This window comes from Peromyscus maniculatus, chromosome 21 (genome assembly GCF_049852395.1).
Source record: "Peromyscus maniculatus bairdii isolate BWxNUB_F1_BW_parent chromosome 21, HU_Pman_BW_mat_3.1, whole genome shotgun sequence".
NCBI lineage: Eukaryota > Metazoa > Chordata > Mammalia > Rodentia > Cricetidae > Peromyscus > Peromyscus maniculatus.
Genome location: NC_134872.1, coordinates 29,834,628 through 29,978,806, shown reverse-complemented (window position 1 = coordinate 29,978,806; position 144,179 = coordinate 29,834,628). Strand labels below are relative to the sequence as shown.

The 144,179-nt window shown below is 41.0% G+C and overlaps 2 protein-coding genes and 1 pseudogene across 5 annotated transcripts; 2 read left to right on the top strand and 1 right to left on the bottom strand.

Annotated features, from left to right (window-relative positions):
• Window positions 1-9,846: 9,846 nt before the first annotated feature.
• On the bottom strand, window positions 9,847-11,650 carry LOC102905407 (BTB/POZ domain-containing protein KCTD20 pseudogene; annotated as a pseudogene).
• Window positions 11,651-24,009: 12,359 nt separating this feature from the next.
• On the top strand, window positions 24,010-78,139 carry LOC102905087 (E3 SUMO-protein ligase RanBP2). Of its 2 annotated transcripts, XM_076557227.1 has the most exons (30): window positions 24,010-24,195; window positions 31,382-31,449; window positions 33,054-33,165; window positions 34,362-34,514; window positions 37,295-37,525; window positions 37,863-38,008; window positions 40,219-40,411; window positions 42,746-42,833; window positions 44,432-44,641; window positions 46,613-46,794; window positions 46,877-47,052; window positions 47,210-47,333; window positions 48,734-48,895; window positions 49,114-49,251; window positions 49,332-49,478; window positions 50,740-50,919; window positions 51,013-51,096; window positions 53,774-53,909; window positions 56,284-56,378; window positions 57,213-61,989; window positions 62,476-62,553; window positions 64,224-64,394; window positions 65,279-65,371; window positions 65,659-65,837; window positions 69,321-69,522; window positions 71,931-72,032; window positions 73,550-73,695; window positions 75,670-75,943; window positions 76,194-76,528; window positions 76,896-78,139. In XM_076557227.1, exons 1-30 carry the CDS (start codon window positions 24,124-24,126, stop codon window positions 77,199-77,201), a joined length of 9,360 nt encoding a protein of 3,119 aa, XP_076413342.1. In that variant the 5' UTR covers window positions 24,010-24,123; the 3' UTR covers window positions 77,202-78,139. The 2 variants fall into 2 exon arrangements, with proteins under 2 accessions (XP_076413342.1, XP_042121999.2); XM_042266065.2 differs by lacking the exon at window positions 62,476-62,553.
• Window positions 78,140-79,998: 1,859 nt separating this feature from the next.
• Window positions 79,999-143,326, top strand: Ccdc138 (coiled-coil domain containing 138). Of its 3 annotated transcripts, XM_076557229.1 has the most exons (16): window positions 79,999-80,149; window positions 81,232-81,276; window positions 81,436-81,493; window positions 88,434-88,554; window positions 91,434-91,561; window positions 93,872-94,053; window positions 98,385-98,543; window positions 100,562-100,681; window positions 107,833-107,910; window positions 108,437-108,544; window positions 115,033-115,194; window positions 118,235-118,351; window positions 123,279-123,471; window positions 134,733-134,909; window positions 140,920-141,058; window positions 142,763-143,326. In XM_076557229.1, the coding sequence occupies exons 1-16, from the start codon at window positions 80,057-80,059 to the stop codon at window positions 142,926-142,928; spliced, it is 2,046 nt and encodes a 681-aa protein (XP_076413344.1). In that variant the 5' UTR covers window positions 79,999-80,056; the 3' UTR covers window positions 142,929-143,326. The 3 variants fall into 3 exon arrangements, with proteins under 3 accessions (XP_076413344.1, XP_042122472.2, XP_076413345.1); XM_042266538.2 differs by lacking the exon at window positions 108,437-108,544; XM_076557230.1 differs by lacking the exons at window positions 79,999-80,149; window positions 81,232-81,276; window positions 81,436-81,493; ... (1 more) ...; window positions 91,434-91,561; window positions 93,872-94,053 and having other exon boundaries at window positions 98,432-98,569.
• The last annotated feature ends 853 nt before the right edge of the window (window positions 143,327-144,179 follow it).

Here is a 144,179-nt window from a genome sequence, read left to right as displayed (position 1 = left end):
CCCCAAAACAAAAGAGGGGGAAAAAAAATACCAAATCCAATTTGTGTTGCCCATATACTCACTGGATCATGATCAAACTTCCAGTGGGCAGCCCCTTAAAGAAAACCAGTCCTTCCCCGCCCCCACCAGAATCCATCAACTGTGAAGAGCTACACTTCAGCATCCCTATCACGATTTTTTTTCACCTTTTATATTAACTTTTCCTGGGGCAACATGGATAAATGTCTGCTCATCTCAGAGGACCATTCTACCCTAATAGCTTGCTGACTTGGTGACTTGAGTGGACGCTTTCCAGGAGCGTGGGTGAAGGCGCCTTACAGGAGTGTGGGTAACTCCACCACAGCTGTATCACAGCAAAGTTGTGCTTCGGCAGTGGGAGAGCTTCCCCAAAGCTGCAGAAATGGAGCTCCCACCTTCAGTTACCTTTCCTCCTGTATACTCGAGTGCCTCTCAAAATCGTGTGCCACTGGGGTAGAATCACGTGCATCTGGGGGTGCACTGTGTTGATATCTCGGGTAAGGCCTAATGACCTCCCCCACAGCCCTTCTGTGAGGAAGCAGCAGCCTGTCTTCTTCAGGGCCTCTTGCGGGTAATCGGCAGCTATGATTAAGATGGTACTTGATGTTTTACTCCAAGGATAACATTCCGCGATGCCACAGAAAGTGTTGGATGTCAGAATAAACGCTAATATTTTTCAGTTCTGGGAACCCATCCCAGGCCTGGCCTTGTGTTTGCTAGATATACTAATTCATTTTCACATTGACCAAATGCCTGACAATGAGCAGTTTAAGCGATGAAGGCTCTCTGGTCATGAGGAAGCATGAGTCAGTCAGCTTGCTCACATCTGTGGGATGAAGTTTCTCTGGTCAGGAGGAAGCCTGAGTCAGCTTGCTCACATCTGTGGGATGAAGGCTCTCTGGTCAGGAGGAAGCATGAGTCAGCTTGCTCACATCTGAGCGGATCAGGAAGTAGAAGCCTCAGCTGGAATCCGGTCTATACTATAACCCCCGAGACCCACCCACTGGTGCCCCGTGGAGATAGTACTCAAACCATGACACTCAGTAAGCATTCTGCCACTGAACGGATAGTTTTCATGTCTTTTTTTTTATTTTTTTTTTTTATGTGTATGAGTCTTTTGACATCATGTGTATCACTGGCTCCTGAAAAGGAGTTACCATATAACACCCTAGGAACTGGATGGTTGTGAGCCACCATTTGGCTTCTGGGAACTGAACCCAGGACACAGCTGTAAGAGCAATACATGCTCTTCATCACTGAGCCATTTCCAGCCCCCCTTTTATTTTATTTGTTTGTTCTTTTGGTTTTGGTTTTGGTTTTTTGGTTTGTTTTGTTTTGTTTTGTTTTGTTTTGTTTTGTTTTTTTGAGACAGGGTTTCTCTGTGTTGTTTTGGTACCTGTCCTGGATCTTGCTCTGTAGACCAGGCTAGCCTCAAAATCACAGAGATCCGCCTGCCCCTGCCTCCCGAGTGCTGGGATTAAAGGTGTGCACCACCACCACCACCACCACCACCACCACCACCACCACCACCACCACCACCACCACCACCACCACCACCACCACCACCACCACCACCACCACCACCACCACCACCACCTGGCTCCCCCCTCCCTTTTTTTTTTTTTTTTTTTTTTTTTTAGTGTCCACCTGCACCATGCATGTTAGGAAGATGCCCATAGCCAGGGCATTTCTCTTTCAGTATTCAAACTTTCCTTGGCAAGACTGCTTTAAATTTGCTAAACTTGGGAGATCCCTGGGGCTCTGAGTTGAGCCATGCATTCCTCTCCCTCCCTCTGAGATGACTGGGCAGAATGCCTCCATAGGGCAGTTGTAATAGGTCAGGCACAGTGGCAGGACTGCTGGAAAGGGGAGACTTCCTAGAAGCTGGATGGTCTGAGAAACAGCTTGCTAGCAAGGAAGCCAGCAGTGGACCTCCCGTGCCTTCCATTTGCGGTCTCCTACGCCAGCATCCACCTAGACTCCCAAGCTGCCCCCTCATCTCCCCACTCCAAAATTCATCACCCCGCTGTGGAGAGATCCATGAGACTTGTCCTCTGTCCCTGGCAGTGCCACCCACTTCCAGGATGCGCAGTTCCCCGGGCAGTCTAGACAATACAGGCATGATAACCTGTTCGGTTTTTTGTTTTGTTGTGTTTTGTTTTTCTTTTTCCAAGACAGGGTTTCTCTGTGTAGCTTTGCGCCTTTCCTGGATCTCGCTTTGGTGACCAGGCCTCTGCCTCCCGAGTGCTGAGATTAAAGGCGTGTGTCACCACCGCCGGGCAATAACCTTTTTTAAAACAGAGGACAGAGGTTAAGTACAACAGATAAATGGAGAGAAGACCCTGACTATGGTCTTGGTGCTATTTTTATTTGTTTTGTAGTGAGGTCACCTGTATCGCCCAAGCTGACCTTGAAATCCTAGGTTCAAGCAGTCTTGTTTACTGCCTGGACCGAGACCCTGGAACTACAAATGCCCTGATATACCTGACTCACGGGCGGTGGTGGCACACGTCTTTAATCCCAGCACTCGGGAGGCAGAGCCAGGCGGATCTCTGTGAGTTCGAGGCCAGCCTGGTCTACAGAGCGAGATCTAGGACAGGCACCAAAACTATACAGAGAAACCCTGTCTCCAAAACAAAACAAATCCCTGTTTTTGTAATAATACAATGAAACTGTGCACTGATGTCAGGTAACAGTTACTGAAAAGCAGAATCTGAAGCCTTGGCAGGGAAGGCTGTCCTGGAAGGATCGTTACAGTTACTGGAGTGAAGGAGCAAGTCTGAGATGACTGACAGGCAAGAGGCCAGTGCTGTGGAATTGGCATTTAGCTGCTCAGAATGTGCACTCTTAATTACACAAAATGCCTTGATCAATGTTTCCTAGTTTATCTTTTCAGGACAGTAGAACATGTTAAGTTCAGAAGCTCCATGTGAGGCATAATTACCTCCAAAATGTAATGATTTAAAATATTTTAGTTAGGGCTGGAGAGGTGGCTCAGTGGTTAAGAAGAGCACTGGCTGCTCTTCCAGAGGACCTGAGTTCAATTCCCATCACCCATATGGTGACTCACAACCACCTGTAATTAGATCTGATATCCTCTTCTGGCCTGCAGGCACACTGTATACATAATAAATAAATATTTTAAAATATTTTAGTTTATAATGCAATACAGCTATAGCATTTTTTAATGTTCGGGAAATTATTCAATTTTTTGTGTTGTATTTGAGACAGGTTCTCACTGTGTGGTACTGAGTACTAGTATTAAAGATGTGCACTGCACCCACCTTAATTATTCAGTTTTTTAACAGAATGTAACAGATGCTGACTCAAATTTATTTCCGTCTAAAAACACAAATTCTATCCCTTCCTTTAAACATACATATACTTGGGAAATCCATATAATCGATATCAAAAGCAGGCTCCAAGTAAGTCCTGCTTGTACAACAAGGCTTATTTTAAAGAGGAGGGCAGGACCAGTGAGATGATTCAGGGGGTAAAGGTGCCTGCCACCAAGTGTGACGACCTGAGTTTGATCCCTGAGGCCTACATGATGACTTTGGCAAGTTTTCCTCTGACCTTCACATGAGCACTGGCACACACACACACACACACACACACACACACACACACACACACACACACACACGAAATGTTTTTCTTTTTCTTTTTTTTTTTTTAAATGAGCTGTCGGGGCTGGAGTGATGGCTGCTCCCCCAGAGGACCCAGACCCAGGTTCAATTCTCAGCACCCACATGGTAGCTCACAACTGTCTATAAGTCCAGCTCCAGGGAATCTGATGCCCTCACACAGACATACATGTAGACGAAACACCATTGCACATTTAAAAAAAAAAAAAAGGAATAATTTAAAATGACTCACCTTTAATCCCAGCACTCTGGAGGCAGAGGAAGAAGCAGGAGGATCTCTGAGTTCAAGGCCAGCCTGGTCTAGATAGTTCTAGGCTAACTGGACCTACAGAGACTATCTTTTAAAGAAAACAAAAATGTGTCTATGTGTGTGTATAATATATATACATATATCTGGAAAATACACAAAAATATTTATCAAGGTGGTTTTTCAAGCTTTGGGACTTGGGGCAGTGGAGGGACTCTGCACAGCTAATGGGTTTTAGATCGCCAAGAGAGAGGCTGAGCTGTAATAGTGGAGATGCTAGGTGACGGTTTGCACATAAACTGGTAAATGGCTTAAATGTCTGTCCTCCATCATTGATGCCACAGCCGTTGACAAGCATTTCCCCATAGATAGAGCCATTGTAAGCAAAATGAGTTCCCATCTCAGTCAATACAAGTTCAAGGGAGGCAGAGGCAGGCGGATCTCTGTGAGTTCGAGGCCAGCCTGGTCTACAAAGTGAGTTCCAGGAAAGGCAAAGGTACACAGAGACACCCTGTCTCGGAAAAAAAAAAAAAAAGCCTAAGACAAGTTCAGAGTTAGAGCTGAAAGTGAAACTCAATGAGACAGTCATCCTGCCAGAAGGTGATTTCACTTAACAGTAAAGATGTTGACATTCACTAAGTGGAAAGTTGCTTAATCCTTTGGTACTATAGTTCTGTTATGGTGTTGAGAGGTTAGCCTAGTGGTTAAGCACCAGCCTGACCAGGCCTGAGAAGGCCCTGGTTCAGTGTGTAACACAAGGGGGAAAAAAGTTTCTTCAGCCGGGAGGTGATGACACACGCCTTTAATCCCAGCACTCGGGAGGCAGGGACTGTCTGATCTACAGAGTGAGGGGGAGTTGCAGAGATGGCTCAGAGGTTAAGGGCACTGGCTGCTCTTCCAGAGGTTCTGAGTTCAAGTCCAAGTAACCATATGGTGGTTCACACCCATCTGTAGTGAGATCTGGTGCCCTCTTCTGGCCTGCAGGTGTACATGCAGACAGAACACTGTATACATAGTAAGTAAATCTTAAAAATATATACATAAATAATCAAGAGATTTAAAAAAGAACAACATACTAAAAGGGTATCCTTTTGTCACACAATGTTCAGCATCCTAATGAACCCAAAAAAGTGAATGTTGAGAAAAGATGTCGTTAATTTGAAAACTATTTATACTGCTTCCAAATTATGCTGCTTTCCAGTTAATATCTGTTTACTTCTGAAACTTTCACTTGGATTTCCCTCTCCTCGGTGTTGGATGTAAATTGATTCACAGGAGAGCCAGGCCTTCCCCTGTGTGCCTGTGAAATACCCCCAGGAGTAGATTACAGACCTCCATGAATATAAAAGGCCGTTTCAGAGTGCTTTTTTCAAGCCTACAAATAAGAGGAGGCTCCTGCCATAAAGAACACTTGCCCTGAAGTGACGCAGGGTAGGGTTTATAAAGCCAAACCCCACGATCAATCACACCAGAGTGGGGGGGGGGCGGGGGGAGCAAGAAGTTTCGACATTTTCAGTTCAGTTGATTACAACCATTTGTTGAATGTTGTAAAACAATGGACCTTCAGAAGCTGCAGGTGCAGCTGCCCGAGAATATTCTGCTCGGCTCTGTAGGATGTGCTCAGCTGCCGGGGAGCAGCTGGGGAAGACTAGGACATTATGGAGTTATTTCTGGGGCAGTTCATTCCCCACTGGTCTTAGGAAAAGTCAAACCATCGACTTGTTATAAAAGGGGTTGTATTGTGTCCTCAGGTACATGAATTTAACAGAGGCTGCTCATTGTTTGGCCACATTTAACAACCAGTTAGTTAAGCAGGGCCTGACATTAAACCTAGAAGAGAGGGACATGAAGACCTGGGAGACCCATGAGTAAGGTGGTCACCTATAATTGCTATCAAACCAGCCTTAGAATCAGAAATTGATTTTTAGGAAAATATATCATTTATAAGGACCAGCTGTTATTCGGATGCATAGTCAGGCATAACTCACTAAAGACATCAGACAATTGTGTGTGTGTGTGTGCGCGTGCGTGCGTGCGTGCGTGCGTGCGTGCGTGTGTGTGTGTGTGTGTGTGTGTGTGTGTGTATATATTATTTTTAGAAGCAGCAGAACTAGTAAAAACAAATTTTGTGTGTCAGAGTCCAGCCCTGGGTAGCCATTGGGGCTATCTCCAAATGTCTCCTATGCATTCCTCAAGCTTTGACTGTGTGTGTGTGTGTGTGTGTGTGTGTGTGTGTGTGTGTGTGTGTGTGTAGACCCATTGGCTTCCAGGTTTGTAAGGGGGGCAGGGCTGAAGAGCTGGTCCCCATCATTTCTGGAAGGTGACGAGGAAGGGTTCTTCCTCCTCAGGTGGTAGTGGATTCTTTTCCCGAGTGTGTTGGATCCACGGGGTGACACCTGTGACTTAGTGTTTAAATGAGTGCCCGGGGCTAAGCCTGTCGTGCTGACTGGCCCCGCGCAGAACCTCTGTCTTATTTAACTCTCTCTTGGGAACTTTTTACAGAATCAGGTAACCAGTTGCCTCTCAGCCCTGGAATTAGCTTTTGCTAAGAGGAGAACTGGAAGCCAGGCTAGAAGGCATGGCCAAGTGTACTAGCATGCAGGTCCCATATCAGTTGTTAGGTATGTACAAGGTTCCCTATTCACGGCGTCCACATATGACCATTCGGGAGACACCGAGGGCTCAGTCATTGCTCTTTGCCTTGTCCTTGCTTGAGAGTGGGTGCTAACACTTAAGATCTTCCACCAGGCGAGAGATCCATCCCCCTGCCGTGAGAGACATGGGGAGCAATACATCTTTTTTATAGATAAGGAGGTTTTCCTGGTCTGGCTTACCACGAGACATAATAACATTAATAAATACTTTCTATTTGCTGTAGGAAATTTTTCCTAATGGGGGGTGTTAGGCCAGTGACATGTTTTCATTGAGGCTTTACCCAGCATAGCTGCACAGGTGACCCCGTACCCCTGTTTTTAGCTTTTGGCCTGTATATCCTCATTTCCTTGCTCCAGAAAACCTTGAAGCTTTATGTCATTAGGGCCTCATTGCTGGGAGGAGTGTCCAGTGACTACTGTGAGGGTTCCATGACCCCTCCCACGTGAGGCTTACCGACATTAGCAAGTCCAAGGGTGACTGCTTTGAGCAGACACAGCAAAAGTGAAAGGTGGTGGTTGTTCGACCTAGAAGATATCGTGCAGCAGCATCCGGTTTATTTTTGTTGTTGTTTTGTTTTGTTTTGTTTTTAACAAATAAAAAGACGTTGTTGGGGCTGGAGAGATGGCTCACTGGTTAAGAGCACTGACTGCTCATCCAGAGGATCTGAGTTCAAATCCCAGCACCCACATGGCAGCTCACAGCCATCTGTAACTGCAGTCATGGGAGATCCGACAGCCATTTCTGGCCCCCAGGAGCACTGTGGTACACAGACACACATGCAGGCAGAACACCCCTCCACATAAAAATAAAAGATTAAAGAATACATCAAAGCCGGGCGGTGGTGGCGCACGCCTTTAATCCCAGCACTCGGGAGGCAGAGCCAGGCAAATCTTTGTGAGTCCAGCCTGGTCTACAGAGTGAGATCCAGGATAGGCACCAAAGCCTGTCTCTAAAAAACCAAAAAAATAAAAAATAAAATAAAAAAAAGAATACATTAAAAAAATACTTTATTATAGAAAAAGCATCCTGTACACAGGATTCCATAAACACCGGTGGGTGGACAATTGCAAAATCAAAAGTCAATACAAAGTAAGAGGCCAAACCTACAAGCATTTTGCCACTGGGAGAAAATGTAATTTTCCCAGAACTGATCCCATCCAGACACAAACGTGGCTCTGCCTCCTGGGAAGGTGGCATGTCCTGCTGTGCCCCCTGCACCCGCCTCAGAAGCTGCGGGTGGCCACAGGTGCTGGCTGCAAGCACAGCACTAAACTTAAAAAAATCAACTCTGGGGGTTGGGGATTTAACTCAGTGGTAGAGCGCTTGCCTAGCAAACTCAAAACCCTGGGTTCGGTCCTCAGCTCCGGAAAAAAACAAAAACAAAAACAAGACAAAATAACAAAAAATCAACTCTGAAGCACACAGTTTGGGTTGAAGCCTGTGCTCTGAACACTCCTTCTCCCGAAGACACATCCTCTGACTGAGAGGATGGCGCCTCCTGCACTCTCCTGAGGGGCGGGTAAAGCGACTCTGGCGACCGCACCCAATCTCTTCAGTCTTCTTTGACTTCTGCGTCACCTTTTCCCACCAGGGAGAGCCATGTCATTTTTGACATTCTAATAACTGTGTCCGGGTTCTCCAACTCCTTACCGGCAGGTGTTTCTCCTCAACTACCACAGGCTACAAGGACGCGCTGAACAAACAGTCAAGCCTCAAGTTCGGGTTATCTTTTGTCTTGCTAAGATGCTCTGAGTCTCCAGGGAAAGTCACTTGTCTCCTGTGCCCATGTCTGTGCACAGCACAGCTTACTTACTCAGGCACTTACAAAAGACACATGAGCCCCCAATCCATCATTTTCTTAGAGAAGTTCTCTCACTCATACAGCCAGTAACCAACTCCAGAGACTGCGCCCCAGCCCTTGATCCTGCAAGGACCACTGAAGAATGTCCCAACTCTGGGAACAGTAGGGGAGAGTGAGGGGAGGCACCCAACTACAGTGACAGTGGAATTCAGGTAAGGGGGTGCAGGGGTGAGGCTGAGGGTGCTAAAGAAGCCTCCTCTCCACAAGCCTGAGTCCCAGCCTTTAGTCACTGTCATCCAGTCCCCGATCAGCCTAGAGTGCCCCCTACTCAAACCCCCCCTGTGGCTGGAGCCACAGCACATTAACTTATTTGGGATGCAGGATAAGACCTAGTCCATCAAAGGCCGAAGGCAGTGACCAACTCCAAAGGACAAGGACTGTGCTCACACCTCAACATGCACACATCACACACACACACACACACACACACACACACACACACACACACACACACAATCACACTCCAGTGGCTACTGATTAGCACAGAGGAAGCACCACGGAACCAGTGCCTGGGCCAGTCAGCTGCTAGTGGACAACCATGTAGCACCAACAGAGTCAAGGCCGAACCTGACCTCAAACACAAGCCAATCAACTTCCCAGAAGTAACTTCTGGACACAGATAACCTTAACCCGTATTCAACCTCACCAAGACACCAAGGATGACCACAAAGACGGGGGCTGCTTAGTTACCCTTCAGTTCTTTTCTGAGCAAGGAAGATCTCTCACCAACTCCCACTGTGATGCTGCACAACACAGAAAACACCCTTTTAAGAACATTCTTGCTCTTCAGTCCTGGAGATGGGCTTCCCAAGCCTGACTTTGCAGCCATCAAGTAGTCTATTCTACGGTTCCTATTGGGAGCCGACTTCAACAACCAACCATGTTCTTTAAGGAACTTGAAGGAAACAGCTTACATGCACCACCTATGATGAGAAAATGTCCAGGGTGGAGGACGGACTCAAAGGTCAACTTCTACCAGGAAGTAAGATAATCCCAGACACACGGCTGTCTGGCTCTTGACTCCGCAAACAGCCATGGAAATGTCAGAGGAAGGGGCTGAGGACTGATCTGGATTGCCATCTACCACACATGTAAGAGTGAACAGGGTTTGGGGATTTAGCTCAGTGGTAGAGCACTTGCCTAGCAAGTGCAAAGCTCTGGGTTCGGTCCTCAGCTCTGGAAAAAAAGTGAACAGATCAAGCCAGGCAGTGGTGGCGCATGCCTTTAATCCCAGCACTCAGAAGTCAGAGCCAGGCAGATCTTTGTGAGTTCGAGACCAGCCTGGAACAGATCAAACCAAATAAGGCCTAGACCTGACCCTGGGGAGAGTAGTATCATTTTCTTACCATGTTCCAGCAGCTTATGTGCTACTGAGAGAGAGAGAGAGAGAGAGAGAGAGAGAGAGAGAGAGAGAGAGAGAGAGAGAGAGAGAGAATGTGAATGTATTGGTGTGAGAACTCTGGAGCAGCACCTGCCCAGGTGATGATTCCCGTCCAGCTCACCACAACCCTCCTCCCTGGAGCTCACAGGAAGGTACCAGGTTTCCCACCACACCCACAGCACCTCGCTGTCCCAGGGTACAGGTTCCCCTGGCCTGATCTGGAGTCTTTCTGCCACCCAATTTCCAAGTTTTGCTTCCAAATGAAGCGTCAGTTTGGGCTCTGAATCCTGAAGCCAAAGGGTCAAGGCTCTTCCTGCTGCAGACCCTGTCTTATGTGTCGGATTGTTCCCGTGCTAATGAAAAGCAGAGCTGAGGAGCCTCAGCTCTCGGGGATTCCTTAAAGCCATTCTATCCAGATGGCATCTGGGTGCAGCACCCAGGAACTGCCTTTCATCCACCCTGGCACACCTCCGCAGCGGGGCACACCTGCCCCAGCACACAGACTGTTTGCTTTGACATTTGGTCCTTTTGCTATTAAGCCATTTGTCTGTTGCAAAACCCACCCGCCAGCCGTAAAGGGTGTGGGCCACTGCGCCAACCATGAGGCGACAGGAGTCCACTTCCTCTCCTGCAGTTGTACAAGACTCCACCAACAGCACCAGACTCAAAATAGTTGTTTACCAGGGCTGGCTAAGCTGGTCGCCTATTTACCAGAGAGCTTCTCCACCCGGCCAGAGGCAGACTCAGAAAAGGGCACGTTAATAACTGAGAGGGGATGGAAATAGGAGGAAGCATCTCCTTGGGGTGAGGACCCACAGGAGGACAGGGAAGCCAGGTTGGGGTACCCACATAGAGAAGAGCTCTGGCAAGGGGCAGATCCCATTTGTCCCTAATCTTGGAAGTCATTAGGAGCCATCTGAGAGAGTGGAGCGTTAAGAGCCGTCAAGTTCGTCCACTTGCGGTGGGTGGTGCATTATTATCTCCTGGTCTTCCAAGACATCCTCTCCAGCAGCCACCAAGTTAGTGAGGGATTTCCTGCGAACCCACTGGAAATCCACATGGTGACTCTTTTCTTCCTTTTCCCATCCTTTTCCCACGACATCTGGATAAAGGGGCGTTGCACGTAATTGTAGATCACTTCAGACCTCCCACGAGGTCTCCTCTCGATCTTTTCTTTACAGGTAGAGTAGCCTTCAATTCCAATGTGAATGATCTTCAGGCCCCATTTTTTTTTTAACACCATTTTAGCAATACCTTGATTCTCGATATACTTGAAGAACCTGTAGAGCTTGGAGCTATGGAGAATTTGGGAATACTCTTCCCCAGTGGGTGGGTGGGTGGGGGTGGTCTTCATCCCAGTCCATAGAATCCTCATCTGTCAGCACAACAATGTGGCACTCTCGCTCCCCTTTCTTGGCACAGCCCACCATGATGGGCAGAATCAGTTCCTCGAGGTAGTGATCAAACTGCTTGTGGGCACCATCGTTGGACAGCTCATGAAGTAAAGCACTCAGATCTTGACATCGGATAGTGTCGAAGTCAAAGTTAATGCAGTGGTAGTCGCACGTGCCCCTCAGATCTGGGATAGAGATGCCATCGGGACAGCTGGTGATGCCAGCTTTGTAATAATACAGCACTGTGCGGGACACAGTGGCACTGATGCCTTCTGCAAGCTCATACTCCCCCTTTTCACTGGGCGTTGTGAAGTTGTATTCTCTTTCTGGTCCAAACATTCTTCCCAACATGGTATCGGGACGAGCGGTGAAAATCTGAGGATTTACCACAAAATGTGTGCCATCTACAAGCAGTGTCCCTTCCTCTGGGGCTTGGGGGCGAGAGCTACCTCCAAAGCCTACGCTGCTGTTTCCAAGTCTCTCTGATACAATGGTGAAGGGCTCGTGGCTCCGCTTGCTTCCGCCCCGGAAGCGTGAGGCCTTGCTGTCTTCCGGAAGTGGCGTTATGTGAGGATATGGAAGGCTTGCTGGCTGAGGGGCATAGTCAAATGCAAAGTGGGCTTCATAAAAGAAGGTTGGACCCAAATTATTCAGTGAGGTAATGTAATAAATTAGTCTGCCCTGTGTACGCACTGGCAAACCATTAGGACATGTAAGTTTCTGGGTAATACAGCTTTATCATTTTTATTAAGTCGATGTTATAAAACCTAACAGCATTTAGCTGACTGTGATGCTGGGTCATTTTTGAAAATGCTTAGGCAGAGGGCCCCTTTTATCTTTTCCCTGTATGAGCATCCTGTTAGTTGGTTTTATCATGGACGCCTTTACACTATGAAATAAATAATAGGGGTTGGGGATTTAGCTCAGTGGTAGAGCACTTGCCTAGCAAGCACAAGGCCCTGGGTTCGGTCCTCAGCTCCGAGAAAAAAAAAGGAAGGAAGGAAGGAAGGAAGGAAGGAAGGAAGGAAGGAAGGAAGGAAGGAAGGAAGAAAGATAGTAGCCTCTATTGGAAATAGTTTACCCCTTAGCTGCTCTCAAGCACACAATGCCTTTTCCTAGGATGTTCCGTTCTCCTTTTCCCTGTCACAGAGTCAGGGGGCCTGCCTGACCCAGGATGTGGGCTTTGGAAAAAACTTTGAGTCAAACATGCTTGGATCTGAAGTGGGTGGACCAAACTCCATCTGCAGAGCCAGCTTTTCAGTGAGCTCAAACAACGTATGACAATTTAAAAAAATCTTACACATACCCTAAAGGAGTTATTTTTCTTTCTTTTTTTTTTAATTTGTACGTATTTATTTTATGTGTACATGTATTTTATTTGCATGTATGTCTGTGTACCACATGCATGCCTGGTGCCCTTGGAGGCCAGAAGAGGGTGTTGGATCTCCTGGAACCGGAGTAACAGATGGTTGTGAACCCCGAGTCCTCTGCAAGAGCAGCCAGGATTTGTTTTTCTCTAAGACTGAACCTAGTCATCTGTATATCCATAACCAGTTTGTGTGTGGGTGCATATGAGGGCAGATAACCCTTTCATAAAGACATCAAATTGTAGGATGATAGAATGATTCTATGAGGCAGGGAGATCTAGGCTCCTGTGTGGGCCAATTATATATGTTTGGCTCTTTTAAACTTATAGGTACCTGTAACCTAGAGACCATTAGAAAGAAAACCAGACATCTAAGGCACTCACAAAATAGTGGCATTCCTCCCCCCCCCTGCTTTGTCTGTCTTTATAACTGAAAAGTAGAAACAAAGCAAGGGGGCCCCAGGTGGTACAGAGGAGTTCTGTGAACAGAAGAACTATCCTGTCTCAGAAGCAGGCTTAGAGAATTGAAAGAAAGAACCCAATACACACACACACACACACACACACACACACACACACACACACACACACGCCCTGCATAGCTTCTCTTTCCAGTCCGTGTCCCCCCCCCCCCCCCCCCCCCCCCCCGCCCAACAAGTGCAGCTAAGGAATTTCCCACACAGCCCTTGGTCACTCTGAGATGGGGCCTGGACGCATTGGCTGGCAAGTCTGTAATATGCCTGGGGTCTCCGCAGGGGCAAAGAAGTTTGGAAAAGGGCCGCCTTGCTCCTACCTGCACTGTGGCTCCCACATCCCTCAGGTCCACTCTCCCAACTGTCCGGAGGAGCCCTTTGGGAAAAGGAGGGAAGGATGGGGAGTGGGAATTGACTAGTTTCAAGCTTTCACGAGATCATAAGCAGGGAACTGAGAAGTGGGAAGGGGAGGGGGGAATGTGAGGAGGTAGGAGTTGTCTCCTCCTCTTTAAAGGGACCAAACTGAAGATGGCAACAAGAAGAGGAGGCAGCTCCAAGTGAGACCCATGAAGTGGGGACAGGGAAGCGGGGGTGGGGGGGTGAGGGGGCCGGCCCAGGAGTATATGAGGAAGGAGGTCCTTAGGCTCACAGATAAGCACTAGGGGAACCAAAAAACCTTAAACACACAAGGTTGTCTCCTCACAGGGAGAAATATACAACCTGTTTTCCGCCCAGAAGGCTAGGAGCTGAAGTGGTTAATAGCTTGGTGACCTTTGTGCTCTCTGTATGACCCAGGCCACACCAGATCCTCCCCCAGACCTTTATCTTGAGCTTATTTACTTAGTTAATCTTATAGAACTTATCTTTATGGAAGACTCACTTGTACTTTTCAAAGAGTTCTAATGTAGCCAACCAGGTCTTTCACAATTGGTGTTCCGATGTAAACAGAAAGTACAGGGAAAGACTCCTCCGGTAAGGGATGACCTTCCCAACCCAGGGAAAACTCAACTGAGTGTACTTCCTACGATCCAGAACTGAATTCAGAGCCCAGACTTACCTCCCAGGGGAACCACAAGGACTCTTATCAGCTTGAGATTCCTGTCCAGGAACACAGCAGTCTTTTCAGACCTCAGCAGGAGACATGAACCCCTTGAACATCTTCAGGGGGCACCTCTTCTGCAGCTTCCCCATGGCCCAGAGTGAGGCTGAGTTCTGTATAGAGTGTAGAATCTCACTGGGGTCTCCAAATGAAATACCTACACAAGAGCCTGGCATGATCTGAGACTCTGAGGACTTCCCCTCGGTGGGGGACCAAAGAGATGTACAATGGAGCTGTCCTGTAAAAACAAGCCTAGAGGCCCAGCAGTGGTGGCGCACACCTTTAATCCCAGCACTAGGGAGGCAGAGGCAGGAAGATCTCTGTGAGTTCAAGGCCAGCCTGGTCTACAGAGCGAGTTCCAGGACAAGCTCCAAAGCTACACAGAGAAACCCTGTCTCAGAAAAAAAAAAAAAATGCCTAGAAGCTGGGCAGTGGTAGTGCATGTTTTTAATCCCAGCACTGGCAGACAGAGGCAGGCAGATTTCTGTGAGTTTGAGGCTAGCCTGGTCTACAAAGTAAGTTCCAGGACAGCCAAGGCCAGACAGAGAAACCCTATCTTGAAAAATCAAAACAAACAAACACAACAACAACAAAAACCATGCCTAGTACAGTGCCTGACACATTAGAGACAGTCAGTTGATATCTCCTGGGAATTGATGGAACTGAACAGCCCGTGCGTGCCCGCGCCTTGTTGTTGCCAGATGGCATCAGTTAGTCTGGCCTTCATTGTTTACAGCCTGGCATTGCTTCTCCTGCACCTGCACTTGGGAGACATTGGTAAGGACAGTTAAGAGAGCTACTTGATCACAGGCTGGCTACTGGACGGGCAGCATACCCAGTGGGGTACACACAACCAAGGAAGGGACAGTTCATGTCCTGGATTGGATGGATAGGGATGGACAGTGTGAAGTTACTTATGCTCCTCAATAATTTCTACAACTTAAAACGAGTCACTTTTGGAGTTTTCTTGTTTTTTTTTTGGGGGGGGGAGGTTGTTTTGGGTTGGGGTTTTTTGTGTGTGTGTATGTTTTTTTGTTTTTTTTTTTGTTTGTTTTTTTCCAAGACAGGGTTTCTCTGTGTTTTCCTAACTGCCCTGGAACTAGCTCTGGAGACCAGGCTGGCTTCAAATGCTGAGATCTGCCTGCGTCTGCCTCCTGATTGCTGGGATTAAAGGCGTGCACCACCACGGCCCGGCCTGAATTTTCTTTTTTTTTTTTTTTTTTTTTTTTAAAGATTTATTTATTTATTATGTACACACAAGAGGGCGCCAGATCTCACTACAGATGGTTATTAGCCACTATGTGGGTGCTGGGAACTGAACTCAGAACCTCTGGAAGAGCAGGCAGTGCTCTTAACCTCTGAGCCATCTCTCCAGCCCCGAATTTTCTTTTTTTAAGTCATATGTCTTGGTCACTGTTCTATTGCTGTGAAGAGACACCATGACCAAGACAACTCTTTTTTTGTTTTGTTTTGGTTTTTTTGTTTTTTGAGACAGGGTTTCTCTGTGTAGCTTTGCACCTTTCCTGGAACTCACTCTGTAACCCAGGCTGGCCTCGAACTCACAGAGATCCACCTGCCTCTGCCTCCCAAGTGCTGGGATCAAAGGCGTGTGCCACCACCGCCCGGCAAGGCAACACTTATAAAAGAAAGCATTTAATTGAGGGCTTACCTACAGTTTCAGAGGGTTAGTCCATTTTGCATGGTGGCATGTAGGCAGACATGGTGCTGGTGCAGTAGCCGAGAGCTTTGCATCCTGCTTCACTGGGAACAGGCAGAGAAAGAGAGACACTGGACCTGGCATGGGCTTTTGAAACATCAAAGCCCACACCCACTGGCACACTTCCTCCAAAAAGGCCACACCTCCTAATCATTCCCAAATAGCCTACCAGCTGGGGACTAAGCATACAACTTTATGCACCAGTGGACAGCATTCTCATTCAAACCACCATACATATCATATGTAGTCCAAGCTGGCCTCAAACTCTCAATGAGTAGTCCCATCTCAACCTCCTGAGTGCTGAGATTACAGACAAGAGGCACCACCCCCAGATGATTTTTTTTTTCAACTAGGTCTCACCATATAGCTCTGACTGGTCTGGAACTCATTATGTAGAACAGGCTGGTCTTGAACTCAGAGATCTGCCTGTGTCTCCATCTTCATTGCTTCAATTAAAGGTATGCACCATTGTCTCTTGCTTTGAAGAGAGACTATGACCATGGCAACTCTTAGAAAGGAAAGCATTTAATTGGAGCTAGGATACAAGTTCAGAGGTTTAATCCATTATTGTCATGGCAGGAAGCACAGCAGCATGCAGGCAGACATGGTGTTGGAGAAGAAACAGAATTCTACATCTGGATTGGCAGGCAGCAGGAAGAGAGAGAGAGACACTGGGCCTGGATTGAGCATTGAAACATCAAAGTCCACCCCCAATGACATATTTCCTCCAACAAGGCCACACCTGTTGTAGAATAATCCTTTTATACACTGTGAAGATTTTTCACTTGTATTGGTTTAATAAAAAGCTGACTGGCCAGTAGCCAGGCTGGAATTATAGGCAGGACAACCAAACTAGGAGAATGATGGGAAGAAGGGCAGAGTCGGGGAGATCCCAGCCAGCCACTGAGGAATCAGGACATGTAGAAAATGAGGTAACAGCCGGGCAGTGATGGCCCACCCCTTTAATCCCAGCACTCAGGAGGCAGAGGTAGGTGGATCTCTGTGAGTTCGAGGCCAGCCTGGGCTACAGAGTGAGTTCCAGGACAGGCTCCAAAGCTACACAGAGAAACCTTGTCTCAAAAAAAAAAAAAAAAAAAGAGAAGAAATGAGGTAACAGCTGGGTAGTGGGCAGTGGTGGCACATGCCTTTAATCCCAGCAATCCTTAGGAAGCAGAGGCAGGCAGATCTCTGTGAGTTTGAGGTCAGCTTGGCTACAGAGTGAGTTCCAAGACAGCCAGGACTACACAGTAGTCTATAGTGGGGTCATCCTTGTGGATTCCTGAGAACTTTCCTAGCACTCTGTTTCTCCCTATTCCTATGGTGTCTTCATTTATTATGGTATCTCTTTCCTTGCTCTCCCACTCTGTCCATGTTCCAGCTCGAACCTCCCATTCCCTATGTTCTCATCACCCATCCCTTGCCTGCCATTACACCCCCAGTTTGCTCATGTAGACCTCATTTATTACTCCTTCACTGGGCAATCCGTGCATCCTTCCTAGGATCCCCCCTGCTAGGTAGCCTCCCTAGAGCTGTGGGTTGCAGTCTGGTTATCCCTTGCTTTACATCTAGTATCCACTTATGAATGGTTACATACCATGTTTGTCTTTCTGAGTCTGGGTTACTTCACTCAGGATGACATTTTCTAGTTCCATCCATTTGCCTGAAAATTTCATGCTGTCATTGTTTTTCTCTGCTGATTAGTACTCCACTGTGTATATGTACCACATTTTCTTTATCCATTCTTCAGTTGAGGGGCATCTAGGTTGTTTCCAGGTTCTGGCTATTATGAATATTGCTGATATGAACATAGTTGACAATGTGTCCTTGAGGTATGATTGAGCATTCCTTGGGTATATGCCCAAGAGTAGTATAGTTGTGTCTTGAGGAAGACTGATTCCCAATTTTCTGAGAAACTGCCATACTGATTTCCAAAGTGGCTGTACAAGTTTGCATTCCCACCAACAGTGTAGGAGAGTTCCCCTTGCTTCACATCCTCTCCAACATAAGCTGTCTTCAGTGATTTTGGTCTTAGCCATTCTGACAGGTGTAAGATGGTATCTCAGAGTTGTTTTGATTTGCATTTCCCTGATGACTAAGGATGTTGAGCAATTTTTTAAACGTCCTTCGGCCATTTGAGGTTCTTCTGTTGAGAATTCTCTGTTTAGCTCTGTAGCCCATTTTTAAATTGGATTTTTAGGTATTTTGATGTCTAGTTCCTTGAGTTCTTTATATGTTCTGGATATCAGTCCTCTGTCAGATGTGGGGTTGGTGAAGATTTTTTTCCATCCTGTAGGCTGTCGTTTTGTCTTATTGACCGTTTCCTTTGCCCTACAAAAGTTTCAAGAGGTCCCATTTATTAATTGTTGCTCTCAGTGTCTGTGATACTGGTGTTATATTTAGGAAGTGATCTCCAATGCCAATGTATTCAAGACTACTTCCTACTTTCTCTTCTATCAGGTTCAGAGTAACTGAATTTATTTTGTGGTCTTTGATCCACTTGGACTTAAGTTTTTTGCATGGTGACAGATATGGATCTATTTTCAACCTTCTACATGTTGACATCTGTTATGCCAGAACCATTTGTTGAAGATGCTTTCTTTTTTCCATTGTATAGCTTTGGCTTCTTTGTCAAAAATCAGGTGTTCATACATGTGCATATTAATGTCAGAGTCTTCAATTCGATTCCATTGGTCCACATGTCGGTTTTTATGCCAGCACCAAGCTGTTTTTATTACTATAGCTCTATAGTAGAGCTTAAAGTCAGAGATGGTGATATCTCCAGAAGTGGCTTTGTTTTGCACGATTCTTTTAGCTATCCTGGGGTTTTTGTTTTTTCCATATGAAGTTGAGTATTGTTCTTTCCAAGTCTGTGAAGAATTGTGTTGGGATTCTGATGGGGATTGCATTGAATCTGTAGATTGCTTTTGGTAAGATTGCCATTTTTACTATGTTAATCCTACCTATCTATGAGCATGGGAGATCTTTCCACTTTCTGATATCTTCTTTAATTTCTTTTTTTTTCACTTGCTTCTTTAATTTCTTTTTTTTCCCACTTGCTTAGTTAGAGTTACCCCAAGGTATTTTATATTGTTGGTGGCTATTGTAAAGGGCGATGTTTCTCTTTCTTTTTTTTTTTTTTTTAAGATTTATTTATTGATTATGTATACAGTATTCTGCCTGCATGTGTCCCTTCAGGCCAGAAGAGGACACCAGATCTCATTACAAGTGGTTGTGAGTCACCATGTGGTTGCTGGGAATTGAACTCAGGACCTCTGGAAGAGCAGTCAGTGCTTTTAACCACTGAGCCATCTCTCCAGCCCTTTCTCTGATTTCTTTCTCAGCCCATTTATCATTTGTGGATAGGAGGAATACTGATTTTTTGAGTTAATCTTGTATCCTGCCACATTACTGAAGGTATGGTATGCACACATACACACTCAACTTTTAAAAGGTGCCTTTAGTATTACTTAGTCTTGTCACTTGTCACAAAACAGCTGAACTTGGAGACCATGCTTAACAAATTAATCAGATACAGAAAGACTTCATGAAATTGCTTACAGGTGGTGTGGGTGGCCCCAATACAGCCTGATTACACAGCTGCCATGACAAGCTTAGAGGCCCAGACACAGCTTCTGGCAGGCAACACCTGGACCCAGGAAGAGCCATAAGAGGAAATACCTGACATTCCAAACATTCCCTACACCCCTAGACAAATGTCAGCCAATTAGGGTCCTGGACCCTGGAAATCCCCTCACCCCAACTTCTGTTATAATAAAAACCCCACCCTATACCCATTCGAGTCTTCAAGTCCTCGGGGCTCAGAGTGAGCGCTTCCCATCCAACTTGGAGGTGGAGCCTTCACCACAGGCTTCAAGTGCAGAAGTAAATGCATCTCCTCTTTGGAACCTGGCTCATGTGAAAATGGAGCCTCAGGAAAGTGAAGAAGGCAACGTGTCTGGGCATGGGGTATTGGGCAGCGACATCAGGCATGAGTGAAGCTGGAATCCCCCAGAGCCCCGAGGACTCGGACAGCAGCTATGGTTCCCACTCCACGGATAGCCTCATAGGGTCCTCCCACGTTTTCAACCAGTGCTGCAAGAAGAAGATGAGGAAGATTCATCTGCAGGACCTTCTGGTCCAGACCAGCATCATCAGCAGGGAACCTCGATGTTTAGATTGTTTCCATAATAGTGATTGGATTCTTATTCTTAAATACAGTGGGGTTTCCTAATTTCAGAGAAAAAAACAAAAAACAAAAAAACCCGAAGCCTGCCTGGGCTCTGGGCTCCCTGCTCTCACCACTGCATCACACAAACAGAGAGACCAAACTCAGAAAACTCAGAGCTTAAAGATAATAAACGCTCTTTGCTTTTACATGCAGGATTTGATTTCCTCCCTGGTGGTCTTTTGGGGCTCCCCGAGATCTGGGCATAACAGTGGAACTTAAAAAGTTCCATAAATAAGCTGGGCAGTGGTGGCACACTCCTTTAATCCCAGCAATCTGGAAGCAGAGGCAGGTGGATCTCTGTGAGTTCAAGGCCAACCTGGTCTACACATTGAGTTCTAGTACAGCCATGGCTACACATAGAAAGCCTGTCTTTAAAAAAAAAAAAATCATGTTTCTATTGGATGTGTGTCGCTTTCACATCATCATAAAGTGAATACATCTAAGTCCCAGATCCCTACTTTCAAGTCAGTGAAGGATAATGAAAATGCCTGGGTGTGGTGGTGCATGCCTTTAGTTCCAGCACCAGGGATGCAGAGGCAGACAAGGTATCTGTGAGTTCAAAGCTATCCTGGGCTACAAATCGAGTTTCAGGCCAGCCAGGACCATACAGTGAGAACCAATCTCAAAAAAACAAAACAAGCAAAAAGAACTCCCCAAAACCTAATAATACAAAAGGAAGTTCAGTGCCTTACAAAAAGCATTGTGCAAAGTGAAGTAAAACATGTCAACGTTCCTAATTCATGCAGAAATAGTAACTATATATATATAGTCATGGCTATTTTAAGTAACACATTTCCAAGCCAACCTCATGGTTTCACTTGTCACCTGGGGTTCATGACTTCCACATACATCACAGATCTCACAATGTGGTGGGCAACTCAGATTCCAGTAACAATTCAAGACACCTTCACTATCAAAATTATGGTTTTCTTTTCTGTTATTCACATCCCATATAGTTCTAAAATGTTTTTTAAGCATTTATTTATATATTGGTGCATGCTTGAGGATATGTATGTATACCATATACAGGCAAGATCCCTCAGAGGTCAGAAGACAGCATCAGATCCCCTGGACCTGGAGTTATTGGAGGTTGTGAGTTGCCATATGGGTGTTGGAAACCAAACTCAGGTCCTCTTCAAGAACAGTGAATGCTCTTAACCACTGAACCACTTCTCCAGCATCAACTTGTGTGTGTGTGCGTGCACGCAGATTGGTCTGTGTGATTAATTATGTATGTACAGGTGCATGTACCTATCTAGGTTGGTGGAGGCCAGAAGAGGGCATGGGGTCCTCCTGTATCACTCTCTGCCTTTTCCTTGAGGCATTGTCTCTCCCTGAACCTGGGGCTTGGATTTCATTTGCTAAGCTGGAAGCCAGCAAAACCCAGAGATCTTCCTGTGTATCCCCACCCAACACGAGCTGGGGTTACAGGCATGAGAAAGTACGGTGCTGAGATCTGAATTCCAGTCCCCATGATTGTGCATCAAGTGCTCTTAACTGCTGCACCACTTCTATTTAAAAATAATCTTCAATTTATTCTTTGACAAGTTCATACTTGTTTATAATAATGTGTTTTGATCAAAATCACCCATCTTCTTTCTCTACCCCTCTAACTTTTCTTCCCAGCACATTCCCCTTTCTTATTTTGGTTTTTTGAGACAGGGTTTCTCTGTGTTGCTTTGCGCCTTTCCTGGAACTTAACTCTGTAACCCAGGCTGGCATCGAACTCAGAGATCTGCCTGGCTCTGCCTCCAGAGTGCTGGGATTAAAGGCATGAGCCACCACCGCCCAGCAGATTTTACAAATCAAATTCCCAAAGTAAAGTATTTTTAATTATTATTATTATTATTATTGTGTGTAGGTAATTAGGCACTAATGTCATAGCACATTCATGGAGATCAGAACAATTTTGTTCTGTCTTTCCACACTTTTTTTTTTTTAAAGATTTATTTATTTATTATGCATACAATGTTCTGCCTGCATGTATGTCTGCAGGCCAGAAGAGGGCGTCAGATCTCATTACAGATGGTTGTGAGCCACCTTGTGGTTGCTAGGAATTGAATTTAGGACCCCTGGAAGAGCAGTCAGTGCTCTTAACCTCTGAGCCATCTCTCCAGCCCATTTATCTTTTGATGTCTTTTTTTTTTTGGTTTTTCGAGACAGGGTTTCTCTGTGTAGCTTTGCGCCTTTCCTGAGACTCACTTGGTAGCCCAGGCTGGCCTTGAACTCACAGAGATCCGCCTGGCTCTGCCTCCCAAGTGCTGGGATTAAAGGCGTGCGCCACCACCGCCCGGCTTTTCCACACTTTTATATGAATTCAAGAGGCTAGAACTCAGCTCCCCACATTTGCCTTTACCCACTGAGCCTTACAGGCCTCCCAGGAGATATTTTTAAAAGTTTAGAAAATAGTGTCAATGTAAAAACAACAACAATCAACAAAAACACAACTCTCTTCTTAAAGAGAATAAGAGTTTATTTTGGAGTCATTTTGAGTGACCATAAGCCAGGAACCCAGATTTAGGTTACCCTAAACTCCATCTTCCAACATGAAGCAGTTTTGTAGTTTCACAGGATAAAAAAAAAGTCACACACAAGCTTACAAATACATTCTGGTATATCAGAGAGGAGTCACAGTAAGATGAGGGAAGCTTTTCTGTAGGCCCAGGATGGTATCTGAGGACATTTTGGGTTTGGGGTTGGTGGAAGCTAGTAGAATGCTAAGCTAATAGATTCCAAAGGTTTTTTTTTTTTTTTTTGTTGTTGTTGTTTTTTATCTAGAGTTAGAGGATGCTAGTTCTGACACAGAGGTGGGTGAGAGGCTCTGCTATGGTCTAACCTGGCCCATGATAGGTGTATGCAAGGGGAGAGGAGCACAGTAAAGAAACTGAAATGTCTGCTCTGTGGGTGGGAAAGGTAAAGCTTTTTTTTTTTTTTTAGATTGACTTATCACATATACAGTATTCTGCATGCATGTATGCCTGCACACCAGAAGAAGGCATCAAATCTCATTATAGATGGTTGTGAGCCACCATGTGGGTGCTGGGAATTGAACTCAGGACCTCTAGAAGAGCATGCAGCATTCTTAAACCCTTAGCCATCTCTCCAGCCCCCAAAAGGTAAAGTTTATTTCTAACAGACAAGGCTGTTTCAGATTCCTTGGAACTGGAGTTAGGGGTGGTTGTCAGCAGCCAGACGCCGGTGCTGGGAGCTGAACTTGGGTCCTTCCTAGGAGCAGCAAGCGCTCCCAACTGCAGAGCCATCTCACCAGTACGAAGAGATCATTATATATTCTAATATAACCTGTTCTGCTAATTGTTAAGTCACAAAACAGGACCCCCCAAACGGCAGTGCTGCTGACAATGTCTTAGATGGCCCGCTGCCCAGATTCTTTCCCGGGAAACAGAAACCTAAATTCAGCATTGGTCAGAAACCTCATGATGCTTGGTTTCTGTTTGTCAGGAAATCCACTTCCCTCCTCTGCCCCTAACGGTCAATTACCCCAGGCACAGTGCATCTCACCATGCAACGCTAATATTTCACCTCCGGTGTATCCAAGCATAAAGTCATGGTCCAGTATTAACCATTTTTCCTACTGAAACCAGAGGCGATGATGAAGTCTGTCTGTTTAAAGGAAATCAACTTTCAAGCTTTCGACTACATGAAGCACCAAAAACGTCGGATTCTGAGGGCACTGCCAGCAGCCCTGCCATTTGGGGTCCGCTTTACGACGTACCACTAATGAAATATATAAAGATCCCTCCCCCCCCCCCTCTTGGGGAAGGGAGTTAGTCACATTCGTTTAGGGGGGAAAAAAAAAAAAGGTAACGTGGTCCGAAGGCGGGAGGCAGCCGACAGGAGCGTCAGGCCGCAGCGTGGCGCGCAGCGATGACGCAGGTCGCACGCGCCGCCCCCCCCCTCCCGCCCGCTCGCGACGGAGCTGCGTCACCGGTGTTCGGCGCTTCACCTCCTGGAGACAGTCGCGGCTCTAGGCCCCTCGAGCTGGCTTCCCGCTCCGGGGGAGCCTGGTCGGCGGCGCGATGCGGCGCAGCAAGGCCGAGGTGGAGCGGTACATCGCCTCGGTGCAGGGCTCCGCCCCGTCGCCCCGAGAGGTGAGCAAGTCCGGCCAGGGCCGGCGTCATGGCTCCCGGCGGCCTCGGCTCCGGCTGGAGCGGAGGCGGCCGCGGGCGGCGTGGCGTGGCGCTGCTGAGCCCCGGAGGCGTGGGGGGGACCGCGGCCGCCTGCGTTTCCTCTTCGTGGCGGGCCGCGGGCCCGCTCCGGCCTGCTTTCCTCGGTCTCGGCGTGATAGGGCCGGCTTGGGGCGCGCGGTTCGGGGGCTCGTCCGGCAGGCGCCTCCGGTCTCCGGGATGGCTCCGATCCTGCGACGGAGGCGGCGTCTCCCCGGGAGGTTGACGCCGCTCGGCGGTGGGCTTTTTACCGTTGTGTGGGGAGGTGGCTCCGTGGACGTGGAGCGGACGAACAGCCACATTGGCGAGGGCGCGTCAGCACAAATCACACGGAAGGCCCTTAATTCGAGTCTCCCCTTGCTGTGCCCCACTCTTTACATTCCCTTCCCCAAACCTCTTTTGGAAGCGGCTATTCTCGGCTCTCTTAAAGTTTTTTTTTTAATTTAAAGGCAGAAGGTCAGGAATTTACAGTTTCTTACAGACAGTGATTGCTATGCTTTTAACATTGCCAGCGTTTCCCCAAACCATGTTCTGTGTGTGTGTGTGTGTGTGTGTTTTTTTTTTTCTTCTAATTTTGAAATCATTAATGTGTTATATTTATTTTTGATTCTTCAAGAGTGTTTGCCGGTGGAGAGAGATGTACAGAGGATCTAGAGTCAGTTTTTCTGGGGTTGAACAGTCAACTTCTGCCATTCGTAAATCTGAATTTGGTACGGTGTAGACTTCATCAATAAAAACGTAGTTTTTGATCCATGTTAAACATTTAGGGCAAAGCTTGAAATACAGTGAGCCTCAATTTTTATCTATTGCTTTTTTTTTTTTTGGTTTTTTGAGACAGGGTTTCTCTGTGTAGTTTTGGTGCCTGTCCTGGATCTCGCTCTGTAGACCAGGCTGGTGGAACTCACAGAGATCCACCTGGCTCTGCCTCCGAGTGCTGGGATTAAAGGCGTGCGCCACCACCGCCCGGCTTCAATTCAGCTATTTTTTAAAATTCTAAAAAATTGAGTTGTCTCTAATTGAGTTGTTATGATCACATATACAAAAATTCATGGATGTACAAGTCCCTTATGTAAATGGAATAGTTTTTTGTTGCTTTAAATCTTTTCTTAGATAGTTGAACGGGTTAAATAATCCAGTTCAATAAATCTAGCCCACCAAAATGAGAATCGAAAGTGATCTTAAAAAATTTCTAGTTCATTTAGTGCTAGTATGCTACAAGTGGGAAATTTGATGGGTCAAAATCAAAATTTCAGGGCAAAGAAATTACCTAATGAAAGTACCGTCAGGTTTCTGTGTATAACGTTTGCATTAAACAAATGTATTTATATTTAGACTTGAGTCTTGTCACCAGGATATCTCATATGCTTGAAAATAATATGCTTTAAAAATCTGAAAACAATAACAACAAAACCAAATAAAACAATAATAAAAACAAATTCAAAGACCCTGAAATCTAAAAATGCCAAGCATTTCAGATAAGGCATACTCAACTAATAGTACTTAACACTGTGTAAGTAGCTGTTAAATTATGTTAGGAAAAGTCTCTATGTATTCAGTTCCGATGTTTTTTTGTTGTTGTTTGTTTGGTTTTCGAGGCAGGCTCTCTATTATGTAGCTCTGGCTGTCCTGGGACTATGTAGATCAGGCTGGCCTAGAACTCAGAGATCCTCCTGAGTGCTGGGATTGAAGGTGTGTGCACCATGCCCAGCTACCAACATATTTTTTTAAAATGACTTTTTGATCTAAGATTGTTTGGGTTGGTTAGTGACCAACTTGGATAATAACAGCTATAAGAAAGTTTGTCATTTTTTTAAATTATTATTTTTATTTTATGTGCATTGATGTTTTGCCATGGGTGTCAGGTTCTATATTAGAGTTACAGACAGTTGTGAGCTGCCATGTGGGTGCGGGGAATTGAACCTGGATCCTCCTGAAGAGCAGTCAGTGCTCTTAACCTCTGAGCCATCTCTCCAGCCCGAAAGTTTGTCATTTTAACTAGTTTCATTCATTGTTCACTTTTGCAGCATTAACATTTACTGTGTGTTGTTCAACCAAAACCCTTATTCCCAAACCTTTTGTATTTTTAAAAAAATTATGCCAAGCAAGTTCTGTACCCAGTAAGAAATAATGCTACAGGCCCTTCTTTCCTGTGCTCCTGGTGACCTGTATTTTACGAATTTGGTCATTATTGTTATTTCATGTTTGTAGGATATTATATTTGCCCTTTTGTGTCTAGTTCATTTCACTTAGTGTCTTTTCGGGGTCATCGATGTTGTAACAGGTGTTAAGAGTCTTATCCCTTTTTAATGGCTGAGTAGTAGTATCTTAGGTATGCCACATTTTGTTTTTTCATTTACTGTTGATTGACACTTCAGTTGTTTATATCTTTTGCCCAATACATACAATGTAGCAGACAACAACATCAAAATAGTGCTTGCTCTTAATTCCTTGAGTTCACACTAAGAAATAATTATTAGGCTATATGTTAATTGGTGTTTTCTGAGGAAATCTCAAACTCTTTTCTATAGTGACTGTACTTAGATTCCTGCTGTCAGTTTATGGGGTTTCAGTTTCTATGTTTTTTTATTAATGCTTTAAACTTACTATCCCCCTGCATTTCATTTTGTGGGCGTGTGTGTGTGTGTGTGTGTGTGTGTGTGTGTGTGTGTGTGTGTGAGTGCACTTGTGGAAGTCAAAGGAAAGTTGGCTCGAGTTGGTTCTCTTCTGCCATGCGGGGCCTAGGGATGGGATTTAAGTCTTCGGCCTTGATGGCAAGGTGCCTTGACCCACTGAAGCCATGTTGCCCGCTCTAATTATCTTAAATCTTTAAACAGTTTTAAAGTTTATTTTTATGTGTATCAGTGTTTTGCCTGTGTCTATGTATCATGTGTGTGCCTGTGCCTGAGGAGGCCAGAAGAAGGCATCAGATCCCCTGGCACTGGAGTTACAGATGGTTGTGAGCTGCCATGTGGATACTGAGAATCAAACCTAGATCCTTTGAAAGAGTAGCCAGAGAGCTCTTAACCACTGAGCCATCTCTCCAGCCCCAGTTATCTTCAATATGATGCTCATGTACAAATTTATATTAGCAACATTTCTCCTCTACATGTCCTTCTAATGAACTTGCAAAAGCGCTACCTGTCACACACACACACACACACACACATCGTTTGTATAGTGTTGTATGTTTCTTTTTGTTATTTTGTTATTTTGTTTTTCAAGACAGGTTTCTCTGTGTAGCTTTGCGCCGTTCCTGGATCTCGCTCTGTAGACCAGGCTGGCCTCGAACTCACAAAGATCCGCCTGCCTCTGCCTCCCGAGGGCTGGATCAAAGGCATGAGCCACCCCCCCCCCCCCCCGTGTTGTATGTTTTTTGCATAACTAAAGATAATACTGAATTATAACTTAGTCTGACTTAGTTAAGAATTTAAGGGGCTATAGAGAAGGCTTAGAGGTTAAGGGCACTTATTGCTCTTGCAGAGGACCCAGGTTAAGTGCAGTTAACCACACGGTGTCCTCATAATTTGAGTTCCAGGGGATACAACACCCTTTTCTTTTGGTTTTTTGAGACAGGATTTCTCTGTATAGCTTTGCACCTTTCCTGGAACTCACTTGGTAGCCCAGGCTGGCCTTGAACTCACAGAGATCCTCCTGGCTCTGCCTCCCGAGTGCTGGGATTAAAGACGTGCGCCGCCACCACCCAGCACAACACCCTTTTCTGATCTCCAGCATTAGTCATGTATGTGGTGTACATAACCTATATGCAGAAGAAACACTCCTACATATAAAATGAATAAATCATAAAAATAATTTGAAAGTAATGTTTAGCTTGCTACTGTCTTGTGCTCAAATTTCAAATATCTTGTAAATCTTTGTAAAGTGGAGTAACAGAAAGGTATTAAAATTAAGACTATAATACATAAAAGCTGGGCATGATGGTTCATACCTTTTAAAAAATTATTATTTATTTTATATGTGTGGGTGTTTTGCCTGCATGTATGTCTGTGCAGCATGTGTATTCAGTGCCTGTAGAATCCAGAAGAAGGCATCAGATCCCCAAGTTACGTTGTGAGCTGCCATATGGGTGCTGGGAATCGAACCAGGGTCCTATGGAAGAGCAACAAGTGCTCTTGACCCCTGAGCTATCTCCCCAGCCCCAGTGGCTCATATCTTTAATCTCAGCACTTTGGAAGCTTAGCTAGGAGAATCACTGAGTTCATCTGCAGCCTGGGCTACAGTAGCATTTCTGGTCAGCTTGTGCTAGAGCGAGAACATGGCTTATAAACAAACCAGATTGTATCACACATAGAAATTGTGTTACTTTCCAAATGGATGGAGAACAGAATTGGGTGTTTAATGGGTGGGTTATTTAATAGGTATTGCTCGAAAATTAATAGTTGGTTAGTGACTTTTTAGAAACAGGATCCAATGTATACTGCTTACAAAAATAAGCGTTAGATTTCAAAGTAATTTTAGAAACTCTGAAGGAATATAGGGATGAAAATTTTATGAATCTCAAGTGAGAATGGCCTTTTTTAGCATGTAACCACTAAAGAGTAAACAGCAAAGAAAACATTACTTAAACAGTCAGTCTTGTTTGGTAAATACATTGAACACTGAAACAATTGGCAACTGGAAACATTTCAAGATAACCTTAAGTATCCGTGGGGTTAAAGAGCCCCTAAGGAAGGGTGTGGGCTGTAACTAAGTTCTAAGAATGCTTGTCCAGCATCACGACCCCGGCTTTGGTTGCCAAAAACCAACTAAGATTGGGCATAGTAGCTCACACTTGTGGTCTAAGCATCCAGGAGGAGGGAGAGGCAGAAGGATCAGCAGTTCAAGGTTTATTCCCCCCCCCCCCCCCAAAATCCTTAAGGATTAGTTCATATCATTTTCCGGTTACAAAACTGGTGATGATGAAAGTTTATTGAGAATGTATACTATTTAATATTTGATTATGCCTCAAAAACCATAAAAAAATGGGGTCTTAATACAAGAGGTGATTCCTTTCTGCGTGCTAAATAAGCAGAGATTAAAGAAATGAAAAAAAAAACAAAACCTCAGTTCTTAGACATTCTAATACTGAATAGAACAAATGGTTACAAACTTTATGGAGGAAAGTAGGTAATATAAGGAAAAGAATATATTTTTGTAATTTTTTTTTTTTTGTTTATGTTTCTTTTTTTTTTCTTTTGGTTTTTTTTGAGACAGAGTTTCTCTGTGTAGCTTTGCGCCTTTCCTGGAACTTGCTTTGGAGACCAAGCTGGCCTCGAACTCACAGAGATCCGCCTGCCTCTCCCTCCCGAGTGCTGGGATTAAAGGCGTGCGCCACCACCGCCCGGCCATTTTTATAATTTTTAAACTGTTTTCGAAATTCATCCAAGGAAATCATGACTGCAGATTTGTACTTCAGTATATATTGAGTACCTGCCACCCTCAGTTCAGTGGTTGGAATCTAGCAGCGAGGATCCTACCTAAGTGTACCCTACACTTGAAGGGATAGATAAACATGTACAGAAACAATAAGAACAGTTAGGATTTGGTCACTGCTATTAAGGACATCAGCAGATATTGTGGTAGTTACACTGGCAGTGTCCTGCCTGAGTCAGAAGACCAGGGGAGACTCGCTGTGTGAAGTAGTGCTGTGTCCTAGGTGTTCTTTGACGCCTTCTGTCTGCTAGAATGTTCTGATACTAGCATCCTAAGTATCAGAATTTATACTGGTTTAAGTTCGTTAGCTCAGACACCAGAAACTTCACTTTAGTTCCCAAACCCACTTTTTGAAGGATAATTACCGAAACAGCTTGTTAGTAGCAGAGTAAAGCTAATAGGTCTCACGAATGTCTGAACCAGTTCTGTTAGTAACAGTCCAAAGAGAGCTAAATTGTCCGTCACAGAAAGAGGAAGAACACACAGGAAGATCACCTCCCCCTTCAAAACAAACGTCTCCGGCAATATTGAGTGTCCAAAGCCACTGGCTACTTTTAGTTTATGTGTATGAGTGTTTTGCTCGTGTGTGTGTGTGTGTGTGTGTGTGTGTGTGTGTGTGTGTGTGTGTGTGTGTGTGTGTGTACACCACCCGTGTGCTTGGTGCCCTTGGAGGTCAGAGGAGGGTGTTGGATCCCCGGAACTGGAGTGACAGAGGGGGAGAGCTGCCGTGTGGGTGCTGATCTTAGCCACTCAGCCATTTCTCCTAGACCATATATAGTGGGAGCCGTATTCTGGACTTGGCAGTTTATGGTAGTAAATATCCAGGGTATGAAATGGGTTTATTTGAAGATTTCAGATTTACTTCAAAGTCGGTGTGGCACACACCTGTAATCCCAGCACTTGGGAGGCAGAGGCAAGTGGACTTTGAGGGTGTCCTGGTTCTACATATCACGTACCAGGCCAGCTGAGGCTAACCCTGTTTCCAAAAACAAAGCAAAATATCAAATTTTATTTCAACCTTTTAAATACTGGTCCTTAAAGAAAATAGTACATTGACCAGGAATGTCCAGAACCTTAATGGGCTTTCCCAAGAAGGTCTCTTACACAGGATAGGAAAGGAGAGGTTTCGTGTATGTCCCTTTCCCCAGAAAAGCTGGTTTCTATGTACTTATCTGTAAAGTAATGCCAGGAAAGCAGAACATAGTAAGCTGGGTAACACATGGCTAAGGGGTCCCCAGCTTCTGAGTAAACTTGTGTGTGTGTGTGTGTGTGTGTGTGTGTGTGTGTGTGTGTGTGTGTGAGAGAGAGAGAGAGAGTGAGAGAGAGAGAGAGAGAGAGAGTGCTCAATGTGTGAGTGTGATATACCTTAGGATGGCCTTGAACTCCGGATCCTCTTGCTTCTACTTCCTGAGTGCTTGGGACTGTAGGTGTGAACTACATCGCCTGCTTTGAATTGTAACTTCTGATGTCTGTTTTAAATATTCTTGAATTCATTTTTTATGAAATTGATAAAATTTGGAGCCATTCATTAACTCTTAGAATATATGTGCATGTTTAGGCAACATTTTTACTTTTTATATGAAAAAATTCATATTAAACTTATTAGGGCATTTTTTGTCCTTTGAAAAAGTTGTGCAATATTTCAAAATGTGAACAGTAAAACCACTCAATTCCTTTTTAGAAGTCAATGAAAGGATTCTATTTTGCAAAGCTGTACTATGAAGCTAAAGAATATGATCTTGCTAAAAAGTAAGTACCACCTGGAAATAGGTTTTAATTTTTCATCCTTGTAATAGGAAGAACTGCTAGAGAATACATTTTTATTTAAGTGTGTCCTGGTATAAGGGATTTATCGCTCTGAGACACTTGTTAGATAGAACCTCTAATGAGTATTTCTTACCTATTTGTATCTTCTGTTTATATCTAGTGCAGAATTATTTGTCTTAAAACACTGTTTCTAAAATTGCCCTTGGGTAGCATGAAAGAGATCATTTCTGTATGTTGATTTCTTCCTGGTTAAATGTCTGGTGCTTCAGTTAGCTGGAGAGAAGCAACAAGCACAGACTTCATGTGGCCAGGAAAGAGCCAGCCTGACAGCTCAGTAGTTGCTGTCTTACTGCCCAGACAGGAGACTGGCTGGTTCTACTTTCCTTACTGGGAGTAGCTTAGAGGAGGAAGTTAAAAGGGATACAGATTATCAAAAGCAGTGATGGGAATTGGGGACAGTGAGAAAGGCTGGAACCCTGGTTTTCCTAGACAGTTCTAGAATCACATTTAGTCATTTGTCTCTGGATTTTATGTATGAGCAGGGCCTCTGGGTCTCGCCAGAGCAGCCTCTCCCCGGGGGTGGGGTGGGGTGGGGTGTGTCGCGTCCGGTAATATCTTCTGTTGGCTGCAGCACTGAGGTGGTTAACTGTTGTTCTTGTTAATTTGTTTTCTTCCTTAGTTTTGGTCTCTCACATTGTTAACTAACGCACCTAGACGATAGCTTATTTTTGTCATTACTTGATTTAATATTGCTTGACACAAGAAATAGAAATTAGGGGCTGGTGAGATGTCTTAGGGGTTAAAGGAGCTTGCCACCAGCCTGATGACCTCAGCTGGGCTCTTGAAACCCATATGGTAGAAGGAGAGAACCAATTACAAATTGTCCCCCGACTTCCATGTGTCCACCACAGTATCCACATTCCCTCCCAAGTGAAGGATGGAAAAAGAAGAGAATTAGTTCTGTTTGGTTAGTCAAGTCAATTTTTCTTCTCAGATTTGACTGAGTATAGTACTTAGAGAGGATTTTCTTGTTTAAAAGGTAAATATACTCTCTTTGTTTGGGAAACTTTTAGTGTTATACATTCACTCTTTAAAATTTTGCATTGCAGTTTGTAGATTATAATCATTTTGCTTATTTTTATGTGAAACTATTTAGTGCTTTAACTAAATGATCAGGAAGAAAAAACAGTTTATGCATTCATTTCTTGTAGGTAGCAGAAGAAAAATCATTTGGCAAATGTAGCACTTTCTAGTAATGAGGGCCGGAGAGATGACTTTATTGGTTAAGAGTACTCAGCTGCTCCTGCAGAGGACAAGTAAATACATCTTGAGTAAAATTGTAAAATGAGTAAATATGTTGTTAGCTCTGTCTGATTGTTCGCTGCTTTGCAGTGACTATTTTGGGACTCCATGTTAAATAAACAATAGTAGCCGGTAATTGAACTACAATAGACTAATTGGATGGTTGCTTTTTTTAGGATGTACTCTTCTGTCAGTATTTCAGTAGTGTTGTAAGTTTAATGATCTGAAGATTAATTTTGTATTTTAAAACATGTTTAATCTATTATTCTTGTATTTTAAAACAGATACATTTCTACATATATTAATGTGCAAGAGAGGGACCCTAAAGCCCACAGATTTTTGGGTCTTCTTTATGAAGTAGAAGACAACACAGACAAAGCTGTTGAATGTTACAAGGTAATTATAGGGTTACAGTGTAGCCTGTGTGAGGCTGGAGAGCTGGCTCAGCAGTGAGGAGCGTGGGCTGCTCTTCCAGAGAACCTGGGGTTCATTCCCAGCACCCACAAGGTGGCATACAGCCATTTTAATTCCTGTTCCAAGGGATCTGATGTCCTCTTCTGGCCTCCCTGGACACCAGGCCCACTGTGTACCTGCATGGTACACAGACATACATGCAGGCTAAAAACTGGTACATATTTTAAAAAAAGTATAACCTTTGCACAACCTTACAGGTGATGCCCATGGTATATAATAAATAATTCATATTAATTTTATCAGTGTAGTGAAAATAAGCATTAATACTATTAAGTGGCTTAGCTTGGAACACATTTAAAATTTTGAATATTTAAGCCACATAAAATTTAAGTGTTGACTGGGGAGATGACCCAGCTGGTAAAGATGCCCGAGCCTGATCACCTGAGTTTGATTCCTGCAACCTACAAGGTGGAAAGAGGGAGTGTCCTATGACTTCAAGTGGTGTGCCCTGGTACAGGAGTACCTACAACCCTGGAAACAAAGTAAATAAAAATGTAACTAAGGAAAATCCGAAAATGGTCAGAGAGAATGATCTCATGCAGTTTTAAAAAATTTGCCCAAGTAATGCAAAATTTATTTGATTTACTGTCACAAAAATTTGTTTTTGTTTTGTCTTTTGAGGGCATTTTATATAGTACTGGGTGTTCTAGAACTTGCTGTGTAGACCAAGCTAGCCTCAGACTCACAGAGATCCTCCTGAGTGCTGAGATGAAAGGTGTCTGATACCACATCCTCTCCATGAAGAATATTGATGCTTTAACAGCTTTCAAATAAGGTCGTTTAGGAATAGGGTTTTTAAAGCTGTGCAGGTTAAGAGTGCTTACTGCTCTTGTACTGAGCTCAGTTCCCATCACCCACATGGAACAGCTTGCAGCTACCTGTAATTCAAGTTCTAGGGGAACTGACACCTTCTTTGGCCTCCTTTGAGTATCTACATTCATGTACATGCATATGTGCACACAACCGGTACACATACATATCATTAAATTTTTTTTAAATCTTTGAAAATAGGAAAATACTATTTAATATATATAGTAATTTTTTTAGATGATTGTATGTACTTCTACCTCTGTACAATTTATAATTTCTGTTTTTGATATTTTTTTTCCTGTCATCAGCGTTCAGTGGAATTAAACCCAACACAAAAAGATCTTGTGTTAAAGATTGCAGAATTGCTTTGTAAAAATGACGTGACAGATGGAAGAGCAAAATACTGGGTTGAAAGAGCAGCCAAACTTTTCCCAGGAAGTCCTGCTGTTTATAAGCTAAAGGTAAAGTCACAATCCAAGCAACATACAAATGGCGAAAACTAAGATGCAACCATTTTTAGTACTTTGAAGTACTAAAATGAAGTACTTAAATATTTTTCAGTAATAAACTTAACAGAGGGGCACATTCATGCTTTCTTTAATAATCTTTAAATAATTCCTTTAAAACCTTTCTGAGTGTTGTCTTACTAGGCAGCATAATACTTTACAAATGATATCTCAGTTACTCTCCTGGAATAATATTTTAGTGATTTTTTTTTTTTTTACAGTTTCATCATTTTGTACAGTGTAGTTGGTATGGTAGAGTGTATCATTTTGTGATTAATGGAGATGAGATTTGTGTGTGTGCATGTGTGTAGCTAAGGTAAATGAAATTCTGGCATAAAATTTTGCTTTGTTACATAATTATGTACAGGTTGAAAGCTTAAAACGACTAGAAAGAAATGTGTTCTAGCTTGTCATGGCAGTGTATGTCTTTGGTCCCAGCACTTGGCAAGCAGAGGAGTGTGTGTAGATCTTTGTGATTCCAAGCCTAGCCTGGTAACAGCAAGTTTCAAGCCAGCCAAGGCTATGTAATGTGACTTTGTCTCAGAACTGCAGAAAGAAATGTGTTCTAAAAACTGGAAATGTGAGGTTTTCAACAGAAAATAAAAAGACAGTTTATTCAGAATAATTACTAAAAATGTTAGAAAATTCATGTTTCTATTTTGTTTGTGTGGTTTGTTTGAGGGAAGTCCAGGCTGGCCCCTAGTTCTGGGATTATAAGGGCGCATTACTATACCCAGCTTTGACTGTTACATTTTTTTGTTTTTGACAGTCTTACTTATGTATCCTAGACTGGCCCCAAACTCATGGCCCTCCTGTCTAAGCCTCCAGAGTACTAGGATTAAAAGTGTGCCGCTTGTTATTCTTTACTGAGTATAGACAGCTCACTAAGCAACTCTTGGAGAAAATATTTCATGTATAGATATAGATATATGCATACATTGTACAAGATTAAATGAACTATAAATGCATATATATATATATAATTTTTTTAAAGCTGGTTCCTTTTAATACTATTATATATGCTTTTTTGTTTTCCACCCCACCCCCACCCCCTGGAGACAGGATTTCTCTGTATAGCTCTGGTTGTCCTGGAACTCTCATTGTAGACCAGGCTGCCTCAGACTCAAGAGATCCACCTACCTCTGCCTCCTGAGTGCTGGGATTAAAAGTGTGTGCCACTATGCTGCTACATGTTTCTTTAGAAGTTTTAACACTTTTTCACTTAATTTGAAAGAGATACCATAACGTTCCGTTAAAATACTTTTTTTTTTTTTCGACTTTTTTTTCGACTTTTTTTTTTTTTAAAATTTAGTATTTCTTATATAATCAAAGGCCAGGGCTGCTTTTTGCAGATAAAAGAAACTAGCCCTAAGTGTTTGGAAATGACCCAGAAGGAGAGAGATTGATGGAGGAGGTTAGGAAATACATCGATTGCTACTGGAGGGTTTGGGGTTTGGAAGGCAAAGGTAGAAGATGAGTTTGTAGGTAAAGTAAACTCGAGTTTATATGTCAGGAGAGCTTCAGCTTCCTCAGTGAAGGTAAGTCAGGGTCATAGGTTGAAAATCAGAGGTGAAGGAAGATGTGGTCTTTTTAGGGAGTAGAGAATAAGCATTTATTAGAAGTAAAATAGTACTTTATTCCAGGTAATACTAGTTTGAGGTGTGAGATCATGAAAGTCGTATCAGCCTGGATTTGAAATTTCCTAAATCCCAGTATGCCCTACCTCCAGTTTCAATTGTTTATGTGTCAGCACCTCGAGAATGGTAGAGATCCTCATAGGAAAGATAAAGGGAATTAGGTAAAGGGATTTGTGCAAACAAGCAGTAATCGAGAATATTAAGAATCACTGCATTTTAGCTTGATGGAAAAGAAAGTAAATTCATTCATTTATATCTTGGCAATATAAACGTGCTGAAAGAGCTTTTCCTAGATGTGGCACTGAAGGTATTTGAGCCTCCAGTGAAGTGGAAGAACACATGGCCAGAGGTGGAGTGATCAAATAACAGACTTTGAAGACTTGTATCAATGACAAATGTCTTGATTTTAGAAGTGAAGCATTTATCACCATGCATGAGATGATTAGAGAACTGAGTAACTGAGCTACTACGTATTTAGTGTTAGGTTCCGTTTGCTAATTACAATGATAGTTGTTAGGGATGGAAAAGTACTCCCCCCAGAATTACAAAAAGTGTGGGAGAACATGTGATTTGGGGAGTGAAGAAACAGTCAATCCCAGCTACGAGAGGAAGCTGTTTTGAGGAGCTGGTGAGGGCTCTTATGATAACTCTGTTCATTTAATATCAAGAGGGGAAACTGTGTTGAGAAGATTATGAGGATAGCAGGACAGTGTGAGATATTGGGCTTTAGTGATTGAGTCACATTCTGTGAGATGCAGAACATGCAGGTGAGGATCCTGGTGGTAAGGATTGATTGGGTAGGCCTGGGCTTTTGGTTGTGACAGGTATAAAGGGATGTGAAGCAGTAATAAATAGTCTTAACTAGTCTCTGAGGTGAATATGGACAATCACAGCCTCTGTAGTAGTCAAATGCTCCTTTGCACATAAAGTTGTTAACATCTGGAAATAACTGTGAAGGAGTTAATACTATGTATGGGATGATACCTATGTAGTGTACCTTTCTAGAGCTGGTCATAGTCGAAGGTTATGTATGGACCAATGGCTTATGTAAAATTGTATAGCTATTACCTAGCATTTAATGGCTTTTCTCCCAAATAGGAACAGCTTTTAGATTGTAAAGGTGAAGATGGATGGAATAAACTTTTTGACTTGATTCAGTCAGAGCTTTATGCAAGACCTGATGATGTTCATGTGAATATCCGACTAGTAGAGCTTTATCGTTCAAATAAAAGATTGAAGGATGCTGTGGCCCACTGCCATGAGGCAGAGAGGAAAACAGCTTTACGTTCAAGTTTAGAATGGAATTCATGTGTTGTACAGACTCTTAAGGTAGGTGAAAGCTATTTCTCTGCATTTCTAGATGGGTGGTTGCTATACATTTCTTCATATTTAAATGTTTTCCAACATTTAAATTTCTTACATTGATAGAGCACAACTATAAAATGAAATTTTTGCCAAGCTCAAGTTAAATGGATAGATTGGGAGAATAAGTTTGGTGTGATTCTTTCTGTGTGTATTTGGTGTTTTTATTTATAAAGCTAGTGTAAAAGTTGTCATTTCTACACAGTTGTAGTAAGAATGGGCCAAGGAATTTGTAGGCATACAGTGGTCAGTTTCTCAAAATCTGTTCAAGTTTTCTAACTTACTGTGTTTTTCTAAACAATAGGAGTATCTGGAGTCTCTGCAGGGTTTGGATTCTGACAAAAGTACTTGGAGAGCAACCACTAAAGACTTGCTCGTAGCCTACGCTAACCTTATGCTGCTTACACTTTCCACCAGAGATGTGCAGGAGAGCAGAGAACTACTGGAAAGGTAGGTTGATGTTGGGAGAGTGTGAATGTGCCTAGGAACACACGGAGCCAATGACAGATTTTCTTTTTTGCAATAATTGGTCTAGGTTTCTTTACATCATTAGCATTCCTCATATTTACCTATGTTGATAAAATAAAGCACTTGGAAGAATATTACTTTTATGGGAGTGTTACATAATTATATGCAACTTATTTTTAGAGAATTGGATTTTTTTTTGTAATTTTAAAATTACATTGTCTTATGTATGTGGTGTCACATATCATAGTGCATGTCAGAGGATAACTTAGTTCTGTTTTTATGGGTCCTGGGGAATGAGCTTATCAGACTTTGCTATAAATGCCTTTACCTTCTGACTTATATTGCCCTCCCTAGAAAATTCTTACAGTACCTCTATTAAAATTAGCCTTCCAACTTAATATTTTGTTTTGGTATGCTTAATAGTACAACATCAAAATGAATGGTGTTGTGTATCACATTTTATTTATTTATTTATTTATTTATTTATTTATATTTTTATTTTTTTTTGAGACAGGGTTTCTCTGTAGTTTTGGTGCCTGTCCTGGATCTCACTCTGTAGACCAGGCTGGCTTCGAACTCACAGAGATCTTCCTGGCTCTGCCCCACCCCCGAGTGCTGGGACTAAAGGAGCATGCACCACCGCTAGGCCACATTTTATTTTTAATGTGATAATTTTGAGTAAAAACCATGTAACAAAGTTCTTTGTTGTTCAGTTGCCAGGTTCAGACTTGCTAGTATAAGCATTTAGTATCACTACTATTTCAGAAAACATTGTTTTTGCTTAGGAACAAAGTAATTCAAATATAATGAATAAACTTTCTCTCTCTCTCTCACTTTTTTTTTTTTTTTTTTTGGTTTTATGAGAGTAACATTCCTGGCTGTTCTGGAACTCACAGAGATCTGCCTGCCTCTGCCTCCTGAGTGCTGGGATTAAAGGTGTGTCCCAGCACTGCCTGGCTTTTTTTTTTTTTAAAAGACCAAATTTCATATTATAAAAACATCACTTGGATTTGTATAGGGACGGGCTGATAGGAGTTTATGGGCCAAATATGAATGACTTCTTGAAGATTGGCTAGGTAGTGGTGGGCTTATGCCTTTAGTCCCAGCACTCGGGAGGCAGAGGCAGGCAGAATTTGAGGCCAGCCTATACTACAGAGCGAGTTCCGGGATGACCAGGGCTACACAGAAAAACCCTTGTCTTGAAAAGCCCCCCCACCCAAAAAAAAGGGATTGTTGGGTCTTTGTGGATTGGGAGGCAGAAGCAAGAGGATCTCTGAGTTTGAGGCCAGCCTGGTCTACAGTTCCAGGACAGCCAGGGCTACACAGAGAAACCCTGTTTTGAAAAGCGCCCCCACCCAAAAAAAACCCATCTTAACAAAAACAAAAATAAACTGAAAGTAAAGGGTTGTTGAAAAATAATTAATGAAAGCAGATAAGCTCATAACAATAACATTGTTTATGAAAAATAAGAGTTTTTTAAGCAACAGAGCTTGAGAAAATGAGGTATTGGTTTACATTTTTGTAATCTTAATTGAACACAACTAGATTCTCAACTATGTCATTCTGTATGTTGTTTCCTATGTTGAAGTCTCTGAAAAAAATTCATTTATATATGTGTGAGAAAATGAGTATAAAGAGCAAAGCGTTTCTTGTTTCTTAATATTACTACAAAATAGGTTTAAGCTTAGGGATACCCCAAGAGGTCTTGAGAATCCATAGAAATCCTCAGACATATTTGCCAGGAAATCTGTTGCTCTGATTTCTTTGATAAGCTGCTTTAGAGTAATCCTTTACACAGTGGTAGGCTTCTAGAGATTAATCATTAGATTTCAAAATGTTAATTAGAATATAAAGTGAAAATAATTTATGAACTGGGTTTTGTCCTCATTTACTGTTAAATATTCATATTTTATCAGTGTTCATTTGAATTGTGTCTTTTTTGTGATTAATAGCTATTTTGGAGTAGGATATCATTTAAGACTGAAGTATTGTAACTGCTGGATGAAAATTCCCACTAGTGTTTGATCTGTGATTAACCTCTAGGCTGCCTCATCTATGAAGGGTAATAGGAGTGTGAATGTGGAGGATGAAGTTTAAAATAAGCCTTAGTAATTTGTTTCGAATTCAGTTATAAAACTGATTAGTCACAGGTAGTAAGTGTAGAGTACCTGTTTATGCTTTTAATCTTACAGTTTTGATAGTGCTCTTCTGTCTGTGAAATCTTCTGTTGGTGGAAATGATGAGCTGTCAGCTACTTTCCTAGAAACTAAAGGCCATTTCTACATGCATGTTGGCTCTCTGCTTCTGAAGATGGGTCAGCACAGCGACATCCAATGGCGAGCTCTCTCTGAGCTGGCTGCATTGTGCTATCTCATAGCATTTCAGGTAAGCCTTTCCAGTTTTTGAGGCACCTGTCATTTCAGAAAGACTTTCTTGTGTTTCTCATAGAGGTACGACGCCACAGTTGATAATAAAAGTATGTGAGTAAACATTGTGTTAAAATTAAGATAAAAGTCAGTCTGATGAATAACTGTAACGAGGTAAACAGACTGTTTAGGCTGGTGAAGCTGGGGTGTTGATGCAGTCTTGTGGACAGTCTATATTGGGCTTACTTATTTGGAGACCATTTTGAGGAGTTTGATCTATAAGCTTGACCATATCCAGGAACATAGTATTAAAGATGAAGTGTTTTGCTTACATGTATGTCTGTATGAGGGTGTCGAATCCCTTGGAACTAGAGTTACAGACAGTTGAGAGCTGTCATGTGGGTGCTGGAAATTGAAACCAGATCCTCAAGAACAGCCAGTGCTCTGAACCACTGAATCATCTCTCCAGCCCCTAAAGATGAAATTTTAAATGTGGGTCAAGGTTGATTTAAAAAGTTACCATGGCCAGATATCCTCCCTCCCTCCTCTTCCCACTTCTCTTCTTCCCTCCTTCCCTTCCTCTTTGTTTCCACCTCCCTCTTCCCCATATCTACCCCTGCTCCTTGCTCCTATCTTCACTTTCTGTCCTCTTTCTCCTTCCTCCCCCTCTCCATCTCTGTTTCTTTTGACAGTCTTTTTTATTTTATTGAAAATATTTTTTATACAATATATTCTGATTACACTTCCCCTCCCTACTCTTCCCAGGTCCTCCCTATCTTCCTTCCCATCTTGATCCACACACTTTCTGTCTTTATTAGAAAGCAAACAGGCATCTAAGGAATAATAGTAAGATAAAACAAAAACATTGGAATATGATAAAACCAAGTGAAAAAGAGCCAAAGAAAAAGCATAAGAAACATGTATAAATGTGGAGACACACATTTGCACACTTAGGAATCCCCAGCTGGAAGCCATTATATATATATATATATATGCAAAGGACCTGTAAGGTAGGAAAAGAAACAAAAAACTGCTCTGACTTACTATTACAAGATAAAGATCCTCCAAAGATGCTCTGGGGTTTCTCTAGTGCCTACTGTCGGGCATGGGGCCTACCCTTAACAGCAGTTTGTTTTGCTGAGTGGTGGTAGGTAGCCTTTAATCCCAGCACTTAGGAGGTAGATCTGAGTTTGAGGACAGCCAGGGCTACACAGAGAAACCCTGTCTTGGAAAGGGGGAAAAAGTGGTTTGTTTCTCCAGTGAGATTCCCTTGGAGGAAACTAATTTTTCATTTGCAAATAAGTGAGTCAATTGAAGATAGCTTCTGGCTCAGGAATGGGGTGTTTGCCCACTCTCGGATCTAGGATCCTATATGGTGCAGACCCATGCAGGCCCGTGCATGTATCACAGTCTCTGAGTTCATGTGTGCACCAATCCTGTTGTGTCTAGAAGGCCTTGATTCATTCGTTACATCTGGCTCTTATATTCTTTTTGACTCCTCTTCCGAAGAGTTCCGAGTCCTGAGGGAAGAGATTTGATGGAGACATCTCTTTTGTTCCTAGGTCTTTGACTCACTGTATGTTGTCTGGCTGTGGGTCTCTGTGTTTGTTCCTATCTGCTGTAGAAGATGGCTTCTCTGTTAGTAGAGCCATGCAAGGAAGGATCTATGAGTATAGCAAAATGTTGTTAGGAGTCATTTTATTGCACTATTTCTTTAGCAGAACAGTAGGATTTGTTTTTTTCCTAGGTCATTGGCCTATTTAATCTCAGGTTTTTGGCTCCCCAAGCAGCATTGGGCATGGGTCCAACTCAAGGAGTGGGATTAAGTCACATCAGGTATTGGGTAGTCACTCCCACCAGCTTTGAGCCACTGCTGCACCAGTGCATCCGGCAGGCAGGCAGGTCACCACCGTAGATGGAAGGGTTTGCGACTGCATTGGTGTTTACTGTTCTCCTTAGGTAGTGTGAAGAGTATCTTCCAGTACCGTGAATATCAGTCCATAGGGTGAAGGCTCTAGTTAGGCACCAGCTCGCCATCTCCATGTTCATTGGGTTGTAGGTGTTTGACAAGATCTTGTATAGCCCTGATGTCCTTGGAAGTCCATGTGTAGCCCAGGCAGGCCTTGAACTCACAGCAGGTTCTTCAGCTGTATCTACTGTACACTAATAAAAATAATCTTTGTACTGTTTTTTTTTTTTTTATAGATTACATGAATCTCTAGCTTGACAGCTGTTTTCCAATTAAATTTAATCATTAAGTGGCCAATATTTAAAAATAGTATGGAAAGGAACATCTGACTGTTAGAAATATGACTGTCATTGAATTATATTATTTTTATTTTAAAATTGTCAGATTCCAAGACCAAAGGTTAAATTAATAAAAGGAGAAGCTGGACAAAATCTATTGGAAATGATGGCCCATGATCGACTTAGCCAGTCAGGTAACAATAATATTTTAACTGATTATATCCTAAAATGGCCAAAACTTAAAAACATTTGTTATGTGTGTTTTATTCGTGTGTGTATGAGTTGTGTGTGCACTCACTCATAGTGCACCCATACTGTAATCACTTGGGAGTTGATTCTTCTACCATGTGGGCTCTGGGGATTGAATTTAGGTCCTCAGGCTTGGTGGCAAGTGCCCTTAACTGAACAGCTGAGCCATCTTCCCATTCCAAGATCTGAACTTTTACTAGGCTTCTTAGGTTAAAGCCTTCCTAGTATCCAGAGGTAATCTTTCATAATTACTTGTTATTTTTGCCATATTAGATAAAGGTAGTAGGCATGGCAGGGATTAGGAAAAAAAAACATTATATGGGGGAGTGGGTGAGGACTGAACCTGGTAGGCAAGCACTCTACCACTGAGTTAAACCCAATTCCCATTGCATCCTTTAAAATAAGAGCCTACTTAACTTAGCTTCCCAGTGGAGATAACCTCTCTCTCTAGGTGCTAGAACATTCATCTTGGGTGTGTAAACACAATGACCATTTAACACCACTGCTTGTAAACAACTGCTGTATGGGGATGGAGTCTTTAATTGCCTAAATGGAATTACTTAAAATGTAGGTTTTTTTTTGTGAATATGTATTTCCCAAAGTATGTTTTTAAAGGTTCATCATTCATGGTGTAGTATATAATAGTACTTAATGCAAGCAGTGGCATGAAGCAAATCCTTGTTTTATTTAAATTAATTTATTTATTTTATGTGTATTAGTGCTTTATTTTCATGTTTGCCTGCTTGTCAGAAGAGGGCATCAGATCCCATTATAGATGGTTGTGAGCCATCATGTGGTTGGTGGAAATTGAACTGAGGACCCATGGAAGAGCAGCCAGTTCTCTCTCTTTTTTGTTTTTCTTTTCTTTTCTTTTCTTTTTTTTTTTTTTTCTGTGAGACAGGGTTTCTCTGTGTAGAGCCTGTCCTGGAACTTGCTCTGTAGACCAGGCTGGCCTTGAACTCTCAGAGATCCGCCTGGCTCTGCCTCTCAAGTGCTGGGATTAAAGGCGTGCGCCACCACTGCTGGGCCTGGCAGCTAGTGCTCTTAACCACCGAGACATCTATCTCTCCAGCCCTTGAAACAAATCATTGCTCCAAACTTATGGAATAAATAATTTCTATCAGTCGAGCCTGGAAATAGGCACTTCCTTAAAACTGCTTAAAAACAGCGAGACTCTGAAAAGCCAGTTTTACCCATCATCGAGTCAGATCAGAGTATTAGGGCACGGTCTTGCTGTTCTCTGAGGGGCACTTAAATCCTATACTTCTCTAAAACACTAATTCCTGCAGCATTTTTTATGCATTTTGTCTCCTCCCCTTTGTTTTACTTTATGTAGACACAGATACTGTGAAACCTGAGTTCTGTTTGTTTTCTATATAAAATACCATCTTTGTTGACCATCTGTGATTCAGGGGCTAGAAAACGAAGTCTGAGATAACCGTGTTGTTTCCTTCCTGGGGGTTTCAGTGCAATGATTAAGAGACAACGGGGTAAATAAAGTTGGTGTTTCATCATAAGATGATGGAAATATTTTGTTTTTCAGGGCACATGTTGCTAAATTTAAGTCGTGGCAAGCAAGACTTTTTAAAGGAGGTTGTGGAATCTTTCGCTAATAAAAGTGGCCAGTCTGCTCTCTGTGATGCTCTGTTTTCTAGCCCATCATCCAAGGATAGATCTTTCCTTGGTAATGATGATATTGGAAACCTTGATGGACAAGTACCAGACCCTGAAGACTTGGCTAGATATGATACTGGTAAGTTGTTGTCTTTTCCAAAGGAAATATTCTTCATTGTAATTCATTTATACCAGGAAGGCACAGTCTCAATATTTTATTGAATTCTTCCTAGGTTTGTTTTGTCAGGAGATGAAAGTTAAAGAGTATGAGTGTAGATGACACATAACTTTTCTTTGAAATTGCTATTTATATTATATATGTCTTGCTTCTTTTGTGAATTTTCTATCCTATAGTATGTATGTATGTACATATGTACATATGTATGTATTTTTGTTTGATACTTTGTATTATTCAGCTTCCAATTTGTTTACAGTTTTTTTTTTTTTTTTGGTACTATTAATACAATAATGCTGAGACCTTTTTATTTAAACAGGGTCTTTTTGTTTTGTTTTGAGACACAGTCTCACTATGTAGTCTTGCTTGGCCTGGCCTGGCCTAGAATTAGCTATGTAGACAAGATGGCCTCGAACTCAGAGATTCATCTGCCTCTGCCTCTCAAGTGCTGAGATTAAAGGTGTTCTCCACCACGCTGGCCTCATTTCGCCAGGTTTTAATGAAAGTGATATGTATGTAAGGTTCTGTTCCTGCATCTTCCCGATTGTTTTCTTCCTTGTATTTGCCATTGTCTTTCTACTTGGTGAGATTTGGCTTAATGTTGTAGGATTATTTTGTGATCTTTGTCCAGCTTTAGCGCAGTGACAGCCACCTTGCTGGAGTGAATGCGCATGTGAACAGTTGTACCATTAGCCTTTTGTCGCTGTACCCAATCACTGAACCCAGTCACTGTAGATGACCTATTCCTGCTGATCTTTTTAGTGTCCTTGTACAGCCTGAAGTACTTCATCTTTACAGATATGCAGTGACGATCCCAAAAGGGAAAAGTGTGAGAGAAGTTCATTAATAGATAGTATATATTTTAAAATTAATTCCTAACTAAATTACTGAGTCAGAGAAGTACTTACTAGCTTTGTCTCTTGCAGATTGCCAAAATGCTAGCATTTCTAGAAAACTTGGATTTTCTTTACTTCCAGAAGCCCATATGATTTTCAGTATTAAATTTCTTATAGAAGAAAAAAAATGCTTTTTGCAATGCTCATGAGTTAATATAATGGTGTTCCATTGTTACTTAATGACTCCTTATTGGAAGGAAAATCTTATCAAAATTTTTATAAAGAAGACATTATTGTTCTGTCAGATTTGTTTTATTGTTTTTTAAAATGATTGATTGATGAGTCTTATTTTTTCAGATGGCCTGGAAAGAACTTTCTCATTTACACATTTTCTTATTAAAATTTATAAAGTGTATCTGGGCGTGGTGGCACATTCCTTAAATCCCAGCACTCAGGAGGCAGAGGCAGGTGGATCTCTTGAGTTCAAGGTCACAGAGCAAGTTCCAGGACAGCTGGGGCTAAACCCAAACAAGCTGGACAGTGGTGGCATACACCTTTAGGATCTCTGTGAGTTCAAGGCCAGCCTGGTCTACAAAGTGAGCTCCAGGACTGTTACCTTGCCTTGTGGAGGAGGAGGGGGAGAAGAGGAAAGAAAAACCCAAACAAACCAAAACAAACAAAATTTATAAAGTGTGAATGTATTCAATAAAAATGTGAAATCTTTGCTATTCTATTTCTCAGTTTTGAAACAAAAGCAGCTTGTAATTAAATTTATTATTCATTCATTCATTCATTCATTCATTCATTCATTTATTTATTTATTTATTTATTTATTTATTTATTTATTTAAGATAGAGTTTCTCTGTGTAGTTTTGGTGCCTGTCCTGGATCTGATCTTACTCTGTAGACCAGGCTGGCCTCGAATTCACAGAGATCTGCCTGGCTCTGCCTCCCAAGTGCTGGGATTAAAGGCGTGTGCCACCACCGCCCCCCCTCCCCCCCCATTAAATTTAATGTTACCTTAATTGTTTAAGTTTTGGTAAACTAAAGACCCAAAGAAAATGTACTGTAGATGGTCAGTTTTTCCCCTTTGTTTCAGGTGCCATTCGAGCACATAATGGGAGTCTTCAGCACCTCACCTGGCTTGGCTTACAGTGGAATTCACTTCCTACCTTACCAGCAATTCGAAAATGGCTAAAACAGCTCTTTCATCATTTGCCTCAGGAAACCTCAAGGCTTGAAACAAATGCACCTGAATCAATATGTATTTTAGATCTTGAAGTAAGCAATGATTATAATTAATTAAATATTTTGAGTCCTTTTAATTTGTTTTTCTAACTCACTGTTTTTAAAAATAAAACAGGTATTCTTACTTGGAGTTATATATACCAGCCACTTACAGTTAAAGGAGAAGTGTAATTCTCATCACACTTCCTATCAGCCACTGTGTTTGCCACTTCCTGTCTGCAGACAACTTTGTACAGAAAGACAGAAATCCTGGTGGGATGCAGTTTGTACTCTGATTCACAGAAAGGCAGTGTAAGTACAACAATAATCCTTTAACTTATAGCCTGTGTTTTACTAGAGATTTAATTAAATTCTCATGTGAAGGTTTCATTTGTCATGTGACAGTTAGCATGTATGTTAAGTGTTGTTGAACTGCATTTCTTAAAGTAGTTCTGTTCAACTGTTTTAGACCTGGAACGTCAGCAAAATTGCGACTTCTAGTTCAGCATGAAATAAACACTCTGAGAGGCCAGGAAAAGCATGGCCTTCACCCTGCTCTACTTGTGCACTGGGCACAATGTCTTCAGAAAACAGTGAGTTCATGGAAGGGTGGTTTTCTCTCCTTTCTCTTTCTCTCCTCTCTTTCTCTCTTTCTCTTTCTCTCTCTGTCTCTCTTTCCTTTTTCTTTGTTTCAGAACATTGGCTTGCCTTGGGAGGCAGAGGCAGGCAGATCTCTGTGAGTTCAAGGCCAGTCTGGTTTATGAAGTGAGTTCTAGGAGAAACACCATTTTGGGGGTGGGGGAGAGAACATTGCCTTAAACCAAAGTGTTTTTTCATAATGTTAATGCATTTACACATAAGCAATTAGCAGTGTACTTTCTAGTACTTAGTATGTGCTATATATTAGAATAGATATAGATGTTTAGCTTTTTGAACAAGTGTTACTTCCAGGGGCAGATTTTGGTTATCTGAAAATGGCAGGTTTTGTTTTAGGGGGATTAACTATAGATGGAATGTGATAGAGGGTTTCATGTAGCCTTGAAATTGAAATAAGGCCAAGAAAGACCTTGAACTACTAATCTGATTACCTCTGCATCCCAAGTACCAAGATTACAGTTTTGTGTCAACATGCCCACTTTAAAAATGGCAGCTCGCAAAAATAAATTGGGCCAACTCATGAGTGGATGTGCCAGGCTTTTTCTTTTGGGCCACCAACTAGCTCTCAAATCATGACAAGGAGACTTATTAGTTTTGAATGTTCTGCTTAGCTTAGGCTCATTTCTGGCTAGTTTTTTTTAACTTAACCTGTTTCTCTTTATCTACATTTTTGCCTTGGGGCCTTTTACCCTTTCTTTTTGGTTTTTCGAGACAGGGTTTCTCTGTGTAGCTTTGGAGCCTGTCCTGGAACTCACTCTGTAGCTGAGGCTGACCTCGAACTCACAGAGATCCGCCTGCCTCTGCCTCCCGAGTGCTGGGATCAAAGGCGTGCGCCACCACCGCCTGGCTTACCTTTTCTTGTATAACTTACTTTCACTACTTCTCGTGTGGCTGCCTGTCTTCTGGCCCTAGGTGTATCCCACATTCTCTCCTCCCTCTCTTGTTCCTCTTGAGCCTAGACTTCTCCTATTTCTTCCCTCTGCCCTCCAGCCTCATCTGTTCTTTCTCTGCCTAGCTATTGGCCATTCAGCTCTTTATCAGACCAATCAGGTGTCTTAGGCAGGCAAGGTGAAACAAATGCAACAAATCTTTACATAATTAAACAATTATAGCATAAACAAAAGTAACACATCTTTACATTGTTAACAAAGGCAGAAACAAGTGTAACACACCTTCACATAGTTAATTCTGCAACATAATCAAATGCCTAGTTAAAATAATACTTCACAACAAGTAGAGGCAGTAACTTTTGATATTCCATTTAATTTTGATTTGAAATTTTTATTATTTCTCTAAGCTATTTATGAAGTTGTGGACTTCTCACTTTCTATTTTAGGGCAGCAGTCTTAATTCTTTTTATGATCAACGGGAATACATAGGCAGAAGTGTTCATTATTGGAGGAAAGTTTTACCATTGTTGAAGATGATCAGAAAGAAGAATAGTATTCCTGAACCTATCGATCCTCTGTTTAAACATTTCCATAGTGTGGATATTCAGGTAATAATGAACCCTAATGAATTAATTGCATATGTAATTTATACACATATAGATAGCTACTTAAGCAAAATGCCTTGCTGTTTAGTGATGGTGTTGCGTTCTAAATGATGTAGTTGACAAAATTTATGACTAATGAAATGTTAATTTTGTTTAGATAAAATCTTTGGAAATCATTTGGGCTTGAAGCAGTTTAACTAACAGTCACTAAATGTATTTAGGCATCTGAAATTGGAGACTATGAAGAAGACGCACACATAACTTTTGCTATATTGGATGCTGTTAATGGAAATATAGAAGATGCCATGACTGCTTTTGAATCTATTAAAAATGTAGTTTCTTATTGGAATCTTGCATTGGTAAGTGATACAGGAATTGAATTGAGGTTTGGTTGTTTGATTGTTTGCTTGCTTTGAAAATCTAATTCTATTTTGTGTAGATTTTTCACAGGAAAGCTGAAGACATTGAAAATGATGCCCTGTCTCCTGAAGAACAAGAAGAATGCAAAAATTATCTGAGAAAGACTAGGGACTACCTGATAAAGATTTTAGATGACAGTGATTCAAATATTTCTGTGGTTCAGAAAGTAAGTTGTTGGTTGTTGTCTGTAGTTTAGTGGTATTGATAACTGCCCGGGTTTTATAACCTTTTTTTTTTTTTTTTTGGGTTTTTCGAGACAGGGTTTCTCTGTTGTAGCTTTGGATTTTGCTGTCCTGGATTTTGCTTTGTAGACCAGGCTGGCCTCGGAACTCAAAGAGATCCGCCTGGCTCTGACTCCCGAGTACTGGGATTAAAGGCATTCACCACTACCGACTGACTTTTGATAACTCTTAAATCTTTCAGTATCCCTTATTAGATATATCAGGGCTTGTGTGTAGTGTGAATGTTTTGTTTACTTTCTCATCTTAGGTTTGGTATCTCTTAAAAATCACCACTAGCAAAAACTTGTCAGTTGGGGCTGGGAAGATTGATGTACAAGCGTGAGGGTCCAAGATTGGCTACCCAGCACTCAAGCAAATTCCAAGTGCTCATGACCACCCACCTATGATTCCCATTTTCAGGAGGTCATGATAGGCAATCCCTTGAGTAAGCTTTCTAGTTAGACTAGCTGAAGCTGCAGGTTCAATGAGAGACCATGCTTTGGTATACAAGGTTGGGAGTAATCAAAGAAAATATTTCATATCAAACTCTAGCTTCCACATGTGCATATGTGCACACATTCCTGCACATGTACATGTGAATATTAATAACATCCCCCCCCCCAAAAAAACCCCATAAAACTTAACTAAAAAATATAAAAAACCAAAACTTTGGTATCTAGATACATAGTGGTTTCTAATATAGACAGTAATTTTGTCATTTTGGCATGTAATCAAAATGAATATGATAACTAGTTCTTAATGAATTTTGGTGAAGTGAATCAGTATTTTTTGTTTGCTGTGAACTAGCTGTCAGCAGTTCACACTCATACTGATTTTGTTTAGCTTTCCTTCTGAGTATTTTGTTTATTAACTTTATTGCTGCTCTTAGATTAGGGTTTATATTGTATGGTACATTTCAGCATCTATATTTCACTCTACTCAAAATATCTTAGAAGGATTGGTAACTTTGTCCATATGGAAAAGCTTCCTAAGTACACTTACAGAGGTAATAGAAACTACTTTAGATTCTGCAATGCATTTGTATATATAACTTAAGATGTATTAAAATGCTTGTTAAAATGTCTGTGGTGTACATATGTAGTCTTCAAAAATAAAGTGAGGAAAAAGTGAACAGTGTAATGAAATAGAATATTTGTTAAGGTCTTATTTGGAATATTTTTGCAAACTAAAGCCTTTCGTTTTTAGTTGCCTGTTCCCCTTGAGTCTGTAAAAGAGATGCTGAACTCAGTTATGCAGGAACTTGAAGACTACAGTGAAGGAGGTACTCTTTATAAAAATGGTTGCTTGCGAAGTGCGGATTCAGAGATAAAACATTCTACACCGTCTCCTACCAAATATTCTCTATCACCAAGTAAAAGTTACAAGGCAAGTAGGAAAGAAACAAATCATTGTATCATGATGTTCTTTTCTAAATGTAAACACTCTGAACATTATTTTTGTGTATATTTGTATGTTTAGTATTCTCCAAAAACCCCACCTCGATGGGCAGAAGATCAAAATTCTTTACTGAAGATGATTTGCCAGCAAGTAGAGGCCATTAAGGTAACCACTTAATTTGACTAAGTAAAACTCCTTTGTGGAGATTCTTTCTCTAATGATTTCTTTATTTCCCCCACCCCCCGCCACTGACAGGGTTTCTCTGTGCATCCCTACTGTCCAGGAACTCTGTAGACCAGGCTGGTCTCGAACTCAGAGATTTGCCTGCCTCTGCCTCCCAAGCACTGGGATTAAAGGCATGTGCCACTGTCCGGCCCATGCCCAGTTTTTTTAACATTTTTTTTCTTTTTTCTTTTTTCATTTCGTTTACTTACTTTCTTACAGTTAATAAAAATGTGCCCTTACTATACTCCATAGAAATCAGTTATATATTGTGTCTTACATATCTCTTGACTCTTAACCATATTTTCTAAATTACTCACACATCTATTTCCATATGAGATGTGAATCTTTGAAGATAAACCTTTTATCTAAAGCTTAGTATGATCCTATCATCTCCCACAATGGACTTGTACTACTGTGCTCCATCATACCTTTTTCTCTTGATTCATTTTTCAGTGTGGCTGTTGTTAAGTTTATTATTAAGAATTGAAAAATTGTCTGAACTTAATGGTTTTTCTGTCTAAATGCTTTAAATGAATGCTTAATTATAATGTAGCATTTAAGGCGACTTCATTTTAGAATTTTAAATACAGATTTTTTTCTTCCCATACTTTTTGGTTAAGAACTAAATTATTTACTAAGGATATTTTCCTATGTGGTGATTATTATATTATGTATAATCAGCAGTGTTTGGCTTTGATAACTGGTTAAATACCAAAGCTTTGAATTTGTACCATTATTTTTGTGTTATATGAACCATGATAACACATTAGAGTTTTTTCAGTGTACAGGTTTTAGTCATTCACTATTATATTCTGTGGAAATCTAGTAGAGCACTAGTTGGTGAGCCTGGAAGACTGGGTACCACACAGAACTCTGACTCTAGTTAATGTTATTGAACAATTTGATTTCTTACCTTTTTTTAGATATATAATTTATGTGCATTGGTGTTTTGCCTGCATTTATGTCTGTGTGAGGGTGTTAGATACCCTGGAACTGGAGTTACAGACAGTTGTGAGCTGCCATGTAGGTGCTGGGATTGAACCTGGGACCTCTGGAAGAACAGTCAGTAGTCTCAACCACTGAGCCATCTCTCCAGCCCCTGATTTTTTACTTTTGTCTGTTTTACGTTTTGTAACGCTTGAGAATTAATTGTTGAAACATTTTCAAAGTTGTCATCACATCTCCTGGTTCTGGTTCTTTAAAAAAGTGTGTGTGAGCCGGGCGGTGGTGGCGCACGCCTTTAATCCCAGCACTCGGGAGGCAGAGGCAGGCGGATCTCTGTGAGTTCGAGGCCAGCCTGGGCTACCAAGTGAGCTCCAGGAAAGGCGCAAAGCTACACAGAGAAACCCTGTCTCGAAAAACCAAAAAAAAAAAAAAAAAAAAGTGTGTGTGTGTGTGTGTGTGTGTGTGTGTGTGTGTGTGTGTCGGTGTGTCCATATGGAGGCCACGGAGGCAGACTTCTGTTGTCTTCTGTCTTCCCCCGTGTATATTCTCATTGAATGTGGAGTCACCAGTTGCCGGTGAGCTCTGGGGAATCCCCTGTGTTCCCCCTCTAGTGCCAAGGTTCTGGTTCACACAAGCAGGCCCGGCTTTTATGTGGGCACTGAAGTCTGAACTCAGATCTTCACGCTTGTGCATCAGGCACTTCACAGACTGAGTCATTGCCCCGTCTTCTGAGTTCTTTTAATATCAACAGTTAGGATTATATTGTAGATCAAGTTCAGAAGTATGGGCCAGATACCATTTGTTTGCTGCAGTTTTTTGTTTTTGTTTTTTGTGGATGTGCAGCATCTAGACAGAGTCAAGTAGGAAGATGAGTGGGGACTATTTTTAAGTTGAAAACAGGTAAGGAAATATTTGAAACACTTGTATTTATTTGTTTATGTGTTCGAGACGTTGGCTATAGTGTAGGAAGGTCTCAACTTGTAGTTTTTCTGCTCACTTTCCCTTGTGTTGGGATTATATATGTGAACTACTATGTTTTTTTCTGATCTGATACCAGTTGTCTTTTCCTGCCTCTGTCTAGTCTATGTCTATTTGCAGTATGAGTCATATTGTTTACTAATGACATGGTCTGACTAAGAATGTATACATGATAAAGTTTGAGCATACAGTGATTTTAGTTGCTGTGAGTAATTTGTCATTGTCAACCTCCCATGTGGTTAGATACTGAGAGGTGACCTTTAGTGCTGACTAGTCCAGATGATGAGAATAGAGAGAGCAGAGTGTGAAGACCTTAGAAGCTGAGTAGGTGGCTCAAAGGGCTTGAGGACAGTAATTATCAGAAAAGGAAGTTTATCTGTAGGTCTTAAGTTTTTTGAGTAGGAAAGTGTTTTGGCTGGACTAAATTTTATGAAGATTAATGTAAGTCAAGTATGGAATGAGATTTAGGAAATTAGTTCTTTGAGCTAGAGTTAAAGTGAATGATTAGAGTAGACAAATTTCAGCAAGTTAAGGAATCATGTTTTCAGTACCCAGATTCCACTGGAAAGTATATTCTAAAAGGTACCACCAAGTATTTAACTTTAAAATACTTGCTAAGTGTTCATCCACCTAGACTGTTTCTGGCATTATATAATTAAATGTTTAACCTTCCTTTCTTTTGTTTCTTAAATAGAAAGAAATGCAAGAGTTGAAGCTAAATAGCAACAACTCTGCGTCCCCTCACCGCTGGCCTGCAGAGCACTATGGACAAGACCCAGCTCCTGATGGCTACCAGGGCTCACAGACTTTTCACGGGGCTCCCCTAACAGGTAAGCTGGAGGCTGAACAACCCTCAGATCCTAGTAAAATATTACCCTGCTTTTTAAAATTTCCCCCTTTTGGGGGCTGGAGAGATGGCTCAGAGGTTAAGAGCACTGGCTGCTCTTCCAAAGGTTCTGAGTTCAATTCCCAGCAACTACATGGTTGCTCACAACCATCTGTAATGAGATCTGGTGCCCTCTTGTGGCCTGCAGGCATACATGCAGGCAGAACACTGTATACATAATAAGTAAATAAATAAATCTTTAAAAATTTTTTTCTCCTTTTTTTGTAGTACTGAGACTTAAACTTGGAGCCTGTGCTTGCTAGATAGATGTTCTATCTCTGAGTTGTACCCCAGCTCAGTCTGCCCCCAACATTTAAATATGTAGCTTGTGAATTTAACTTATCTGTGGTTTTGTACATTCCAGTGTATCTCTACTTCCATGTTTGCCAAGACTGTAATTAGTATACTGAAGTTTTATAAATCCAGTCAGAAACAAAACAAGTCTTACCTAATTCCATATATATTAAAGCTCAAGGAATGTTTTAAAATCTTTATATATATATATGATATAAAGATATAGATATATATGATATAAAGATATATATATATGATATATATATTATATATATCTCATAGCTAAACTGTGAAATGTTTCATAAATTGAAGCATGTTGACCAATGTAGTTATGTACTAAGAGGTGCCTAATAAATAAGAGCTTAAACCTCTTGAGAGTTATTTTGATGATGTTTAGAGAGACAGGAAGTTAATTTATTTTGATTGTGAGCCTAGCCTTTTATGGCCAAGTCATTTCTCTGGCCCTTTTTTGAAACATGATTATTCATAGGAAAGCCCATATTGTGTTCTCTTGCTATTTATTTATTTACTATTCCATCCACCTCTCTATCTACCTACCTATCTGTCTGTCTGTCTGTCTGTCTGTCTATCTACCCATCATTCTATCTATCTAATCTACCCATCATTCTATCTATCTAATCTACACATCATTCTATCTATCTATCTATCTATCTATCTATCTATCTATCTATCTATCTATCTATCTATCTATCTACCTACCTACCTACCTACGTATCTATCTATCTATCTATCTATCTATCTATCTATCTATCTATCTATCTATCTATCTATCTATCTATCTACCTATCTACCTACCTACCTACGTACCTACCTATCTATCTATTGAATGAGCAATCTATTGATCAATCGAGATAGGATTTTATTATAAAGCTCTGCATGGCTTGGAACTCACTGTGTAGAACAGACTGGCCTCAAACTCAAGAGATTGATTGACCTGCATCGTCCACCAAAGTGCGAAGAGTTAGGCACGCACCCCCTACAGCTGGCTCCATAATTTTTTTTTTAAGTTTTTCTTTTTTACATTTTAGTCATATAATTTAACTCCTAAAATGTGGAGATGATACTTGTTTCCCATAATTACTATGAGCATTTGTGTGTGCAGGTAGGTATGGGAATGTCATTTTTTTACTATGTAAGAAAACACTAATGAGCCAGTAGTGTTTATTGTGGGTTGGCTATGTACAAAAGTACACTTTGTATATAATTTGTCGTAGTCCCAGGGTATAAATACCATTGGTAATCTCAGTTTTATAGATGAGGAAATGACTTTAGAAGGATTTGTTAGTTTATCTACTATTGCTTACTATACAGCTAGTTACTGTGATAGATCTGGTATTGTCATCCCTAATTTGGAAGCAACTTGCCAGTATTGTACAGTGCCCCCAGGTGCTCAGCAATAATAATAAAAATAGATCTTTTACCTGACAGATACCTCAAATGTTATTTCTATTCTGAAATCTGAAATTCTTTTAAACTTGAGGCCATCAGATGCATTTTGGTTACTAAATCCTTTGTGACTGCTCTATTTCTAATGTTGATCACTTCTGTGTGTTTCCATCCTGCTGGTCTTAGATGGACCATTTGCTTTCTTCTTGGTTTTCTTTTGAGAGAGGACCTCTCCCTCTGGAGCTTTGACTGAACCTCATGAGAATCCACCTGCCTCTCTGAGTGCGGGCACAAGTAGCGCTCTTGGTCCTCCGCTTGTGCCCTGCTGTAGGGTGCCCGCGGAGCCTTGTTCCTGTTGACAGGAGCAGCGTTCTTTTTACTTTTTGTCATTTGATAGGGCTTTTTTACTTTATTTTTAGTTTTTCATTTATTGATTGCTTTATGGGTTACTTTAATGTGTAGAAATGTAAAGATCAGAATAAAACTTTCTTTGATTCCTATTTTGTATTTATAATTCTTGTCTAGATAGTATTTTGAACTGTAGAATAGACTTTTAACATTGTTTTCTTTTTCTTTTCTTTCTTTTCTTTTTCTTTCTTTCTTTTTTTTTTCTTTAGTTGCAACTACTGGCCCTTCAGTGTATTATAGTCAGTCACCAGCATATAATTCCCAGTATCTCCTCAGACCAGCAGCTAATGTTACTCCCACAAAGGTAACAAAGGAAAAACTTTACATTTATAACTATTTACATTTTAAATGTTTAGGTTTCTTTTAAGGAAATTGAAAGGAGTAATAGTTCAGTATTGGAAATTATGTGACCTTCGCAATACAGGCATTTCTTAGTTATCTTGTTTTTGTGTTTTAACAGTAAATTAAATTTTGTGTTTTAACAGTAAACATTTGGAACATTTTAAATATAGGAGGACTGGTAGTTTTAGCCCTTGTATCCTTTTATTTTGGTAAGAATAGAGCTAATAGATTTCTGCTTCGCTAGCCTGGTGTATTGTCATCCCTTTGACTCAAACCAGATATTACAACAGTAATGGAAAATGAAGACTTTAAGGACATAGAGCCGGGATGCATTTAGACCCTTATTTTTCTGCTTTTTGCGACTTGGGCAATTTTTTTTAACCTCTGTACCTCTTAGGCCATCTCATTTAAAATGAGACTAATATTACAGTTAATACAGTTTTTGAGGATCCTAAAATGAGTTAAAATGTTTAGAACAGTGCCCAGTTGATACATTAATAAATGCTCAGTGAATGTTAGTCATAATCATGACTGTTAATTAGCATCGTTTAGTGAATGAAGAAGGTATTTTTTCTAGTCATTGTAAGTATAGATTTTCAAGGAGCTGTCGTATCAGTACATGCCAAGTAAACATGCAGGTGTCTTTGTAGCACCATTGGTGTCTCCTGATGTTCTGTGTACATTGGTTCTTTCTGCTGAAAAATACTCTAATTTGAGGCTTGTGAGAGTTGATTTGTATGTAGCTCTTTATAGTTTTATGGTTAATCTATAAGATATTTTGATTTTTTTCTTTTAGGGGCCAGTTTATGGCATGAATAGGCTCCCACCCCAGCAGCATATTTATGCCTATTCACAACAGATGCACACACCACCAGTGCAAAGTTCATCTGCTTGTATGTTCTCCCAGGAGATGTATGGTCCTCCCCTGCGGTTTGAGTCTCCTGCAACAGGAATTCTGTCACCCAGGGGTGATGATTACTTTAATTACAATGTTCAACAGACAAGCACAAATCCACCTTTGCCAGAACCAGGGTATTTCACAAAGCCTCCACTTGTAGCTCATGCTTCAAGGTCAGCAGAATCAAAAGTTATGGAATTTGGAAAAACCAATTTTGTTCAGCCCATGCCGGGTGAAGTTATAAGGCCACCTTTGACAACACCAGCACATGCAACACAGCCAACTCCCTTTAAATTTAACTCAAATTTCAAATCAAATGATGGTGACTTTACATTTTCATCACCCCAGGTTGTGACACAGCCTCCTTCAGCACCTTACAGTAATAGTGAAAGTCTTTTGGGTCTTCTCACTTCAGATAAACCTTTGCAAGGAGATGGCTATAGTGGACCAAAACCAATGTCTGGTCAGACTGTTGGGTCTCGGAATACATTCAATTTTGGAAGCAAAAATGTGTCTGGAATTACACTTACCGAAAACATGGGCCCAAACCAGCAGAAGAATTCTGGTTTTCGGCGAAGTGATGATATGTTTACTTTTCATGGTCCAGGAAAGTCTATATTTGCAACGCCTGCTTCAGAGCTGGCAAATAAGAGTCATGAAACAGATGGAGGAAGTGCTCATGGGGATGAGGATGATGATGGCCCTCACTTTGAGCCCGTGGTACCTCTTCCTGACAAGATAGAAGTAAAAACTGGTGAGGAAGATGAAGAAGAATTCTTTTGCAATCGTGCAAAGTTGTTTCGTTTTGATGGTGAATCCAAAGAATGGAAGGAACGTGGGATAGGCAATGTAAAGATACTCAGGCATAGAACATCTGGTAAAATTCGCCTTCTGATGAGACGAGAGCAAGTATTAAAGATCTGTGCAAATCATTACATTAGCCCAGATATGAAACTCACACCAAATGCCGGCTCAGATAGATCTTTTGTATGGCATGCCCTTGATTATGCAGATGAGTTGCCAAAACCAGAACAGCTTGCCATTAGATTCAAAACTTCGGAGGAAGCAACACTGTTTAAGTGTAAATTTGAAGAGGCCCAGAACATTTTAAAAGCCTCAGGAACAAATGTGTCTACTGCACCAAATCATACTCTCAGAATTGTAAAAGAACCCACAACTCTTGATAACAAGGATATTTGCAAATCGGATGGGGGAAACTTGAATTTTGAATTCCAAATTGTAAAGAAGGAAGGGTCTTGGTGGCATTGTAGCAGCTGCTCATTTAGGAATGCTGCAGCTGCTAAGAAATGTGTATCATGCCAAAATGTAAACCCAGCCAGCAGTAAAGAGCTCTTAGGACCACCATTCATTAGTGAAAATGGCTTTACTCCTAAAACTGGCCCAGAAAATGCTCAAGATGGATTTGCATTGATGACTCCAAATAAGGAAGGTCATTGGGATTGCAGTGTTTGTTTAGTAAGAAATGAACCCACTGTATCTAGGTGCATTGCATGTCAGAACACAAAGTCTGCTAACAAAAGTGGATCTTCTTTTGTTCAAACTTCTTTCAAATTTGGGCAGGGAAATCTTCCTAAGTCTGTTGACAGTGATTTTAGATCAGTTTTTTCTAAAAAAGAAGGCCAGTGGGATTGCGATATATGCCTGGTCCGAAATGAAGGAAGCTCTACAAAATGTGTTGCCTGTCAGAACCCAGGAAAACAGGCTCTGTCGTCTGTTTCATCACCTGCCTCTTTTAAGGCCAGTACTTCAGATACCAGTAAAACTCCAAAGGGTGGTTTTGAAGACATGTTTGCTAAGAAAGAAGGACAATGGGATTGTAGTTCATGCTCAGTGAGAAATGAAGCAAATGCTTTAAAATGTGTTGCTTGTCAGAATCCTGTTAAACCGAGTCCATCTAGCACCTCTTTCAAGTTTGGTACTTCAGAGATGAGTAAGGCTCCCAGGAGTGGATTTGAGGGTATGTTCGCCAAGAAGGAAGGGCAATGGGATTGCAGCCAGTGTTTAGTCCGAAATGAAGCAAGTGCTACTCAATGTATTGCTTGTCAGAATCCAAATAAACAAAATCAACCTACAACTGCTGCGCCAGCTTCTGCCTCTTCAGAGACAAGCAAATCTCCAAAGAGTGGATTTGAAGGATTGTTTGCCAAAAAGGAAGGACAATGGGAGTGTAATGTTTGTTCTGTACAAAATGAGAGCTCTTCTCTAAAATGTGTGGCTTGTGTTGCCTCCAAGCCAACTCAGAAGTCTACTGTAGAAGCTCCTTCAACTTTCACAGTGGGCTCAAAATCACAGTTAAATGAATCTGCAGGAAGTCAAGTGGGAACAGAATTTAAAAGTAACTTTCCAGAAAAAAATTTTAAATTTGGCATTACTGAGCAGAAATTTAAATTTGGGCATGTGGATCAAGAAAAAACACCTTCCTTTGCCTTTCAGAGTTCTTCTAATACAGAATTTAAGTCAATCAAGGACGGATTTAGTTTTTCCATTCCCGTATCTGCTGATAGTTTTAAATTCGGCATTCAGGAGAGGGGCAGTCAAGAGAAGAAGAGTGAAAAGCCTGGTGAAGATGATGCTGGTGTCCACGCGCACGATGCTGGTGCTCAGAAGAATGGTAGTGGCGTGGTCTTTGGTCAGACAAGCAGCACTTTCACCTTTGCAGACCTTGCAAAGTCAAATTCAGGGGAAGGATTTCAGTTTGGCAAGAAAGACCCGAATTTCAAGGGATTTTCAGGTGCAGGAGAAAAATTATTCTCATCACAAAGTGGCAAAGTGGCTGAGAAAGCAAATACGTCTTCTGATCTTGAGAAAGATGATGATGCCTATAAGACTGAGGACAGTGATGACATCCATTTTGAGCCAGTGGTGCAGATGCCTGAAAAAGTAGAGCTTGTAACAGGAGAAGAAGATGAAAAAGTTTTGTATTCACAGAGGGTGAAGTTGTTTAGATTTGATGCTGAGATAAGTCAGTGGAAAGAAAGGGGCTTGGGGAACTTAAAAATTCTCAAGAATGAGGTCAACGGTAAACTCAGAATGCTGATGCGGAGAGAACAAGTACTCAAAGTCTGTGCCAATCATTGGATAACCACTACAATGAACCTAAAGCCGCTCTCAGGATCAGATAGAGCGTGGATGTGGCTAGCTAGCGACTTTTCAGATGGTGATGCCAAACTAGAACAGCTGGCTGCAAAGTTTAAAACACCAGAGCTAGCTGAAGAATTCAAGCAGAAATTTGAGGAGTGTCAGCGACTTCTCTTAGACATTCCACTTCAGACACCTCATAAACTTGTAGATACTGGCAGGGCTGCTAAGTTAATACAGAGAGCTGAGGAGATGAAGAGTGGACTGAAAGATTTCAAAACGTTTTTGACAAACGATCAAGTAAAGGTTACTGATGAAGAGAACACAAGTTCAGGTGCGGATGCTTCCAGTGCTTTAGACCCAACAGTGAAGCAGAATCCTGAAAACACTGGGCCTACCTTAGAATGGGATAACTATGACTTACGGGAGGATGCCTTGGATGACAGCGTCAGCAGCAGCTCAGTTCATGCCTCTCCATTGGCAAGCAGCCCTGTGCGGAAAAACCTCTTCCGCTTTGGTGAGTCAACTACAGGATTTAACTTCAGTTTTAAATCTGCTTTGAGTCCATCTAAGTCTCCTGCCAAATTGAACCAGAGTGGAACTTCAGTTGGCACTGATGAAGAATCTGATGTTACTCAAGAAGAAGAGAGAGATGGACAGTACTTTGAACCTGTTGTACCCTTACCTGATCTAGTTGAAGTATCCAGTGGTGAGGAAAATGAACAAGTTGTTTTCAGTCACAGAGCAAAACTTTATAGATATGATAAAGATGTTGGTCAATGGAAAGAAAGAGGCATTGGTGATATAAAGATTTTACAGAATTATGATAATAAGCAAGTTCGCATAGTGATGAGAAGGGACCAAGTATTAAAACTCTGTGCCAATCACAGAATAACTCCAGATATGACTTTGCAAAATATGAAAGGGACGGAAAGAGTGTGGGTATGGACTGCATGTGATTTTGCAGATGGAGAAAGAAAAATAGAACTTTTAGCTGTTCGTTTTAAACTACAGGATGTTGCAGATTCATTTAAGAAAATTTTTGATGAAGCAAAAACAGCTCAAGAAAAAGATTCTTTGATAACACCTCATGTTCCTCATCCGAGCACTCCTAGAGAGTCACCATGTGGTAAAATTGCTGTAGCTGTTTTAGAAGAAACCACAAAAGAAAGGACAGATTTAACTCAGGGAGAGGAGGTAATAGATGCAACTTCGGAACCTGGAGAAACATCTGGCCCTTCTGAAACACCACCAAAAGCAGTGGTTTCTCCTCCCAAGTTTGTCTTTGGCTCAGAGTCTGTTAAAAGCATCTTTAGTAGCGAAAAATCAAAGCCATTTGCATTTGGCAATAGTTCAGCCACTGGGTCTTTGTTTGGATTTAGTTTTAATGCACCTTTGAAAAATAGCAATAGTGAAGTTACTTCAGTAGTTCAGAGTGGATCTGAAGGAAATGTGGAACCTGACAAGCGTGAGCCACAGACTGACATCAGACAATCTTCAGATGGCAAAGTCAGAAATGTTGCCTGTCCACAGGAGGAGTCTTCACCTAGTTACACATTTAAAGCACCAGAAAAAGGTAAGGACACCGTCTTTAGAGTTAAGTGTGTGTCTTTGACTCTTTAGAAAACTAATGTTTCAGTCAAAGTTGTCTCAGAAACACTAGTTAGTGAACATTCAAAAGTATTGGAACAGACAAGTTTAACCCCTACAGAAGTTTACTTGTTAAGTATTCAAACTTAACAGATTTTAAGACATGTATCATAAAGCAGAGCCAAAGAACCTAGTATAGTAAGTACAAAGACTCATGCACTTGAGTCTTTTAAATGTTGATTCTTCAGTGTTTCGTTTTAAAATCACTTGAAACATGTGTTATTGAGATGTTACATGTATATGAGTTAGTATTGCCAGCTCTTATTAAATTAGTAAAGAAAGACCTTGGGGATAAATGAATATGTAAGACAACCAACTTGGTATAAATTGAGGGTTCTGACTTCTTATATATTAAGTCATTCATTTTGTTTCATAAGACGTTAAAAAAATGAAATATTCTTTATTTTCCTAGGGTTTAATTTTAGCCTTTTTAAATCTAATCCAATGGCCTTTTGGACCAGCCTCCCTCCCTCACAACCTGAGAGCAAAGGTATAGAGCTAGCAGTCTCGGTGTGAGGTGACTAGCAGCTGGTAGTCCTTAGCCGAGTAGTTGTGGCCGTCTGGGTTGAAGTACCTAACACTGCAGTGTGCATGCTAGAGAGTGCCATTTTACAGAGCATCCCTTTGAGTAGTGGTGTAATAAACAGCTTTTAATGTTACCTTTAAAATGTACCTGGGTGCGCTCTGTGTGCTTTTGTCAGCTCTTTGCCTCATTTTCAACTCTGCTTAATGTCTGTCTGTCTGTCTATCTGCTTCACTGAACTTTATCCTTCTCAACTCTGCTAATGGAGACCTGGTTTCCTAATCTTTGACTTTAGCCACTGCTGTCTGCAAGTATCCAGATAGGAGGGCAGTGGACTGTAGAAAACATGTCTCTCTAGGGGTGGAAACTGTTTGAAAGTAGACCTCACTTTTACAGCTTCCATTCTGGAACTTGTGTTCCTTATGTAGTGCCCATCATTTCTAGATATGTGTCGCTTCTTGATTAGAACGTTTAGTATTTAGAATTTACAGAAGCCCCATTAAGAGCAAATGAGGGAAATGTGTCCAGTAATGCATCTTGACCTTGCAGAAGGGTAGGTACCAGTTCTCTATAGTGATACCATCCAGTAGAAATAAAGTGTGATCTGTGTGTCTAAATTTGTCTGTGAGCAACATAGAAAATGAAACACTAAAAGAAATCGGTGGCATAAAAGAAAATCAGTTTTAATGATCTACTCAATTTACGATATATGTACAAAATATATATAATAAACTTTTAATCAGGATTTAAAAAAAGTGAAGGTATTTTACATTATTTTTTTATGACAAGGCATTAGAATCCAGTGTGCACATTCATACTTCCAACACATCTTAGTTTAGTGTACCTTTCAAGTGTTAGGAAGTCACCTGTGGGTAGGCTCCTATACTGGACATGGTGGCTTTAGAGAATGTTTCCCTCTTATAGCTGGTACATGCATATTTCATGACTGCTTTAAGGCACTGGTTTATCAGTTCTTACAAGCTAGAGAATTTTAATATATCAGAATAGACTTCTTGTATAGGGTTCTTTTTTTTTCCTCTCTAAATTTTTGTCCTTTCATTTGGTGGGAGTGGGTAGGGGTGTTTTTAGCCACAGAAATTGTCTTGATACATAAAATATGACTATAGATTGATTATTTAATTTTATCTAGTTCCACACTTGGAAATATGCAAAAAAAAAAAAAAATGGATACAGTGCTATCACCTGCTATCCTTTGCAGTTAAAAGTTCTTTGCTTTCTTTGTAGAAACTAATGAAGGTTGGCTCTGGGTACACTAATTTTATGTTAGATAATCCTGAAGATAATTTTTTTCAGGTGTAAATGCATGGATACTTTGCTGAAGTACTGTTTAGTGTATGGAGTGTGGTTATAGCAATACTTTTTATATTACAGAAATTAATAATTTTCAATGACTAGTAAAAGGATTTAAAAAAATTTTTGTATTTTCTAAGAGTCTTTAATAGAACACTAAACCAGGCTCCTAATTCTAATTCATGATCATTATAGTACTTGGTTTGTTCCAAAGTATGTGTTCTTATTTTATCAGTGTGCTGCTGTTTTAACCTATAGATAAGGTTCCTGTTCTCTGTTTGTAGTCTGGTTACCTTGTCTGATCAGCTGTTTTGACTTGGTTACAGCACAAGAGAAGAATAAACCTGAAGATCTCACTCCAGATACTGATGTTCTCATTGTGTATGAACTCACTCCCACTCCTGAGCAGAAAGCCCTTGCAGACAAACTGCTGCTTCCTCCAACTTTCTTTTGTTATAAGAATAGGCCAGATTATGTTAGTGAAGAAGAGGAGGATGGTAAGTCTTTTGAAAATTACTCCTGGTAATATTAGTAATTGGGAGTATAGTTTAATTATTTAAAGTTTGACTTTTTGTTAGACATGGCAGTGCCTGTAACACGTGATAGGCTCAGGTAGGATGGCTGAGTTTGTATTCATGGGGAATTTCAGGCAAGTATAGGGTCACACTTCCTTTCTAAAAAAGAAACAAGGACTGGAGAGGTGGCTCAGGGGTTAAGAGCACTGCCTACTCTTCCAGAGGCCCTGAGTTCAATTCCCAGCAACCACATGGTGGCTCACAACCATCTGTAATGAGATCTGGTGTCCTCTTCTGGCCTGCAGGAATACATGCAGGCAGAACACTGTATACATAATAAATAAATCTTAAAAAGAAAAAGAAAGAAAATCTAACTAGACTTTTAGAACTTAAACTAATATCTTTAGAGGTAGGTGTTTACCCTGCATATATAAAATACTCAGTGGATGTAATAATCAGAAGAATGGCATTCATTAAAGAAGCTAACTTTGAAAAGTTAGTTCTTGTATGCCAGGCAGATTTTTTGAGGAAATTGGAAATAATCATAATTCCAGAAGTATTCAAAGTCAAAGAGGGAGAAAGGTAACACCCTCAGAGTCCCAGTAAGGTCATTTGGGCAGTGGTAGAATGTTGTTTGTCGGACCTGGTGACCGGGGACTGGAGCTGTGCTGAAGTGACAGAATGTTCAAAGGTGGGGGGGAGCCCAGTGGAACCTAACCGGGAGCAGGTCAAGGTCTGTGATGGGCAGAACTGAGTACCTCGTGGAGATAGAGAGGAAGAAAGTGAAGATCATCTCTAGGTTTGTGGCTAGGAAACCCTTGTTCTACTAAAGTTCTCTTATTCAATATAATGAATTGCATTTGAAGATGAAGATTTTGAAATGGCTGTCAAGAAGCTTAATGGAAAACTCTATCTGGATGACTTGGAAAAATACAGAACATTGGAAGAAAATCTGGCAGGTATGTTTATACAATTTTGATGTCCTCTTTTAAAGGTACTTCTGAGTCTGATAAGATCTGTAATTGCCAGTTTTATCTATGTGTTAAATCAGTGTTCATTTAAAACATTTTAAAAAATAACACTAGCTGAAAAACACCATTAATTTTGGTGGCGGTGGGCTGACTTCCTGAGCATTCATAGTCCTTGTTATGGAGATCTTTAAATTGCATTGAAAACCTCAGACTGGCAGTCGTGGAATGGTTGGATTTCTGATTGTGTCTTTGCTTGTGTTATGTGGCTTTTTCAGATAATGACAAAGAGTGTGTGATTGTTTGGGAAAAGAAACCAACAGTTGAAGAGAGAGCAAAAGCAGATACTTTAAAGCTCCCACCTACGTTCTTCTGTGGAGTCTGCAGTGACACAGATGAGGACAATGGAAATGGGGAGGACTTTCAGTCAGAGCTTCAAAAAGTGCATGAAGCGCAGGTCAGACTGGCTCCGTGTCTCCTTTCGGATCTCTTGTCTCTGTGATGGAGTACATTTGAAAATCTTACTACCGAATGATAATAATTGGCCTTGGCAAGCATCTGGGTTGGGTTACATAAAGAGAGAGCACTCAGGGTATCAAACCCCAGATTAAACTATAACAGTTAAAACACCACCAAGATTCTTTGTAGATATAAACCGATTAGTTTAAAATTTAACAGCTGGGCAGTGGTGATGGCTCATGCCTTTAATCCCAGCACTCAGGAGGCAGATCCAGGCATATCTCTGTGAGTTCAAGGCCAGCCTGGGCTACAGAGTGAGTTCTAGGACAGGCTCTACACAGAGAAACCCTGTCCCAAAAAACCAAAAATAAATAAATTTTAACGGTTAAATTATAGCTGATGCAATTTTTTTCCTCTTTGATTGAAAATAATTTTTTTTCCCTCACATAATATATCCTGATTTCCATTTTCCCTCCTTCTCCCATCCCCCCAGTTCCTCCCCACTCATTTCCTATCTGAATCTACTCCCTTTCTGTCTCTCGTTAGAAAACAAACAGGCTTCTAAGGTATAGTAATACAATAAAATCTAATACAAGAAAACAAAAACTTAACACATCAGAATTGGACAAAAACAAACAAGAGGAAAAGAGCTCAGGAGAAGGCACAAGCAGCAGAGACCCACTTGTTCAAACTCAGGAATCCCATTAAAGCACCAAACCGGAAGCCGTAATAGAGATGCAAGAGAGCCTAGTGCAGACCCCTGCAGGCCCTGGGCATGCTGTCTCAGTCTCTGAGGTCATAAGTGGGTTGAGCGTGTTCCTTTAGAAGGCCTTGTTTTCTTGGTGTCCTCCACTCCTCTGGCTCATAGGCTTTTTCTGCCTCCTCTTCTGCAGCATTCCCTGAGCCCTGAGAGAAGGAATTTTTTAGAGACACCCTATTTAGGGCTGAGTGTTCCAGAGTCTCTGAGTAAGAGTTTTTAACCCTAAGTGAACAATGAACGGTGTGCCATCTTACTGTTTGTCTTTGCTGAAGTGATACAGATCTTTTCATTCAGTTTGTACGTGGTTCTGACATTCCTATGAAAGACTTCATTTGGTTATGGTGTAGAACAGTTTTGTATCATTTAGTTTCTATTTGTGTAAATTTTGTTGCTGCTTTTAAAATGAATGTTCACAGGTAATAAATACTGTCGGAGTAGTTTCGGTATTAGCTTTAGCTTCCATATAAAAATTAGTATCAGGGCTGGATAGATGGAGTTCAGTCAAAGCACCCATCCACGCCAGTCAGCCTACACAACACTACCAGGGGGCTCAGTACCCTCTTCAGGCCTCTGTGGGTATCTGAACTCACTTGTGCATAATCTCTCACACACAGTGCAAGTAAAAATTAAAACTTAATACTGGACTGGGAGTGGTAATCCACACCTTTAAGTCTAGGTAGAAGTAGGTGGGTCTCTGAATTCCAGGCCAGTCAGGGCAACATAATGAATCTCACCTTTAAAAAGAAAGTTAATGGTATATAGTAAATAGGTTGGGAAGTACTTTTCTGTGCAACTATTTTCTAAAAGAGATTTTTGTCTGATTAATGTTTCCCCTTAAGTGTTTGATAGTTCTAACTAAAGGAACCGTACTAGGACAGGACATTTCTTAAGACCTTGAAAATGAATAAATGGAAGGTTCTGTGTGGAATGTCTGGTTAGGTTATTTGTCTCTTTGTTACTGAATGAGTTCTGATTATGTCTTTGAAGGAATTCTCAAATTGAAATTTGTAAACTTGTAGACTAAACTTTGGCTTATGAATTTTGGTATTGGAGACAGGATCACCTCACATTGTAGTACAGACTGGCTTTGACTTTCCTGGGACCTTCTCATCTCATCTTTAGAGGGCTGGCAGTGCAGGTGTTGGCGAGCACCACCCAGCTCATCGTCAGTCTCTTAATGCTGGAAGGTTCAGTATTGAACTACCCTACCTTCTTTGCTGTTTCTTTATTGATCTAGTAGAGAGTGCATCAGTTTCATGAGTTTGTCTTGTTTTCTGTTCTGTTCGGTTGCTCTCTTCCCATTCCTGCTCTTTATCTTTTCTGTGGCTCTTGACCCCCTCCCCCCACAGTATAAATAGACTTTGGCTTCATTTCTCCCCCTTGCTGAATTCCAGTGATTTCTGCTCTTTATTATTTCTTTCTTGCTTTGGGTTTACTTTGCTCTTTTTCTTTTTCTCTGATGTGGAAGCATGAGTACAGATTTCAGAGCATGTTCATTGTTTATACAAATGATCTTGTCCCGTAAGCACTAGTTAGGTGTATTGTTGTTATTTTGATTCAGGTCAGAATACTTGCAATTAGTTTTGACCCATGCATTAGACAGTTGTATGCCATTTAAAAATGGTGACTTTGTACATAGCATTCTCTTAGTGATTCATAGCTTAATTCAATTATGGTCTATGAGTATATATATATAGTTTATATAATTACATTGCTCCATGTGCTTTTTTATGAATTATTACAAATATCTAATGATTAATATCCTACAGAATGATTTAATTGCTTTAAAAACCTTCATGTTCTGTCTGTCAGCCCCTTTTCCTCTGTCATGCCCAAATGCTTGGCAAACATCATCTTTTTGTGCTTGTCTGGCTCTTGGTTGATAAACTACTACAGACCTGAGATGAGGGGGTTGGGTGGACAGAAAAGGGAGCAAGAGTAGGCCAGTGCTACAAAAGCAGGCCTTCCCTTAACTCCCGGTCAGAGTTGGGTGACAACTCCTTGGATTGTTGTGGTTCTTTGGTTAATTCCCAGGGTGGATGAAAGAGTTCATTTTGGTCATCTTTCTCTGTGTTTTCATGGAGAAAAATATTTGAGACGGTTCTTACCCTGCCATTCTAGGAGGGTAAATTGATCTTTCATCTTGATCACTTTTTTTATCTTGAAATTTTCCTGAAATCTGCTTTGTTTGATAAAGATACAGCCTTCTTTTTGTGTATGAGTGTGATAGATTACCTTTTTTAACCTTTTATTTGTGTTTATTGTTATGCCTCCAATCCCTCCAACTTCCTAGCCTCCTCCTAAACCCTGAGCATCATTCTGTTAATGTCCTGTGTGTGTTCCTTTTCCATGGGCCCAAACCCAGGGCCCTGCAGTTGCTCTGCAAACACTCTGCTAGCGACATATCCCCAACCCCTGGTGAGTTTTGTATTAAAAACAAAACGACCCTGATTGAAGAATCCTTTCACTAATGCTCAGACCATTTGACAGTCATTTAATCAGTGAGGTGATTGGGTCAAAGTTTACTGATTACTTTTAGTTTCCCTGTCCCTTCCTAGTTTTCATGACTGTTCATTTTCCTCCTTTTCAGTGATTACTGGAAAGATTAAAAAACACACACCAAACTTTATAGAAGTGCTTACTAATTTTCTGTTTGTGTTTCTTTTGTGGGGAGAAGGGGATGGTTTAATGGTATAGCGTTTTATTCTTTCCTCTGTGCAGAAATCCCAGAGTGAGAAAGTAACTGGTGTAGTCGGTGGTGAGTCTGCAGGTGAGACTGGCGTGACAAGCTCTTTTGTCTGTAAGTCTGAAGAACCTGATTCTAACACCAAATTGGGGAGCTCATCCCCGGTTTCTGGGACTGTGGACAAGCCTGTAGATTTGTGTACTAGAAAAGAAACTGACACGGAATTCCCAAGCCAAGGTAAGAAGAGTTGGTCATGTGTTTATATTGTGCAATATATAAGATACTGCCTGTATGTTTGAGGAAATAGACTTTTAAAGATAGGTTTGATTCTAAGAACTTAGCTGAAAATGTTTAAGGTATATATAGGGGCATAATGTATTTGTCACAGTAATCAAGTCATTGCCTTCTCAGTAAATAAAACACTAAGTAATAACATTTTTATCATTTGGTTTATTTATTTCATTATTATTATTTGTTTTGAAAGATAGGGTCTCTGTATAGCCCTGGATGGCCTGGAACTCACTATGCCGACCAGAAATCCACTTGCCTTTACCTTCCAAGTGCTAGGATTAAAGGTGTGCACTGCCACACCCAGCCTATCATTTGATTTTAAGCTATTAGGGAATACAAAGCATTATGATTGACCTGTCTGCATAAAAGAGAATAATTTACTTGCATGGTCATTTTCTTGGTGTTATATAATATTTTTAATTGACTTGTTGAGTTATATTAGTATTACTCATATTCACAGTGCTTTAGTTATGAATCATTATAGTAGGAGCTTAATATTTTTATGATATTAAAATATGTACAAGCCTCAAAACTTACTAATTTGTCAATTACAGTAATTAACTATTTGTATTACTATGTGTCTCAGTTTTTCTAAGTTGGAAGAAGTGTCTTTGTGAATTGTATTTCTTTTTTTTTTCCCTGTTATTTTTTTGATGATAGTGTGTGTGTACTACTTCTCCTCCTCTTCTTTTATTATTTTCTTTTTTTCTTTTCTTTTATTTTTTGCTGAATGTCATTTATTGAAGGAGGTAGGAGGTCTTAAATACAGGCTTACAGCACAATGGGAGAACCCCAGAGGGCAGAAGTTCGCTACCAATGTTTTACAATCTTGCATCTAAGCTGTTAATGCCCATTATGCACGATACACAGACAAGGAACTTCTCTTAAGCATTCAGGAGGGTGGAACCTAGCAGGGAATTAGCATAGGGAGGATATCAAGGTTAGCAAGCAAGGCAACAGTTACCCAAAACGGGGGCCAGGGCCCTACAGGTCCCCCTTTTATTAAAAAATGAGCTTCTGACTTGGGTTGCATGGGACATCAGCAGGTCACCTTACCCGTCATGGAGACGCCTGCCCAGGCCACACAGGTGCTCTGTCTTAGGTTGGTGAGTGCCCCCCAGGCATTACCTGTCTCTGAATACTCATTATCATACTGGCTCAATCGTGTGTGGGTTGCGGAGTTAACTGCTGCCAAAGATCTCAAAGTGGCACTGGGCTTGCAATCTGTGTGTTCGACACAGAAAAGACCAACAGAAGTCCTAACCCACCCATAGCCAGTAGGCTAAAGGCAACTGAGCCATTCCCTTTCTTAACAAGCCTTACTGCAAATTGGAGTCCTTGTAAGCTGGTATCCCAAAAGCAAATGGATCTTGAGTTTATAAATTTGTAATTTTCAAAGCCAATCGAACTGTATGTGAATTGTATTTCTTTATATGTGGACCGTATCTATACTACCTGTTTATGTTTTTGTTTTTTTTCCAGAAGTAGTCCCAACTTAGGTCACCAATAGTACATTTATGGGCACCTAAGAATCTTAATATACTGGGACAAAAAAGTAATTTCACAACCAAAACCTCTACATTTTCAGATAAAATTACGTAGGCCAAAACAATTTCAGAGATCATGAAACTGCATTGGTGGAGTTCAGAGAAGGCCTCCAAACCTCAATGAGCAAATCTGTGGGCATATTTATAGTAAAGAAAACACAAAAATTTAGTACAAGTGCCTACTGCTCTTACAGAGAACTTGAGTTCAGTTCCCAGCACCCATGGTAGGCAGCTCACCTATACCTCCAGGCCAGCCGATTTAGTACCCTCACTCTGGCTTTTTCGGGAGCCTGCACTGATGAACATCTACCCCCCCACAGGTACACATAAACATACAATTAAAAATAATCAATCTTTAAACAATGTTTGGTACAGATTTCTTCGAAGACCTTGCCTTTGCTTGTTTGAGAATAGAAGAACTTGTCAAAGCAGAAACTATTTAGTCCCGTTACGTAGCTTAGTGTGGGCAGCTCTGCAGTGCGGTGGTTTTTGAGGGGAATTTGGTTTAGAATTCCTGTTGATTGTGAATAGAATCTGTAAGTTCAATGTTACTAAACAAGTTTAGAATTGAATGTATTTTGTAACTTAAAATGTAGTTTGTAAAAAAAAAAAAAAAACTCAAAAATTTGTCTTGGAATTTGAAGGCATTTTAGAAGAATAAATACTAAATTTTAAAAATGTAGTTTATAACATCCCTTCACTTGGAGTACAGAGAGTCCTGTTACTTTTGGGTCTTAGGTAAGGTTTTGATGTATATCTTAAAGTCTATCTTAACTTAAATAGGAAATGTTTTTTTCCTTTTTGCAGGGGAAAGTAAAACTGTTTTGTTTGGATTTGGAAGTGGTACAGGGCTGTCATTTGCAGACTTGGCTTCAAGCAATTCTGGGGACTTTGCTTTTGGTACTAAAGGTAAGATCAAGAGGAAAGATATTAATGATCATGTCAGCCAAGTGTAACTGAAAAAGGCAGTCCTTTTCATGGTGTGACTGAGTGTAGTGGCCCTGTCCTTGGTTTGTCTAATGTTTTAGTAATTAGACTTACACAGTCGATTACTGATGATGATAATAGCTATAAAGATTTTCCAACTTAAGTCAATACTGTTAGCCCTTCCTTTCCTCATATACAGGTATGTTTTCCAGTTTTGGAATAACCCCAACTTAGCACTGAATCTTTAAATGTTTGTGTTCTTAAATTTGATTTGTTAATATTTCAGGATTTGTGAGTGTATTTTTTAAGACAAGTTGGATCTCTGTATTAGATTGTGCAAATTGTGCTAGAGTAAGTTACTAATTAGTATTCTTTTTCATTTATCAGTGGTGTTTATTTTTTTAAGATTTATTTATTTGCTGGACCTGGTGGTGCACTCCTTTAATCCCAGCACTTGGGAGGTAGAGGCAGGTGGATCTCTGTGAATTCAAGACCAGCCTGGTCTACAGAGCTAGTTCCAGGACAGCCAGGGCTACACACAGAGAAACCCTGCCTCAAAAAAAGAACCAAAAAGGTTTTGCGCGCGCGCGCGCGCGCGCGCGCGCGCGCGCGCGTGTGTGTGTGTGTGTGTGTGTGTGTGTGTGTGTGTGTGTGTGTTTTGCTTGCATGTATGTATGTATGTATTTTCACCATATGCATGCAGTGCCTTTGGCGGGCAAATCCTCTAGAATCGGAGTTAAGTACATACAGATAGTTGTGAGCTGCCATGTGGGTGCTATTTGTTTCAAGTGTTATTAGCATTACACTTCATTATATTTACTCATAAGAGCTTTCATATTGTGAATATAGCACCATTTAAATGATTGTATAAGATGTTTGGAGAAGAAAAGTTGTTGAAGAATACTAAAATAGTACAATTTAAAATATAGTTCATATTTTTTTTTTTTTTTTTTTTTGGTTTTTCGAGACAGGGTTTCTCTGTGTAGCTTTGTGCCTTTTCCTGGAACTCACTTGGTAGTCCAGGCATGTATTTATATATTTTACAGGTCATGCTACTTATAGAAATGCTTTAAACTTTAGAAATGATTGATAGGATTTTACATTAGAATTTATAGTTTTACTTATGCCGAGTAATTGTCTTTTGAAACAGGTTCTTATATTGTCCTTCGCTGGCTAGAACTCCTATGTGCTAGGCTGGCCTTGAACTTACAAAGACCCACCTGCCTCTGCTTCCTGAGTGCTGGGATTAAAGTGTGCACCACTATGCCTGGTTGTACTTTCTTAAATTAGTATTTTATCCTGTAAGTCTGCTGCAATCAGTTGTGTTCCATAGTTGTTGAAATTGTCAGAATATTATTATCTTAAACATCTCAAATAGGTATGTTTAAGACATTGTTGAAAACTTGATGTGCCTATGAAATAATTGGGAAGTCATCTACAAAATCTACAAAATGTAAAACAAAAAGTTCACAGTTTAAATAGCCTAATTTATTTATCAGATAAAAATTTCCAGTGGGCAAATACTGGAGCAGCTGTGTTCGGCACACAGTCAACAAGTAAAGGTGGTGAAGATGAGGACGGCAGTGATGAGGAAGTGGTTCACAGTGAAGATATTCATTTCGAACCCATAGTCTCCCTGCCAGAGGTGAGTGGAGCCAAAGTGTACACATTTGCCCTAAGTTAATTCTTCTTTTTGATACTGCTACCTACATTTCTTCCCAGAACAGTTAAACATGAGATTTTCAGAATTTTTAAAAATTATTATTTATTTTATGTGTATGCGCCTTTTGTGAGCATGCATGTCTGTGTGCCATGTGTGCCTATTGTCTGCAGAGGCCATATCCCCTTGGACTGGAGTTACATACAGATGGAGTTACAGATAGTTTGAACTTCCATATGGGTGCTGGGAATTGAACCCAGGTCCTCTGTAAGAGCAGCCAATGCTACTAACTGCTGAGTTATATCTCTAGCCCAGGTTTCTAGACTTTAAGGAGAAATTGTTTTGAATTTTTTCATGTGTAGTACTGGGGATTTAATCTATTGCTAGCTCATGTTAGCAAACACCACTCAAGTGTGCACTCACCTTTGCCCTGGAGTTTTTATGTAAATGATGCTTGGTGTAAGTTGTTTATGCACTTGTTAGAAATATTTTTGTTTTTTCTTTTTAGTTTTTTTATTTTGTGTGTCTATATGTGTATATGTTTAGATAGTGGGGCGGGAGTGAGGAAGAAAGGAAGTAGGTGTGCACATATCACAGTGAGTATGAGAGGATACAAGCAGGTATGTATATGCCACGGTGCTATGTGGAGGTCAGGATAGCTTTCCAGGGTTTGAACTCAGGTTGTCAGAATTGCAAGTATGTATACAGGTTGCAAGTACTAACTGGCCATCCTGCTGAGCCATAAGCATTTTTATTATGCCATTAGGAGATCATGTTTGTCTTCATAAAATAATTTTAGGGACAGAATAGAGAAGAGTGTGGTTTTAGGAAAATTATCATGTCCATTTTCAATCTCAGTAGTTACTATTACACTTTAAGAATAATCATTGCTGTGGCTGCAGAGATCTGCTCAGGGGTAGAGAGTGTGTACTATTCTTGTTGGTTCCCAGCACCCATGCCATGTAGCTCACAGTTTCCAGAGGAGGCCAATGCCTTTGGCCTCGTAGGCACCTGTATTCATGCACACATAACCCCCACCTCCCCTCCCCACACAGAATTAAAAATAAAATACATCTTTAAAGAAATAATAAAAGGATTGGAGAGATGGCTCAATGGTTAATTCCCAGTACCTATACAGTAGCTAACAATTGCCTATAACTCTGCTTCCAAGGGATCTGATACCCTCCTCTGGCTTCAGGGGCAATGGATACATGCAGTACATAGATACACATGCAGGCAAAACAGCCATACACATAAAATAAAAATAAATGGTACAGAAAGAAATGGCCTTTTCTTGAGACAGCATGTTGTTACATAGCACTAGCTGGCCTGTAATTCACTGTGTAGCCCAGGTTGGCCTCCAACTTGTAGTCATCTTCCTGCTTCTCAGCTCTGGAATGCTAGGATTGCTGCACATGATGCAAAGAACCACATTTCCTCTGGTCTCATATAGCCCAGGCTTGGCTTGAACTTCTAATCCTCTTGCTTCCATACCCACATGTTGGGATTATTGGTGTATACTGCCATGCTTGGTAAGAACCAGCACTATTTTTTTTTTTTTTTGGTTTTTTTGAGACAGGGTTTCTCTGTGTAGTTTTGGTGCCTGTCTTGGGATCTCGCGCTTTAAATCAGTCTGGCCTTGAACTCACAGAGATCCGCCTGGCTCTGCCTCTCGAGTGCTGGGATTAAAGGCGTCTGTCGCTGCCGCCTGGCAAGAACCAGCACTTTTGAAACCTCTTCTGACCTTTAAAGGCATTTTATTTTCACAAAAAGTAAGGTATTATATAATAGAAAAATATTTAATGATAAATCACATCTTTACTGCTTAACCAAGTCAGATATATTACTAGTCTAGGGTGTTGTTAGTTACCATGATACTGTAAAACCTGTTGGCATTGGTTAATGGAATTTGTTATAAACAGCTGTTTATGTAATAGCTGTTTTCATTTGTTTTCATAGGTAGAAGTGAAGTCTGGAGAAGAAGATGAAGAAATTCTGTTCAAAGAAAGAGCCAAACTTTATAGATGGGATAGAGATGTCAGTCAGTGGAAGGAGAGAGGTATTGGAGATATAAAGATTCTTTGGCATACAATGAAGAATTATTATCGGATCCTAATGAGAAGAGACCAAGTTTTTAAAGTGTGTGCAAACCATGTTATTACCAAAGCCATGGAGTTAAAACCTTTAAATGTTTCAAATAATGCTTTAGTGTGGACTGCTTCAGATTATGCTGGTGAGTTACTACCTTCAAATGCCTTTTAATTTCATTGACTGTGGTGATATTGTGTTCCCCAATATATTGTGCATCCTAATAAACTTATCTGGGGAGCATTCATCCCAATGGCTCCGGGTTTGTTTTCATTAACAAGACCTTTTAAGATCGTGCTACAATTGACTTTTCTGAAATCTATAAAATATACATGCTTTGTGAGTTACTTTATATTAAGGTCTCTCTCCTTCTCTCCCCCCCCACCCCCCCATAGATGGAGAAGCAAAGGTAGAACAGCTGGCAGTGAGATTTAAAACAAAGGAAATGACTGAGTGTTTTAAGAAAAAATTTGAAGAATGTCAACAAAATATATTGAAACTCCAAAATGGACAAGTATCCCTTGCAGCAGAATTATCAAAGGAGACCAATCCTGTGGTGTTCTTTGATGTTTGTGCGGATGGTGAACCTCTAGGACGGGTAGTCATGGAATTATTTTCAGATATCGTTCCTCAAACTGCAGAGAACTTCAGAGCATTATGCACTGGAGAGAAGGGCTTTGGTTTCAAGAACTCTATTTTCCACCGAGTGGTTCCAGATTTTGTTTGCCAAGTAAGTATCACTATACATCCATCATAGTTAAATCTGCTCAGACTAGACCACACCAACTCAGGAAGGCTTTCTTCTTGCCCTCATTCTCATCTTGGGAATTTTCAGCTTTCCCACACCGTAGTTGGCATTGAACTTGACACTCGATTCCTTTTCAAACATGTAGACTGACAGGCTCCAGATTTCTAATGTTTGGTACATGCTAGAAACAGAATGAGGGAAAAACCTTTTCCCCTCAAAACATGTATTTCTTAGTTTTCAAAATGTATTTTTAAAGAAATAGGGCATTTGGAATTTACTCTGTCATGATTTCTGTGTATTTTAATGTTTTAGTCAGTATTAATGGAAATATTTTTTTTTTTGTTTACAGGGGGGAGATATCACCAAACATGATGGAACAGGAGGACAGTCCATTTATGGAGATAAATTTGAAGATGAAAACTTTAATGTGAAACACACTGGTCCTGGCTTACTATCCATGGCCAATAGGGGCCGGGATACCAACAATTCTCAATTTTTTATAACACTGAAGAAAGCAGAACATTTGGACTTTAAGCATGTAGTGTTTGGATTTGTTAAGGATGGCATGGATACTGTGAGAAAGATTGAATCGTTTGGTTCTCCTAAAGGGTCTGTTAGTCGAAGAATTAGTATCACAGAATGTGGACAGCTATAAAATAATTTTCATAGTGAATTTAATCTATATAAACAGTTGAATTGATGCTTGTTACAGGCAATATGGTAATTATGTTCACCTTTTGAAAACAGACGTTTCCAATGTATAAATGTAAAATTGTAGCTTATAGCTGTTGTCACTTTTTAATGTGTGATAATTGATCTTGCATGGTATGAAATAAAAGTTTAAACACTGGTGTATTTCAGGTGTACTTGTGTTTATGTACTCCTGACATATCTGTATTAGAATGGCTAATACTAATTTTGTTAAAAGCAATAGAGCTTCCCAGACTATTGAAGGAATATGATATATGCAATCTTATTTTAATTCCTGTTAAGATATTTGGATTTCCTGCATGGTACTTACCATTGAATAAGGGGACCACAACTCAGATAATTTTATTTTAGAATTGAAATATATATATGGTAATCTTAACTATCCGTGTGCTCATTTATGTATAGACTCATTTCTGAATGGATAGAGCCACAGAAGATAGGAGTTAACCAAAGTGCTCTTCTGTCATTTTTATGCTCCTGTATAGTTAACAGTTAGCTTTGAAGTAGAATACTGTCTTTTCTTAAGATATGTAGTTCCCTTTGGAAGACATTAATTTTTACATTTTAAATAAGTTGATCATTTCCTTAGTTAGCTCTCCTCCTCCCCATCCTCCCATCTTCCCTTCCTTTTTTCTTCCTTCTTTCCATTCGCTTTTCTGTTACCTGTCTCTACTACCTCAGAAACTTCAGCTTGGTCCTGATGATAGAATTGAATTTTTCTCTAGTTCTTGTGATAAAGTATGAATATTTTTAAAAGATCTATACCATGTTCTTTGGTTAAAGATTTGCTTTATATTAGATTGTTGCAGTACCTTTTTCTGGTGAATTTTGTAGCAGAAATAAAGTGATAATTGGTAACAGCCATGACATTTAAAACATTCATTCCTTGTGCATCTAAGTTGTCTGTTCGTTCTGTGACTAGATGGAAAATGAGATCTGTTAAAGGCCAACACTGATAAACCTGAAAATGTACTTGGATGTGGTTTGTGTCAAACAGGCAGACTGTTAAAGGAACAGCATGTTCTCATGGCCTACTTGGTACAGAACTAAGGAATCTAGTTAGATATAAAAGTCTCTGTTTTCCAAGTGAGTCTGGAGTCCTTTCTATTTTCTTGTGTTCAACTATTAGAAGAGAGCAAGGAAGGTTATGGTTTGTGTAATGAATTATGGAATATCATCACTAAAAAATGCTCATTCCACAGCCAGGTACATGAAATAAACCTACCTCAAGTTGGCCTTGTAAAGAAAACCATGCACATTTAGTGACTTCTTCGGAAACCTGTGTAATATAAACTCATGTAAAAGTATTGAAACTTTTCAGCTGAGAAGTTGACAACATCATTTTAATCTAAGTAAAATGGAAATGTCTTCTTAAAAAGTCATCTCCTATAGCCCAGGATTACCTTGAGCTTGCTTTGTAGCTGAGGCTGGATTTGCAACTCTTCTTGATCTCACTACCTCTACTGGGATTACAGGCATGTACTTAGAGTGCATGGTAGCAAATGCTTTTTAAGAGATACTTTACACTTACTTTGCTTTTTCAAACCATTAGGATTATTAAAGATCTTTCAAAAACTTGACAAAATGGTGTGTTAAACTAACTTTTCCAGGATTGGCATTAATAACAGAGATATTTCCAACCTGTTGAGTTACAAAAGGTTTGTGAGGCGCACCATTTTGGGTGCTGGGAATGGAACCCAAGTCCTCTGGAAGATCAGTCGGTGCTCTCAATGGCTGAGCTATCCAGTTCCAACAAAGAAGTTTAAAAGAAGCTTCAGTTATTTTATAAGATATTTGATACATTTCAGAACAGTTTGATTTGTTATGTTACAAACCCACATTGATAGGTTTATCTTTTCCAACTGGCTAGATTTGCTGTGCTCATTAAAATCTGCCTCCACACCCCCAGAATAAAACAATTTAGATGATATTTTATAGCAAAAAGTATTCTTTAAGTAACTTTTTTTAAACAGTAAGTTTGCTGTCTACTTGCTAAAGTATCAGCTTTGGAAAGTTAAAAGTAAGCTAGAGAATTTAGTGGTTGGTACCCACATGTGCACTTACTAGAATATCTCAGTGTAAAAGTACAAGCTTGTATCACAGTAAGGTGGAACACAGCGCTGTGGGGCTAGGGAAAGAGGTTTTTGTTTTAAACCAAACTACATGTTTACAGGGAGTTTTTTAGACTTCATGAGGTAGATCTCCTTATGTAGCTGAGGCAGCTGTCCAACTGATAATGACCATGTAGCCCAGGTAGTCCTCCTGCCTCCACCTTCCACGACTATCCCAAATTTATTTTAGTGCCCTATTGCACCACCTATGGAGATAGGCAAAGGAATTGAAAGGTAATTTGCTGCCGTTTATGTGCCTAGCGTTCAGACATGTCCTGGTTTTTCCGTGATAGTAAGCCACTTTTGATGATGAGACGTGTGTTTGGGCAAGTTCTATGCACAGTAAATGTAGCCTATGTTCCACATGGCCCCAGGCCCTGGGGAGCACGGTGGCCCTCAGGTGTGCCGGGCGGGCCTGTGCTCGCAGGAGAAGGTGGAATGCCGCTTTTCCCTTCTCACTTCACTCACTGCGGGGGTGTGGGGTGTGTGTGTGGGTGTCTGGGAGTCTTGGAACCATAGGACAAGACACTAAACGGGACAAAGAGGAACCGGGCTGCCGCGCGCCTTCACAACCCTTTTCCTATTGGCTCCCGGCGTCCCCGGGGGCGGGGCCGGGCGTCGTGACGTTTGCCCTCCCTGACGCGGCCAGGAGCGCGGTTCCCCGGGCGACCGCGGTCAGCCACCCACCATGGACCGCAGGGTGGTCAAGCCACCCGGACAGGACATGGTCGTGGAGCGTCTCAAAAGCCGCTACGGCCTGGCGGGAAGCTGCCCCGTGGAGGTGAGGGGAGCGGAGGCCGCGGCGTGCTCCGCTGGGCGGCTGCGGGCGGGCGGGCGGGGGGCTCCGGCCTGCCTTCCTCTGGGCGGCTCGCCCGACCACGCCTCCGTCGGGGAAACCGCCGAGACGGGCGTGGCGTGGCTTTGGTCCTGCTGGCGGGGACCCGAGTGCAGCAGGCGGAGAAGACAATGTAGTTCTTTCCGGAAAGCCTCTTGCTCCCAAGTCATTGCAAACTTAGAGGAAAGTTGTGGCAGCGTGCATTCTTGTAGTCCTCTCCTGAATGCGCCACTCACCAGGGCCGTCTTGCCAGGTTTGCTGCGGGACCCCCTCTGAGGCAGTTTGCTTAATGTCAGTCTGTGAGAGGCTGGCTAGATCGAACCTCCCATGGATGCTGGAAGAACTGAAGCGGGGAAACCAATTGCAGCCCTGCAGTTTCCACGAGACTCGTTTTTTATTATCACACCTCCCTTGATAACAGAGTTAGGAGTTTACATTTAAGTTGAGAAACTACTTCACAGCCTAGCAAATTCAAGGCTTTATAAAGCACAACAATGTTGTCTTCAGAAAAACATCTGAGGTATTTACCCTATTCTCCAGAAGTTGAGGAAGGTCGCAGGCCTTCCTGAGTTCCTTTCCACATTTGCTGTCTTTCCAAAATCCCTTCTTGAGAAATATCAGTATATCTGTGTTCCCACGCCCGTGTCACAAATTCATTCCATCCTCACGTAACCTTAATTCAGACGCAACACATAACTCCTCTAGTTTGGTTTTCCTGTGAAGTACGTTCTGAAAATTTTAAACTCTCATTGATATTCTCCAGGAAATTTAGTATTGCTACAATAATACAGGATAATGTATAGCTCATACAAGGATTTCACTAATTACCTCAATTATTGAAAGTGTTTCCTGGTGCAGATACCACCCCAGTCTGAACATTACACACGGTTGTGTCTTGCCTTTAATCTACATCAGATGCCCACACTCAGTTTCTTATATTAATGCTTTCACAAGGTCGAAGACTGTTGTGTTTGAGTTTGTCTGATGGATACTGGTTTGATTTGATTCTGGTTTTGTATTTTTGGCAGGAATATGACATGAGTGGCGTGTGGGCCGCACTGATGAATCAACAGGTACATGATGTTTGCTTGTCTAATTAGTGATGCTGATGTTGGTTAGGGCGTGGCCCCTAGGTTTTTCCATGCTTACCTTGTAATTGTAATCTGTGGAAAGATATTTTAAGGGACTATTTCTTAGTGTTTAAGTTAAGTGTGTCTTTTTTATTCTCCTAGCGTGAGCTTTCAAATTTTGATCAGACTAAATATAAAAGAAGAATTCCAACCTCCCCAGGTAAGCCAATAGAATATTTTGTATATTTGAGTATTCTTAACAAGTTTAATCTGAAAGAGATTTTTGTAAATGTATAGACTGTAGGGTTAGTGTTACTTATTTTTTATTTAGAAAAAGTTTTCAATTGGTAATCACCTAATAATAATTGAATTTAGGGATGACTGTGTGAGAGGCCTTTATAAATTAAATTGAATGAGGTTTTTTGGGGTGTATGTGTGTATGTGTGTGTGTTTATAGTCTGTGCACCTTCCTTTATTTTCACTCCCGGGGTTCTGGGAGTCAGAACCAGACCCTTGGTCAGGGCTGAGAAGTGCTTGACCACTAAGCTCTCTCCCCAGCTGATAGGTTTGCTTTTGACGATGTTAACAGTTGAGCAGACTCGATTGGGTGAAGAACACTAGTTGGTATCTTTACGCAGAAAGAGTCTCTAGGATAGAAACTAAAGGAAAAATTTATGATGTGAACGTACTTGGAAAACATAATTATCCTGGGGGTTGTGATGTTTTTGATAAGTTGCAACGTTTTTTTTTTTTTTTTTTTTTTGAAGTAATAAGTATTAGTCATTAATCGATTAGTTTGTTAATGCTTCAGTGCTATACTTATTAGTTAAGCATAATAATCATTAAACTTGCAGCACCAGTAGTGTTTTTAATTTCATCAATATGTGTGAGCTGGGTCTGAGGAGTAGCTGGTAGATTGGAGAGCTGTATTGATTTGATTTGTGGTTTAGATAAGTCTGGAGGCTCAGATCTGATTTCCGAAGTATGTTACATAATGGTAGGGGACAAATTGCTCTCTTGATAAAAGCATAAATTAATTTGGTAATAAGTTAAAAAAAAAAAAACCACTTGGTGAAATACCCTGTCTGCAAGGATTCTAATATAACACTTTCAGAAAAGTTACGTCTAAAAATAAAGGAAGAATGGTTAATGTTTCTGGAATATCAAAATTAGTTTGAGATCATTAAAAAAAAAAAGATAAGCAGGTAAAGTTGATGGCTGAATAGTCAAGAAGGACTAGCAACAGATATCCTGGATCTTAAGAACATATCAGAAGAAAGGCATTATTTCCACTGCCGACAAAGCCAATCAAAAGAGGTTGAAAGGCTTTAGAGGTCAGCAGACTTTTTAAAAAAGATTGACTTGGACTAGAAATGAGAAGGTTATCTGGTAATAAAAGTGCAGTTTATAGTCACTAGCGGTGACCGTAAGCATCCCTTGAGACTATTTGTGTTTCTACTGAGTCTGAATGCCTCAATGTGCAGTGAGGGAGAGTGCTTCTCATCTTGAGTTCATGTCCGAGTTTCAGGAGAATGTAAGGAGCACCAGCGGCTTTCAACTTTTCAGAGTCTGGATAGCTTTAACCCTGTGGTCTACAATTTACAAATGTCATTCTATTGAGAAACTTTTTGCAGCAGAATTGTCACCTGCCGTCTACCTGTAATTCTTCTGCACTTTGTGATGTTTCTGTGTTGTGAGAAGAAAGCTGGAATGCCACACTCCCAGTATGCCTCTTTGATATAAACGCTCTAATTAAGAAGAAGCAGAGCAGGAAAGCTCCATGATGGGGGAGGAGATGGCTCAGTTGGCAAAGTGTTCGCTGCAGAAGATGAAGACCCAAATTTGGATCTCCGGTCCGTGTAAAAGTCAGATTTGGCAGTAGTTCCTGTAACCCTGTTGCTAGGAGGGTGGAGCCAGGTGGACCCCTGGGGCTTGTCAGTTCTTTAAAAACCTACTCTTGGTTGGGTGATGGCGTTTTATCCCAACACTTGGGAGGCAGAGGCAGGAGGATCCCTGAATTTGAGGCCAGCCTGGTCTACAGAGTGAGTTCCAGGACAGCCAGTGCTTACACAGAGAGACCCTGTCTTGAGAAACCAAAACCATAAAACAAACAAACAAATAAATAATAAAAAACCTCTAATTATTGTTGTAAGCTATGATTTGAAGAGCCTTTCGTTGAGACTTCTCCTGTGTGATTGTACTGTATGCTTTAATAAACTTGATTTGCTTTTCTCTTGTTAACTTGTCTGTGTTTCTCCCAGCTATAAATTTATAAGGGTTGAAGAGAAATTGTGTTTGCTCCCTGATAAATATACTTCTTTAAATTTTTTAGATTAAAAATTTAGGGGAGAGTTGATTTAAACATGTACCCTTTATAAAATGAACAGTGGGGTCATACTACAGCCAGTGTCGCAGGAACCCCATCTTCCACCTTACCTTTATTTCTTGAGGACTCTGCCTCTTGGTGCTGGTCTGTAATGAGTCTGTCTGTCCTGCCAGCCAGCTCCCAAATAATGGCATGAACTTCTTATTAATTATGAAAGCTTGGCCTATAGCTTAGACTTGTTCCTAACTAGCTCATGTAACATAAGTTAACCTATATTTTTAATCTACATTCTACCATGTAGCTTTTACTTCTCTCCCATTCTGTGTGTCCTACTTGTTCTGTGTCTGGCTGGCTTCTCTGCCTCTCCTCTTCCCAGAGTCTTCTCTGTGCTTGAAGTACCACTTATACCTCCTGCCTACCTATTGGCTAATTAATTAACTCTTTATTAAACCAATCAGAGGCACCTTGGTAAAGACACATTGTCACAGTGTACAAAAAGGTTATTCCATAACACTGGTCCAGGGTATTCTTAGATCTCTTATCTGACCCTCAGCTGGGTGGGTGTTCCCTGGGGACTCCACCTCTTGGTATAGACCCAGGGTCCCCTTAGATCTTTGCCACTGACCTTCTCAGCCTTCCCTTCTAGCTCAGCTCCATTCCTTTGTGCCACCCTCAATCTGCAGAAGCACTCTCTACTATACTAGCCTAGGATCTAGAGTGGACAACAACAACTAAAGAATGGAATACCCACCCAGCAAAGACAAGACAATGTATGCACACTAAGAAATACCTCAAACAGCAAAACTCTAGATGCATAGATCCCAGAACAAAAACACAAACATCCACAGCCAAGACACTGCCTTCCTCAGAAGCCAGCATCTCTAATGCAATAGGCCTTGAGGTACAGTTTAGCTGAAGCATGAGAAAGACTTCAAAATAGCAATTTTTAAAATGCTCAAGAACCTTAAAGAGGATATGAATAAATGCCTCAAATGAAAATAGAAAGCACAATTGAATGAAATAATGAAAACAGGCCAAGACATAAAAGTAGAAATAGAATCGCTAAAGAAAACCCAACTGAAATAAAACTGGAAATAAAAATTTTAAGAGATCAAAATCCTCAGAGGTAAGCCTTCTCAACAGATTAGAAGACACAAAAGAGAGAATTTCAGGTCTTGAAGACAAAGTCGAGGAAGTAGATAGCTCTCTGTCAAAGAAAATGTTAAATCAAAAAGAAAAAAATCCAAGCACAAAACATCCAAGAAATCTGGGAGACTATGAAAAGACAAAACTTAAAATAATAGGTATGAAGAAGGAGAAGAAAACCAGGTTAAAGGCACAGGAAAAAAAATTGTGTTTTTGTTTTTTGGCTTATTGAGACAGGGTTTCTCTGTGTGGCCTTGACCATCCTGTAATTCTGTAGACAGGGCTGGCCTCTATCTCTAGAGATCTGCTTGCCTTGGCCTCCTAAGTACTGGGATTAAAAGCATGTGTTACCACATCACGCTAACAGAAAATATTTTAAATCACAGAAGAACATTTTCCCAAGCTAAAGAAAGAGATGCTTATCAACATGTAAGAAGCATCCAGAACACCAAATAGAACCAGAAAAGAAACACCGCATGACATATAATCAAAGCACTTAACGTACAGAACCAAGGACATTAAAGCTGCAAGGGAAAAAGACTAAATCACTTATAAAGGCAGGCCTATTAGAATAACACCTCAATGGAGACTCCGAAAGCCAGAAGGGCTTAAAATTCTAAGAGATCACAGATGCCAGCCCAGACTACTATACCCAGCAAAACTATCAGTGACAATCAATGGAGAACGAAAAACATTCCACTTTCTAAATTTAAGTAATTTTTATCTGCCAATCCACTTGAAGGAAAACTTCAGTCTAAAGAGGTTAATTACTTCAGGGCATACCCCATGCTCAGGAGTAGTTGGCAAACACGAAACAAACTCAGTGGTATTTTTGTGGACTTTGTGTTTCCATTTTGCTTTGGACATTTTTTGTCTTATTTATCTTTTGATTTTTGGGTTTTTTTGTTTTGGTTTTTCGAGACAGGGGTTTGTCTGTTAGTCTTGGTGCCTTTCCTGGATCTTGTTCTATAGACCAGCCTGGCCTCAAACTCACAGAGATCCGCCTGGCTCTGCCTCCTGAGTGTTGGGATTAAAGGTGAGTACCACCACTGCCTGGCTTTTGATTTTTGGTTTTTAAGTTTAGTATGTGTGTGTGTATGTGTGTGTGCGTGTGCATGTGTGTATGTATGTGCGTTTCTTGTGTTTTTTTTTTTTTTAACTTTGTTTTTATTTCTTGCCTTTTTTTAAAAGAAAAAAACAAAGTTTAGTGGGTAGAGAGATGGGGAAGATCTGGGAGGAATTTCATACAATCAAAATATATTGTATGAATCAGAATTTTTTTAGTTAAAGAAATGAGTGACTGGCTATAGAGATGGTTCAATGGTTAAGAGTGCACACTAGATGCTGGAGAGATGGTTCAATGCACTGGCTGCTCCTTGCACGCACATGGCAGCTCCAGACCTTCTGTAACTCCAGATCTAGGGGATCTGATACTCTTTTCTGGCCTCTGCCAGGCACTATGGTGCACATGCAGGCAAAACACTCATTCACATAAAATTGAGAAAACAAAAAGAGAATGCACACTGCTTTCCAAAGGACCTGTGGTTTGTTCCCAGCACCCTTGTCAGGTTCACAACCACCTTTAACTTCAGCTCTAGGGGAAAGAGGACCTGATACCCTGTGCTGGCCTCTGTGGACACCCACACACATGTGGTACACACACACACACACACACACACACACACACACACACACACACAATGAAAAGTAAAGATAAATCCATAGGCCGGATGGTGGTGGCACACGCCTTTAATCCCAGCACTTGGGAGGCAGAGCCAAGAGGATCTCTGTGAGCTTGAGGCCAGCCTGGGCTACAGAGGGAGATCTAGGACAGGCACCAAAATTACACAGAGAAACCCTGTCTCGAAAAACAAAAAACAGCAAAAAACAACACAAAAAGATAAATCCATAGAAATGAATAACAGTAAGTCATATCTTTTAAAATTTCTGTTCAGATGTGGGGTTGTTTATGACTAGCACCGAGAATGGAAATTTGTATGACTTGCACTGTACCTCACTTGTCTCTAAGCTTCTGCACCCCAGCTTCTAAAGGTCTTAAGTCTTGATATTAAAACATCAGATATTTAGAGTTTGTTTCTTTTTAAAGTTCATCAAATGGTTTACTAGGTTATTTTACATTTTTCTAAGCTTTGTACATCTTGAAATTTTATCAGCCTAAAACATTGAAACGGGCGTGTTATGGAGCCTAGAGTCCTTGTTTACTTTGTGTTGCTGTGATGATAAAAACACTGGTACCAAAAGCAACTTGGGAAGGCGTTGGTTTGCTTCAGTTTACAGTCTGTCAGTGTCTAAGGAAGCCAGGACAGGAACTCAAGCAGGATCCTGGAGGCAAGAACTGAAGTCGAGACCTTGGAAGAACGCTGCTTCCTGGCTTGCTTCCTAGCTTCTGTTCAGTTAACTTCTTGTGTAGCCCAGGATTCCCTGCCTAGGGCTGGCACCATCCACGGGTATATCAGTTAGCAATGAAGAAAATGCCCTAGGTCTAATCTGATGAAGACAGTCCTCCAAGTGTGTCTCCCAGATAACTGTGCTGTGTCAAACTGAGTGCTGAAGCAAACAGGGAGACCCAGACTGTCCTCTAACTTCCTGTTAGTTTTCTTGTCCCAGTGATTAATTATGGTATGCACCACAAGGCCTAGCTATTTTGAATTTTTTTGAAATGTAAATAACGTATGGACGCTTCCTTTGGCAGATTATACCAACTGAGTCAGTAATTGTAACTTGATTTGAATAAAATGACCCCTGTTGGCACATAGGGAGTGGCACTATTAGGTGGTGAGGCCTTATTGGAGTAAGTGTGGCCTTATTGGAGGAAGTTTGTCACTAGGGAGTGGGCTTTGAGGTCTTAGAAGCTCAAGCCAGGCCTAGTGGCTCATTGTCTCTTCCTGGTGCCTATGGATCCAGATGTAGTACTCTCAGTTCTCTCCCAAGCACCCTGTCTACCTGCACGCCATCATGTCCCGTCATGATGATAATAGACTAACTTTATGAAACTGTAAGCCAGCCCCAATTAAATGTTTTCCTTTATAAGAATATCTTGGTGTCTCTTCACAGCCATAGAAACCCTGACTAACTAAGACAGTAATCTGTGTTCTTTTATCTGAAGTGAGTGTTTTCCTTTTCACTGGATTTAGACATAGGCTTACAGTTGTTAAAAACAAATGCTTGAGGACCAAACGAGGAGGAAAGAAGGCTGTATTCTGATTTCCAGGTAACACCTGGTTCATGTCAGCTCTCTGGTCTGTAGGGTCCTAATGTGCAGTAGACTTATGTTAAAGGCAGCTATTCACACTTCACAGAGCCATCGCCTGGGTCAAATAAGAATGGAAAGCACTGTGTAATTAGTAAGGCACAATATCAATATGACATTCAGTGTGGATTCTCTAAACTCATGAGAGACAGATAAATCAGTGATTTTGGTCTCTTTGGTTTTTCAAGACAGGGTTTCTCTGTGTAGCTTTTCACCTTTCCTGGATCTTGCTCTGTAGACCAGGCTGGCCTTGAACTCACAAAGATCTGCCTGCCTCTGCCTCCCGAGTGCTGGGATTAAAGGTATGTGGCACCACCCCCCCCCACCCCCCCCTGGTGATTTTGGTGTCTTACTGTTAAGAGGCCAGAATGAGATCATCAGTATCTGATGTCATTGTGTAATGTTTTTTATTGACAGACAATTTGGACACTTACTGCTCTGGAGATAAAGTTGTTTCTACATCAAGATGTTACTCTGATGAAAGGAAGCATCCCACAACACCTTTTTGCAGTTCCTTCAAACACTTAAATGTGAACTGGTAAGGCATTCAGAATAGATATTGTTACTGTCTTGTCTGGTCACAACTTGAGAAACAACAGTAGAAAAGAGGTGTGTGTGTGTGTGTCGCACATGCTTCCTTGAGAGGAAGTAAAAGCAGTCTTGATCCTGATGTGCTCACGTGTGTATCAATGCACCACTTGTGTGCCTGACTCCCGAAGAGGCCAGGAGAGGGTATCTAACCCCCTGAAACTGGAGTTGCAGACAGCTGTGAATCACTGTGTGGTGCCAAGAACTGAGTCCATCTCCTCTGGAAGAGCAGCCAGTTCTCTTAGCCACTAAGCCATCATTCTATCCCTATTTATTTTTTATTACGTTTATTTATTTATTTATTTATTTATTTATTTATTTATTTATTTATTTATTTATTTATTATTTATTTAGTGTCTGTAGATGGGGCATGGCGCGGGCATGTGCCAAGGCACGTGTCGAGGCCAGAGCACAATTTGTAGGCGTTAGTCTCTCCTTCTACTGTTCGGGTCCTGGGTATCAAACCTGGCAGCAAGTGCCCTTGCCCGTTAAGCCATCCCACCTGCTCTAAGCTATTAAGTAGTAAAAAAATTTAAAATATTTATTCATTTTATCTTATGTGTATGACTGTTTTGCCTACATGTAAGTATGTGTACTGTAGGTATGTGTACTGCGTGCATGTCTGGTGCCCCAGGAGGTCAGAAGAGGTCATCAGATTTCCTGGAATTGGAATTATAGGTGTTGTAAGCCACCATATATGGATCTGGGAACTGAACCCAGGTCCTCTGCAAGAGCAACAAATGCTATTAACTGTTGCGCCATCTCTTCAGCACCCCCCCCTTTTAAAATTTTTTAAAAGATTTAGTTATTTTACTTTATGCATATGAATGTTTTGCATGCATGAGTGTTTGGGTACCATGTACATGCTTGTTGGATTCCCTGGAACTGGGGTTATGGAACCATCTGGGTGCTGGGACTCAAGCCCAAGTTTTCTGCAAGAGTAACAAGTGCTCTTAACTTCTAAGCTAGTGGTTCTCAACCTGTGTATCGTGACCATTGTGAGGAAGGGTCAAACAACCCTTTCCCTGGGGTCACCTAAGACCATCAGAAAACACAGATTTACATTACGTTTCATAGCAGTAGCAAAATTACAGTTATTAAATAGCAACGAAAATAATTTTGTGGTTGAGGGTCACAACAACATGAGGAACTGTATTAAAGTGTTGCAGAATTAGGAAGGTTGAGAAACACTGAACTATATAGTTCTGTCCATGCAACACATTTGTGCATTGCCTGAGATGACCAGAAGGGGGCATCATATCCCCTGATACTGGAGTTACAAATGGTTCTTTTTTTTTTTTTTTTTTTTTTTTTTTTTTTTTTTTTTTTTTTTTTTGGTTTTTCGAGACAGGGTTTCTCTGTAGCTTTGGAGCCTGTCCTGAATCTCACTCTGTAGCCCAGGCTGTCCTCAAACTCACAGAGATCCACCTGCCTCTGCTTCCCGAGTGCTGGGATTAAAGGTATGCGCCACCACCACCTGGCTACAAATGGTTCTTAACAGCCATGTCAGTGCTGGGTATCGAACCTGAATCCTCTGGGAGAGCAATCAGTGCTCTTAACCACTGAGCCATCTTTACAATCCCTATTTATATGTTTTTTTGTTTTTTGTGTGTGTGTGTGTGTGTGTGTGTGTGTGTGTGTGTGTGTGTGTGTGAGAGAGAGAGAGAGAGAGAGAGAGAGAGAGAGAGAGAGAGAGAGAGAGAGAGGCAGGGTCTTACTGTGTAGCCCTGGCTATCTGGAACTGGCTCTGTAGACTAGAGTGGCCTCACATTCACAGAGATCCTCTTGCCTCTGCTTCTTGAATGTTAGGATTATAGGTGTGTACCACTGTGCCCACTTTTTTGGATTTATTTATTTTATTTTACGTGTATGTTTTCCCTGTATTTTAGATTTGTGCACCACACATGTGCTTAGTGCCCGTGGAGGTCAGAGAGGGTGCTAGATTTCCTGGAACTGGTGTTATGGATGATTGTGAGCCACACCATGTGGGTGCTGGAAACTGAACCTTGGTCCTCTGCAAGAGTAATAAGTGCTCTTAACAGCTGAGCCATCTCTCTAGCCCCAAACTATTTTATTTTTTAATCATCTCACCAAGTGTTAGCTTTCCCTATGTTTTTTCATGCATTCTTAGTTCTGGGCGTCCTTCGCAACCCCAACAGTTCATTTAGTATGATGGGATAGTTAGTGGGTGAGCCTATTAATGAAATTAGCACACTTGTAAACCAGCCATTCAGGGGTTCTGGGATGTCAACAGTGGAGCCCTTAAGGGTACTTTATACACAACCATAACAACCTTCGCGTCTTACGTTCATTCTGGGGTGAAGTGACATTTTATATGTACTGTGATAGTGAAAAATACGGTGGAAGTCTTGCCTCTTTTTAATGTCTTTAGTGTGTTACTGGAAGAATGACCGAATGTGTCTGTAACTTATATTACGTTCCTTGTGAGCAGTGTGAGGTGACCTCAGAACATGAGGTCCTGGTTCTGGCTTGTACAGGAACTGCTAACCATTCTAATCAAACTGTAGATAACAATGCCTGTTGTATCGGAATTACTGGGATTCAGAAGAGTTTGGCAGCCACAGAGTGTTATACATCTTTTAAACTGTTTTAAATTACATCTGTTTAATGTGCAGAAAAGGTTGGCAGACACTTGCAGTGGGCTTTCAAGATTTTCACTTAGTTTGTGCTTTTCATATGTGTATTTTTTGTATTTAAAATGATTTTTACATTTTCCTCATTTGTTGTGATATCGCCATCTGAAAAGCAGCTCTTTTCTTGTCAGTTGTTATAGTGAACTTCTGGATTCTGATATATATATTGTTAAAGCCTAGATGATGAACTGGATTCTTTTCACAATTTAAAAAAATGGGAAACAGAAAAAGAATTAATTGAAGACGATCATAGAGATGGTGCCTCCAAAATAACAAAGCAGTCATTCAGAGAAATAGAAAAAGGTAAGAGAAATACTCATAAATAGGAATTTGTCATATAGAGTAAACCATGCTTACCTCATAGTAGTAACTGCTCCTCAGGAATCTGTATATTGCTGTGTTCTGAAGTTTTATAAACCTTAAGATGCTTGCTGTGCTTAGTATTCAATTAAGGAGAAGAGAAAGAAACACCATTTTCTGGTTGTGTTCTTCCATTCTCAAAACTTATCCAAATAAGTTCATAATTAACTGAACTTTTATGCCATCTAAGTTCCTTTTCATGTTTCCTTTGTGGAAAGGGCTTCCGAGGATTTGAGCGGCGCTGATGCTTTGACAAAGTTCTGTAGATTGCTACGGCTGGCTTCCCTGTCTGCCCGAGTGCATCCCATAGTTTCCTCAGGATTTCAAGGACAGTGGGCACGGGAGGTGGTACCTGTTGCCCTTGGGCTGCAGGGTTTGGAGCACACTGTTGCTCCGCTGAAGCCCTGGGCATGTGCCGCCTACACTCCTTCGGCCCCCTCGTCCCCTTTGTTACGTTGGCCTCAGCGTTTGAAGATGATGTGACCTGATTCAGCCTGGACTTGTGTTTCCCATTCGGTGACCAATTTTTCTCCTGAAAATGCAAGAGAAATTTATTTTTAAGAGTTGAATGTATAAAAAAAATTTAAGGAGTGCTGACTGTGCCTGTTGGAGATAGGAGGTCGCACTGTTGCCCTGACAAGTCAAGAACTTGTAGCCCATGTTCATAGCAGTATGACTATGTAAAGCAGCCAGAAGATGGAAGCATCCAGATGCCCATCAGCGAGTGAATAAAGTAGATGTGCTTCGTGAATAAAACAAACAACAACAAAATATAAGGAGCACCCAGGCCAGGGATTGGTTAGTTTGATACCTAGATGGATTTTTCACTCATTTGCTTTTCTCAGTAATGAAACTTTTGCTTTGTTTTAATTCATTTTATTGTTTTGTTTTTCAGTTATGTTCTCACCTTGTAGCTCAAGCTGGCCTTGAACTTGTGATGCCTTTGCCTCGGTCAATTGCTGGGATTATAGGTGTTATGCCACCTGCCTAGAAAATATTTTGTTGTTGTTGTTGAGACAGGGTTTCTGTGTAGTCCCGGCTGTGTAGACCAGGCTGGTCTCAAACTTACAGAGTTCCTGCCTCTAGATCCCAAGTGTGTAGCTAGAGTTTTCCTGCCTTGCCCACAGTCAGTACAAATCTTTGTCACCTGCCAGTCCCACAGCCGCTCAGACCCAACCAAGTAAACACAGAGACTTATATTGCTTACAAACTGTATGGCTGTGGCAGGCTTCTTGCTAACTGTTCTTTTATCTTAAATTAACCCATTTCTATAAATCTATACCTTGCCACGTGGCTCTTGGCTTACCGGCGTCTTCACATGCTTCTTGTCATGGTGGCAGCTGGCAGTGACTCCCTTTCCCTTCCTGTTCCCTTAATTCTCCTCTCTGTTAGTCCCGCCTACACTTCCTGCCTGGCCACTGGCCAATCAGTGTTTTATTTATTGACCAATCAGAGCAACAGATTTAACATACAGACCATTCCACAGCACGAGTGTAAATTAGTATTTTTTATTTTGGCTGTTTCATGCTCTGTCCAAGATGGGGGAGTGTAATGAAAGACTTTTAAAGTTTATCCCAAGGCCACTAAGTTCCATTTATCATGTGTGAGTTTTTCTTGGCATGTATTCTTTATGGTACTGGGTTTCTTAGGAACTACATAATGGACTTAGAGTATATTCTCCCCCACACTCACCCCTCTGACTTTCTGTTAGTCCGTCTTGCGTCTAGGAGGTTAGGCTTCTACCTTCATTTATACACTTTATCCAAATCTTATGTTATAGTTTATCATTTTTGCCATACCATTCTGCTGTGGGATGTCTTTATGTATGCTGTGAATATGTTTTGCTCTGATTGGTTGATAAATAAAGCTGTATGGGCCTATGGCAAGGCAGCTTAGAGGCAGGCAGAAAATCTGAGCAGAGAGACAGGAAGAAGTTGGGAGGGATGCGAGCCAGCCACCCAAGGAGCAACATGTAATGGGATGCAGGTAAAGTCATGGAACATGTGGCGATACATAGATTAATAGTAATGGGCTAATTTAAGATGTAAGAACTAGCTAGCAAGAGGCCTTCCATAGACTATACAGTTCGTAAATAATATAAGCTTCTGTGTGCTTACTTGGGTCTGAGTGGCTGTGGGACCAGGCAGGACACAGGAAAACATCTGACTACACCATCTTTTTTTCCAGATTTTTAAACAATACTATGATTTTTATTTAAAGCAACTCTCTTGAGAACATTTAAAACTTTTGCAGATGCCCTGCCGACCAACACAACCTCATCAAGACTTCAGACTGAACGTTGCAGTGATTTCGTTGACTCTCCTCTGAAACATGGCATTTCTCCAAAACCCAAAGTGTCAAAGAAGCAGAGTTTACTTCCACATCACATAAGTCAAATATATGATGAATTATTTCATATCCATCTGAAACTGCAGGTAAAAGCCAAATGCTGAATTGGGAATTCAGAAATGTGTGTGTTTTAAGAGTGCTTGCAAAATTTCAATATAAGGAATTTGATTGGAATTATACATACACAGGTCAAAGCAGGTCAGAAGGGGCAGATTTGATTTATAGGACTGTCAAATGGGAAATGTAGTGACTGAGAGAAAATTCAAAGCAGTGGTAGCTTACCAATAGGTGTGTCTTTAGATTTTAGATTGTCTTATGTTTATTTTCAGCCCATCCCATCCTTAAGATAGAAAACAAAAAGTGCTGATATAAAGTGTGTTACATGAAGACATTATAAATTCATTGTTATAAGTACTTACTTGTAAGAAGTCTCTTGTCAAAATTCAACTCTAAGTATAAGCATTTGTGTCGTCTATGGGGTTCATATCGAAAGGGCCTACGTGCGTGTTTATCAAGTGTCTCCAAGGAAAAGGAAGCAGGACTTTATCTAGTGGAGTTTGTGTGACTCCTCATTGGAAGCCATCATACACGACCATGAAGTAGTTAAAGCATTTTATTTAGTTAAGTAATTTTAAATAACTGTATCTCTTTCTGTCACAATAATTGAAACTATGATTACCATGGCATTTAAGAATAAGATTATGCTAGGCAGTAGTGGCACATGCCTTTTATCTCTGCCCTGGGGAGGCAGAGGCAGAGGCAGATGGATCTCTGTGAGTTCAAGGCCAACCTGGTCTACAGAGAGATTTCCAGGACAGCCAGGGCTACACAGAGAAACCCTGTTTTGAAAAACCAAACACAAAAAGAAAGAAAAGAAGAAAGAATAAGATTATTATTAGCCTAAATCACCCAAAACGTTTTGGGAAAGACTGAGTCTGGCCCTTGACTGGAGGTAGAATTTAGAAAGGAGAGCAGTGAGAATGATATTCTGAGTACAAAGGCATTGGCAAGGTGTGGTGGCACATACCTTAGGCCCAGCCCTTGGGAACAGAGGCAGGTGGGTTTCTGTGAGTTCAAGACCAGCCTGGTCCACATAGTGAGTCTCAAGACCAGTCAGGACTATGGAGTGGGACCCTGCCTCAGAAAGAAAGAGCAGAGGCAATGCTTCCAAGGAGGGACTGTTAGGTTATGAATGAAGCAGCCTCCGGAGTGAATAATAAAGCAGTAAATCTCATGCAGGCTGCCTTACAGGGGTTGAATCTAGAGAGTGAAATTTAAAAAATTATGTTTTAGTAGTGGGCATGGTAGCACAGACCTCTAATCCCAGCACACAGGAGGCAGAGGCAGGTGAATCTCTGTGAGTCGAGGCCAGCCTGGTCTACAGAGTGAGTTCCAGGACAGCTAGGGCTGTTACTCAAAAAACAAAAGCCTGTCTCAAAAACCAAAACCAAAATGGTATCTTGGGAAGTAGGGTAAAAGAAAAGCAATGATGTTATCAGCAAACAATATAAAGCCAGAAAAATGAAGTGAATGTGATTGATGTGGTTTCATTAACCTTCAGTTTTATCTGATCTTGAAATTTATACTGTACTGTTAGAATTGTCATTAGGCATATAGATTTTTGTTACATTATGGGATTTCATTAATTCAACAAACATTGTAGTGCCTACTAATATGCATTCATATGTTCAATGCTGTATATCTATGCAAGTGCATAAAATATACAGGGCCCTGCTACATGGAGCTTATTAGAAGAAATAATGAGTACTAATGTTAACACACACACACACACACACACACACACACACACACACACACACACACACAATCTCATTAGCTTAGCCCAGGCTGACCTTGAACTCACTATGTAGTTGAGGCCATCCTAGAATTCTCATCCTCCTGCCTAAGTTGGTGTGCTGGGGAGCAAGGGTACAAATTTGTACCACCAAGCCAGGCTAATTTTATAACTTTAAATGGAAGAACAATAGAAGTATATCAGGGATATCTGATTAAGGCAGAATGGGAAGTCAGGTAAGGTTTCTCTGACATTTAAATTAAATCCTGAAGGATGAGTATTTAACACTAATTAGTGAGAGGAATTCATTCTAGATTGATCCATTTCTTGCACAAAAAGCTCTTGACTCAAGAAAAATATAAACATCTGATGATTTTTTTTATAGCAGGACAGCTACATAAGCTGCTCTGTGCTTATGTGAATTGATTGGAGGGGAGTATAGATGTGGAATTCAGGAGCCTAGATAGTACTCTCCTGTAGGTCACGGCATGAGAGAGACAGTGATGACATGGAGCAGGCTGGTGGCGGAGGAACAGAGCTGGAGAGAGTAGATACTTAGTACGGAGGTGAATGGCTAAGCTTGGTGTGCAGATCTGGAGGAAGCATAGAGGAAGTGAGACCCTCACTCAGTTCTTCCTGTCTGGTCTGCGCAGCGGGAAGGAAAGTGGATTTCAGGAGAGAAGGATTTGGTTGAGTGGGTTTGGGTTGCTCCAGCACATCAGCCAGACAGTCAAATTGATCTTGGGTAAGTGTCTAATTTGGGAGTCCTTTATGTACTCAGTTAGTACCCTGTCTCTATAACAAAGCACTTGAAACAATCAACTTAGGAAGCCAAATGAGTGTCCCACGTGGTGGTGTACATCTGGAGCTCCAGTTGTTTGGAAAGCTGAGGAACACTTGAACCCCTCCCTGAATTTGAGACCAGGCTGGGTACCATCGGGAGCTCTGATTTCAGTTTATAACAATCACAAGTGGCTTGCTTTGGTTTGTAGGTTTGGGGGTTCTGATGTATGACTGCTCTAGTTTGCTTTCTCCTGCTGTGATAAGACACTGTGCCAGAAACAACTCGGGGAGGGGGTTTCATCTGGCTCACCTGTCCAGATCATAGTCCTCTGAAGAGGAGTCAGGACAGAAACTCAAGACAGGAACTGAAGCAGAGGCAACAGAGCAATGCTATTTATTGGCTTGCTCTCCATGGCTTGCTCAGCCTACTTTTTGTTTGTTTGGTTTAGTTTTCCAAGACAGGGTTTCTCAGCGTAGCTCTGGCTGTCCTAGAACTTTTTTGTAGACCAGGCTGGCCTTGAACTCAGAGATCCGCCTGCTTCTGCCTCCCCATTGCTGGGATTAATGGTGTGTGTCACCACCTGGCTATTCAGCCTGCTTTCTTATACAACCCAGCACGAATCGTCCAAGGGAGGCACTGCCCTTAGTGGGCTAGGTCCTCCTACTTTGACCATTAATCAAGAAAATGCCCCACAGACTTGCCTAAAGGTCAGTCTGATGGAGGTTTTTTTGTTTTTGTTTTTGTTTTTTTTCCCCCTGAATTGAGTTTCTTTCTTCCTAGAGGACTCTTATAAACTAAGAGTCAAAACTGACAGAAAACTAACCAGCACAGTGACTCTTGGGTCTGAACTAGAAAACTGCATTTTAAATTCATAACTCATTAATTTTTAAATGTGTTATTATCTTTAATATACTCATGGAGTTGCATACCACCCCAACGAATTTTAGAATATTTCTTCATCCCCAAAAGGCAACCACTAATCTACTTTCTGTCTCTTTAGATTTGTTCATCTGGGATATTTTACACATGCTATCCTATATAGTATGTAGTAATTTGTTCCTGGATCCTTCCACTTAGTGTATTTTTAAAATTATTTCCTGTTGACTCATGTATCAGTCCCTGCTTTTTATTGCTAAATACTACTGTGTTATATACCACGTTTTTCTTCTTTATTCATTAATTGCTGGACATTTGGGTTGTGTCCTAGCTTCATGTCTGTAGCTGTGATAAATACTCGGGCAAAGATCAGCACAGGGGAGGGTGCTGCAACGATTTAGTGGCTTGCAATCCCAGGTTGCAGTCCAAGACAGCAGGGCAGTAGAGGCAGCAGGAACTAAAAAGCAATTAGTGATATCATATCTATAGTCAAGAGCAGATAAATGTATGTTACTCGTCTAGCTTTTTATTATATAGCTCGCCCCCTGCCAAGGGAATGGTATCACCCACAATGGGCATGCTTGCAGGCCAACCTGAACTAGGTAATTCCAAATTCCAAATTAAGACAGTCTGCCCAGGTAATTCTAGGTTGTGTCAAGTCAACAGTTAAAACTAACTAGTTATAGGTTGTTTACATTTTAGGCTATCGTGATGATGTTGCTGTGATCATTTGTGTTTAAGTTTTGTATGAACATACGCTTTCATTTCTGTTGGAATGCTAGAGTCAGATGGTAACTATGTTTAACATATTTTGAGGAACTACCAGATTGTGTTCCAGAGTAACCACATTATTTTACACTGGCAAAATCCATTTGATTAAAACAGTATCAGGGTATTAAGGTGTAAATTGAAGAATTTGTGAAGTAATTAAGAAAACCCACTTAAATTGTGTGTTTTGGTAGTGTGAAACTGCATCCCAGCAGAAATTTGCTGAAGAACTTCAGAAGCGGGAACAGTTTTTAGCAGAACGAGAACAGCTGCTCTTCAGACATGAAACTGCCTTGAGCAAAATTAAAGGTGTTGAAGAAGAAGTTCAGACAAGATTTCAAATTTTAAAGGAGGTGATTATACAGCATTGGATCAGAGAGTAATTCTTTTTCTTCGCTTCATTAATGATTACATTCTTGCCATATTTGCTTATTTCACCTCTTTTCCTGCTTTTTTTGCACCCACTTATGCACACCTTATTTCCTTCTTTTTTATTGAAAATATTTTTCATATAGTATATGCTGATCATAGTTTACCTCCCTCATCTCCTCCCAGATCCTCCCTACCTCCCCACCCATCCAACTCCATGTCTTTTTTTTCTCTCTCTGTTTAGGAAACAAACAGGCAAATAAAAATAAATAGAAAAAGAAAACAGAAAACAAAGAAAAAGCATGAGAAAAACAAATACAGGAAGAGACACGCACAAACACACATAACCCGTAAAAACACAAACCCAGAAACCATACTATATAAGCAAAAGACCCGTTAGGTAGAAAATGCCCAAACAAAGCGTTGTGAGACAAAAACAATCTCTAAAAACACCATCGAGTTTATTTTGTGCTGGCCATCCCCTGCTGCTTGTGGGGCCTGCCCTTAAGTGTGGTTTGTATATCCAGTGAGACCCCATAGGAGAAAACCAACTTTCCCATTGTGGTTGGTTGACAGTTGAAGATAGCTTCTGAGTTAAGGATTAGAGCTCAGGTCCACTGACCCTCTCGGCGCTAGGATCCCATCTGGTTTGGACCTATGCAGGCCCTGTACATGCCACCACAGACTCGTAAGTTCATATGTGCATCAGTTTTGTGTCTGGAAGGCACCATTTCTTTGGTGTCTTCCATCCCACTGACTCTTAAAATCTTTCTGCCTCCTCATCCACATTGGGCCCTGAGCCCTGAGGGGAGAGATTTGATAAAGACGTCCTATTTAGGACTGAGTGTTCCAAGGTCTCTCACTCTCAGCACTTTGTCCAGTTGTGGCTCTCATTAGTTCCCATCTCCTGCAGGAGCAAGCTTCTCTGATGATGGCTGAGCAAGACACTGATCTATGAGTATAGCAGAATGTCATTATGAGTCATTTTATTGCTACATTCTTTTAACAGAACAATAGTATTTAGTTTTCCTCTAAGTCCATGGCCTGTCTAGTCCTGGGTTCTTGGCCACCTTAGCAGTGTTAGGCATAAAGTCCATCTTTTTTTTTTTTTAATTAATTAAAATTTTTCATTTATTTTACATCCTGATCAAAGTTTCCCCTCCCCTCCTCCTGTTCCCTCTCCACTGCCTCCCCTTTATGTCCCCTCTCCCCACCCACTCCTCCTCTATCTCCATTCAGAAAGGGGCAGGCTTCCCATGGGCATTAACAAAGCATGACACATCAAGTTGAGGCAGGGGCAAGCTCCTCCCCCTGTATCAATGCTAAGCGAGGCATCCCACCCTAGGGAGTAGGTTCCCAAAAGCCAGATTAAGTGCCAGGGAGAGGTCCCGATCCCACTGCTAGGAGCTTCATAAACAGAGCAAGCTATATAACTGTCACACACATGCAGAAGGCCTAGGTTGGTCCCCTGTAGGCTCCCTAGCTGTTGGTCCAGAGTCCGTGAGCTCCCATGAGCTCAAATCAGCTATATCTGTGGGGGTCTTTTTTGTTTTTGTTTTCTTTTAATTTTTTGTGAAGATTTGTGTTAGGATTTTGATGAGGCTTGCAGATTGCATTTAATCTGTAGGTTGCTTTTGGTAGGATGGCCATTTTTATAATATTAAATCTACTGATCTATGAGCATGGGAGATGTTTCCATCCTCTGATATCTTCTCCAGTGTCTTAAAATATTTATTATACAAGCCTTTTACTCTCTTGATTAGACTTACTCATACACACACACACACACACACACACACACACACACACACACACACTACCGCGTACCTATGCTTAAACACATTGATTAGAGTTTTCATGATGGAAGAATTTCTGATTTTTAGTTAATTTATGTTTAATAGCATTTGATTTATTTTTTAAATGATTTTTGAGGATTTAACTCAGGGCCTTGGGTATGTTGGGCCCTAAGCTGTTATTTAGATCAAATTTCTCCCTCTTTTAGCAACACAGCACAGAAGTCGAGCACTTAACGGAAGCACTTAAGGAAAAGAGTAAAGAGAGCAAGAGGATGAGGTCCTCATTTGATGCTCTGAGAGAGCTGAATGACAGCCTAAAAAAACAGGTAAGACCTATGTCATAGATATTAGATGCTAAGATTTAAGACTTGTATTTAGGAAATCTAAGTAAGCCTTAAAACATTTCAGCTAGAATTTTATTAAATTTGTTAGCTTTATTATAAGATTCTTGTAAACATAAATAAAATATTTATATTCTTGCTTCTTTTTCATCTATTTTGACAAATAGCTGATATATTTGGCAATTAAAAAATTAAAAATAGCTTTACCAGATTAACAGCAAGCCCAGGGACTGGAGAGATGGCTCAGTGGTTATGAGCCCTGACTGTTCTTCTAGAGGACTGGGTTTAGCTCCTAGCATCTACATGTGTAGTGAGAGGCTTTTCTATGTCCTGCCCCATCCTGCAGCAGGCTTCCAAATAATCACTCAGGGGCGTATATTAATTACAAATGCTTGACCATTAGCTCAGGCTTATTACTAACTAGCTCTGCACTTAAAATTAACCCTTCTTTTTTTTTTTTTTTAGATTTATTTATTTTATGTATGAGTGCTCTATTGACTTTATGCCAGAAGAAGGCATCAGATCCCACCATAGATGGTTGTGAGTCACCATGTGGGTGCTAGGGATTGAACCCAGGTCCTCTGGAAGAGCAGCCAGTGCTCTTAGCCACTGAGCTATCTCTCCAGCCCCAAAATTAATTCATAATTCTTACCTATGTTTAGCCATGTGGCCAGGTACCTTTTCTCAGTGCCGCATTCTCATCTTGCTTCCTCTGCATCTGGCTGGTGACTCCTGACTCTGCCCTTCCTCTTCCCCAAATTCTCCTAGTCTGGTCACCCTGCTTATTCTTCCTGCTGGGCTACTGCCCAATCAATGTTTTATTAAACCAGTTCAAGTGACAAATCTTTACAGTGTACAAGAGCATTATCCCACAGCACACATGGAGGCTCACAACTGTCTGTAACTCTAGTTTTAGGGGATCTGATGCCCTCTTTGGCCTCCATAGGTACTGCTTGCTTTTGGTGCATAGACATGTATACAGGCAAAGCACCCATTGTCTTAGGGGTTTCTATTGCTGTGAGGAGACACCAGGACCACGGCAACTCTTAGAAAGGAAAACATTTAATTGGGGCTGGCTTACAATGCAGAGTTTTAGTACATTATCATCATGGCAGGAAGCATGGTGGCATAAAGCAGACATGGTGCTGGAGAGGTAGCTGAGAGCTCTACATCTGGATACATAGGCAGCAAGAAGAGACAATGAGCCACTAGGTCTGCTTTGAGCTTCTGAGATCTCAAAGCCCACCCCCTAGTGACACACTTCCTCCAATAAGGCCACACCTACTCCAGCAAGGTCACACCTCCCAATAGTGCCACTCCCTCTGGGCTTATGGGGGCCATTTTCTTTCAAACCACCACATTCTACTCCCTGGCCCCCGGAGGCTTGTAGCCAGATCATAAGGCAAAATGCATTTAGTCCAACTTTAAAAGTCCCCATAGACTATAACAGTCTCAAACCTGTAAAAGTCCAAATTCTCTTCTGAGATTCATACAATTTTGTTTGTTTATTTATTTATTTATTGGTTTTTCGAGGCAGGGTTTCTCTGTGTAATTTTGGTTCCTGTCCTGGATCTTTCTCTGTAGACCAGGCTAGACTCAAACTCAGATCTGCCTGGCTCTGCCTCCTGAGTGCTGGGCTTAAAGGCATGTGCCACCTCCGCCCACCCCAGGATTTTCTTTAATCTGTTTATCTCTGTGAACACAGGAGTTAGCTCCATTCCAGTTCCTAGTGCCTCCTTTCTCCTTGAATTGTACATTTTGTATTTTTCCTTGCTCAGCTTGCTCCTTTTCATTATGGATATTCATAAGAGTGAACATAAATAACCACACAACAGAGTTAATACTCGGCTGTTTTGAAATTTCCTCTGCCAACATAATTAATCCAGAACTCTTCAGTTTAACTTCAGGCATACTTTTCAGATAAGAGCAAAAAGCAGCCACATTTTTAGCCAAAATATCACAAGAATGGTCTCTAGGCCACATACAAATATTCTTCTCTGAAACTTCTTGAGCCAGGCCCCCACAGTTCATATCACCCTCAACACCTCTGACTTTCATGCTTCCACTAGTATGGCCCATTAAAGCATTCAACTGCTTTTCTAATCTAAAATCCCAAAGTCCACATTCCTCCAAACTAAAGCATGGTCAGGTCTGTCACAGCAATACCCCAGTCCCAGGTACCAACTTCTGTCTTAGTTAGGGTTTTATTGCTGTGAAGAGACACCATGACTATGGCAACTCTTATAAAGGAATACATTTAATTGGGGCTGGCTTACAGTTCAGAGGTTTAGTCCATTATTATCATGGCAGGAAGCATGGCGTCACACAGGCAGACATGGTGCTGGAGAGGTAGCTGAGAGTTCTATATCTTGATCAGCAGGCAGCAGGAAGAAACTGAGCCAGTAGATGGGGCTTGAGCATCTGGGACCTCAAAGCCCACCGACTAGTGACACACTCCCTCCAGCAAGGCCACATCTCCTCATAGTGCCATTCCTATTGGCCTATGGGGGCCATTGTCTTTCAAACCATCACACCTGGGTACTTATTTTTTTCTTTTTTTTACCAAGAAAAAACTTGGCAATTTGAGAACAGATCAACTTTTAGACATTGATTTAGGCTTAAATACTTACTATAACTGTATACTACTACTAATTTAAACCAAGTATTTACTAAATGTTGGGCACTGTGCTAGACGTAAGCCTTTTTGCTCATACTCTTTCTTGTGTATAAAAATGGTCCTATATTGTACAATAACACATATATGAGTTGTAATTATGTCGATACATAATCCTAAAATTGCTTAGGAGAAACGTTTTTGTGAGTTATACCTTCTTTTTTTCTTCCTTCTGTTAATTTTTTCCCTAAAAAGTGAAAATGAGGGCATATGGGTGAAGACAGAGAAAAGGCTGATTATGTGTATTGGCTTAGTTAGGGTTTCTGTTGTTGTGATTAAACACCAAGACCAAAAGCAACTTGGGAACGAAAGCATTTATTTTATCTTACAGTAGTAGTTTTATGCTGTAGTCTAGCATAATGGGAAGTCAGGGCAGGAACTGGCGGCAGAAGCTGAAGCAGAGGTCGTGGAGGAGTGCTGCTTACCAGCTTGGTCTCCATGTCCTGCTCAGCCTGTTTTCTTAGACTGTCCAGGACCATCTCCCAAGGGTGGCATTGCCCCCAGCAAACTGGGTCCTCCTCACATGTCAATCACTGATCAAGAAAATGCCCCACAACTTACCTGCAGGCCAATCTATAGAGCCATTTTCTCAGTAAGGCTTCCCATTTCCCAGGTAAGTCTTGACTTGTATCAAGTTGACAAAACCAACCAGCACATGTATATTGATTGGGAAGAAGTAGATGGAAAGAGACTGAGATAAACCTAGGAACGTGCTGGGCATGGTGGTGCCCATGAGTCCCAGCACACTAAGGACAAAATGAAACAGAACTTAGTCACTTTAAAGCAGAGGGCTGAGAAACTGTCTGGATTTCTTTCTTTCATTCATTCATTCATTCATTCATTCATTCATTCATTCATTCACTCATTCATTCACTTAGTTTTGAGACAGGGTTTCATTGTATCTCTGGCTGGCCTAGACCTTGCTGTGTAGGCCAGGATGGCCTCAAACTCTTGGAGACCCACCTGTCTTTGCTTCCTGAGTGCTAGGATTAAAAAAAAATGATGCCTTTAAATTTAATATGCTCAATAAAGCAGAAAAAAGGAGATTGAGAACTTCCTTAAAGTGTGGATCACGGGACAGGCGACGTGGCTCTGTTGAAGGTGCTTGCTTCCAAGCCCAAAGACCTGAGCTTGATCCTAAGACCCACATGTGGAATGAGAACCAGCTCCTACAAGTTGCCCTCTGACCTCCACATCTGTGCTCCCTACTATACAGCAAATAAGTAAAAGTAATTTTTAAAAATATGGACTATAAAAAGGAAGTAAATTGAAATTCTAAAACTTTAAAGAACAATTGTAGTTAAGAACTTCTGCCTAAAAAGTGAATATGAATGTTGAGAGTGCTTGCCAAGTATTCTCAAGGTCCTAGATTTCATTATTAGGGAATTGGGAGGGAAATTAAAAACAAAAAAGAATAGTTATAAGAACAGGTGAGAAGCAGCAGAAGGTATGGTTAGTGAGTTGGAGCACAGTTTATTAAGAAGTTTCCAAATTGAAGCATTGGATGAAGAAAGAATGAACAATTCAGAAAAGACTCATGTAGGATTTAGCTTGCTTTCTAGTGCAGTGATCAAACACTGACCACGAGTAGCCTGGGGAGGAAAGGTTTATTTCATCTTACAACTCTCAGGTCACACTCTATCACTGATAAACATCAGGTTCAAAAGTCAAGCTGGAACAGGGGCCAGGAACAAGGGGAGACATAGGTGCTGGCTGTGGGAGAGCGAGAGAGGTGTCCTTAAGTGCCTTAACAATAGCCATATACACAGTTTTGGTGGCTTTTGAAATTCAATTGATCTTAGAGCTCCTAAGAAACTTTCTTTTTTAGTAAAAGAGACCATAGGTGTTTCCTGAGGAGCACTGGATGGGATTGCAGGCTGATAAGATAAAAATAGTCTCAAGAACTACAAGGAAGTTAAGGCATACTTTAAAAAAAGATTTCTTTGTTTTAATTTTGTGTGCATGGGTGTTTTTCATGTGGTCTGTGCACTCTGTGCATGCAATGCCCAAGAAGACCAGAAGATGGCGTTGGCTACTCTGGAACTGGTGTTACAGACAGTTGTTAGCTGCCCTGTTGGGAACTGAGCTCAGGTCCTCTGTAAGAACAAGTACGCTTAAACACTGAGCCATCTCTGCAGCCCCAAACTATAAGCACAGTCATAATCTTGAGAGGTTCTCAGGAAGTTCGGTTTATGGTAGGAAAAGAGTGTTAGTCAAAGGTCATCAGTGCTTTGGCCTTAAGCATGGTTCACTGCTACTTTAATTTATATAGCTCTATAAAATGAATATCGTTTCTGTGCCAGCAATCTGCACAGCAAATGTTAGCTGTATCAACAGTTTTGACTCTGAGCTAGCGAGAGCTTCAACCAGACTCTAAATTAGGGTTTCCTCTCTGTTATCATCACCCTTACTTTTGTCTGTCCTTTCTGCCTCAGTTTTCCTGTCAGACTTTATCCCCTTAATCTTAAGGGCTACTGATGGCCAAAGGTTCATTTTCTGGAACTTGTGCACTGCTGGATAGGGATATCGACCTCTCTATTCTGTGATGGTAGCGCTCTACCTGCCTGATCTAAGGGAGCAAAGGAAGCCTGAGGATCTTCAAAATGAATGGAATAGTAATCTAGAAAAGAGGATGTGTCCTGTGATGACAACACTTATAAACAGGAGGCCTGCAGCAGATTGTTATGAATAATTTAGGAATTACTAATAGGTTTTCTGTAGCCCGAGAATAGGTTTCTCTGCCAACGCAGTAAGCTAGATCAAGCCGAATTGAAAAAGTAAAAGAACAGGTTTATTTGAGCAAAGCAATTCCTGGGTTAGTTCTCCAGTCCCAGAGATTGAGGCAGGAGAAGTCAGGTGCCCAAACTAGAGCACGAGCTTATATACCCCGTAGGCGAGGGGTGGTGACGTGTCTTCCACAAGCTGGGTTTGTGTCGGAGTGTGGTCTAAGACTGAACACTTTAGGTGCGGACTTGGGCTGTGGGCAACTTCAGGGGAGGAGCTGCCGCAGCTGCCAGGAATGAGGAACTGGGCTTTTGGCATCTCTTCTTTGTTGGAGAGTCTCTGAGAGGTTTGGAGAGAGACGGAGAGATGGGGCTTCTCAGACCATGCAGGAGAGCTGGAGGTTCCAGTCGAACTATTACTACCAAAAAAAAAAAATAGTGGAGCTTTTTTGTACTGTGGGGTGCTTGGAAACCCTATGTTATAAAGCATTAAAGCTTCTGGGGATGTAGCTCAGTGGTAGAGCACCTGTCCAGAATCACAGACACCCCCCCCCCCAAAAGGGGCTGGGGAGATGGCTCAGTGGGTAAGAGCAGGTACTGCTCTTCCAGAGGACCCAGGTTCAATTCCCAGCACCCACATGGCAGCTCACAACTGTCTGTAACTCCAGTTCCAGGGGACCCAACACCCTCACACAGACATACATGCAGACAAAATACCAGTGCACATAAAATAAAAATAAATTAATTTAGAAAGAAGCAAACTGGGGAGGAAAGGGTTTACTTGGCTTGTGTTTCCACATCACTGTTCATCACTGAAGGAAGTCAGGATAGGAACTCAAACAGAGTGGAACCTGGAGGCAGGAGCTGATGCAGAGGCCATGGAAGGGTGCTGCTTACTGGCTTGTTCCCCATGTTTTGCTCAGCCTGCTTTCTTATAGAACCCAGGTCCACCAGTCCAGGCTCAGCATCACCTACAATAGGCTGGGTTTTCCCCCATCCATCACTAATTAAGAAAATGCCCTACAGACTTGCCTGTAGCCCAATCTTGCAGAGATATTTTCTCAGTTGAGACTTCCTCCTCTCAGATGACTTTAGTTTGTGTCACATTGACATAAAGCCGGCCAGTGCAAGGTCCATAAAAATTATACTTCCAAAACATTTCCCATTAGGCTTTTCAGATCTTAGGCATTATCTTTGTTACTTTTCCTGTTGCTGTGATAAAATACCTAACACAGACAGCCAAAAGGAGGAAGATGTGTTTTGGCTCACAGTTCAAGGATACAGTCGGTCCATCAGGGTAGGAAAGTCTTATGGCAGGAGCTTGAGGAGGCGGCTGATGACCTTGCATCTGTAATCAAGAAGCAGCGAGCACTGAGTGCCTGTGCTCAGCTAGCATCTGCTTTTTATGTAGTCTAGGACCCAAGCTCTCAGAAGAGTAGGTCTTCCCACCCCATTTAACCTAATCAAGAGATTCCATCGGAGGCATGCCGGAAGGCTCGTGTGGATGATTACAGATTGTTGATAGTCAATACTAGCCATCATAGGAGTTTTGCAAATTTTTCATAAAATGTAAAATTTCCTAGATACTGTTAATGTTTTAGAATGAAATGGGGATTTTTGGCTGTTTTGTTATACTGCTCAGTTAAGTATCTGGTAAGATTAGATAGTATATTGAAAAATCCTTCATATCAAAATAGTTTAAAATGTCTATTGAAACATGTAATTTTCCCCTTCCTTAGCTAAATGAAGTAAGTGAAGAAAACAGGAAGATGGAGATTCAGGCCAAAAGAGTTCAAGCTCGTTTAGATAACCTACAGGTAAGTTGTCTGCTTTTCTTCCATGAGTTTTTGTTTTTATAATTTTTTTAGGGCATATGTGTGTGTGTGAGTGACTGTATGCCATGAGTGTGCAGTTGTACATAGAGGCCAGAAGAGGGTATTGGAGTTCCTGGAGCTGGAATTGCAGGCAGCTGTGAACTTCCCAACTGATGTCTGTTTTCCAAGAGCAGTACCTCCTCTTAACTGCTGAGACACCTCTTTAGTCCCCATCATAATTTTTAAATTAGTTATTTTATGCATATTTTGTCTGCATGTATGTCTGTGCACCGTGTGCATGCCCAGTGCCCAGGGAAGTCAGAAGAGGGCATTGTATCCAATGGAACTAGAGTTAAGAGATGGTTGTGAGCCACCATGTGTTTGCTGGGAATTGAACCCTAGTCCTCTGGAAGAACAGCCAGTGCTCTTAACCGCGGAGCCATCTCTTTAGCTCTGTCTTGAACTTTTAAATGATTTGCTTGCTTTTTATAAGATTGTTCCTTAATTCCTGACTGTGTGTCATTGGCAGAGGAAGTATGAGTTCTTGACAGTGCAGAAGCTGAAAGGAGATTGCCATGCTGCTCCTGAAATGAAAAATTTAAAACCAGAAAAAGTACCGGTTTCAAAACCTTTCAAGGTATGATATGATTAAAATTCCTCTAATGGAGAGCCAAGAAATTTTCTTTTATCCTTTAATCATTTTTCTATTTTAAGCAAAATGTATTTTTTTTTTTTTTTTTTTTTTTTGGTTTTTCGAGACAGGGTTTCTCTGTGTAGCTTTGCGCCTTTCCTGGAGCTCACTTGGTAGACCAGGCTGGCCTCGAACTCACAGAGATCCGCCTGCCTCTGCCTCCCAAGTGCTGCAAAATGTATTTTTTGAAAGAATTCATCTTAATTATTTTACAGAGAAGTATGTGGAATATTTTAATATATGCATGTATATTTGCCATATATATATATATATATATATATGGCAAAAACAAAGTATTTCAGCGCTGTTTTAGTTACAGTGACATTGACTAGTTACAGGGCTCTTTAGGGTTACCTGTTGTTAATAAAGTTATTTTCCTATCAAAATCACACCCATCTATCCATCTATGTAGCTTTTTTTTTTTTTTTTTTTAATCAACTTACTTGATTTGCTCAACAGATTTATTTTAGTTTGTGGCCTGTTAGGGTATTTTTTTTTGTTTTGTTTTGTTTTTGTCTTGTCAGCTTGACACAAGTTAGAATCACCTAGAAAAAGAGACTCTTAGGCGGATTTTCCTTATCAGATTACCTGTAGGCCAGTCTGTGGCATTTTCTTAATTGCTGATTGATTTGGGAGGGTCTACTCTACTGTGAGGTGACACCCTTAGGCAGGTGGTCCTGGATGGTATAAGGAAGCAGGCTGAAGAAGCCATGGGGAGCAAGCTAGTGAACAGCACTTCTCTGTGGTTTCTGCTTCAGTTCCTGGGTCTAGGTTCCTGCCTGGAGTACCTTTCTTGGCTTCCTTTTATGATGAACTGTGGTCAGGTTGTGGAAGTCAAATAAATCCTCCCCTCCACAGGTCGCTTTGGTCTTAGTGTCCATCACAGCAGTAAAAGGCAAACTAGGGCAGGGCCTGTGGCAAGGTAGCACTTCATGACAGAAGGACACGTAGAGAAGCAGGCCTGCCAGAAACAGAGTTGGAGGAAGGCATGGAACAAAGTATGCCCTTCAAGGGCATGCTTCCAGTGACATTCCTCCAGCTGAGCCCCACTTCCGAGTGTCCACCTTCTTCCAATAATGTCATCATGTTATGAGTTCATCAATGAAGAACTCATTGGTTATTTATCATTGATGAAGTCATCGTTAATTCATCATTGAATCAGAACTCTCATGATCTAGTTACTTTTGCTTCTCAAAGCCGTGCCTTTCAGCATTGCATTTTGGGGCAACATTTGATATTCAGATCATAATACTATCCCTGAATGGGCTCTGTGAATCCATAATTTTTTTTTAACTTGAAGTATAAATCACATATAACAAACAACATACTAGATTTTTCTCATGTAAAGTTTGATTAGTTTTGGTAAATGCTTTTCCTCATGCCATGTACAAATACAACACTCAAATTTTCCTCTCTGCCCTTTCCTATTCATTCTTGCCCATCAGAAGTGGTTGTTGACATGGGTTCTGTCATCCATGTTTGGCCTATTGTATAGCTTTAGCCAGTAGAATTGCATAGTGTATACTCACTTGGTTAAGGATTTTCTTTTCTCAGCATCATGTTGGTTGTATCAGTTGTGTGGTCAGTAGTATTCTGTTGTATGTATTTTTCACAGTTCACTCATCCATTCTGTAGATAGACACTTTTTGTACCTTAGGAATAAAAGTGCTCCAGATATTTACATACAAGGATTTTGTAAATATGTTTGCATTCTTCACTATATACCAGAACCTGGATTTCTGAGCTATAAGGTAGATGTGTATTTTTAAGAAAATGTCTATTTTCCAAAATGATTGTACCATTTTATAATTCTAGCAATGTATGAAAGTTCTGTTTATGTAACAAACTTGCCAGCATTTGGTAATTTTAATCCTTTTTAGTTTGATCTTTCTAATGTATGTATAATTGTATCTTACTGTAGACTTTAATCTTTTTGATATATTTTGTAGTTCTCTATGTAAATTAGAAAAAGGTGGAGATTTCATACCCAGGTACCCACTTGGAGAGATAGTTTGGCTGGCTGTTCTTTCAGAGGACTTGGGTTCAATTCCCAGCACACATATAGTGGCTCACAACTCTCTAACTCCAGTTCCAGGGAATCCAATACCTTCTTCTGGCCTCTGCAGACAGTGGACACACATGGTTTGCAGATATACATGCAGGCAAAACACTCATATACATAAAATATAAATAAGTAAATATTCAAAAAAATTGTAGCCAGAAACCAGGATTATTGAAGTTTCATCTAAAGTTAGTTTCTACTTGAAGAAAAAATGAGGTTTAAAATTATTCTTGTAGCAGCTGGAGAGATGGCTCAGAGGTTAAGAGCACTGATTGCTCTTTAGAGGACCTGAGGTCAATTTCCAGCAAACACGTGGTGGCTCATAACCATCTGTAATGAGATCTGATGCCCTCTTCTGGTGTGCAGGCATACATGCAGGCAGAACACTGTATTCATAATAAATAAATGAATAAATCTTTAAAAATTGTAGGCCAGTGAGATGGCTCAGTAGGCAAATATTCTTGCCAACCAAGGTTGACATTCTGAGTGATTCCTAGAACCCACTGTAGGAGAAAACTGACTTCTCATAGTTGTTCTCTGACCTCTACATAAGCACACCCTCACTCATACATGTATGCATCATATATGCAATAAATAAGTAAGTAAATATATTAAAATTATTCTTGTTTCAAAAAGTGTGGCAGCGGTTCACCACCTTTTTCAATTCCCTGATTTTGCCCTTAAGACTCTGCTTACTGTTGTATATTTTTAAGTCACACTTGTATCTCTGTTTTTGTCTCCTCCCTTTGAGGCAGGAGCTCTCCCTATGTAGTCCAGTTTTGGCTGAAATTTACATGAGACCTCCAGCCTCCACCTCGTGAATGTTGGTATTGCAGGGATGAACCACTTACTGCACCTGGCTTGTTTTTGTATATTTTACTTTATTTATTTTGCAGTAGGGTCACAGGTAGCCTAGGCTGACTTCAAATTCACTCTGTAGCTGAGAATGACCTTAAACTTCTGATCCTCCTGTCTCCACCTCCTGAATTCTGGGATGATAGACATGGGCTATCACACCTGTCTTCTGCAGTGCTGGAGACTGAGCTTCCTGTGATTTAGACAAAAGACAAATTTCCAGCTGAGCTACATCCCTAGCACTGGCTTTGCACATTTAAAACAGAATAATTACGCCTAGCATGCCTCATAATTTAATAATTAATTATTGTGAGGAATAGTGAATTAAATTAACCAAAACTGTGTTTTGAAGGTATCATCGTCAAGCAAAATACAGAGACAGGGGCTGGAGAGATGACTCAAAGGGAAAGTGTCTGCAGGGCATTCACACAAGCATGAAAACCAGGGTTCTAATCCCCGAAGCCCTTGTAAAGGCATAAAAGGCTGCATCAGTTTAGCTGATGGCCTCTAATTCCCCACTAAGAAGAGACAGGGTTCCCCAGAGCAAACTGTCTAAGGAGACTCTGGGTTTGATGAGAGACCCTAACATAATGAATATTGTATAAGTGTTGGGGCGTTTACCCACCACCCCCACAGTTCCCTAGAGTTTTCTTGAGTGCGAGCAGCAGGAAATATTAGATAGAAGGATTTATAGCGGAGAATATTGCGGAGATAAACAGATAGAAAACAGCCTCGAGAGGCCTGGAACCTATTCCAACGGGCCCCCGACTGTCTCTGCCCCAGGGTTTTTATAGAGACGCCAAGGGGTGGAGCAAAAGACCTCCTCCCCCAGCACAGCCAAGTGCAGACCTTCTCAGACACCTGCACTCAGGCCCATGGTCCTGATCATCCTCTATTCGGACCTGCTGGGTAAAGCCACGAGGAACCTGAGAACGGGTTCCCACATGTAAGAGCCATCTAGAATGATTCATGATATCAACCTCAGACCTCATAGGCATATACTCCCTTACCGTGTGAAATCATGCATACACACATATTCATACCAAACAGATGAAAATTGGGCAAGCAAAATTAGAGAGACAGGAACTTTTATTTGGCAATAGTAAGATTTTACTTCAAGACACATGTACAGGTCAGCCTTTGGCATAACTGGAGATTAAAGCAAAGTTTGGGAATTTTATTCTGAGAAAGACAGCTACCAGTTATTCTGAAACAAGGTTCATTGAACTTGGGAGAGCTGCAAGCTCTGGTCATTACATAGAGATGTTTCTCTGTAATATTAAGGCTCATCATTGACAGTTGTTAAGTAAAAATAGTCAAAGATAGGGCAGACCGTTTTGTTAGACAGACTCAGAAATAGTTTTTGGAGTAGGATCTATTTGTGTTCATGGGTTGTGGTGGGAAGGGTTCTGTTTTTTTGCTGTTTTGTTTTTTATTTTATTTATTTATTATTATTGTTTGTTTTTGTTTTTCAGGACAGGGTTTCTCTGTATAGCCCTGGCCGTCTTTGAACTCACCCTGTAGACCAGGCTGGCCTCAGACTCAGAGATCCACCTGCCTCTGCCTCCTGAGTGCTGGGGTCAAAGGCGTGCGCCACCACTGCCTGGCTTGTTTTTATTTTTTGAGGTAGGATCTCATGTAGCCTAGATAGACCTTAAACTTGCTCTGATAGATAGATAGATAGATAGATAGATAGATAGATAGATAGATAGATAGATAGATGGATGGATGGATGGATGGATGGATGGATGGATGGATGGATGGATGGATATTCACATTTATATACTATATGAAGGGATGTATTAGAGTGGCGTACAGGCTGTGATCCCAGTAGTCCCAACAGTGGCTGTCTCCGGATGGGAAGGCTGAGAGGCTGATAGTTGTTCTGTCTAGGAGGCAGCAGTCCTGATTTTGTGCTAGAGTCCTAGAGAGCTGCTGGTCTTCGGTCTGCATTGGAATCTATCAGAAGGAGGTTTTTATACCAGCGGAGGAATGCCTCAGCAGCAGGACACATGAACTAGCCAAGAGATTGAGAGCAAGCAGGCAAAAAGCAAAGCTTCCTCGTCCCATGTCCTTTTATTCTGGCTGTCACCAGGTGTGGCCCAGACTTACAGTGGATCTTACACCTTCAAATGGTCCACTCAAGAAAAGCCCTCCCAGGTGTGCCCAGCTTGGGTTTGAATGTATGTTTATTTTTTTATGGGACCAAGCACAGGTCACACACGTGCTAGGCAAGTGTACTCATGAGTTATATCCCAGACCTTTGTCTTACTGTTTTTTCCCCCCCTGTTTTGGTAGGCTCCCAGAGAATAAGGTTTCCAGGGAAAAAATTGTGCATCATGTTTATATCAGGTTATTATTATTAAGAAAGTAAGTATTGTAGGATGAAAATACAAAAATCCTACAATAGAAATTACTTAGTTTAGGGAATTGTTAAGTCTGTATTGTTAGACTTTTTTTTTTTTTTTTTTTTTTTTAAGATAGGCTGGTTCATGGTGTTGAGTTAAAGCCATCTTTTACATTTTTGTGTTATCAAACTTAAATAATTTTTTTTTTTTTTTTGGTTTTTCGAGACAGGGTTTCTCTGTGTAGCTTTGCGCCTTTCCTGGAACTCACTTTGTAGCCCAGGCTGGCCTCGAACTCACAGAGATCCGCCTGCCTCTGCCTCCCGAGTGCTGGGATTAAAGGCATGTGCCACCCCGCCCGGCTCAAACTTAAATAATTTTAGTGACAATTATTTAAAGAAAATTTTTAGCCGGGCATGGTGGTGCACACCTTTAATCCCAGCACTGGGGAGGCAGAGGCAGGTGGATCTCTGTGAGTTCAAGGCCGGTGGGGTCTACAGAGTGAGATCCAGGACAAGGCCACACAGAGAAACCCTGTCTCAAAGCAACAAGAAAAAAACAAAAAAAAAAAAATTTTTTTTTTTTTTGGTTTGGAGATAGTCTCACTGTGTGTGTGTGTAACCCAGTTTTTCCTCAAACTCATTATCTTTTTTTTTTTTTTTAAAGATTTATTTATATATTATACATACAGTGTTCAGTCTGCATGTTTTCTTGTAGGCCAGAAGAGGGAACCAGATCTCATTACAGGTGATTGTGAGCCACCATGTGGTTGCTGGCAATTGAACTCAGTACTTCTGGAAGAGCAGTCAGTGCTCTTAACCACTGAGCCATCTCTCTAGCCCCAAACTCGTTTATCTTCTTGCTTATTTTCTTTAGTGCTGAGATGGGGTAATAGTCTAGGGCTACTATAATATAGCCACTGAAAATTTTTTTATTATAGCAATAAAGTATAATTTTATTTTCCTTATTATGATGAATTTACTTATCTTATCTAAGCAAGCATTTAATGTTCTTAATACGATAGGCAATATTTGATTTGGAATTTAAGTAAACACCTAAACACTTGTCTAAAAATAATTTAAGTAAATTATTTAAGTAAATTATTCTATAATATTCTTGTTTTTATGGGGTTTTCAACTGAAGTCATGTTTGATTTAATGTTTGATCAATAGACAGCACTCAATGGACAATTATATGAACTGTTAATTGTTTTCATGAACTGGATCTCAGACCACCATCTTAACAAAGTGGAGCCTGAAGAACCTAGTGTGAATGGTGAAAAACCATCACTCAAACCTTCCCCGAGAAGTGACATTCAAGAGAAGTGTGTGAAGGTCGGTTTTCAAGATTTGCTTCTTTTTGTTTTATGTATGTAAGTGTTTTGTTCGTATGAATGTAAGTCTTGTCGTGTCCCCCCCCCCTCCCCCGGTGTGCCTGGTGTCTGGAGGCCAGAAGAGGGTGTTGGATGCCCTGGACTGGACTTACAGAAGGTTGTGAGCCAGTGATGGTGCTTCGAACCTAACCTGCGTCCTTTGTAAAGGCGGTAGGTGCTTTACACCCCTGAGTCGTTTCTCCAGCCCCCAAGGTTTTGTTCTGTTTTTAATTTGAAATTCATGAAGAGATTAAGTAAGGAAAAGCTTGTGGCATTTTTATTTATTTTTAGTTTAGTTTAGTTTTTAAAGATTACATCTATTTATTTAATTGGGGAGGGGGGACACACCACTACACATGTGTGAAAGTCAGAGAACAACTTTCTCCCTCAATCAGTTCTCTCCTCCCACTGTGTGGATCCCAGGGGTGGAGCTCAGGGTCTCAGGCTTAGCGGCAGGCTGCTTTACCCACAAGCCATCTCACTGGCTCTGGCATTTTTTAAATTAGATTCATATATTTTATTTTATGTGAGAATATTTTATCTGCCTGTATGTATGTGTACCACATGCATATATGTGTGCTACCTACAGAAGTCAGAAGAGTGTTTTGGATCCTCTAGAACAGTGGTTCTCAACTTCTGGGTGGAGACCCCTTTATGTGTATGTGTGTGTGTAGGGAGGTGGGTGAATGGGACAAATGACCCTTTCACAGGGGTTGCCTAAGATCGTTGGAAAACATAGACAATTATGTTATAATTCGTAACAGTGGTAAAATTACAGGTATGTAGCAGCAACAAAATAATGTTATGGTTGGGGGTCAGCATGAGGAACTGTATTAAAGGGTCGCAGCATTAGAAAGGCTGAGGCCCACTGCTCCAGAACTAGAGCTACATAGAGATGGCTGTGAACCACTACATGATGCTGGGAACCGAATCCCAGTCCTCTGCAAGAACAAGTCATGCTCTTAACCACTGAGCCATCTCTCCAACCCCAACTTCTGACATGTTTGTAAGTGAAAATGTTGGAAGTATTTTTGTTTTGTGAGTCAGGTTCTCAGTGTGTAACTTAGGCTGTCCTTAAATTCACTCTGTAGTTGAGGATGGTGTTAAATTTAGGATTCTCTTGTCACTGCCTTCTTGTTTCTGAGATTATAAATATGTGCTTCTATATCTGACTTAGAAGCATTTTTTGCTAGAAAATTGTCTAAACCAGCACTTTTTAACATTCATTTCAGACCTCAATATTAATTCATACTAAATTTGAAAGGTTTGTTTTATGTGTATGTATGCTTTTCCTACATATATGTATGTGTGCTGAATGCATGCAGTGCCCAAGGAGCTAGAAGACTGTTGTAGCCACCGTGGGGTTCTGGGAACTAAACCCTTGTCCTCTGCAAGGGCAGAAAGGACTCTTAACCACTGACCCATCTCTCCAGCTCCTGTATGTACATTTAATTTTTCTTTATTTTGAGTATTATTAGGTATTAAACCCAGGGCCTAAGCAGTACTGCAATGCATTTGTAGTTTTCTTAATATGATGGGAGTTGGTTTTTTTAAAGTAGAGACATAACTTTAATCAAATGCTTAGAAGTGCCAAAATGGTCATCTATTCAGTGATGTGAATTGCTCTTCCTACATACAATCATAGCTTTGAAACCTATTGGTATAATTCTTTTTTTTTATTGGATTTGGGGATTAAGGATAAAATCTCTGCTTTGTGGGGTTTTTAATCATCAAAGGGAAATATTTCCTAATGTCAATATCAGTGCTCAAGATTTGTAACTAGTATGAAAGGTCTTTCGAGATTGACAGTATAAAAACTTTGAGGAAACGACAGGTTTTGTTTGTTATTTTCAGGAATAATTTCATGATTATAAGTAGTCCAGGATTTTGAGTAAATTATATTCATCTTTTTTTTTTTTAATCTTTAACTACAAAGATCCTTCAAAATGTCTTTTGTGCTAGGTAGAATAATGGCTGCAGAAATGCTCCCATTCTGCCCTTTGGAACCTATAACCATGACAAAAAGGAATGAAAATTACCATTCAGCTGCCCTTGAAACAGGGAGGTTTCCCAAAGTTTCCAGGCTGTCCAGCATACTGAATCTTTAAGCTGGAAAGGAAGATTTAGGTTGAATACTCAGTGTATCGTTGCTGGCGTTGAAGGTGGACCACCGTGGAAATGAACAATGGGAAGGAGACAGTTCCAGAGGCTGGATACTGCCTTCAGCTCTGTCAGCATAGATCTCAGTGCCAGAACTGCAGAGAACTGAGCTCAGCTTGCAACTTGACTGAGTAAGGGGTGACTCTTCCCCTTAACCTCCAGAAACATGTACAGGGTGGTAGGCATCTTAATCTTGACCAGCTGAGACCTACCTCAGACTAAGTGTTGTTTAAGCATACTTTGTGATACTTTATTATAGCTATATAATAGGACTTATTTTATTTAGAATTTTTGTTTGTTTTTTCTTTTTTTTTTTTTTTTTTTTTTTTTTTTTTTTTTTTGGTTTTTCGAGACAGGGTTTCTCTGCGTAGCTTTGCGCCTTTCCTGGAGCTCACTTGGTAGCCCAGGCTGGCCTCGAACTCACAGAGATCCGCCTGGCTCTGCCTCCCGAGTGCTGGGATTAAAGGCGTGCGCCACCACCGCCCGGCTTTGTTTGTTTTTTCAAGACAGGGTTTCTCCGTGTAGTTTTGGTGCCTGTCCTGAATCTCGCTCTGTAGACCAGGCTGGCCTCAAACTCACAGATATTTGCCTGGCTCTTCCTCCCGAGTGCTGGGATTAAAGATGTGCGCCACCACTGCCCAGCTTAACCTCATATTTTTAAAGATGTCAGTTCCCTGCCCCAAATTAATCTGTATATCCAGTGCATTATCCACATTTCAACTGGCTTCTTTGTAGAAATGGGTAGACCAATCCTAAAAGTCGTTTAGTTCATTTTTAGAAAACCATGGCAGTTAATTTCGGATATCTAAATATGTGGTGCTTTTGTGTCCCATCTCCTTCAGCTTCTGCCTCTGATGACAGACCAGCTCCAGTGGATGCCTTTTGTGAACGCCAAACTGCACGAGCCATTTGTAAAGTTTATTTATTGGTCTATAAGGCAGCTGGATGCTGGAACACAGGTACTGACTCATCAGAACCTATCTAGTAGACTCTGCTTAGGATCAGTTCTCTGGGTTATGTTCACAGAAAAATAAATACTACACATGTGTGTGATCTGTCCTCTTTTGTTTGAGAGCAGTCTTTTCTATAAAATACCATCTGTCCTAAGGTTTTGATAGGGATTGTATTCAGCTTGTATACCAGTTTCCTGTGATGAGTCTTTCAGCATAGGAATATAACCGTCTTTTCACTCACAGCCGTGTTCTTGTATCATTGTTGCATAATTTTTGCATAAAATTCATGTGTGGACTCTTAATTATGTTTTTTAACTATTTGAGTTTTTTTTATTTTATTTATTTATTATGTATACAGTCTGTCTGCACACATCCCTGCAGGCCAGAAGAGGGCGCCAGATCTCATTACAGATGGTTGTGAGCCACCATGTGGTTGCTGGGAATTGAACTCAGGACCTTTGGAAGAGCAAGCAGTGCTCTTAACCTCTGAGCCATCTCTCCAGCCCACTATTTGAGTTTTTGAGTGGTTTTAATCTGTTAAATTTTGTTGTCCATATGTTTATGGTGATAACATGTGTCTTAGTTAGAGTTTCTATTCCTGTGAAGAGACACCATGACCACGGCAACTCTTATAAAGGAAAACATTTAATTGAAGTGGTGGTTTACAGTTATAAGGTTCAGTCCATTACCATCATGGTGGGGAGCACGGTGGCATACAGGCAGACATGGTGTTGAAAGTCTTACATCTTGCAGGCAACAGGAAGTTGACTAAGACACTGATCAGTATCCTGAGCATAGGAAACCTTAAAACCCACCCCCACAATGACACACTTCCTTCAACAAGGTCATACCCACTCCAACAAAGCCATACCTCCTAATAGTACCACTCCCTTGAGATTGTGGGGGCCAATTACATTCAAACTACCCCAGCATATAGACATATAATTGATTAACAAGGAATATTGGTCTTTGGTTTTTGTGTTTTGAACTTTGTCTGGTTTTATATCTATTTGATTTATAAAAATTGAAATCATCTCATCCTTTATTAATTCTAAAAGGCTATTAGGTGATATAGTTGGGGTTTCTATTTCTGTGAAGAGACATCATGACCACAGCAACTCTTAGAAAGGAAAACATTTATTTAGGGCTCGCTTACAGTTTAGAGGTTTCGTCCATTATCATCATGGTGAGAAGCATGGTAGCATAAAGGTAGACATGGTGCTGGAGAGTCAGCTGAGAGTTTTACATCTTGATCTACAGGCAGCAGCAGGAGACTGTGTGCCACACTGAGGGTAGCTTGAACATAGAAGACCTCAAAGCCGGCCTGCACTGTGACACACTTCTCTAATTAGGCCACACCTCCTAATAGTGCCACTCCCTGAGCCAAGGATTCAAACATAAGTCTATGGAGGCCATTCCTATTCAAACCACCACAGGTGAATAGAATGAATTCTTTAAATATTTGATGGTGTGATGCGCAATTCTAATTAGTCTTAATAATAAAACCCCAGAGTCAGATATCGGGGTAAAACCTGAAAGATCAGAGAAGTAAAGGAGCAGCCACAGTCATCTCTTACCTCTCCAACTCCTCAGAATGGGAAGGGGCGAGCTCCTGTCTCCGCCCCGCCATATCACTTCCTGTCTCCTGTGTGTACAGACCTCCAGACCTCTATGGTTAACTAGTGGCTAGTTCCACCCTCTGATCTTCAGGCAAGCTTTATTTATCAGAACACAAAATATCACAACAGATAGTGTTCAGGAGAGAACTAGAGATTTTATTCTTTTTTTATTTTCTTCTTTTTATATGAATGTTTGCTTGCATGTATGTAGATGTACCATGTGTGTGCAGTGTCCACAGAGGCAGAGAAGATCATTGGATAGCCTGGAACTGGAATTACAAAGGGTTGTGAGTTGCTGTGTGGGTGCTGGGAACTGAACCCAGGTCCTCTGCAAGACCAGTAAGTGCTCTTAACCACTAAGCCATCTCTCTAGCCCTGAGATATATTTGAGGGAAAGTTTTAAATTATGAATTCAGTTTTTCTTAAAATTTTTATTATGTTTTCTCTCTGTCTGTCTCTGTCTGTCTGTCTGTCTCTCTCTCTCTCTGTCTCTCTCTGTGTATGGGTATAGAGGACAGATAGACATAAGGAATCTTCCGCAGTCACTCTACCTTATTTATTTACTTTTAATATTTACTTCTATTGTATATGTATGTATGCACCAAGTATGTGTGTGGGCATGAGTGCCACAGCGTGTGTGTGGAGGTCAGAGGGCAGCTTTGTGGAGTTGGTTCTCTCCTTCTAGCTTTCTGAAAATTCCAGGGTCAGGTCACAAGACTTGTAGAACAAATGCCCCTCTGAGCAGTCTTATAAGCCCTCTACCTTTTTCAGACAGGGTCTGCCACTGAACTGGAGCTCACTGATTGGTTAAAATGGCTGTCTAGTGGTACCCAAGGATCTGCCTATGTCTGCCGTCCCGCGAGTCCCTCATCTGGGGTTACAGATGGCAGTGCTGGAGATTCATCTGAGGTCCTTATGCCTGTACAGCAGGCTCTTAGCCACCTGAGGCATCATCTCCCTTATCTCCCATATTTTGATGTGTCACATTTTCATTTACATTTTAAAAAATATTTGTTTTATTTTTATTTCTGTGCATGGATGTGTGTGTCTGTGCGGGGGTTTGTACTAGACAAGGGTGTCAGAGACCCTGGGCCTGGAGTTAGAAGCAGTTGTGAGCTTCCTGGCTGCGGTGCTGGGATCTGAACTGCAGTCCTCTGCGAGAGCAGCAACCCCTCATGGCTGCTGTGCCGGCTCTCCCGTCCCTTGTTCACAGTTCCTGACCGGTTTTTAATTCCAGTAGAACTTTCTTCACTGTGTGTATTATTTAGAAGTTTGTTTTAGTTCTTCCTGTTTTTGGTTTGCTGATGTGGCTGTATTGTTGTTCTGTTGTTGAGTGGAGAGTTTTATAAATGTTAACTGGTGGTATTTATAAGTTCTGTATCCTCACTGATACTTTGTCTAGTTCTGCTATCAATAGTTGAGGGTAGTGTGTTCAAGTTATGTTATAGCTTGTACATTTGTGTTTGTCTTGCATCATCTCTTTTTGTCTCACATTAGATAATTAACCTAAATTTTTTTTAGAAATATGATTTATTTATTCTTATTTTATGTACATTGGTGTTTTGCTTGCATTAATGTCTGTGTGAGGGTATCCGATCTTGGAGTTACAGACAGTTGTTAGCTGCCATGTGGGTGCTGGGAATTGAACCCAGGTCCTCTGGAAGAGCAGCCAGTGCTCTTAACTGCTGAGCCATCTCTCCAGCCCCATAACCTAAAAATTTTTATGTGTGCGAGTGTACATATGCCCCACTTGCACGCAGTGCCCCTGGAGATCAGAAGAGGGCCTCTAACTCCCTGGAGTTGGAGGTAGAGATGGTTGTGAGCTGCCGTGTGGCGTCGGAAACCCAACCTGGGTCCTGTACGAGAGCAGGCAGTGATCTTAACAGCCAAGCCACCTCTCCAGCCTGTGTTATATTTGACAACTTGGTTGGTTGGTGGATATACATTTAGGATTATTGTGCCTTCTTGGTATAGTGACCCTGTTTTATTATGTAATTTCCTTTTTCTTTAAAAATTTTTTGTTTTGTTTTTTGAGACGGTGTTTCTCTGTGTGACAGCTCAGCTGTCCTGGAACTGGCTTTGTAGACCAGGCTGCCCTCGAAATCACAGAGATATGCCTGCCTCTGTCTCCTGAGTGCTGGGATCAACAGTATGCACCACCACTACTCAGCTTTAAATTTTTTTTTTTAATGATACAAGTTTTAATTATTTTAGGCTTAAAAATAGAAACAGTCTACATGCTATTAAAAATATATACTTTTCCTCAGGAGTACTAAAATTTTATTTACAGTACATTTAAATCAGATTGCATTGTCCATGCCACTCACTGCCCAGTCATTTGATATCCCAAATCTCGGAATGTCTGTTTCTAGTTTTGAGTGTACAAATGTGTTCTCCACATTGCAGTATCAATGCTGAGCTTAGAATCAGTTTACAAATCCTCATGAAGATGTGGAAAATCATTACGAAAATCAGTGACAAGGGCTGGAAGAATTAAGTCACAACACAGAAACTTTTCAGTTATTTCTAAGTCTAGCTTAAGCGTTCTCATGTTCAGCAGTTTGAAATGGTTTCCTTTCGTTTCAGTCATAACAAGTCTGTAGAAGATCACCAGATCCCATGTTATTCTAGAGATACCTTATTCTGTACCATTTCTGTTTTGTCCATTTTCTTACTGAAATTTATCCCGTGAGAATTTTCTATGATTCTGACCCAGTCTTTTCTTCTTTTGAAATTGTTAAGTTTTCAGCCACTGGGGGTATTTATAGTGAGACTGAGCTGAAAACAGAAGTTAGTCATTTGATAAGCAAACACTTCTTCATCCTTGCCCAGGGGCAGTCTTGGCAAGGTCTGGTCTGAGGCTGGAGTGGAACCTTAGTTCCTGGGAACCTGGCTTTTCCTCCTTGAAGAGACTGGAGTTATCCGTCCCCAGGCCACTGTGTGCTCAGTCTGTGCTGCACTTGAGATACCCTGTGTCCCGTTGTGCAACATTGCTTGGTTAGCTTCCTGCTGACACCATCTTTTCATCAGGGCCTCTGAGAAAACCTTGGGTTGACCTGGCACCCAACAGAGAAAAGTGGTGAACTCAGAGTTCAACTCACTTCATTTGATATTTCTTTATGCCAGATTTAGCCTGATCTTAGTTTCTTAGGAAAACATTTCAGAAAAAGAAGTCCATACTTGGTTTTTAAAAGTTATTTATACAGTTTTAATTCTAATTATGCATATTTCCAATTCTATTTTTCATAAATATTTGCTTTATGTATAAATTTGATTAAGTATTTCAAGTAGATGATTGCATATATTTTTAACAGCATTCAACTATGACCTCAACACTGAGGAGATTGGGTGAAGACATATTTAAAGGAGTGGCAATTAAAGGAATTCAGGATAATTCTTCAGAGCATTCTGTAGAGAACAAACCAAAGACAGCAGTATTCTTCAAGAGCTCCAGTTTGTCGCTGAGATTTTTATCAACCTTGATTGTCCTTAAAACAGTCACTCAAGGTAAGCTTCCAGAGTGTTCACTGAGTAATTTTTTGTCAAACATTTATAAGAGAATATTATATAATAAAACATTTCTTTTATAGTCAAGTATTTTCAACCTTTGAAGAATGAGATTTTGAGTTACTTTTTAATAGTGGCACATTTTGAAAATAATTACTCGTAATTGCTGAATTTAAGAAAACAAACTCTTAAGACTTGCTTTCTTTCAGAGCCTTTGTTGATTTGTTGTTGTTTTTGAGACAGAGTCTCTCTGTGTAGCCCTGGCTGTCCTGGATCTCGCTCTGTAGACCAGGCTGGCCTCGACCTCACAGAGATCCTCCTGTCTCTGCTTCCTGAGTGCTGGGACTAAAGGCATGCGCCCTCATGCCCCGCTTTTGTTGATTTTCATAGATGAAGTTTTATGTGCCCTTCTTCCTGTGCATTTGTCGTATAAGTTATAATTGTGTTGTTTCCACTAGAACAGGGCAGGAAGGCACAGCCTGCAGGAGCAGATTTGGCCGCCCTCTGATTTGTAAATAAAGCTTCTCCCATAGCCATATCATTTGTTATGGATCCTGGCCCCAGAGCCTGTACAGTGCTCCTGATGTGTACATAAGAGCAGCCCTTCACAGCCTGTGAACTTACTGAGGGAGACTTATCACGAGTCTTCCACACCCAGTGCTGGGTGTACAAGAGTAAATAAGGGAGTGAATCATCAGAAGCAGGGCACAACCAGAGTGAAACATAGTTAATACATATTTTAATGTAGCTATAACTAGCTATCTCTTTCTGGATTGTTTAAAAAGAGAATTTTCATAAAAGGGAGTAATGCCGTAAATATCCCATCTTTCTATCTCTTCCCTATATACTGACTTATCCCGTTGGGTGTGACAGTAGTCTTGACGACTTCCTCTGCCCTGTTTTCTGCTCAGTCATACCTGGTGGCTTGAAACCAGATTCCTAGTTCTAATTTATTATTTGGTTGCTTTATGGTTATGATTCTCAAATTCATAATAGTAGATTTGGTAAAAACTTTGAAAGATCTCTCTTGAAAAGGCATTGTTAGCCCAAAATAAAAATTCACCACAGACTTATCTTCAAAACTTCCTACGCGCGCGCGTGTACACACACACACACACACACACACACACACACACACACACACACACACACACTGTTTTAGCAGGCAGTGTATAACCTCACATTAAAAACACGTATATTCAGCTGAGCGGTGGTGGCACACCCCTTTAATCCCAGCACTTGGGAGGCAGAGCCAAGCGGATCTCTATGAGTTCAAGTCCAGCCTGGTCTACAGAGTGAGATCCAGAACAGGCACCAAAACTGCACAAAGAAACTGTGTCTCGAAAAAAAACAAAAAAACAAAAACAAAACAGAGGTAAGTAAAGTCAAAATCAGGAACTCAAAGCCACTCTATTAATCAAGGAGAATATTAAAAGTCATATATCAACATATCATAGCATGATCTAATGCAGTAGCTCACTCTTCCTAACACTGTGACCCTTTAATACATTTCCTCATGTTGTGGTGACCCCCAGCCATAAAATTATTTCATTGCTACTTCATTTTTATACTTTTGCTATGGTTAAAAAAAAATCATGATATAAATATCTGATATGCAGGATATCTGATATGTGACCCCTTGAAAAGGGTTGCAACCCACAGGTTGAGAACCATTAGTCTAATGACATATGTATTTTTTATAAAAATTTATTTTTATTTATTTATGGATGGTACACATGTGACATGTCTCACACGTGGAGGTCAGAAGACAGTTTGTGGGAATTAGTTTTCTCCTTCTGCTGTATGGGTTCTGCCAGTCACAGTTGGGCCATCAAGTTTGGTGGCAAGCCCCTTTACCGTCATGCCAGCCCATAATGTTCATTCTTGTTAAACTCTGAAAAAGGCAAAAATGCAAAAAAGTCTGTTTATTTTATATGAAGAAGTAAAACTGACTAAGATGGTGTCTGTCACACTTCTTGTTCAGTACACGGAACAGTACCCTCTTCTGGCTTCTGTGGGCACTGTAGTTATGTGCACATAGCCACACACATTCCCACTTACATTCATGTACTTCAACAGAAATAAGGGGCTAGAGCAGAGCAACAGTTCTCAACCTGTGGGTCGTGACGCTTTTGTGGGTCACAAATATCCTGCATACTACTGGGCTGGAGTGGTGGCTCAGTGGTTAAGAACTCAGAGGACCCAGGTTTGATGCCCAGCACCTGCATGGTGGCTCACTCTTTCGCTCTAGTCCCAGGAGATTCAATTTTCTTTTTTGGCTTCCTCAGGCCATGTACTGTGATACAGACATACATGTGAGCAAAATACCCATTCACACAAAATAATAAAGTAATTTAAAGAGAAAAATAAATCTTTCAAAAAAGTAAAGTGGGTTTGAGTAACACTATCAGCCAACTTGATTTGTTTATAGAAATTGACCTAACAGCAGAAGAAAAAAACACTAAGTACTAATGGTTAGGACATTGCATGGGCCATAAAGCAAACTTAATAAATTTTAAAAGATTGCAAGTTGTAGAAAAAGTATGTGCTCTATCCCAGTTGATACTCAGAAAGCCTTCAAGTATTTGGAAACTAAAGTGATCTATATAACCCACAGATCACAGTAGATGAAAAACAAAAACAAAATCAGAACATTCCAAACTTTGTGGGTAGGGCCAAAAGTAACATTTCAAAGGCACCAAATGCCTTTGAAACAAAGAGAAAGGCAGTGAAGCAAACAAAAAAGTAATTTGTAAGGATATAATCAGCAGAAGTCTGTGAAATATGAAAAGTAATAGAGAAAAATCAGTGAAGACCAGAACTCTGTCATAGAGACGACTAATAAAGTGGTGCATCTCCAGGGGAGCTGAAGAGAAGACAGAAAAGGAAAGAAATCGCTGACAGCAGAGGGTGATCAGGAGTGACTTAGCAGGGTCCAAGAGAGAGCCAGGAGTGTGCTGGGTGAGATAAAGCCAGCACACAGCACTTCTGAGGAAATGACATATTATTTCAAAGATGTAAAATGCCGAATCCCTTAACCTGAAAGTCCCCATGTCTGCATAGAAGTTGAATTTGTAGTTGCAAGTTCCCCTTAAGGAAAATTACAGCCACAGATGGTTTTACTTGGGAGTTATACCAAGTATTCAATGGAAACTTTCTAGAATACAAAAATGAAGTGTTTATAAACATGTGAGAGACAAAAGATGTAAAATGATGTAGATTGTACACTACAACTATAAAACTGTGGAGAGAAGTCGCAGCCATACTTTGTTTATGGGTCAGGAAGTTTGGGGTTTTTGTTGTTGTTTGAGACAGGGTTTCTCTGTGTAGCCCTGGCTGACCTGGAACTCTCTCTGTACACCAGGCTGGACTTGAATTTACAGAGGTCCACTTCCTCTGCCTCCTGAGTGTTGGAATTAAAGGCATGCCCAAGAAGTTTAGTATTAAGGTGTTAGTTCTTTCCAAATTGGTTGCTGTAGCTTCCTAGCAATCAAAATGATCTTAGAAACTGAGAAGCAGATTTCAAAGTTCATACAGAAACCCAAAGGATTTAGAGTACTTAACATAAATTTGTTTTATTCTACCTGACTTCAAAAGAGTATGGCGTTGGTGTAAAGCCATACATCAGTTGTCAGAATGGATAATCTGAAGCAGACCTCTACACACTATGGACAGCTCATTTTCAGCAAGTTGTCCAGATAGTTCAATATGGACAGATATAGTCCTTTCTGAAAATGATGCAAGAGTGATAGTACATCGTATATGGATGGATGGAGGGAATTTCTACCTCCACATACAAACAAAACAAAAAAATAAACTCAAAAATAGAACGCAAACCAAAATGGAAAAGCTAGAACTATAAAACTTCAAGAAGAAAACATATGAGATTATGTTACTAAACTTGGACTTAGTATGAAAGTTTCTTTTTTTTTTCTTTTTGATACAGGGTGTCTATAACCCAGAGTAGCTTCAGATTTTCTATGTAGCTTAGGCTAGCCTTGAACTTGCTATGTAATTCAGGGTAATCTTATGATTGTGGCAAGCCTTCTGACTCTGCCTCCCGAGTACTGGGATTATAGGTGTGTGTCAACACACCAAGAAAAATTATCTTAAACAAGCCATAATTGTCTTGATTTCGGAAAAGATAATTTGACTTTGTCAAAATTAAAATTTTTGGAGGCTGCAGAGATGGCCCAGCCATTAAGAGCACTTGGCTGCTCTTGCAGAGGACCTGGGTTTGGTTCCCAGCATGCACATCGGGTGGCTCACAGCTGTAACTCCAGTTCCAAGGAGATCTGCAACTTTCTTCTGGCCTCCACAGATACTACATGCACTTGGTACACCTACAGACAAGTGGGCACACACCTACCCATACAAAGTAAATACATTTGAAAAATTCAAAATTTTAGCTTTTTCACTGTGTGTGTGTGTGTGTGTGTGTGTTCATATGTATGTATGTGGAGGCCTGAGGTCAATATTGGACATCTCCCTCAGTCACTTTCCACCTTAGTTTTTGAGATGGGTTCTCCAGTTGAACTGGTAACTGGTAACCACTAAGTGCTATGTGTTTTCTTAAGGACTGCCACTCTGATTAGGGGGAGAGATGATCCCCTTGTAGTTCTAATTTGCATTTCTCAAATGGCCAGCAAAATTGAACATTTTTCATGTCTTTGGCCACATGTGTTTCTTTTTTTCTCTTCTTTTTTTTGAGAACTGACTGTTCCTTTTATTAGCCCATTTATTGATTGGGTTTTTGATTCCTTGTTATTTCGTTTTTGAGTTCTTTGTAGTTCTTACCCTCTGTAAAGTGTGTAGTTGAAGATTTTTTCCCATTCAGTAGGTATCTTTGCGGTGTTACTATGCAGACACCTTTGATGCAATGAAATCCCCATTTCTCAATTGTTGGCATTATTTCCTGAGCAGTTGGAGTCCTTTTCAGAAAGTTGTTGCCCCGTGCCTACATCTTGAAGTGTTTGCTCTGCTTTTTCCTCTCACAGTTTGAGTTTCAGGTCTTGCAATAGGGTCTTTCATCCATTTGGAGTTGATTTTTGTTACAGAATGAGAGAAAAAGGTCTGATTTGATTCTATATATGAGTGTGGAAGAAATGTGCCAGTTTTTGAGGCACATTTCTTGAAGAAGCTGTCATTTGTCTAGTATATATTTGCCATCTTTACCAACATTGGAGTAGCTGTAGCTACATATTTGAGTCATTATTGATTTTTAATGCTATTAGTTATGAATAAAAGGAATGTCCTACTCTCTAGGAGGCATATAATTAACTGCCTAATTTATGTCTTTTACTACGGCCTCTGTTCTTAAACACAGCCATATGTTTTTATTTTTTTCTTGAATTTATAAAATTCTTTAAAACTTTCATACATGTATAAAATAATATCCTCCCCTCATTCCCTTCCTCCCCCCTCTTTTAACACATCTCCCTCCCCTTCAACTTCATGTTCTCTTTTAAAAGCATTTATAAGCTCCCATTCATGCTGCCAAGGACAGGTCCATACAGCGTGGTTTTTGACTTCCCACTGTAAAGAAAGGAAAGTGCACACAATGTCCTACAGATGAAGGGAGAGGATGCCCTCAAATTCCTTACCACAGGAACCCAATTTAGGTGGCACCAACCTTGATTTCCAGATTTTCCACAAAAGGAAAAGTGATGGTATCTACATCATAGATCTGAGGAGGACCTGGGGGAAACTGTTGCTTGCATCTTGGCTGTCGTTGTCTGCTGATGTCTTCATCGTCTTCTCAGGAGCACTGGCCAGCTGACATGATGCCACCAGAGCCACCCCAGTTGCTGGCCGCTGCACTCCTGGGACTTGGACTAGCCAGATCCAAGCAGCCTTTAGGGAGCCTCGTCTTTGGGTGGTGACTGACCACCAGCCCCTCATAGAGGCATCTTACGCCAACCTGCCTGCCATGTTCTGTGTAGCACGGACTCTGCTCTGCACTCTGTGGACATTGTTGCCCCACAACAACAAAAGGGAGCTCACTCAATGTGTCTGATGTGGTGGACCTGGCCTGGGGAGTTCTGTGCGTGCACCATCTCCTGTGAGCACCCATGGAGGTCATGCCCAACCTCTACTTCTGCAGAGACCCCGAGGAGATGGAGAAGGAAGAACAAGCCACTGCTGAAAAGGCTGTGCTGTGGAGGAATTTGGGGGTGAATGGACTGTGCCAGCTCCTAAGTTCACTGCTGCTCAGCCAGAGATGTCAGGCTGGCCTGAAGGTGTGCAGATGCCCTCTGCGCCTGTCCAGCAGATCTCTACTGAAGAAGGAGTGCCCAGCTGTCCACTGAGGACTGGTCTGCAGCTCACACTGTACAGGCTCCTGAATGGTCATGAGCTGTTCTGCAGACATGTGAACAAAGAGAGGAGTGGAGGAAAATAAAGTGTCTAAAAGCTGAGACACACACACACACACACACACACACACACACACACACACACACATACATACATACACACATACATATCCACTGAGGCATGGCGACCTACCAGTGACCGCTCCTCAAAGAAAAGTGACTCTTCCTCCCCCAGCAGTTACCAGCTGTCAGTAGTCCTTATCCTCCCCGATACACCCACATAATGTACTTTCATCAAATCTATCCCCTATTCCCTCAGTTCCAAATTTCCCCTATACTTCTCCACTCCTCCCTCCCAATGTCACGAATTCTTTTTTTAAACTCACCCAGTCCACATACTGCCTGTGTGTGCGTGGGTGTAGCGCCATCTACTGGAACATGAGTAGTCTCTGGGGCCACATCTCTCCTTCAGTGGCCAGTGGTTCCTCACACAGATGTGGGATTATGTAACCCGCCCTCGCTCATCCATGCTGGAATTTGTTTATCTTTTACTCACAGATTTATTCTATTTAACTTCCAGGTTTGTACATATAGACCAAATCTGTTATTTTTAAAATACTCTATTTAGCTTTTTGAAGTTTTTAGCTAGTTATCACCTAATCACACTACCAATGGGATGTTTCACTCATTTCCTATTTTTGTCACTGTGAATATTAACATATACTTATGCCTTAGCACTTTTAAAATGAGCAATAAACTCACCAACATGACACCGATATATGAAAGGATAAGTCATTCTAACTTCAGCAGACATTGCTGTCTTTCTCAAATAGTGAAGCTATTATATCCTTCCAGCTCTGTGTCTGTGTGTGTGTGTGTGTGTGTGTGTGTGTGTGTGTGTGTTCACTGCCATTTTTTGAACCATCCATTCCGATATTTGGTGTTAATGATTTTTAAAAAATATTTCCCAGTCTTATTTAATGAAAATATGACTTCATATAATGTTTTTGTTTTGTTTTATTTTTGAGATGGGGTCTCATTATGTAGCCTTAGGTAGACTGGAACTTGCTCTGTAGTAGACCAGGCTAGCCTGGAACTCACAGACATTTTCTTGCCTCTGCTTGTGGAGTGCTGGGACTTAACAGTGTGTGGCATTACTCCCAGCTTAACTTTTTCTTGTGTGTGTGATTTGCTGTTTCCCTTTTTCAGATTTTCTGTTGATATCCTTGATCTATTTTATGCTAGATGATTTCTCTTTATCTTACTGTTTTAAAATGACATCAATTCTTTATCTTTTGTGGTTTTTAAAAAGATTTGCTTTTATTGGATGTATGAATGCTGTGCTTGCATGCACATATGTGTACCAGGTACATGCCTAGTGCCTATGGCCCCTGGAACTGGAGTTAGAACTGGTTGTGAGCCCTTGACGTGGGTGCTGGAAATTGAATTCAGGTTCTCTGCAAGAGCAATAAGTGCTATAAACCAATAAGCCAGCTCTAGCTCTAGCTAGTTTTGATATGATTGGTAACTGAAATGTTTGAAAAGCATTCTCTGGGAAGTTAAATTAGTCTTGATTTTAGAGACTCTTCAGTATTAAAGAAGTTAAAATGATACAATTTGATTTAATCTCTACAAGGTCAAGGCCAGACTCGCTCAGAGGTTCAGAGTGCTTGCTCCTCTAGCAGAGGACCAGAGTTTGGCTCCCAGCACCGATGTTGAGCAGCTAGGAGCACCTGTAACTCGAGTTCCAGAAGGTCCCACACCCTTTCTGGTCTCTGCAGGCACCCACACTTGTGCATAGTCCCCCCACTCCCCACATATACATGTGTAATTACAAATAAAATAAATGTTTCTTAAAAAGATAAGACCACTTAAAAAATAACCAAATGCTGTTTTTCTGCCTATGGATACTGTTAAGGGATAACTCTCCCTCCATTTTTAAAAATTGAAAACAGTTTTTTTCATATACTATACACACACACGAAAAACCCATAAAAACAGAAAATAGGAAACCGTAATATACAAGCAAAAGACCAGTGAGAGAGAGAGAGAGAGAGAGAGAGAGAGAGAGAGAGAGAGAGAGAGAAATTAAAAATTTTTTAAAAAGTACCACGAAGCTGGATGCAGTGATGGACAAGTGTAATTAGCACTCAGGAAGCCATGTCAAGAGAACTAAGGCAGAGTTAAGGCTAGCTTGATCTGCACGTGATGTTGTAGACCACCAGGAAGGCTGTACAGTAAGACCCTTTATCAACAAACAACCCTGTAGCTCAGTCCACTTAGTCATGTTAGCTGTTGCAAGTACTTTCAAATCCAGCAGGGGGCACTGTTGGAAAACGTGTTCCCGTGACGAGGTCGGGATTTGTCTATTCTGTCTGTATTGTTGCTTTTTAAAAAGTTTGGGCCAGGGAGATGACTTGGTGGCTTAAAGAGTCTGCTGGGCAAGCATAAGGACCTGAGTTTATATTTCTAACATCCGTATGAAAGCCTAGCATGGCAGTGCTCATCCCTAACCCCACACCGAGGGCTGGAGACAGCTCACTGGCCAGCCTCTAGCCAATATGTTGAGATTCGAGTTCGGTGAGAGACCCACACTCAAAACAGGTTAAGAAAAAGAAGCCAGAGGCCCTGGGTTTGAGAGCAAGGTCGTACATAGGAGGGGGTGGAGGGAGCAACGAGAAAAAGAAAATGATGGAATTATATTTTAATTTTAAAAATAAGGAAGGAAAGACACCTAACTAACGTCGGCGTCTGTCCTCCACACCCACATCAACAGGCAAACACGCTCACAAATGAAGTTGAGAGTCAGACACATCTGAACAGAACCTAGCAATTTTGTTCAATATGTATTTGTTTGCAGAGAGTTTTTTTTAAGTAAAGTGGTATTAGTATTCTTTGAACTAAATTCTTCTATAAATAAAAATAATTTACCATAAATGGATACAGATTAGAATGTCTTAAAGTTCTTTCATACATATTTTTAAAGATTTATTATTATTATTACTATTATTATTATTATTAGGTTTTTTTGAGACAGGATTTCTTTGTATAGTCCTGGCTATCCTGTCCTGAAACTCACTCTGTAGACCAGGTTGGCCTTGAACTCAGAGATCCACCTGCTTCTACCTCCTGAGTGCTGGGATTAAAGGTGTGCGCTACCACCGCCCAGCTACTTTCATTATTTTTATTTTGTGTGTGTGTGTCTATGTGAGGGTGTATGCATGTGAGAGCCAGAGGTGTCGGATCCCGTGGCACTGGAGTTGCGGGGGGTTGTGAGCCACCCAACATGGGAGCTGGGAACTGAATTCTTCCCAAGAGCAAACAGTCATGCCACTATTACCCAGTGGGCACAGCTTGCCCAGCAGGTTAGTATTGTAGCTTGTAAGTTTCACAGCTGCATAAGACTGTTATACTGACATCTTCCCTCCAGCAGCCTGAGTGATACCGTCCAGTGCTGAGAAAGGCAGCAAGAAGCAGCTTAGGGCCAGCTTGAGTTCTCCATGTTCTGCAAGGAAAATGTGCGATGTCCTCAGCCATGGGGCTTTATCATATAGTTCTGAGCAGTGACATTAGCCTGCACTGGTCATCTCCATCCCCTTCCCTCCCCCAGCCAACAGTTCACAGGGAGGTGTCTCACACCTGGCACCACTAGGAATTCCATTTAGTAACTTACGACTTTGGGGCCAAGACACCCTTTTTATTTAAAGACAGGGTCTGGCTATGTAGCCCCGGCTGGCCTGGAACTCACAATGATTCTACCTGCCTCTGTGTGCTTTATGGAAAGGCTTATGCCACCACATTGGGCCCAAGACACTCTGCTAAGTCTTCTCCTTTAAATAGAAATATTAATTTTTTAAACAGAGTAACTCAGTGTTCGGTGAACAGCATGTTTTTTTTTCTTGGAATCATATACTGAAGGAACGCTTTGGAAAACGAACTTTACATATTTAAAAGCAGTGTGAAACTATTGTAAATGTTGTAATGGGGATATCTGCTGAATTAATCTCTGATATTTGATTTGCATTGATTCTAATTAAATTAGTGCTTCTCTTGATTGAGTAGCTCACCTGCAGTCACATGCAGAATATTTTAAAGGGGGGTTTAAGGAATCTGATCTCAAAGTGCCTTGCTAGCTCTGGTCTTGGTAAAATCTTGCTGTTGCTCATAATAATGGGTGGGTTACAGAATGTAGTGGATCAGAGCATAGCCCAGTCTTTTTGAAGTTGTCTTTGAATGGTGTGATATTTGCTCTTTTGTGGGAGACAGAAATCCTTCTTTAAAATGCATTGAGCAATTTTATGTATAGTTACAGTTTTAAATGGGGAGGCATTTAGAAGTCAGCAATGAGCCGGGCGGTGGTGGCGCACGCCTTTAATCCCAGCACTCGGGAGGCAGAGCCAGGCGGATCTCTGTGAGTTCGAGGCCAGCCTGGGCTACCAAGTGAGTTCCAGGAAAGGCACAAAGCTACACAGAGAAACCCTGTCTCGAAAAACCAAAAAAAAAAAAAAAAAAAAAAAAAAAAAGAAGTCAGCAATGAGACATACGGTCTTAGAAGCTATTTAAAGATATAAATATGGTGCTGTTCAAGTTTGTGGAAACATGTAGTAATTACAACCAAATATGGAAATACATACTACTGTGCTATTTAATATTAATCATCAATTTTATTTCTTGGTATAAAAAACAAAATGGGGCTGATCATTTTAGTACTAAAATATGAACGCACTAAATGAATTTACCCCATTATAATTGGACTGCCTTTTCTCTCTCCTTCCCTATTGAGTTCTAATAAACCAGTGAGGGGGATGAATCTAAATTTAGTTTGTGATCTCTTGTCATCTAAATTTTTTTTACAGTTTTATTTTATTAAAGCGGTGGTTCTTTTTGTTTAATCTTATGTTTCTGATTTAATAACTGATGCAGAGATGGTTATTTGTGTTGTTTCAGCTGACTACCTAGCTCAAGCATTTGATTCCCTTTGTTTGGACTTGAAGACAGATGAAGGAAAAGCCTTATTTTTGGAGTACCAAGCTGTTCCAGTAATACTAAGACACCTGAGGATTTCCAGCAAAGGGCTCTTATCCAACGTCATTGATAGTCTGCTTCAGATGACAGTAGAATCACGTACGTTTTTATGTTTTATGTACATAAAGAAATGATGCTTTCATTCCCTCCTAATCCCTTATTAACTCCACATACCAGCCACTATTTCAGCTTTTAAATGGTGGCTATTTTGAAAAGTTATCAGTTAGGTCAGCACACAGAACAAGAGGTTTCATTGTGGCATCTTGATATAAATGTGTTATATTTTGTTGTTGTATGCTCCCCCGCTCCCCACGGCCCCCTCTGCCTCTTCCTCCAGCTGGCTCCTGTGTTCCTCCAGTTAGTCCTCGTTTGTACCCTCCTATCACATGTCTGCTGTTGTCTTTCCCATTTCCCACATCCCTTAAGAGCTCTTCCTCCCCTCTTAGATCCCTTCTCTAGTTAAGTATCCTGCAAATAAGACATGGGGATATAGCTACATACATATGTATATAATCTAAAATTTAAGTTCCTTGTATAAGAAATAATGTGATATTTGTCTCTGAGTCTGGCTTATTTCACATAATTCCATTTGCATCTATTTTCTGAAAATGTCAGGATTTTGTTTTTCTTTATGTAAAATTCGTGTGTGTGTGTGTGTGTGTGTGTGTGTGTGTGTGTGTGCGTGCGCACACACGCACATATGTGCCATATTTTCTTTTTTTCCTTTTTAAACAGACAAATAGGCTTTAGGCTAGTATTTTCTTTTTCTTTTTCTTTTTTTTTAAGATTTATTTTATTTATTATGTAAACAGTGTTCTTTCTGCAAGTTTGCCGTATGCCAGAAGAGGGCATCAAATCTCTCATTACAGATGGTTGTGAGCCACCGTGTGGTTGCTGGGAATTGAACTCAGGACCTCTGGAAGAGCAGTCAGTGCTCTTAACCTCTGAACCATTTCTTCAGCCCTTCTTTTTCTTTTTAATTAATTTATTTGTTTTACATCCTGATCGCAGTTTCCCCTCCTTCCTCTCCACAAAGTCCCTCCCCCCACTGCCCTCTGCTCCCACCCCCCAATCCACTCCTCAGATTCTGTTTAGGAAAGGGCAGGTCTCCCATGAGCATCAACAGAACATGGCATATCAAGATGCAGTAAGACTAAGCACCTTCCCATGTATTAAGGCTGGGCACGGAGACCAGGGTGAGGAAAGGGTCCCAAGAGCCAGTAAAAGAGTCAGAGACAGCCCATGCTGCCAGTCCCACAGGAGGGACCAAGCTACACAACTGTCACAGAGGGTCTAGGGCAGTCCCATGCAGGCTCCCTGGTTGTCGGTTCAGGCTCTGTGAGCCCCTGTGAGCCTAGGTTAGTTATTCTGTTAGTTTTCTTGTCTCCGTTGGCTCCTACCATCCTTTCTCTCCCACTTCTGCAGGATTCCCCAAGCCCCGCCTAAGTTGGGCTGTGCTGTTTCCACCAGTGGCAGGGTGGAGCCTCTCTGATGACAGTTGGGCCAGGCACCTATGTGTGTAGCAGGATATCGTTAGGCATCATCACACTGACATTTTATTTCCTCCAGTCCTGTTTGGTTCTATCCTAGGTCTCTGGGACATCCAGCCTGTGGACCACATTTTCTTTATTAACTCATTTGTTGATGGACATCAAGGGCTGCTTCCATTTCCTGGCCATGGTGAATAGTACAGCTCTAAACACGGAGGCACAAACATCTGTGCTGTGTTGACTTAGTACTGCAGATGGGTGATAGGGTGGTTCTATTTTCAGGTTTTGTGGGGATTTCCATACTGACTTCCACAGTGGCTGCACAAGTTTCTCAGGGTTTTCAAATTCCTGGCATGTTGCTCTTTGAGATCCAGGGACAATAAATCAGTATCTCAGGAATTCTCAGAAATTTCCAAATTATGATGACTTTACACATCCTACTTCACTCTGTTAATTGGATAGCTAAAATTCATATTTAAAGAATAAAATACACAAAGTGAAGCAATATTTACAAAGAACTGCATCCTACAGGAATATTCAGACAATAAAAAATATAATTTAAAACTCATATCTTACAGTCAAGTGACAGCCTCCCATGGAATCACAAAATGGCCACTGCCCACTGAAGGATATATTTTATACTGAGAATGTGTTATGCTTCGAGAGAACATTCAATGGACTTATTTGCATATAATAAATATGTGAACTCATTAGTGAGCATTTTCTTTTCTTTTTAAAAAAAAAATATTTATTTATTTATTATGTATACAATGTTCTGTCTGCACATATCCCTGCAGGCCAGAAGAGGGCACCAGATCTCATTACAGATGGTTGTGAGCCACCATGTGGTTGCTGGGAATTGAACTCAGGACCTCTGGAAGAGCAGTCAGTGCTCTTAACCTCTGAGCCATCTCTCCAGCCCCAAGCATTTTCTTTATTATTCTTGTTCCCCTTTCTAAATGTTATACCCACATGTATATTTGTTTTTATGTACATACGATGGGCTGGCATCCACAATATAGGGAGAACATGTGTTTGTTTTATTGACTGATTTTTCTTCCCGAATTTGGATGAACTTGATTAATATTATGTGTTATAAATCAATCCATTTTCCTGAAAATTTTGTGATTTTGTTTTTCTTTAGAGCTGAATAATGTGTGTGTGTGTTTGTGTGCGCGCGTGCACGCACGCACCAGGTTTTTATTATAATCCATTCACTTCTTGAAGTTGTCTCCACTTCCTTGCTGTATTGAGTAGAGCAGCAGTGAACATGGAGTGCAGATACCTCTACCATAGGATAAAGAGTTCTCTGTGTAAATGCCCAAGAATACAATAGCTGTAGCATAGGATAGGGCTGTTTCCAGTTTGCTGAGGAGCCACCAGGCTGAGTTCCATCAGGGTTGTATTAACTTGCACTCCTGCCAGTGATGAATAAGAGTTTTTCTTTCTCTTCATCCTCTCTAATATTTGTTGTCAGATTTTGTAAGGACAGCCACTCTGACTGGGATGGGATATTATCTCAAAGCATTTACCTGATGACTAGGAATGGTGAACATTTTTTAATGGTTACTGGCCATTTGTGTGTGTGTGTGTGTGTGTGTGTAACTTGCTGTAATTCATTACCCCATTTGTTGATTTGCAGTTTTATTTCCTAGGTATCTAATTTCTACAGTTCTTTGTAAATTCTGGTTATTCGCCCCTTGTCTGAAGTGTATGTGGGAAAGATTTTCTCCCATTCCGTGGGCTGTCTGTGAGCTCTGCTGACAATTTCCTCTGATAAGCAGAGACTTTACTGTCATGTAGTCCCATCTGTTGATGTTTGCAGCTAGCTTTTGTGCTATTGAAGTTCTGTCCAGAAAGTTCTTGCCCACCTCAGCGTCTTGAAGAATATTCCCTCTGTTTTTAATCTAGAAGTTTCAGCTTTTATTTTTCTTATTTTTACTAGTTTTTTGAGAATTTGTACAATGTGTTTTGTGCTTTGATCATCTTCACCGCCTTCGCCCAGCTCGTCTCAGATCCACCCTGTCTTTCCTGTCCACCCCACTTTGTTTTCTTTTTCTCCCGTCAAGTCCAATTGGTGCTGCCCAACTGTTCTTGAACGTGTGGTCTTCCCCTGGAACGTGCTTGACTTACCAGAGCTTACATTCCCAGAGGGAACGGACTCGGCAGCTAACGGTTGCTAATAGCTCCATGGCTAGGGGTAGGATTCTCTACCCAACTCCCCTCTCCATGCTGAGCTTTGGTCTGGGTTGGGCTTGTACGGGGCTGTGTATGCTGTCACAAATGTTGTGAGTTAATATGTGCAGCTGCTTCCCTGCTGTGTCCAGAGGATACCATTTCCTTAGAGTCATCCACTGCCTCTGGCACTTAGCTGTTTCCTTCTCCTCTGCCTCAGTGATCCATCCCCGAGCCTTTGGAGCAGGGGTGCAGTATACGGGTTCTATTTAGGGCTGAGCGTTCTGCAGCCTCTTACTTTCTATGCCTTGGCCAGTTGTGGGTCTCTGGGTTAACCATAGTCTAGTACAAATAAAAGCTTATGATAAATTGTTAGGAATCAGTTGAATACTATGTCTATTTAGCAGAATAATAGTAGTAGGGTCTTCCCTAGATCCTGTGTCCTGTTTAGCCATAGGTTCTTAGCCTGATAATAGTGATGACAGGTGTGACTTTCATTTTGTGGAATGGAACTTAAATCCCATTAGAAAGTGGTTGGTCAAGAAATACAGAAGTAAGGATGGCCCAATAACCAGAAAGCCTGTCCCAGCACAGGTGATGGGGACGCAAAACGGTTGCATCCGTGGAGCTCAATACACCACTTGCAAGCAGCTCCATGAGGGGCGGTGTTAGGGAGGTGGCTCTTGAGCCCTTCGCCTCCCGCAGAGGGGGTGTTTCCATGTAGAGAAAATAGTCCTCCATTGCTCCCAGAGAGCCTTTCCTTTTTCTACCAGCCCGTTTCTGCTTCCCTGGCTTTACTTGCGGTTTTAGATTTGGTTGCTTCAGTAGTTTACTTTAATCAATACAGTCTCAAGATAGTAACATCCAAGCCTTCCAAGTTGTGTTTATAGATTTAAAAAGCACGAGAATGCAAAGCTATCATGGTTTTATATCTTTTATGGGAAATAACTTACTTGCATTTAGAAAAAAAAAGCCATTTGCAGAGGCTTTTTACTAAAGAGTGAATTGTTTTAGAGGCCACAATTTGACATTGTATGATTTTTTTCCCTCAATCTTTCCTAACTAGCCAGTAACTTATGCTCTAAAAGAATTTTCATGTATTATCCTATAATAAACACAATCAATGAAATATGGCTTCTTACCTTTGTATGCCTCTCTGTTGGATGGTTCTTAGAGGCACAGTTACTAGGTGAAAGGATATGTGCATTTAAGGCTTTTGGTAACAAATTTGGGAAATTTCTATTATTTCATTCTTAATGAGATTGAATATAGTATGTTCTCGTATAATTGGGGTTAGTTGTGTTTATTAGTAAAAATACTAGGTACACCTTTCCTAGTTGATTTATAAGAACTCCTAGTAATGGTGTCAGTCTTAAGGCAAATATATGCAAAGTCATCTTTCCTTTCCTCTTCTACGTTGGTAATTTCTCTTTTGATTACTTTAATTTTTTCAATTCCACTTTTAATTTTTCAAATAAAAATCACTTTATGTGAACACTTCAATTTAAAAAAAAATTCACTTTATTTTTGGAATTATAATTACATCATGCCTCCTTCCCTTTACCTCCTTCCCAACCCTCCCATGTACCCTTCCTTGTTCCCTTTCAAATTCAATGCCTGTTTTTCATTAAATATGTATGTAAATAAACACACACACAAATATACATCTAAATACATGAATTCGACCTATTCAGTCTGTTTAATGTTAAATGTACACATATGTTTTCAGGGCTGACCATTTGATATTGAATAACCAGTTGATGGGGGCTCTTCCCTGGAAAAGACAACTTCTCCCACACTCAGCATTCTTAGTTGCCTGTGGTTCTTTGTGTACGGTTGAAGCTCATGGCCTCGCCCCCTTCCACGTGAGCATGTATGTTGTTGTCCTTGTTCAGCTCATGTTGAGGCAGTCATGTTGATGAGACTTCAGCTTCTGACATCCTGGGACACACAGTCTCACAGCAAACTCCTTGATCCTCTGTTCTTACAATCTTTCTGACTGCTTTTCCACGATGATACCTTAAAATTTTTATCCTTAAGTTTTCAATCTATTATGAACCTGCCATTCTTTAGCTTTTATGCGCAAAGTGTTCTTTCTTATCTAGTACTCAAGAGTTGTTACTGGGGTTTTAAAGAAAACTAATGTACTGCTTCAGTGGAACTTCTTATTTGCAGTCACCTAGACTGGGCTTCCAGTTAGAAGCTTTTTGAAGAAACACTTTCCTCTCTTCTTTCAAATGTACTTTGTGTTAGATAATAACCTGCCACCCAGCAAGAGCCAGTGGATATTTTCACTTTCCACATGACGATTTTGCCCCAAAGCTTAAGGATGAAAGATTGAGAGGCCAAGTTGGTATTGCTACATGACTCACCTAGTTCTGGTTTTGCTTTTTTAATTTCCTTTGATACTTCTTAACAGTAAAGCGTGGCGCCTTGTTTTGCAGCGTCCTTGCAGCCTTTCCTGGAAGCCTGCAGCAACTCTTTGTTTTTCCGGACTTGTTCTGTGCTGCTCCGGACCCCTAAACTTGACCTTCACATCCTAGAAAAGCTCAGTATTATCCTACAGAAGCTCTCAAAAATCAAGTAAGGATGTCTTTTTGTCTCGCTGTTCATTGATGATTGTATTGTGGTTGCTGTTAGGGCTGCTTTTCAATCTCCATGTCAAATCAGTTCAACTTGATTGTTATGTTGCTCTAATTTATTATTCCAGGCTGTAGATATAGAAATTTAAGAATCCTGAGTATTGATGATTATCAGAGATGACATATTGGGGCTGGGCAGATACTCGGCAGGGAAGTTTCGTTACTGCATAAGTGTGAGGACCTGAGTTAAATCCCCAGGAATCACATAAAAAGCTGACTGTGGCTGTGTGCGCCTGTGAGCCCGGCAATGTGGAGGATGGAGGCCGGAGGATCACTTGGGCTTGGGGCCACCAGCATAACTCCAGGTTCAGTAAGAGACCCTGTTTCAAAGGAAGAAATCAGAGAATGATAGATAGGATGCCAGACATCCTCCAGACCTTCCTGCACATACCCACATGCCCATTCCATACAAGACACACAGACAGACAGACAGACAGACACACACACACACTTTAAAAACACACAGATTTTATAATAGACTATTAATCTTTGAATGTATAGTTGTTTCTTAATTGTTCCAGTTCATCTAAGAAAACTTTAAATACCAGAGATAGTATGCAAAAGTTTTATTTGAGATGTCTAGAGGGGACTTACTTATTTATATATTGGGGGTTAGCTTTGGTTTTTATGGTACTGGGAACCCAGGGATAACTGCATGACAGGCAAATGCTCTTCCACTAAGAACAAGTTTATTCATCAAGTGATAATATCTGACCAAATCACTGCACACTGATACTTTATATATGAAGGTGAAAAAAAAAAACCAAAGTGATAATAAAGGAGCATTTTTAAAAATTCCTTATTAATGCACTGAAGCATGCATTTGGCAAGACAGGCAAAAGAATGTGTGTGTGTCTACATGTGGAAGCCCGAGGTTGATGTTAGGTATCTTCCTCTTCTTCCTTCCTTCCTTTTTTTTTTTTTTTTTTAAAGACAGGGGCTCTCACTGTACCTGGAGCTCAGATTGGCTAGGTTGCATGGCCAGTGAGCTTTAGGAAACCACCTGTCTTCTACCTCCTTTAATAATGGGTTATTTGATCATTTCTCTTGAGGCAGATATACCCAGAGAAGAAAATAAAATAGGTGAACTCCTATTTTACATTTAAGATAGGATTATGATTGGAATGAAATTGCTGAATGCCTTCTCCTCCTCTTCCTCTTCTCTTGTTTTGTCTTTGTGAGATAGGCTCTCTCTATGTAGCCCTAGCTGTCCTAGTACTTGATGTGTAGACCAGGCTGTCCTGGAACTCAGATCTACCTGCCTCTGTCTCAGAGTGCAGGGATTAAAGGTGCACGCCACCACACCCAGCTTAAATGTCTATTAAAGAGAAAGTGGTTGAAAAGTAGTATATTGTCACTTAGGTCCTTAAGAAAACTGGTTCTGGCTAACTGGGAAGGGGAGGTCCTTGTTCCCATAGTTACTCTCTATTAGTGAATAGGGTTCAGTTTTCAGGATATAAACTATTTCTTCTTTGCCTATATTGTTTTTCTGCTTTGGGCTTAGATCATAAAACCTACTTTTCTTGCATCTAAATCCTGTAGTCAGCCATTTTCTCCATTGTGTTTAAAAACAAGTGCCATTTCCTCACATTTGCATAAATTCTCTCAAGTTTATAAATAACTAAATAACACTATTCTTTTACAGGAGTAATAAGAAGCTCTTTGAAGTTTTTACCATTCACCTGATGCTTCAGGAAATACAAAGGACAACACACCCAGAGCACGCCTTTCTCTGCATTAACCTAAATTCAACTCTGTTCAATCTGGGTTTGACAAAATGTAACTCCCTGGTCTCCAGTACAAGCCATTAGAAAAGTGTGTGTGTGTGTGTGTGTGTGTGTGTGTGTGTGTGTGTGTGTGTGTGTGTGTGTGGTCTGTGTATGTATATATCTGTTCCTTGTCTGTAAAAGTGTGAAAATCACCAAAGTAAGATTCTACAAAGTAAAGTTATCAGCAGCATCATTTATCATGAAAGATAGCCAGAAAAATTTTCAGCTATGTAAATGAGAGCATAGAAGGTATGGATGTTTTAGAATGTTTCAGTTTAAGGTAATAGTAATGTACAAGGTGGCATTTCCAGAACTTAAGGCATTGGGGTTACTTTTTATAAAAATATTTTAGGAGAAATCTTTCTTGAAATTATGTGATTATTTGGAATATAATTTGTTCTTATGTGGAAATAAACTATGCTATTATTTTTGCCCCTTAATATAGTAGAATCACTTCTTTTGGTAGCAAAATACTTTTTTCTTTTTTTTTTTCTTTTTTTATCAAGCTGACCTCAGACTTACAGACTCCTGCCTCTGCCATCCAAGTGCTGGAATTAAAGGCATGCACCACCACACCCAGTCAAGTGCTTATCTTTTAATGGTCTTATTTGTTTTATTCCGTTTTGCTTACTTGCTCTTGTGGTTGTTAGGTGGGTGCGTACAACCCCCGCCCTAGTGTATATATGGTATAGATAGCATTTCTGTTATGAAATCGGGTGCATATTGTTAAGGATCCTAATGTCCTCCTGATGTTGTTCTCTTAAGCAGCACAACGTGACCGTCTTTATCTTTTATCACTGGTTTGGGTTTGAAGTCTGTTTTGTCAGATATTAGAACACTGGCACCTGCCTATGTCCCAGGTCCATTTGCAACATCTCTTGCTGTCTGTCCTTCTTTGCTTTCTATTGCTGTGATGAAACTCGGACCAAAAGCAACTTGGAAAGAAAGGCCCTTTCTTTGTCTCAGATGTCAAGCCTAAGGACAGTCAGTTCAAGGTATGCCAGCATTACCCAGTAACAGGAACTGAGGGATGCTGGGAGAACCTGGCAGCCAGGTCTGCCTTGATATGTTAAGTAGGCACCTCAGCTGTTTGTCTCAGGTTTGAAACTTAACAGTATATGATTAATTTTTGTCATCAAGACCCTTTCATCTTCTCCTCCTGTTAAAACCCTTCTACCCAGCCATCCCCCCACTTGCTTTCGTGTCTTTCTTCTGTGTGTACCATTTAATTTCCTTGGAATTTCTTGTGTGAGTGTGGGTAGGAGGTCATTGTGGACCATAGGCAAGGCGTCC

Excerpts from the sequence above, each read along its gene's own strand:
- LOC102905087 (XM_076557227.1), top strand. The coding sequence starts at position 24,124 with ATGCGGCGCAGCAAGGCCGAGGTGGAGCGGTACATCGCCTCGGTGCAG. Across the intron at positions 34,515-37,294 it reads CTGCTGTTTATAAGCTAAAG|GAACAGCTTTTAGATTGTAA; the intron begins GTAAAGTCACAA and ends TCTCCCAAATAG. Across the intron at positions 65,372-65,658 it reads ATTGGAAGAAAATCTGGCAG|ATAATGACAAAGAGTGTGTG; the intron begins GTATGTTTATAC and ends TGGCTTTTTCAG.
- Ccdc138 (XM_076557229.1), top strand. The coding sequence starts at position 80,057 with ATGGACCGCAGGGTGGTCAAGCCACCCGGACAGGACATGGTCGTGGAG. Across the intron at positions 94,054-98,384 it reads ATATCCATCTGAAACTGCAG|TGTGAAACTGCATCCCAGCA; the intron begins GTAAAAGCCAAA and ends GTGTTTTGGTAG. Across the intron at positions 100,682-107,832 it reads ATGACAGCCTAAAAAAACAG|CTAAATGAAGTAAGTGAAGA; the intron begins GTAAGACCTATG and ends CCCCTTCCTTAG.